Source organism: Schistocerca serialis, chromosome 5 (assembly GCF_023864345.2).
Source record: "Schistocerca serialis cubense isolate TAMUIC-IGC-003099 chromosome 5, iqSchSeri2.2, whole genome shotgun sequence".
NCBI lineage: Eukaryota > Metazoa > Arthropoda > Insecta > Orthoptera > Acrididae > Schistocerca > Schistocerca serialis.
Window position 1 is genome coordinate 378,974,369 of NC_064642.1, and position 144,179 is coordinate 379,118,547.

General features: G+C 42.3%; 1 protein-coding gene across 1 annotated transcript; it reads left to right on the forward strand.

Moving 5' to 3' along the window:
- The first annotated feature begins 28,195 nt into the window (after window positions 1-28,195).
- On the forward strand, window positions 28,196-105,131 carry LOC126481950 (constitutive coactivator of peroxisome proliferator-activated receptor gamma-like). Its single transcript, XM_050105909.1, has 3 exons — window positions 28,196-28,348; window positions 75,266-76,583; window positions 104,622-105,131. Exons 2-3 carry the CDS (start codon window positions 75,321-75,323, stop codon window positions 105,129-105,131), a joined length of 1,773 nt encoding a protein of 590 aa, XP_049961866.1. The 5' UTR covers window positions 28,196-28,348; window positions 75,266-75,320.
- The last annotated feature ends 39,048 nt before the right edge of the window (window positions 105,132-144,179 follow it).

A 144,179-nucleotide genomic window follows, 5' to 3' on the forward strand; every position in this document is an offset into this window, starting at 1 on the left:
GACACCTTCTCACCTGATCAGATGTAAAAACGATAGACATGACATCAGTATTGCTAATTTTGCAGAAATTAGGTTATTGTACTAAAACACTAATACTAATACTACAAGCCGTTTAGATGTTAAAGTCAGTGCTCGATTTCAGCTATAACTGGGAATAACTGTAACTGACGTCACCACTTCTCATAGTGCGTAATGGAAGAAACTCGGCGGTCTGGACTTCACTTCTGAACACAATATCTGGTGAGTGAGAATAGTATCCTTCATATTTATTTGTAAAATAGTTTTTACTGTGGGTAGCGTATGTAGTGCCATAAAAATTAATAATAAATAAAAAATGCCGTCACGTTTCTTTCTTTAGTTTCCGAAGGAATGTGGGAGATACGAAACAGCACATTACAGAATCGTATATTTACGATTCTCCTGTACTCCACAGACGTTTATTGAAAAAAGTCGTTTTCTTTTAAGAATAAAAATAATGGCTAGTAAACAACACTTTTTGCAGAAAAATGTCGTATATCTACCTAATAACGTGATGTTTTGTTCACTACACTTCCATTCAAATCCGTGAACGTGGAACGTGGTAATCTTGCAGGGAATGCAATACCTACATTATGTAACGTACCAAGTAAGTCATCAAATTGGACTGTAGGGGAAATCACACAGAAGTGATGATAAAACATCAAAAGCAGTAAAACTGCTTCGCAACACATAAGAAACCAATTCCACAATTACTGCTACATCTGACGGCAAGAACCTTCAACGCATTTGCTTTTGAAAGAAACGTTTTTACATTTACAATAATATTCCTGTATTATAAAGTCAAGTGAAGTGTAAGAATGTGCGAAATTAAGACACAAGGAAAGTGCCCGTCATAATAAGGTCAGACAGCGGAAATATACTGTATGCTTCTCATGCATGAAATATGTATTTAAATTCTCTTGCTGTCAGCAGTGTTAGCTGCAGTTACACACGTACTGGAAAGAATTTGTTTATCGATAACTTATAGCTTGTGTTACTGATTCAGGAGAGATTTTTGTTTTTGCCTTTATTTCACCATAGTTCACGTCTCTTGATAACTTATTAATACTTGGAATGCCAAAATATGATAACCATTTCGTTAATTCAGTAGAAGAATAATTAAAAACAAACATTAATCTTACGAGTGGCTTCCTTGCATCTAGGGTCTCTAGTGTCGTTCAGCCGTAATAACTTTAAAAGCAGCGAGGGTTGCGGCTGTATACATGGTGTCCCAGGAGAAATTGTCAATTTTCCGAGATATGATAGGAACGACCATTCGATGCAAAAAAAATTAAGTATTTATGGGCTGTAAAAATGCATACCTTAAGAGCGATGAACACATTATTTCTGATGCTGTGAAATAAATCTATTCTACTGCAAGCACTTTCCTTCTATATTTAGGGATGAGGTAGTACGGACCAAAACAAGAAAAATTCTACTAAACATAGGCCCTATTTTTTCATTAGAAAAGGTGTGCTTCACAGAAGTAAAGATGAGCAAGTGCTCATAGGTCCTTACGTATATACTTCAGAGCCCATGTTTATGGATATTCTTCTCTTGTTTTGGTCCATTCTACCACTTATCAAAATATGGAAAGCAAAGAGCTTGCTATAGAAGACGGTGGTTACATTTTATGTTCAAAGGTATTCGTTATCATTCTAAAAACACTTCGAAAGTATTTCTTCCCCTCTGGATAATTCTTTCGTAATATTCCGTGTGGGAAAATACATCCTGTTGTGAATATTCATACATCGTTAAAATGACTTTTGTTAGCACAGTAAATATCGGTATTAGATAGAAAAACTTTCTCATAGCAGTATAATTCATTGTAATCACGGGAAGAAAGATACTTATACACACTGTAGCACGTAATAAAATTACTTGTTAACATGACGAGGATCAGAAATAAGTGAATATTACACCATTAAATGTTTTTTCTTTTTTAATTACTACAATGTATTATTCTCATTCAGAATAGAGCCGGAGGTCGGCAACAGTGAACCGCGGTAACTTCGTGAGATCGTTGGCTATCGCATAAGCTATGGAGGTGGCTGGCTCAGGTTCCATGGGTGCTGCAATAAAGATTCTGGTGTCGGCAAGTTATGCGCAAGCGCTTCCGACATGAAATGGAAAAAATGAAGTTTACGTAACATACCTTCATTTGATGTTTTATTACAATAATATCATCTAAATTAACATTAAAACATATTATCATTAATTTTTTTATTTATTTACTCGTATGGCTAGGGTTCCCCGTCGGCCAGACCGTTCACCGGATGCCGGTCTTTCAATTTGACGCCACTTCGGCGACCTGCAGTCGATGAGGATGAAAGGATGACGATGAGGACAGCACAACACCCAGGGCCTGGGCGAGGAAATTTCCCCGACCAAGCCGGGAATCGAACCCTGGCCCAGAAGATTGACAGTCCGTCATGCTGACCGTTCAGCTTAACAATTATTAAATTGCTACAACGTCTTCACACCCGTATTCGCTTGGGCGGGAATCACATTAGTTTCAGTCTTTAATTATAGGTAAGTATGAGTGGACTTACTCCCTCTTTCCTGAAACGGAATATGGAACCAGCGAGCTGCTGACCTGAACAGTGACATGCTGCATCAACTCTTGGAAGAATTACCGTCAGATACGCCCGAAGGTGACAGTGAAAGTGAAATGTTGGCACCGTGTTATGTGACATTTTCGTGATGTGATGTAGTCTAATCTTTGGTGTAATTAATACAGAGAATACACAGAGATTGCACCGCTTATGGGAGCATCAATATATTCGCCAACAACAACAGATAGTTACGGATATTGGATTTGAGACCGATGTGCTCTCCTCAGCAAGTTTAATTACGTTTATTTGTATTTCACTTTGATGGAACCTACCTCCGTCTCAAAAGTTTCTATGATGCCCCTTTCCATTTTGATCTGGGTGAGGCACTTAAGTGATAACTTCTCTCCTTACTTAATTAAGAGCGTGTAATTAATTAAAGTTATGCAAATGAGCTCATGTGAGTGTTTGGAATAATACCAGACAACCGGAGCTCACATTAATTCTCGGAAAAGTGCAGAGAAAAACAAGCTTCTGGGTATCCCTTTAAAGAAAGTGTATTATCCTCAATCATTATCAAGATTTAAGTGAGACTGAACGTGGTGTTATAGTGGGTGCACCAGCGATGGGACACAGCATCTCCGAGGTAGCGATGAAGTGGGGATTTTCCCGAACGACCATTTCACAAGTGTACCGTGAATATCAGGAATCGGGTAAAACATCAAATCTCAGACATGGCTGCGACCGGAAAAAGATCATGCAAGAAGAGACAAACCGCGACTGAACAGAATCGTTCAACGTGACAGAACTGCTACCCTTCCACAAATTGCTGCAGATTTCATTGCTGGGCCATCAGTGTCAGCGTGCGAACCATTCAACGAAACATCATCGGTATGCGCTTTCGGAGCCGAAGGCCCACTCGTGTACCCTTGATGGCTGTACGAAACAAAGCTTTGCGCCTCGTCTGGGCCCGTCAACACCGACATTTGACTGTTGATGACTGGCAACATGTTGCCTGGTCGCACGAGTCTCGTTTCAAATTGTATCGAGCTGATGCACGTGTACGGGTATGGAGACAACCTCATGAATCAACGGGCCCTGCGGGTAGTAGGGAACTGTTGAAGCTGGTGGAGGCTCTGTAATGGTGTGGGGCGTGTGTACTTGGTGTTATACGGGACCCCTGATAAGTATAGAGAAGACTGACAGGGGACACGTACGAAAGCATCCTGTCTGATCACCTGCATCAATTTACGTCCATTTTGATTCCGACAGACTTGGACAATTCCAGCGGATAGTGCGCCACTTCGCACGTCCACAATTGCTACAGAGTGGCTCCAGGAATACTCATGTGACTTTAAACTCTTCTACTGGCAATCAAGTTCCCCAGACATGAACGTTATTGAGCATATCTGGGATGCCTTGCAACGCGCTTTTCAGAAGAGATCTCCACCCCCTTGTACTCCTACAGATTTATGGACATCCCTGCAGGATTCAGGGTGTCTATTCCCTCCAGCACTACTTCAGACATTATTCGAGTCCATGCCTCGTCGCGTTGCCGCACTTCTGCGTGTTCGCGAGGATTCTACACGGTATTAGGCTGGTGCACCAGTTTCTTTTCCCTTTCATTGTGTTTAACCACGATACGAAGGTGGAGAACTTTCAAACGAAGTACATCTAATGTATCAGTATACTTGATCATTCATAGTTGGGAAAGGAGTGAATAAAACTAGAAACAATGAGCTACAATTGGAAAACTGATTTTGCCTTAGGAGGAATATCTCGAGAGTTTAACATAATTTCCAACATCCACCATCTTAGCATTCACTCAGCAGAGTTATAAATAATTTAACGTACTTCCGTTAAAACGACTCTCTCTGTCCTTGGCCAATGGCACAACTGCACACGTTTTAAGTGACTAATACACATAATACGAGTCGTTTTTAGTAAAGTTCCAATGTGAATGCGTCAAGGCAGTTGTGATAAACAGACGTCACAAGAGTACTATACACCAGTTACTGCCCTATCGGCACCTTTACAATCAGTTTTGCGTTTGCACGTAGCCTCAGCGTAACTATATATGAAGCCACTCTTCAGCTTCCTGGCTTTGCTACGACGTTATCGGTGATGTCGGTATGGTAATGAGAGGTAAGTGAAAAGTTGTTTTAAACTTCTCGAGTGTTTTGTCCTAGCTGCTTCTGTTTTGCGACAAATAAGCTAGTTCGTTTTGCTGAAATACACCAGAGTTTGGGCACCCCGCATTACACATTCCACACAACCACAGTACAGGGACATAATGACGCGCGCTACACTTATTGCCTGAAACGAGTTGCTTCCTTCCCTTTCTCTTTTGATGGTGAATTACTCGTTAGAGGCTCGTACTTGATACGACCGCCCTCGGCTGAGATAACGACACCGCGCTGGACCTTGCCTTCCGAATGGAGTGCGATGTGTTAACACCAATCCTGGATAGCCCCCCCCCCCCCCCCCTCCTACCGCCAGCCGGTTGCCTCGCTTCTGAGTACTACTCTGCCACTGTGGTACAGAGAACTACGAGAGACGTTCCACAAGTAATGCAACAATTTTTTTGCTGATAGCAGGTTCGTTTTATTCAGGATCCTATCATACTATTTCCCACTGTTTTGGCTACAAAACCCTATTTCTCAACAACCCCTGTTGAATGCGAAGGGCCGGCCGGTGTGGCCGTGCGGTTCTAAGTGCGTCAGTTTGGAACCACGTGACCGCTACGGTCGCAGGTTCGAATCCTGCCTCGGGCATGGATGTGTCTGATGTCCTTAGGTTACTTAGGTTTAAGTAGTTCTAAGTTCTAGGGGACTGATGACCACAGCAGTTGAGTCCCATAGTGCTCAGAGCCATTTGAACCATTTGAATGCGAAGGGCTTACGACACCTTACTGGTAGGGCCTATATGCCCGCATGGTACCACTGTACTGGTCGACGTCGGAGCCAACGTCTTGCTGTACCAGTAACATCCGACTCATCCACGAACTGCTTGCCGCGGAGTGCATCCTTCATTGGGCCAAAAAGATGGCAAGCGGAAGGTGCAAGATACGCGCTGTACAGGGAACGAGCTCCTCTCATATGCGCAGAATTGGGTGAGGCCTTGCGTTGTCTTGAAGAATGAGAAATTCGTTTACTTTTTGTGTGGCATCGAACACGCTGAAGTCCTGTCTTCAAATGCTTCATAGTATCAGAACACACTTCTAGGTTGATCTTCGAACCATGAGAGAAGACACGGAGCAAAATAACCTCTTTGGAGTCCCAGAAGATCATCGCCATGACTTCACCAACAGCGGGAGCAACTTTGAACTTTTCCTTCGGAGGAGAGGTGGTGTAGACCACTCCGTGGACTACGGTTTTGTTTCTGGCTCAAAGTGATAAATCCATGTTTTATACCCTGTGACTACGTTCGGCAAAAATATTCACGGTCAGCCTAGTAACGCGTAAGCAATTCCACACAGGTGGTTCTTCGTTGCTGTTCGTGGTCTTCTATTAGGCGGCGAGGAAACCAGCAGGCACGCACCGTTGACCACCCCAGTTGGTGGACGATTGTGTCAGTAGTACAAATTGTACAAGTAATGTTCTGCAGTACAGGTTTTTTTATTTAATTTTTTGAAGTATTTTCCGCCATATTGAATACGCCTCTCCATCCTCCGAAACCAGCCCCTAAACCAATTCTCCCTAGTTTCTATAGGGCGTAAAGGAACACTCGTTGCCCCAGGCCCTCAGGAGGTCCTCATCGCTTGAAGACTGCACCTCCTTTCAGCTTAATTTTCACATGCAGGAACTGTGCAAAATCACAAGGAGCAAGGTCTGGACCGTAAGAAGGGTGCTCAAGAAGTTTGTCCTGGAGCCCGAAAATATTCGTGCACGCTTTGGGGCGGTGAGCGGCAGCGATGTCGTGATGGAGGAACCAAGCGTCCATTCTTGACTTGGGTCGCCGGTTCTTCAAAGATGACTTTGGGCAGGCATTCCTCTGTGTACCACTTGTATTGTATTGTATGTTAACCGGGGACCTAGAAACAACGGAGAGGCTCCGTCCCCGCCGTAGCCGCGGTTGTCCACAACCCCACGACGACTACCGCAGTCCACTTCAGCCCTCCGCCGCCCCACAACGAACCCAGGGTTATTGTGCGGTTCGGCCCCAGGGAACGTCTCACACCAGACGAGTGTAACCCCAATGTTTGCGTGGTAGAGTAATGGTGGTGTACGCGTACGTGGAGAACTTGTTCGCGCAGCAATCGCCGACATACTGTAACTGAGGCGGAATAAGGGGAACCAGCCCACATTCGACGAGGCAGATGGAAAACCGCCTAAAAACCATCCACAGACTGGCCGGTTCACAGGACCTGGACACAAAATCCGCCGAGCGGATTCGTGCCGGGGACCAGGCGCTCCTTCCCGCCCGGAAAGCCGTGCGTTAGACCGCAAGGCCAAGCGGGCGGTCCAGTGTACCACTTACTTGTGACTGTCCTCTGTATGTCCAAAAAGCGCGCTCGACAATTCGACTCGAATTGGAAAAAACACCTATCATTTTCTTCTTTACTGATCGGCATTTTCTGACATCTACGGGTGTGTCATCATCTTCAAAGGCACAAATTTTGTTTTGAATCTTAGTCGGCACGTCATAATACTACAGCAAAGTCTCATCACATGTCACGACGTTATTCACACACTGAGATTCTCTCTCAGAAAACTTCTTTAGCATTTCCCGGCACCAAGCAGGACGTCGTGTCATCAGCTCTTCCGGCAGTCTATGGCACCGGGAGACAATGAACCTTCTTTACTTGCAAATGATGAAGCGTAATTGGACGAATTGCTGGTTCATTTGGCCCTAAGGTATCCTCTATCTGCTTAGAGGTCACTCGCATCTCTTCGTCTAGCATTTTACTCACAGCATCAGTGGTTTCCTCCGTAACTGAAGGTGGTTGCCTTCCCGTCCTATCAGCGTCCTCCAGAGTGAAATTTCCTCTTTGGAATTCTCTGTGCCACTTCAACATAGTTGTACGATGTGGACATCCATCACTTAGTGTGAGAGTGATTGTTTAAACCACGCGCGAAGTTGTACCGCAAAACTGCCCAAATCTGACTTCGTGACCACGATACTATAGCAAACACTTCAAATGGTTCAAATGGCTCTCAGCACAATGGGACTTTACATCGGAGGTCATCAGTCCCCTAGAGCGTAGAACTACTTAAACCTAACTAACCTAAGGCAGGATTCGAACCTGCGACCGTAGCAGTCACGCAGCAAACACTTCAGACTAACCCTGGTAGTGAACGACTGCGCCCATGGACTGAGACAGCGACTATAATGCAAGTAATGAAGTATTTTCAGAACATAGTGTCAATCAATGTCCTGTGACTTATTGTTGCGCGGTATTTCAAAGCTTTCCTACTACCATTTGCACTAACACAGACGTCCAGTTGTGCAGCGAGGTGTCCGATTGTGATCTGCCGATCACCTCGAATGAGAGAGTCTGCACGTTCCAACATTGCAGGAGTCACAGCTGTGTACGGGCGGCAAGCATGCAGGACATCGGACAGGTCTGCTCGATATTGTTGCGATGATGACCGAAGCATCGCCCAACGACTCGCCGTGCTTTCGTTCACTCCCAGGTCCTGTAGACGTTCTGCAAGCACATTTGAATATCTTCGATGCTTTAGTTTTCCGCCAAAACAAACTCAGTGACAGCTCTCTGGTTGGAACGCACTTCCGTTACAGGTGCCAGTCTGAAGACGACTAATAGTGCCGCAACTTATGGAAACTTCTGGAAACTATAGGGACTGAAGCGGAACCATACCACGTATCCCACAACAAATTCCTCATTTTTTCAACCAGAACTGACCGAGAAAAAAAGTGTTGCACTATTCACTAAACTCCACTCCTATGATTACATTCCACATATTTTAAAGCCTAGGTTTATTACATTCTGTTCTGCCGATTTTATGGTATCCTGTCTATATATGTCATTGATAGTGGCCGCACGTTATCACATCACCTTGTTCTGTTATCTTCGAACACAACGTGTACCCATGGTGCTACAAAAAATATGGCTATTGCTCCCAGATTATCATAGGGTTGTGCTAATAATGAAACATCCTGATATGGAATAATATCGGTCGAGCATCGTAGCAACTCCAATACCTAATAGTTCCGCTGACAGCTGAATCGCAGATGATAGCAGTGTATCACCCATTTATGACTCACTCTCGCCACAATGATTTGGCAGAATACTCCCATGGGTAATGGTCGAGAGACTAACTGCTTGCACCCACACCCGGTGCCTTCTGTATCTTAATCTTAAGGCCCATCTAAGCGTATTTCGCTTCCTGCCATTTTTGATAGTGATATTTTCGCTAATAATTTTTTCGCTTTCTTCTGAGAGCATGTGAAGGACGTGCTGAGGCATTCTGTTGGCACAAGTTGCCACCAGCAGAAACAATTTATTTAAATAAACGGTGCCACTGTTAGCACACTCTTGTTTGTGTCAGTCACGTAGAGGACTCATCCCTACCATCACTACCTGCGGTCGTCGAACTCTGTTGTTCCATTTGGGTTCCGTTTCATGATGCATTGGCATCAGTCAACTGACAATTAGGTTTCAGAGGCCTCTACTCTCACGCTTTCCAAAGCTTATATGATGATGACGGAATTATATGTACACTAATGCTCATAAATTAAGGATAATGCTGGTACATGATGAACGAACGCTCTGGTGGGCGGTTTGAGGGTTTAAATCACCACGGGGTATGACCATGTGGTGCATTTGACCTGCCGTCGTCGCACGGTGGCGCTGGCAGCAGTCCACATACGCAGAGGTGTGTTGGTGCATGTCGGAGTACGGTGCAGCGAGTAAGTGTGCAGACGTTTTCAGACGTGCTAATGGTGACTAAGGGTTGAAAATGGCTCAAAGAACACATATTGATGACGTAATGAGGGGTAGAATACTAGGGCGACTGGAGGCTGGTCAAACACAGCAGGTCGTAGCACGGGCCCACCGGGTGCCACAAAGTGTGATCTCAAGATTATGGCAACGATTCCAGCAGACAGGAAAGGTGTCCAGGCGCTACAGTGTACAACAGCACAGTGTACAACACCACAAGAAGACCGATATCTCACCATCAGTGCCCGCAGACGGCCACGGTAGCCTCGCTCGGGACCTTACCGCAGCCACTGGAACAGTTGTCTCCAGACACATGGTCTGCAGACGACTGAACAGACATGGTTTATTCGCCCAGAGACCTGCAAGGTGCATTCCACTGACCCCTGGTCTCAGGAGAGACCGGTGTCAAGAACACAGTACATGGTCATTGGAACAGTGGTCCCAGGTTAAGTTCACGGTTGAGTCCAGGTATAGTCTGAACAGTGATTCTCGCCGGGTCTTCATCTGACGTGAACCAGGAACCAGATACCAACCTCTTAACGTCCTTGAAAGCGACCTGTATGGGGGTCGTGGTTTGATGGTGTGAGGTGGGATTATGATTGGTGCACGTACACTCCTGCATGTCTTTCACAGAGGAACTATAACATGTCAGGTGTAACGGGAAGTCATTTTGCACCCGTATATCCGCCTTTTCAGCGGTGCAGTGGGTCCCTTCGTTCCTCCTGATGGATGATAAGGCACGGCCCCACCGAGCTGCCATCGTGGAGGAGTACCTTGAAAGAGAAGATATCAGGTGAATGGAGTGGCCTACCTGTTCTCCAGACCTAAACCCCATCGTTCATGCCTGGGATGCTCTCGGTCGACATATCGCTGCAGGTCTTCAAACCCCTACGACACTTCAGAAGCTACGACAGGCACTGGTGCAAGAATGGGAGGCTATACCCCAGCAGCTGCTCGACCACCTGGTCAAGACTATGCCAATCAGTTGTGTGGCCTGTTTACGTGTGCATGGTGATCATATCCCGTATTGCTGGCGGGGTACACGCGCCGGAAACAGTAGCGTTTTGTAGCACAAGTGTTCCGGGACGATTTTCTCAACTTATCACCAATACCGTGGACTACAGATCTGTGTCGTATGTTTTATCTATGTGCCTATGCTATTAGCGCCAGTTTTGTGTAGTACCACGGTGTGTGGCACCACATTCTGCTATTATGCTCAGTTTATGAACATGAGTGTAGTTGCCTTAGACTAGGTGGTCATTAGCTAGCAGATGTGCTTATAGTCCTACCCTGTCTTTAATTTTTATATCGCTTTTATTTGTTTATGCCTTGATGTTTCATTATTATGATGTTTGGTAACGTGTTACAAGATCAATCTGCTGTACTATGATGTACTGCTTTGCAGCCACCTCTCTCTTAAGCCTTGGAAAGGTTTCCTGCCAATGGGTTGATAGGTACTTCTATGCTGGGTGATGCCAATCTTAACTAGCTTCCATGTTTAAGTGAACACACATGGTTTGACATATGAGGCATTAACACCACTTTCTGACCTGGTCCACACACACACACACACTCTCTCTCTCTCTCTCTCTCTCTCTCTCTCTCTCTCTCTGTTTATCTGTTTGCGACCGCTCATCCATTACGCTAATGTTATAACGTTGCGTAGAATCCCATCATATGTCACATCCAATGTATACCCTTGAAAGATGTGCTTCTTTTCTCACTCGTTTCATATTTTTTATAGTATTTAATCATTCAATGGTGCCTTCATCATTTTTAATCTGCCTGTGTCATACGCTGTTGGTCCTTCATTTCGTACTCCTAACATACACTGATACTTGAAAGGCTGGGAGAAAAGTACTTACGTTTTATTGTCTTAAGACCTGCTGTCTCTCTCAAGTAACCATAATGGAGTCCCTTTTCCACTTAGACAATCTAACTTGCATGCATAGACTATTCGTCTAAATTCCGTGTGTGGGCAAAAGAAGCACCATTACTTATTCCCGCCGCTGTTAGTGCCAACCTTTGAAACACTGCCCATCATGCATGTCTGGTGACGCAAAGAGATTCCTCTGCCTAAATTATGGCGAATCACGAGCCACGAGCTGCATTATGGCTGCTTGCCAGAACAGCATGCAGTTCGCACCGCAGTTTTGCGTGGCCTCATCGGCCAGAATGGCGAGCGCCACTTCCCGCACTCACAAAGTCGGGTCTCCACTTTGAGCAAGGGACAGAGGCAGACTTCGGTAGAGGAACTGTGTTCCTGCCGTCGATGGGTAAGCAAGTGTTCCTAGTGGACACAGATTTAAACTGTTGACATTTTCGTTTCGGCTGGATGTTATTTTTGGAGCGTATCTCCAAACCAGACCATTGAAACTTTAGTTCGCATTTTGAGTAGAACAGCCCAAACAACGCCGCAACAAATCATGTTTACTCAAATCCTTATAAACAGAGAGCGTGAGCGAGGAACCTGTTCTCTAACGACGAGGAGTGACGTGCATGCTCGGCTTCAAACGCTCACAGAATCGTTTCCTTTTGGGATTCGCGCTTAATATTTGGAAAATAATTCTACAATGTATATACATTCGAACTCCATAATAAAAGAATTTCGAATTTTTTCGACCGTCACCCTGTCGTTCCCCTTAAAAGGGCTGCGTTCAGGTTCCTCACGATCAGTCTGTCCGCAGCCTGATGGGTGCGGGGTCGGAGACGATCGTTTTAAGCGGTATGTATGTATGTATTGAACTGGGGACTTAGAAACGAGGGAGAGGCTTCGTCCCTTCCGTAGCCCTCAGTGGTACAGAACCACACAATAGGCAGTAGCAGTCCACTCACCCCACCACCGCTCGACACCGAACCCAGTGTTATTGTGCGGTTCGGCCCCAGTGTACACCCCCCCCCCCCCCCCCCCCCGGAACTTCTCATTCCAGACGAGTGTAACCCCAACGTTTGCGTGGTAGAGTAATTATGGTGTACGCGCACGTGGAGAAAGTGTTTGCGCTGCAATCGCCGACATAGTGTAACTGAGGCGGAATAAGGGGAACCAGACCGCATTCGCCGAGGCAGATCGAAAACCGCCTTAAAAAACGTCCACAGGCCTGCCAACACACCGGACCTCGACACTAATCCCCCGGGCGGATTCGTGTCAGGGACCAGCAAGCCTTCTCGCTCGGGAAGCAGTGCGTTAGACCGCACGGCTAGCCGGGCGGGCGTTTTATGCAGTAGTCTAGCGGCGACTTAAGCGTCTGAAAATATTTTGCGTTCCGAGTGGAATCTGATGAATTTTGGGCACTGTTCAACACACTTTCTGGCGCAATCGCAGCACTTTGAATTATTCGCGCTTAATTTGGACTCTGATAATTATGCAGTGTGCCACAGCGTATAGCGTTATTTGAATTCGGCATCTAATCGACCTTCGGTACAATAAATCGGGTTGTTGGTTAGCTAGCCTTGAGCGAGGTATTTTATCGCAATTTGTAGCTGTGAACACAGTCTGATGTTTCCGGCTAGTTCATTAATTTAATTAATTTATGGTGTGTTGCTGTCGACCAATGGGGGCTCGAGTCGTATCATGTACCATAGCCCAATAGCCTGTGTTGATCACCAGAAAACTATAACATGTGTTAAGTGGATTTGATTTGTGAAAACTTTGATTACTCGTAGTTCCGTTAGTGATTTAAAAACATGCACGTGCATTTCAATCTAGCAGCTAGTGGAATTCCGACCGGTTGTCAGTAACCTCTCTAGAATTTTATTTTATATTAAAGTGGCGCATTTTAGAAAATAAAATCTGCTCCTAGATGAAGAGAATCGAAGCCCAGCTTCAGCAATAAATTATAATTTCATAACACACACTCTCTCTGTCGCCACGCAAACTCCACTTTTTGGCGCTTGATAAATTTATGACAACTGATGGACAGTTTCATTCAATTAGAACATTGAGCAGAAGTACAGTCAAGTTTCGATTTGTGTTTTCTGTAATGACAGTAACTACATACATCTGTTTGATTCAGCGACGTTTGTTGGTAACGTATTCCTTCATGAACGAATTTGCGTTATTCATTAATCCGGGGGTTCGGCGTAACAAACTACATAGAGGTGAACAAAGCCATGGGATACCTCCTAATACAGCGTCCGACTTCTTTGGCGCAGCATAGTGCAGCAACTCAACGTGGAATAGACTGAACAATTCGTTGGAAATCCCTTGCAGGAATATTGATCCACGCTGCCTCTATAGCCGTCCGTAATAGCGAATGTGGTGCCAGTGAGCCAGTGAAGGCACGAACTGACCTCTCCATTATTTTCTACAAATGTTCGATGGGAAGCAAAATCATTCGCTCGAACTGTCCAGAATGTTCTTCAAACCCCTCACACACAATTGTGACCCGATGACGTTACTCATTGTCATCCACAAAAATACCATCGTTGCTTGGGAATATGAAGCCCATGAATGGCTGCAAATGGTCTCCAATTAGCCGAACATAACCATTTCCAGTCAATGACCAGTTCACGTGGACCAGAGGAGCCAGTTCATTCCGTGCAAACACAACCCACACTATTATGGAGTCGCTACCAGCTTGCACAGTGCTTTGTTGACAACTTTAGTTCATGGCTCCGTGGAATCTGCACTACGCTCGAAACCTACCATCGGCTCTTACAAACTGAAACCGGGACTCATCTGAGCAGGCGACGGCTTTCCAGTCGTCTAGTGTCCAACCGATATTGTCACGAGCCCAGCAGAGGCGGTGTAGGCGATGTCGTGCTGTTAGCAAATCCACTTTCGTTGATCACCATTAACGCCAGATTTCACAGCACTGTCCTAACGGATACGTTCGTCATACGTCGCACATTGATTTCAGCGGTTATTTGACGCAGGGTTGCTTTTGTTTTAGCACTGACAGCTCTACGCAAATGCCGCTGCTCTCGGTCGTTAAGTGAAGCCCGTCGGTCACTGAGTTGTCAGTGGTTGGTATTCTCGGCATACTCTTGACACTGTGGATTTCGGGATATCGAGTTCCCTATCGACTTCCGAAATGTCCCATGTGTACAGTCTGTTAACTGCCGTTGTACTGCCGTTGTCACGTCAGAAACCTTTTCACACGAATCCCCTGAGTACAAATGACAGCTGCGCTAATGCACTTCCCTTTTATACCTTGTGCACGCGATACTACCGACACCTGTACGTGTGCATCTCGATATCTCATGACTTTCGTCACCTCAGTGTACAAATGTTACGTAATAGATGAGGCTTTTATTATTATTTCTATTTTTATCAGACCTTAGGTCTGGTTAAAAATGGAAAATGACGAGGACCTTCATCAAGCGTGACTTCCTTTTAACTGTACGGTATATGTTACATTGTATTTAGGAACTTTCAGGTTATTGATCACGTATCAATAATTACGGATTTCTGTAGTTGTATATATACGTTTGGATGTAGCTGTATTGCGTTGATGTACTGGTGGATATTGTGTGGTATGACTCCTGTAGTTGATAATATAATCGGTATAATGTTAACTTTATCCTGATGCCACATGTCCTTGACTTCCTCAGCCAGTTGGATGTATTTTTCAATTTTTTATCCTGTTTTCTTCTGTATATTTGTTGTACTGGGTATGAATATTTCGATTAGTTGTGTTAATTTCTTCTTTTTATTGGTGAGTATGATGTCAGGTTTGTTATGTGGTGTTGTTTTATCTGTTATAATGGTTCTGTTCCAGTATAATTTGTATTCATCATTCTCCAGTACACTTTGTGGTGCATACTTGTATGTGGGAACGTGTTGTTTTATTAGTTTATGTTTTATGGCAAGTTGTTGATGTATTATTTTTGCTACATTGTCATGTCTTCTGGGGTATTCTGTATTTGCTAGTATTGTACATCCACTTGTGATGTGATCTACTGTTTCTATTTGTTGTTTGCAAAGTCTGCATTTATCTGTTGTGGTATTGGGATCTTTAATAATATGCTTGCTGTAATATCTGGTGTTTATTGTTTGATCCTGTATTGCAATCACGAATCCTTCCATCTCACTGTATATATTGCCTTTTCTTAGCCATGTGTTGGATGCCCTTGATCGATGTGTGGCTGTGTTGGATGATACGGGTGCTTGCCATGTAGTGTTTTCTTTTTCCAATTTACTTTCTTCGTATCTGTTGATGTTATGTGATCTAAAGGGTTGTAGAAGTGGTTATGAAATTGCAGTGGTGTAGCCGATTTATTTATATGAGTGATTGCTTTGTGTATTTTGCTACTTTCTGCTCGTTCTAGAAAGAATTTTCATCAATTGTCTACCTGTCCATAATGTAGGCTTTTATGTCGATGAATCCCCTTCCTCCTTCCTTTCTGCTTAACGTGAATCTTTCTGTTGCTGACTGTATGTGATGTATTCTATATTTGTGGCATTGTGAACGTGTAAGTGTATTGAGTGCTTCTAGGTCTGTGTTACTCCATTTCACTACTCCAAATGAGTAGGTCAATATTGGTATAGCATAAGTATTTATAGCTTTTGTCTTGTTTCATGCTGTCAATTCTGTTTTCAGTATTTTTGTTAGTCTGTGTCTATATTTTTCTTTTAGTTCTTCTTTAATATTTGTATTATATATTCCTATTTTTTGTCTGTATCCTAGATATTTGTAGGCATCTGTTTTTTCCATCGCTTCTATGGAGTCACTGTGGTTGTCCAATATGTAATCTTCTTGTTTAGTGTGTTTTCCCTTGACTATGCTATTTTTCTTACATTTCTCTGTTCCAAAAGCCATATTTATATCATTGCAGAATACTTCTGTTATCTTTAGTAATTAGTTGAGTTGTTGATTGGTTGCTGCCAGTAGTTTTAGATCATCCATCTATAGCAAATGTGTGATTTTGTGTGTGTATGTTCCAGTAATATTATATCCATAATTTGTATTATTTAGCATGTTGGATAGTGGGTTCAGAGCAAGACAGAACCAGAGAGGACTTAATGAGTCTCCTTGGTATATTCCACACTTAATCTGTATTGGCTGTGATGTGATATTATTTGAATTTCTTTGGATATTAAGTGTGGATTTCCAGTTTTTCAATACTATGTTTAGGAACTGTATCAATTTAGGATCTACTTTGTATATTTCCAATATCTGTAGTAACCATGAGTGGGGTACACTATCAAAAGCTTTTTGGTAATCAATGTCTGCATAGTGTAGCGACCTTTGTTTAGTTTTAGCTTGATATGTCACCTCTGTATCTATTATCAGTTGCTCTTTACTTCCTCGTGCTCCTTTGCAACAGCCTTTTTGTTCTTCATTTATAATTTTGTTCTGCGTTGTATGTGTCATTAATTTTTGTGTAATGACTGAGATTAATATTTTGTATATTGTTGGTAGGCATGTTATAAGGCGATATTTAGCTGGGTTTGCTGTGTCTGCTTGATCTTTAGGTTTCAGATAAGTTATTCCATGTGTAAGTGTATCAGGGAATGTGTATGGGTCTGCAATGTAACTGTTAAATAATTTAGTTGGATGTGAATGTGTTGAGGTGAACTTCTTTAGCCAGAAATTTGCTATTTTATCATTTCCAGGGGCTTTCCAATTGTGCGTAGAATTAATTGCTCGGGCGACTTCATGTTGCAAAATTATCACTTCAGGCATTTGTGGTATCGTCATGTATTAGTCTGTTTCTGCTTGTATCCACCGTGCATGCCTGTTATGTTGTACCGGGTTTGACCATATGATGCTCCAGAAGTGTTCCATGTCTGTTATGTTTGGCGGATTGTCTATTTTAATGTGTGTGTATCTATTGTTTGGTATAATTTCTTTTGGTTTGTGTTGAATATTTGGTTTTGTTTCCTTCTATTTTCACTTTTTTTGTATCTTCTAAGTCGTTTGGCCAATGCTTGTAATTTCTGCTTCTTTTCATCTAATTGCTCTATTGCTTCTTGTTGTGAGATTTTACCTAACCTTTTTCGTTTTTTGTCTGACATTTCATTTCTTATAAATTGTGTTAGCTGTCCGATGTCTTTTCTCAGTTTTTCTATTCTGATCTGTAGCCTGTGTTGCCATGCTTGTTTTGTGGGTTTCTTCTGTGTGTTGGTTGGTTCTGATCTCTGCCTAGTGTGTATATTTAGTGTAGTGAGTGCTCTTACATAAACCAGTAGTTGTAACTCTTCCATAGTTGTGTTTTCATTTATTTTGTTGTGTATGATTGTGTTGATAGTTGTTATTGTTGTTTCGACTTGTGGGTTATTTGGTGGTCTATGCAAGAATGGTCTAATGTCTGTATTTGTGTCTTTGTATTCTATATATGTCAACTGAAATTTTTCTTCTATATCTAACATGTGTGTCACTTCATGTTCTATTTGTGCTTGTTCTGGTGGCTGTCTTAAGATTTCGTTTTCCTCTGATTGTTTAATTGACGCGTTTTGTTCTTTATTTGTTTTCTCTGGGACGTTTGAGTCAATTACTGTATTTTCTTCTTCTTCTTCTAGTTGCACATTATTTTGTTCCAGTATTTGTTGTACTTGTTGTTTGATGTTTTCTAATTCTGAATGGGGTATCCTGTTATTTTTGATTATTACACGGATCTGTTCGGCTAGTCGTTGTTCTGTTAAAAATTTTAATTCCAGGTATCTGGTAATAAATGTTGTGTATACTTGTGATCTGTATCCAGTTGTGTTGGTTCCTAGGTTTGTTGCTTGGTAATAACAGAACATGAGGTGTCGATTAACTTCATCTGACCATCTCATCCTCTGTCTTTGTTTTCCTTCTAGGGTGGTTGCAGGAAGCATATCCTGCAAAACACCTCTATTTGGATTTAAATCATTTTCCAGTTGGCTAGCAGTGTCGTTACCATTGTGGGCGGGCATAGGGTTCAAGCGTCGTCCCTGACCATGATGGCGCTTGTCCGAGGCTTCTTTAGTTCTGTCCTGAACCAAGTAATCACACTAAAAGGGGGGTTAGCCCTATTAGTGGTTTGTTCTTTTCGTCGCCTTTTACGACTGGCAGAATATACTAGAGGCCTATTCTTTTCCCGGGCCTCCACGGGATTTATTATTATTATTATTATTTTATTATTATTATTATTTGACAGAGAGCAGCAACTGCTGAACTTACTTTGAAAGTAGTTACAGTGTTGTATGAAACTGTTTTCCTCAACAAATATTGAAGCAACCTATTTGGATTACTGTGAATATTCTGCGGGGTAATTTTTGTAAAAAGGGAAATAGTGGAACTATTGTACAATATCTTCAGAGCTTTGAAAAAGTAATCGTTCAGAAACTTTGACACTATTTAAAAAAATGTCGGTTGACCGTTAAAACTGCATTCCTTACTACATTTAATTGAAATGAAATGGGCGTATGGCTTTATTGGTCGAAGAACCCATCTGAGATGTTCGACCGCCGGGGTTGTAACACCTCCGATTTATGTATCCCGCTCGATCGGGATCAGATAGCAGCCCAAATAAATATTAATTAATGTGACCGTGTACCTAATGGGGCTGGCAATCGGGATGGACTGCTACGGAGTTGTTACATTCCATTTTGTCCTTCTCAAATGCTGTAATAATGAAATGTCCGGTGACAAGAAGGAACGCCAACACAGCTTCACTAATCAAGAACCTATATTCGTCTCAAAAACACAAGAAAAAGGAGACAGCCACTGTCTTCGTCATACATATTTAATAACGGCTAATCTCAGCACAGGCCTCCTTGCTAATCATTATCGTCACAAGCAAATTCAATCACTGTAATCCAACACTGCAATCCAACACTGCAATCCAAATGATGCCAGCGCGGTAGACGCGAAACCAAAAGTATCGGCACAGAAATATCACTGATCACTCTCGTAATTGTACTTCTTCACTTTCCCGTATTATTCTAACACAAAGGGGTTAAACCGCGGCGTTGGCCACTCCCTTTGTCGGTCAGCCTTGCGTTACAGCAACTCGGCCCGCAACCTGGAACTGACTGACTCAACTCTCACTCGCTCTCGCAACCCGACACTATCGATTGTTTGCCCTTTCGACCTGTGCCGAGTGCAAACTTATAGTAAGGGCCTACGGACCCCTTACAGGGTGAATCATTTTATGTGACCCCACTTCGGCCACTAGCTCATAAATTGATGATGATTATAATGATGATGATGATGACGATGATAATATCATACAAATCTAGTCCCAGGCGAGGACAAGCCGCGACCTCACTGGGAATCGAACCTAGAGCCTCGAGTTCGAGAATCAGTAACGCTAACAACAAGAACACGAGCTGCTGACGCCAAATTCAAGGTGCCTCCATATTGCTTCAAAAGAAAATTAATTTATTCTCGAATGTAACGTTACCAAGAGCAGCAAGGAAGCCCTACAGTACGAGGTCGCAAGTCCAGTATTCAGTAAGGCCCATTTGAAAGTGCTGCGTTAACAATTAGGACAGGAGAAAATGTGATAATTACTCACCATGTGCATCACGAGGCCGACAGAAAATGAGTGTCCGGGAGGTGCAGACATCAACGTCCTGTGGGATGTTATGTGTTACACTTCACAAATTGGACATCGCCGACATTCAAGAAATGTTCAAAACAAACCATTAACTTGTACGATGAACATCAATCGAAAAATTTCGTGGCACGGTGATCTCAAAGGGTCGCATCATTAATCATTAAGACCGAAGGCGAATTCTTTACGAGTCAAAAACCGTGCAGGACGTTCAGTTTGGTATCCACTCTCAAAGAACGCACATAGAATCACATTGGTATAACGAGGTAGTGAGACCGATGGGATGTGATGGCATGTAACCGAATGCGAAACACAGTCGTGGAGCTTATCGTGAAACTCGCTATTCTTTAAGATGTAGCTGCAGATAGTGCGATAATATGGTTTATAGTCACGGAAAATACAAACAGCCAGACGCTGAATTTCCCCAGTGGTTCTAGATGGTATGAATTGTAATATCACACCTTTTTCAGAAGGGATAGTTTGCTGCAAAGGAGTACAGTTTTTATGCTGAGATCTGAATCAAGCAAAAGCAAGCTGTTTTGACTAACTTTATGCCAAAAGGTGAGCTCATACCATGGTTGTAGTGCTCTTATGCCCATTTCCCCACTGCAGCTTACTATACTACTGACCATTAAAATTGCTACACCACGAAGATGACATGCTACAGACGCGAAATTTTACCGACAGGCCGAAGATGCTGTGATATGCAAATGATTAGCTTTTCAGAGCATTCACACAAGGTTGGCGCCGGTGGCGACACCTACAACGTGCTGGCATAAGGAAAGTTTCCAACCGATTTCTCATACACAAACAGCAGTTGACCGGCGGTGCCTGGTGAAACGTTGTTGTCATGCCTCGTGTAAGGAGGATAAATGCGTACCATCACGTTTCCGACTTTGATAAAGGTCGGATTGTAGTCTATCGCGATTGTATCGCGTTGGTCGAGATCCAATGACTGTTAGCAGAATATGGAATCGGTGGGTTCAGGAGGGTAATACGGAACGTCGTGCTCGATTCCAACGGCCTCGTATCACTCTATCAGTCGAGATGACAGGCATCTTATCCGCATGACTGTAACGGATCGTGCAGCCACGTCTCGATCCCTGAGTCAACAGATGGCGACGTTTGCAAGACAACAACCATCTGCACGAACAGTTCGACGACGTTTGCAGCAGCATGGACTATCAGCTCGGAGATCATGGCTACAGTTACCCTTGACGCTGCATTACAGACAGGAGCACCTGTGATGGTGTACTCAACGACGAACCTGGATGCACGAATGGCAAAACGTCAGTTTTTCGGATGAATCCAGGTTCTGTTTACAGCATCATGATGGTCCGCATCCGTGTTTGGCGACATCGCGGTGATCGCAATTTGGAAGCGTGTATTCGTCATCGCCATACTGGCGTACCACCCTGCGTGATAGTATGGGGTGCCATTGGTTACACGTCTCGGTCACCTCTTGTTCGAATTGGCGATACTTTGAATAGTGGGCGTGACATTTCAGATGTGTTACGACCCGTGGCTCGACCCTTCATTAGATCCCTGCGAAACCCTACATTTCAGCAGGGTAATGCACGACCGCATGTTCAAGGTCCTGTACGGGCCTTTCTGGATACAGAAAATGTTCGACTGTTGCCCTGGCCAGCACATTCTCCAGATCTCTCACGAACTGAAAACTTCTGGTCAATGGTGGCCGAGCAACTGGCTCGTCACAATACGCCAGTCACTACTCTTGATGAACTGTGGTATCGTGTTGAAGCTGCATGGGCAGCTGTACCTGTACACACCATCCGAGCTCTGTTTGACTCCATGCCCAGACGTATCAAGGCCGTTATTACGGCCAGAGATGGTTGTTCTGGGTACTGATTTCTCAGGATCTATGCACCCAAATTGCGTGAAAATGTAATCACATGTCATTTCTATTATAATATATTTGTCCAATGAATACCGCTTATCATCTGCATTTCTTGTTGGTGTAGCAATTTTAATGGCCAGTAGTGTATGTTGTACGTATTCTCTACTGCCCTTGCAAGATCACGTACACGAAAAAGAATCATAGGGGGGCAGAGCACCTCCAAATTCTCACAGCACAATAAGTTTTGAGCCAATTTACCATCCCGATTCACAGTCGTCATAATTGTATACGAATACTTTAAGCCATTAATGGCAGTTGATCTTTGTGCTATTCTCTTGGTACCTCTAATTTACAGGGTACCTTTCCTTCCCATTTCCTCTTCAAATCCCGATTGGTCGGAGTTGAAAACAAATTCCTTACTTAACTATGGGATAAGGTTTTTTATCCATCTACAAATTTTACTGCCGATTCTGCAGTTCGCTGTGTATCGTCAAGTTGTCACTGTGTTTGAAATTTCGATGTCTTACAGATTCCTATTCTGTAGCACTTTGATGTTATGCAGCCATCCACTGCTTCCCTTGAAATCATTGTAATCTACGCCGTGTGAAATTTGATGTGCATAACGTAGCAGGTCAATGTTACGCACATCCTGTAAATTGTGCCGCGCGTCCTTGAAATGCGCAAACACCGGTTTTTGTAAAAAGTGTACCTTGCCCTCCCTTGAATATCCGTTGTTTTTATTATACACTAAACGGTCGTACTGCTGCGAACCTATTTGAAATCTATTCACAACTGTTTATTTTGCTGCAGATAATCTTCCATGTACGTAATTATATTTAGCACCCTGTCCTCGTACAAAGATTGTCATTTACAACATTTTACTGGAAACAGCAGCTACTCGTTTGCAAGGATGATGAAGAAAATGGTTCGACACCAATTTCAGTATCATGTATCGACATCATTGTATTCTTCATGGTTATAATCAAACTTTTCATGTTTAACACGTTATAACACGGAACCTAACTACCGTACGAGTACTAGATTTGGCAGTATTAATGTCCAGAGTACGGAGTGCATGATCCCCGTGCGCTAAAGCGCCACCATCCAGTTCCAACTACGGCCACCAGGGCCCGTGATCAGTCATCACGATCAGTCATCGTGATTCATACTCTCACACATCTGACCAGTCGCAGTGCACTTGTTGAGGTGTCAACATGAGCTTTGACGAAAGGAGCAGGACATTATTGGTGAAGCTCTATTCTATCGCCGCGCTGTTTTATCCGAGCGGTCTGAGGCGCTGCAGTCATGGACTGTGCGGCTGGTCCCGGCGGGGGTTCGAGTCCTCCCTCGGGCATGGGTGTGTGTGTTTGTCCTTAGGATAATTTAGGTTAAGTAGTGTGTAAGCTTAGGGATTGAAGACCTTAGCAGTTAAGTCCCATATGATTTCCCATACATTTTAACATTTTTTTCTATTTTATCAAAACGACAGTAATGCTGCAGCTACACTTCGAGAATATCGCCGACTGCGGGACATGATGTAGTTCGAATCGACTGTAGAACGGGGCGTCGCTCCGGGAAGAGGTCGACGACCAGTTGCAACACAGTTGGTTGATGAAATCCTTGTTGCTATGGCAGACAATGCTGCCCAATCGTCGCGCAGTGCGCGTTCTGTGTCACTCTGTCACGACAGTTGAGCATCCCTTAGTCCACTGAACGGAAGGTGTTTCGAACCAGTATCAAATGGTATCCGTACCGTATAGCAACTTACACCACAGGACGCACAACAACGCGTTGATTTCGCTCTCCACTTTCCCGCAAAGATTGAAGTTGACTAGGGCAGTCCCTGGACCATCCTGTGGACAGACTAAGATCGTTTTTTTTCTGACGGGTAAGGTGAACACACAGAATTGCCAAGTGTGGGGATCTTCGCCTCCAGTCACTGTGCATGAAGTTCCTCCGTATGGCGAACGCGTCACCATACGGCGTGGCTTCACAGCTACGTTCCTCATTGGCCTATTCTTTATGAACAGGTTGGCGCCCGGGGACCAAATACGTGCGTGCAGTTCGACTGGCCGGCGTTGCTTCGATATACTTCGCCAGCATGTCGTACCAGTCCTACAGGACAGAGACGCATGACTTCAACAGTTTTCATGCAAAATGGAGTCCCAACGCACATCGCTCGTGAAGTGCACCTGTTTCTCAGAAACACATTTGGAAAAGATCGAATTATCAGCCGATCGTTTCCAAATGCTTGGGCCGCACGATCACCTGACCTCACTCCCTGTGATTTGTGGTTGTGGGGCTACCTGAAGGACTGGGTTTGCCAAGGGAAGATTCACACATGTGCTGACCTGAGGTGCAGCATATCAAGAGAGGTAGCCAGCATACGTACGGACATGCTTCGTTTCGCTGTGCAGAATGTAATCCTACGCTTCAGACTCTTCTGGACACTGATGGGCACCATATTGAGCCCCTTCTGCAGCAGCAACGGTAGTGGTATGTAGGGGTATGACGTACGGTTGAGCACATTAAAAGTGACTAAATTGACTTGATCCTGTATTATTTCTCTTCCCTATGTGCTACCAAGTTTGGTCCTCGTACGGTAATTAGCTTCCATTTTATAACGCGTTAAATAGGGAAAGTTCAATTATAACCATCAGGTACATTGTCCGCACAGTCGAGCGTATACGACACTCACTTTTCAGTGACTCATTTTGCAGAAACGCTAGTATTTCATCTGCCAGTTCTTTCTCACATTGTGAAATTCCTTGGATTCCTTTTTGAAGAAATGACAACTTCAGCAACTATTGTCGTAGATATAATGAAGTGTTTGCTTTGTTTATCGTTGCCATTGCTCTGCTTCGTGTCAACGCCACTGTAGCACAGTGTTGAGTTACTCGTCAAGTAAGCAGTTCATCTACGCCCCACAACCTAGTGATGTGCCCATCATTCTATACCTTCATTCCGTTGCCTTGATGTCAGTAGCAGCCAATATTGTGTCTGTGTGGTACATAATATCTGGGCATCGAATGCTGTAAACATCGTTGCCCTTTTGCGACCTCGCATTCACGGGATTCCTTGCAAGTCAACATGTGTCAGAAACCGTGAAGAAAACAGCTCGTTTCACCAATTTTTAACGAATGGCGCAGCTAATATCGTGCGCGGTCACAACTGCAGTAAGGGAGTTAATGAAGTGCTGTGCAGTTTTCAAAAATACAAGGGCAAAAAGTCTCTCTTTTTATAGGGTGACATAAAATGCTTCTTTGGCTGCTTGAATGTTCCACGATGCTACTCCAGGAGAGTATAAAAATGAATGTGCGCACCGGAAAATAATAAACGCTAAAATGATGATTTGGCCCTGTCTGACTACCCCCTGAAGTAGATCTTAGGATCTCTTAATGGTCTTTTCTACATATAAATTACAATCTAAACATAAATGAATGATGAAGGCAACTAATACTACTAAATGATAAACGTTGTTGTTCAATATATTTTATTATAAATTAAAATCAACACTTTAAGTATAATTGACTGTATTTCCTAACTGAAATTATTAATCAATTGCCTAACTCTGCCGCTTATTATGACTGCGCGGTCCAACATTAGTAACGCGAAATGACTGACGTCATCTACGTACCAAACACTAGAAGACACTGCTTTCAAAGATGGACTATGGTGGTGTGGAACCTCAGTAGAAATAAGCTAACATGACCACAGCTGTTTAGCTTTTATAGCCCTAAGAAGCCGAAGCAATTTGCGATATCACAGTTTGTACTACATCCAGTGAGTCGAAGTAATGGTTATCGTACTCGTCTGCGACGATGAAAGAACTCCAGCCACAAATAAACTCTTTCAAACACTAGCACGGCAGAAGGCAGTCCTCTGACTAATATACTCTAATACTCTCTTCTCCTCTCTGTGATCTACAGACGAGAAACACGAACTCCCAGCCACAAGGACGGAGTTCAGATAACGTCTCAACGTAAGTAGAGGCAGAAGAAGTGTTCTCAATTACTGAACGCTGCTTACTCAACGACGACTTCCAACCCGGAGGTGAAGTCCAGAATCGTATAGGTTCGCAACAGTACAGTGCCTAACTGTTCTAACTCTATACTCTCCTGAGAGCAAAGACAGCAAGTTCGTCTGTACCAGCAAAGCTGATACCGAGCAACCGTCACACACGGGCGCTCGCAATAGAAGACCTCGTCTCTCCACCGCTGTCTTCCTAGCAAGGCTTAGCTCCCAAGCCTCGTAATTCCGAAAACGAATCATATTCCCGAAACCACGGAGTATCTCTCTCTCTACATATTCTTCCGAACGCTGATCAACCGTATTTTAGTCTTTAGTCGTCTAGCGTGGAAATTTTGCAAGGAAAACCCTCTACTCGTACAATGGTACGCTTCTGAGTAAAAATCCTTGGAAATAACCCAGCCTGTGTGTTTTCTCAGGTGCCGCTTCTTCGTTCCTCTCACCTGCGTCCCACATTTGCAGAGTTCCCGGTCATCCTTCCGGTCCTCCTACAATAGCGGCCGGCCGTGACCCTACTGTGCCCCAGAGCTCAGGTGCCACGACGTCGTCTAGCTACTTCCTGTTTTCAAGAAGGACCAACACATATGTGGGCCTTCCACCCAGAGCTTGAGTTCTGCCCTCCATTTCATCTCCACTGGCGTTCCAACATCTACTAGTATAGGCGGCAATCATTCAGTACCTCGTTCTGTTAATAAAGACACTCTGTCACCTTTCATGCATTAAGGGAATGTCAGTCTCCTTTAAAAACTCACATATACGATGTACAACCTTTCAAATGGTACCTAATTGTGGTTGTAGTTCACGGCAAAGTATGTTGATGAGTTCTTGTAAGGTGCGAAATTATAGCCACCTTACAATGTGTTAACTTGCCTAGCGTAGTATCTACCATATATTTCTAGACAGCCTAAATAGTACCTACCACTTCTCTACAATGCACGAGCAAACGACATCAGAATTTTTATGCGGAAACGCTTTCATGGCAACAAGTTTAATTTAATGTCCTCAGTGATATTGGAAAAACATAATTAATGTGATTTCTATGTAATCTTTTCAAAATACAAAGGAAAAAATACTTGAAACTTTAATATAACATGAACTATCCTTTGATTCCTTAATTCTGTTAATATTCGTTATTTACTGCCTGACATGTACTTCCTGATAACCTCAAAAGAATTTACCACTTTTCTTTAATGGCAGGCTGGAAAGTCCAAGCAAATACGGCGTCGAAATTTTTATGAATAAATGTCTCTAAGTCTAAGTAAATAATATAAACTCTAAAGGAAATTTGTTATAGTGCAGGAAGAGGAAATCGTTCTTTTTGAGCATCCGTCCACTGTTCTCTCTGACTGTAATGTAATTTGCGTGCACAATCAGATTTTTTCGTATTAATAAAGTGGATCTTTGGCAGGACAACCTCTGCTTATCCATCTACAGATATATACTGTATTTTGGAAAAATATCTATGTTCAAATCGAAGATCAGACATTAACTTCAGCTGCTCTTTGTTTTTCATCGGTATATTTCAATAGGGGTGCCGCAGAGTTTTCATATCTCAATAGAAAGATCATCGATCACTGTTACGTTGCCAATGTACTTATTACAAACGCATCACTTGAAATAAAAAGTAGTGATGATCGATTAGCCACATCACTTCTTGTTACTCAGTACATTTTCATATCAAAAATGAGTTCCGTGACAACTTTCGACAGTATTTGACAGCATCAAAATTACCTACACGTTATTAAAAGAAATTCCAACCGCGGCCAGAATCGAACCTATAACTTTCAGCTTACCAACCCAACGCACTTGCCATTACGCTACAGTAGAATCAGCGACCACTCCCCTTTTAGAAATTTAAATAACTACAGAAAACGAATGTTGTGCATGCAGTCTTCAAACGTTTAAAATTGAAACAGTACACCATTTAATAGAAAAATAATTATAAATATTCATGCACTAACATAATTCCCCTATTTTGTCTACACTGATAATTAATACAGCTTCATAACTGTACGAAGAAGCACGAAAAAGCTTCGAGCGAAAAAGCAGCCAACATTATCTTGTGGAACTGCAGACTAGGTTCAGGTTCGTAAAAACACGCGCAAAGGTTTGAGTCAATCATGACTGTTACATGTCATAGTTAGGTTTGTGAATCAATAATAATATTTTTAATATTTCATTTCAAATTATGCTTTTGTAAGAGTTCACTATCAACTTATTTTTGCGCGCAGAGAATGTGTTACAGAAGCAACTTCTACTGTGCGCTGTATGTTGGCGGCCTTGGCAGCGCGCAGCGCACGCAACGTCATATCGGATGACGTGAGTGCATGGAGGTGCAGCGCAGAAGCTTGCGTAATGTTTACAAATGTGTCGGAGCGGTGGGTTATCGGAATACTTCTACGTGCATTGTAGGTTACAACTAGTATTTATGAAGTCGTACAGAAGTGGCACGAAGCGCAAGAGCATAGAACCAACGCATTGAAGCATTTATTCCCGCAGTCCAGTTCACATCAACCACAGGTAAAATTAAACATGAAAAAAGACGAATATATGCAAAATTGAACATATTCATTAATTCATTTACGTTAAGTGTTTTCTTGAAGAAATATTCTTTGTATACATAGTTAATTTCTGTTATTCAGTAGTCAATGTTCGATATTAAATAGGTAATAGGTGACAAATGAGGTTTTTATTTATTTGGACAGAAACGCAGACTGCGGTTTATTTCTACCGAGCAATTGAGTGCTCCGTCTTTTGACTCTTCTTTGTCACCCTGCAGGACTGTACGTGTGAAGTGCCTTAGAGATAATAAACTGTTAAGTCATATTGGTACATTTCCTTCGTAGCTTTTCGTAACTGTCAAGGTTATACGCATGATGCCGTGTATTAAGCTACTGTACCATGACTACAGATGTGTTTTGTAGTTTGTGTATATATTTCATTTTCGAAGAAGTGGAATTCACATGATTTGCCCTTGAACCTGACATTTCCATGTATTGATCACGCCTCAGGATGTGCTTTAGCTGCTGCTTTATGAAACCACTACAGAAATGGTTGAACATCGAGTTGCCAAATTCGTGTTTTTCTTTTTCACGCAATTACATAATTTATTCTTAGAATACGTGTAGGAAGCTGAATAATATGTCAGTGAAACTGCAGTAAAGTTGCATGAACACTTCACGCTAAAATTGCTTTCATTTTTGCTTAATGTCTGTTTTCGTTCCCAACAAACTATAATGGGTATTTATTTATTTATTTATTTTTATTTATTTATTCTTCGACCGTGCAGCACAATAGCGTTGGGCACATCACACATATTACAGGAATCCACATTCACCATTGCAACACGAAAGAGATCCACTGCAGATCTACGTGTTCCGTGCCGCAAGATAGGATTAAGCGAAGGTAGATCTTGGCCATGGTCTTACCATTGGAACAATCGCAGTATCCACTTAACGACCAGTGAAAAACTGTATGTAATCCATATCAGGATGACTGGACAAGGTACGAATCCCTCTCCTCCCGACTGTCAGTACAGTGAATTAATCCTGGCTCAGGGCACGCAAAACCATTAGCCGTTGGTTTAAGCAATTTAAACAGACTGAAAGTGCGTGCAAAGAAAAATACCACAGGCCGATCGCGTGTGTCAGAGGATGATGTCCGACGGATTCAAGAAAGTTTTGTGCGCAGAGACAATAAGTCTACCAATCCCCTCCCTCCATCGCCTCCCCCCATTTTTCTTTTCCTCTCCTCCCCCCTTTTTTCTTTTCCTCTCCTCCCCCCTTTTTCCTTTTCCCCGTCATCGGTCCGGGTCTCCCCCCACCCCCCCCCCCCCTCATCTGTCGCCGTGTCGCCTCTACACTCTACATTCCTGTTTTACGTGAATGTTCAGTGTTGTGCGTCCCTGTCAGTGTTGCGAACAGCCACCATACTGTCGCTAATTGTGTTTTTATCTCATGTGAACAGAAACCAAACTGTCGCCGTGTTTTTTAATTGTTCATGTCTCATTACTGTGTCCGCACCGTCAACGCCGTGTTTTTGTATTTTCAGTTCCGCAACTTTCCGCCATTTTACTGTTATTAACAAGGTCACCGTTTTATCGCCTTTTTATATTGTTTTGTTTCTCTCCCATTGTTTGTTTAACTTTTTTCTCGGCTGTAGAGCAACGTATTAAACTGCTGTCAGCCCGCTCCTCCCCAGGTGGGGGGAAATCGAAAATCAATTAAAAAAAAAAAGTCTTCCAATAGAGCCAGTCAAGAGTTTGGAATACCCCAACCAACTGTGTGGAATGTTCTGAGATTGCGTTTTCTGTACAAGTGCTACCATTGCAACCTGTGCAGGCTCTCAACCCCAATGACAAAGAGAAGCGTCTCTTATTTTGTAGTTATGTGCTAGCAAAGATGTAGGATGATATGTTTCTACAGCGTGTAATTTTTACTGATGAAGCGACATTCCACCTTAGTGGAAATGTCAACAGACATAGTGTTCGCATAAGGGGCTTGGAAAATCCACATTCACTATTGCACCACGCCGTATCCCGTACAAAGGTTTATGGGCCATTTTTCTTTAAGGAAAGAACTGTAATGGGAATCACGTACCAGGACATATTGGAACAATGGCTGTTCCCTAAAGCTATGGAAGATTCCCAGGACTTCATTTTTCAACAGGATGGAGCTCCACCTCATTGGCACTGTAATGTATGAGGCTTTTTGAATGATGCAACATTTAGCAATGTCGGGGCTGTAAGATGTGTAATGGAACACTTCCTAGAGAAAACGCTGCAGGAGCGTCTTTATTGCACCCACAGTATGCCGTAGAGTGATTGTTATCAAGAAGTGCGCGTGACAGCTGCATTATGAGGGCTCGATGAATCAGGCAAAAGTCCTCAGCAGGACTTCACACTTGGCGGGAGATTTTATTTTCGATGCATCTTTACGTGTTTACTGTGCGCTCAGAGCTGCAAAGTGCGACGCGACGTGGTAGACGTTCAAATGGTTCAAATGGCTCTGAGCACTATGGGACTTAACTTCTGAGGTCATCAGTCCCCTAGACTTAGAACTACTTAAACCTAACTAACTTAAGGACATCACACACATCCATGTCCGAAGCAGGACTCGAATCTGCGACCATAGCGGTCGCGCGGTTCCGGACTGTAGTGCCCAGAACCGCTCGGCCATTACGGCCGGCCGTTGTAGACGGGAATACTAGAATCACTCTGCAACGCATCTGCGCAAAGCTCCACCAGATTCTTACTGTGGTTTTAATTTTGTGGCCGATCAGAGAGGTAAGAAAAAAAGCCCTCATATCCCCCACCCCCCCTACCTTCTTTATTGTGTTCGTAGAAATACTTTGTACGATATATTATGCTCCTATCCTGTGGTTGTAGTTTGCTGCACCCGCAGTAGTCTCTGTTCTGAAATGTAGCTTTTAACCATAGCAATGGCAACATATTTTCCACAATGCGGATTACCAAGCGGGAGGAAGTACTTTACGCCCACGCTAATAAAAAAATTTTAAAAAACCAAGTTAGTTAATTAGTCGTTAATATTATTAAAGTGATATTTATTTGCAAGTAGGCTCCAGAATCTGAAAAATATCTTTCAGAACATTCTTAGTGATAACAAAACACTTTCAGTAACGGGTACTACCAATCAGTGGGTACTTCATGTATTTAGGAATTTAAAAATGTCATTCGTTTCGTTGACTTTAACTCAAAACATACTTTTTAAAGCAATACTGATGTCCAAGTAAAGTCCAGAGCCAGAAAATAATGACTCTGACAATTATTGGGGAAAGTGTCACCTACTACTAAGACTTAACTTTTTGCGATAAGATTAACTACGAAATGTAAAACTTGTGGAATATGATAGCAGAATTAATTATAAAAACAACTAACATTTTTTATAAAAAAATGAACAAATGTTAACTGACTAGATGTTACTGTTCTCGGGTTTAACACACACCAGCCCATGTGTTTCACAAGATTGTCATAAACTGGAGCATATTTTGTGCTTGAACGCTTCGGCTGCTTACTTTCACAATTTGTAGAGGGCGTTGTTATGGTTAACGTCAATTTAGATTCTGTTTTCACAGATAATTTAAGGTAAAAAAAAGGTTCAAATGGCTCTGAGCACTATGGTACTTAACATCTGAGGTCATCAGTCCCCTAGAACTTGCAGCTACTTAAACTTAACTAACCTAAGGACATCACACACATCCATGTCCGAGGCAGGTTTCGAATCTGCGACCGTAGCGGTCGCGCGGTTCCAGACAAGTGCCTAGAACCGCTCGGCCACAACGGCCGGCTAGGTTAAGGTAAGTTAAAATGTAAATGCAGTACTGTTTCAAACACTGGATCTAATATGAAGAGAATTTCTAAAGAAACTATGACTTCATATGAGAGAAAGTCACGTCCAGCCCAAAGCAGAGTCCTCAAGTAGATTGCCAAAAGCTCTTCAAATGAGGCTGAAAAGAAAAATAGAACAAATTACAATGAAGCAGCCCCTAAAAATGTCATCACGAAGCAGGTGCGTGATATGTCCTGCACAGGAAAACTGAGCTTCGGTGCCGTACCTGCAGTAAAATTTTATGCTTAGAACACCTTGTTCCAACGAGTAGACACTGAATGAACATCGTTTGCTCCAAATATTACATGAAAGTACACTTTAAAATTAAACTGTAAATATTTCTCTATTTTTTACAATGTGAACATTACGATCGGAAACTACAAAACTTTTCAGAATAGTATGGCAAAATCCTGCGGAAAAATCTAAACTTCCTGCAATTGATGTGTGTTGTCAGTATTAATTAACAATGTTTTCCCCAATATTCGCAACAAAAAAATAATTTTGTTTTCGAATACAATATTTTATATGTCGTTATTCCATCACTCTAATACTGTAAAATTAGTTGCCCACAGTAACGGAAGTTTGTTCTGTTAAGGGGCCATGGAAAGTGTACATACCATCAAAGCCTGACGTCCAGTTGTAAAACGTTATACTAGGTGTATAAAGACTGCTAAGTTTCCGTTCGTGAGACGACAACGGTTGTCACTTGTGAAGTTCGAACACATTGCTTTATTTCTGCAGTACAGTGTATGCTCTCGTGACTGCTACACGTATATTGAGGGATAAGGTACGTAGCGAGTCAGTTTCTACAAGTGTTCGGCATCATCAAGAAAATTTCGGAGGTTGTGTAATGGCCACCCATAACTCACAAAGGAGCTGTGGGAAGAACGCTTACCACCATAGTTTCAGGTCCTAAATCGCGAAAATTAAATTATAATAAATTACATGTAGACAATTGATCATAATTCTATATGATACAGAAATTAACTTCATTATGCCACTAAAAAAATGTGCCGGCGAAAGGGTTAATGTATGGTTTACTGAATTTTGGCACCTTGAAATGAGTTACATTTGGCGCAATTCGATATCCTGCAAACCCCCATTTCATCCAAACCAACACCCACAAAACGCTTTACTGCCTGTCGCTAGATGCGGATTCTTGACTCCTTATATGAGGGAAATCCATTTGCAGATAACTTTTCATCACTCAACAAGATACTGCAGAAAAAATTTCTTGTGATCCAAGGCTTCTGAAAGATAGCTTACTTACTTGTGACAGTCACACGCTTTCATTTGCGTTCTACCGAGTATTTCAATACAGAAACGTTTAAAAAAGTATATATTTTCATAAAGTATTTTTTCCATAATAATAATACTGCGAATACTGTTATACTCAAGAGATGTTAATAAGTCGTGTTGAATACTGTAGTAATTTCCATACTGTTCAATTTTTAACCTCATCAATTCATTAAAATGTAAATGTTGTAGCAAAAACATTATTTTAATTAAATACTAAACCTTCAAGCTTTTTAATTTGAAAACTGCTGTATCCTGCACCAAAGGTTCAGCCTAGGAGTCTATAAATACGGCACTGGATGTGACTCATTGAGGCCATAGTAAAACATTACAACAATTCGTGAAGTATACAGCCTAACAAACGAATGTGTGCTCTGACAGATAGATGCCATTCTTGTCAGATGACTAAAAATGGAGAGGTGGGATTGGTACATAGTGTTACAGTCTCTGTAGACCATCCTGGTTCCTACTGCCTGCTAGCAGGAAATCCAGCTTTGATGGTGGGCAATAGGCAGAAAGGGTTTGAAAGACATGCTCATTAGGTTTTCATAAAGTTTTCACATGAAGTGTTTGTCATGGTTTAACTCTGTTTCACAATTGTTTCCTACTGCCATTACTGTGAAACCGGTGGTCAGTTAGACAATTTTACTGCTGACAGTGATATGGAACAGGTCAGTGCGTAAGAAAACGTTGACTGGAGCCCGCGGAGGATACAGTGGCCTATGTGCAGTGACCAGTTTACGTGTGCTAAGTGAGTTCATTCGTTTGTTCAGAAGGGGAGGCCGAAGCCATTTGCCCGCTTTCGGCCTGTGGGTGAACCGCTGCGATGACCGAATCGATCACGCCTTGGGCTCTTCCTCAGACGATTATACAGAAACTATCCTGCAAAAAGACAATAAAAATCCTTTTTGCACTACTTATAGCTTTGAGTGTCAGCTTCGTGATGACGGTGCCCATCATTTCGTTAATGGTGATAGTTACTGTTATATTTGCACTTTGCACTAAATTGGAAAAAGCTTGCAACGAATATGATTTTGCGTTTGGTGCATAGTACAGAATATGTTGCTGAATATGAAATTTAGCTAACACATTGAATTTTTCTTCAGACTTTGATGGAGATCACTGTCACCAACCTCGAGAAAATTGATCTGATGTAACGTACTCATTTGCGATTATGCGCACCGGCGATAAAGCCAGAATGAAATATCCGCAACCTCCCCCATATTTCATAAATGGTTTGAGATACCAAAATCAGATTTAGACAAATGACAGCAAGCACACAGAGTATTTTGCCATATGTTTGTTTTACGAAACGTCGTTATCTTCCGCATTATGCCACAAACCACAGACTTTTTGATGAAAGACGCAATTTGTAAGAGCCATCGACAGCTGGTGGAACCTTACTTTTCCTCCCTTTCTCCCTTAATAAAATTAATAGACCAATGTTTCAGAATTCTCTTGCAATTGCATCTGCATACAATTTTTGTGATATGATCCTGTGTAAACACTGCTATGTTTTGCCATAAGAAGCTAATCTTAACATGGCGACAATAGAAATGTAAATCTTATTGAAAATTCGCCACTCATGACATTTGTCTGTAAGTTACAAATGGCTAACAAGCCAAGTGAAAATAAATAGCTGCCTTGGTTGCATTTTCGGTGGAATTCTTTTCAGATACTAAAGAAAGCAGAGATGACACTAGATCTTTCTGGATGGTCACCATGCAAGAGTGGGTGTGGAGGGACTCCACGTAATATTGGCCAAAGATGTGAGTTTTGAGAGACACTTCGATTTCCACTCAAGCTCTCAGCATTTCCCCTACAGCGCCTGCCCGCAACCCTCGCGGTTATCGCTCTCCCCATGCTTGCATTGCCGACTGCGCATTTTACGGCCACGTTATTTGTGTGCAGTATACCCTTGCTGTAGGCCTAAAGGTAAATGTCTGATGTTTCATGAAGCGAGGTAGGAAGTGCACTGATAGCATTTTGCACTCCGTCTTCAAGCAGCAAGTGGCCCAGCGGGACCATCCGACCGCCGTGTCTTCCTCAGGTGATGATGGGGATAGGAGGGGCGTGTGGTCAGAACACCGCTCTCCCGGTCATTATGATGGTTTTCCTTGACCGAAGCCGCTACTGGTCGGTCGAGTAGCTCCTCAATTGTCATCACGAGGCTGAGTGCACCTCGGAAAATAGTAACAGCGCATAGCGGCCCAGATGGTCACCCATCCAAGTGCTGGCCACACCCGACAGCGCTTAACTTTGGTTATCTGACGGGAACGGGTGTATCCACTGCGGCAAGGCCGTTGCCGATAGCATTGTGAGCCGAAAAATTTGTTTTCGAGTAAAATCTGAAGGATTTTATCTGGATGGTTGGGAGAGTTGCAATTAATGTTGTCCAATGTGAGCATTGAAAATATAGCATGAAGCTCCTGTTATAGCATGGGGGATCTGTTTGGAAGTGTTCGCAGTCCTTTCAAGTGCTTGTCAGCGGCAGAGGTCCACATTTCCGAGCACTCTAAACCGGCGGAGTTATGACAGTGCGTCAAATTGTAAGACGCGCTGCAGTAAGCTTACGTCACTTACTGGAACCGGTTGAGCTGTCACGCTATCTGTACTGGCGAGTACGTTTACGCACGCAGCGCTAGCATGCAGTAGTGTTGAAGGTTATCGTGAAAAATCCCACACAGTGACCGTCAGTTTTTTTTCCGCTGCTGACCTTTCGTAATCACTTGCAGTGTACCGGAATAGCTGCGAGAGCTCTATAAGTGACCAACTTCACGAAGTGTTGGTTACCTTAAGTATTGATCTTCCTCATCTGAGCGCGCAGGTGTTTGCTCAGGGGACTTAGAGTATACTAATGAGTCCAAGTACTGTTCCATCTTCTTCTCTCTGTACCCATCACCTTTGTTTATTTACATATGTTGTACTCTTTCTGCACCGCCCATTCTCGCGTCAACGAAAATGCTTGGGTTTCAAAGTTGGAGTACTAATGTCATTTGGTTTTGACACAACACAGTCAGGTTGCATTGGTACCAATTACACTTGCCAACAACTTCTTTCTATAACTGGCATGAAAACAGTTATTCTCAATGTTTGCGGGGTGCTGATAGCGAAAATTTTAATGAAAATGCAAGATCAGCTTTCGCTTTGAAGTTAAGAAAACTTTACTTTATTGGATTTGTAAGTGCACGCGTGTATTTACCTTGGTGTTATCCCTCGGAGGAAGCTCATTGAAGGCACAACAGCTTGACTTGCCGTTTGTAGTTTTCTGCCGCTGATTCCCTAATTAGTGTCCAACACTAATGGGCTAACATTGATGAACTCACTCTGCCTGGTACCTCACTTCCGCGTCCGAAATTTGCTGGTGGAAATGTCCTCCGTGCTCATCGGTTGCAGCACCACAGTTGTCAACAAAGGAGTCTAAGAGGGAACGTAGGAATTGCAACTTTAAGGGCATGTTGCACCCTAGTCTTCTGTAGTAGTGCAGATGATGTGCACAAGATCCTTATAGTTTTTCTGGCCTCGTTTTACCTAGAAAGTTTGTTGGCCGCTGAACAAAGGCTGCCAAACTAAGTTTCTCATGTCAGAACGCTGTTCAAATGCTGATACCAGTAGACAAAATTAAGAACAACCTTGTGAAACCGAAACGAGAAACAAAATCTGTTCATACACGTGCAGCTAAATACACTGAACTCGGTGGAGACTTTTATGAACTTTATTAGGAATGTATTGTGAAATTGTATGTACACTGTAAAACTTCCTTAACATTGAGCTTGGTTTTTCCGGTTAAATATTAATTCACGTGTCCCAAAGTATTAATAAAAGCAGATTGTCTGACATACGCATACAGTTTCAAAAATGGTTCAAATGGCTCTGAGCACTATGGGACTTAACATTTGTGGACATCAGTCCCCTAGAACTTAGAACTTGTAATACCCCACACGTCACTTATCTGGTTTTGGCGTGTGTTCACCCCAGCTAATTGACTAACAGATCAACAAAGAGTGCAAAACTGCCACAATATCGGATAGCACAAAGAAAGTAATAAAGCCCTATGCCTCCTGAATGAACTGCGGTGGCAGTGTTGACATTAATTGATTCAGAATTGATCACTTTTAATTAAAAAGGGGTGCACATTGATGTTATATGCAGCTATTGAACACCAGATACAAAAGTTGAACATAAAATTAATTAAGGAAGTGACTTGGGATTTCCACTACTTGATTGAAAACAAATGCAGTCGATTATCAAAAATTTATTTTAACTCACGACCTTCAATCATCACATTACATGACTCTCCTACCAGGCAGTGGTAATAAATTGCGTTTGTGCGGAGTAAAGCTCGATAACTCAAAAGTAATTCCTATCGACTGACCCAGGCGTAATGCGAATTGCGAGAAGAATTCTACAGTAAACGGCCCATGAAACCCTCGTGGAAACTTTGCTGACGTGATCCAACAAATTAATCAGTGGCCGGAGCAGGCGCAATATCACCTAATACAGGGTGGCGGAGCGGTGTCATGTGGACGTCGGCCGACCTCACGGTGCTGCAAGGCTGCACTCGTCTATTCACTCCTAGATATCTTGCTCAGTACATAGCTGAACCAAAACTTTCTATCTCCAAGCTCAATCGTTCCATTTGCTAAGTCCTAAACTGCAGAGATGCTCACTCTTTCTCAGGCAAACTGAGTAAAGAACGCCATGTCCGCACTCTAGGCAATCTGGGAACAGAAGACCTCTACTGAGACTTCTGCCAGTCTGCTCGTCGCCTTTGTTTCCCCTCCAGCAAAATCACTTATGCCAATTGCGGCGCAAGTCGCGTTAATTATGCATCACTTCCCAGCGCCAACCAATACCTGCTCTGGGAAGTGAACAAATTCCCACAAAATTTCCCTTCCTCTCAACTTCTTCTATCTAGCTCCCCCCAGGCCACCCATCAAGGTTAGCATCTGCACAAACACCAAGTTTTCCGGAATTCTGACTCCCAGGAGAGTACTTCAAATTCCTTGGTCCTACGTTTCCATCGGAGGCTGGCGTATTTCATGCTGTCGCTCTTCACCTGATTTACTTCAGGCTCTGTGGATCGTGAATTCAGCGTGAAGTTGCTATAGTCACGAACATACATATTTTGACCTCTGTTGAACGCTCCACCGTAGCTTGCGCGGCTATGTCGCATGTTTCACAGAAAATGGGACGACGGCCATTTATCAACAGGCGTACAAGTTCTCTGTCTGTTTCCTGGTACACCAGCATGGAGTCGGGGTCAACAACCCACTCACTGTCACTCATCTTAAGGCAGCTGGAGGCCGCGCACCGTTACCACTTTCTCAGAGCTTGAGCTGCCCTATGCTGCCTGTTGTCGCTTCCCTTAGCCGCTTCCCTGGCTGGCCACACTCAACTCTAAATGCTTCCCTGGGGTAAACTAGCGTCCAGTAAATCGACTCGTTTCCACAAAGTTTTCATGTTGTGTAAATTACTTTAAAACCATCTCCCGACATTAATTAGTCCACTACATCCATACTATACCCTCTACAAGATGCATTGTGCCTTGTCAGTCATTTTGTTCAGCCCTACTGTTCGCTCAACGTGAGTTAGTTGATCTTTAATGACTTCATGTAAGGGGCCAAGTTCCTGCCATCTTACATAGCCCCTCTCTTCCAGTAAATTTTGTAGTACAGGTGATGACTCCTATGGTGTTACCACCTGTGGTATAAAATTAATATCTCCATAACTGGTATTTTTAATCCATTCGCATGAGCAGTTACAGGCAATTGATTACCACTGCCTTCTCTCTGATGCAAACTCCCACTCATTCATAGGGTACCTGCCTTCAATGACTGGATTTACTGTTAAAGATGTGGTCATTATTTAGTCAAATTTTACTTTAATCCCTGCCGATTCCTGAGACAATTATTGGTCAGAATACTCAAAAGAAAACTACAATTATATTACAAGGACACATGTCGCAAAGGGCAAATACACATGTTTAAGCACCTCTGTGCTTGTCATTTGTATGACAAGACCCGCAACTATAACTTAAGGTCCATTCACTCTGTTATCCATCCCTACTCGACTTAATTCCCTAAAAACATACATGAACAATATTCGTGAAACATTTTGTGAATTTGATATTGGATGTTCTCATTCAATTATATGTGAACGCCCATTTGATATTTTATAAATAACGGTTTTTGTCTCACTGTCTCTGGACGTTTATATTGTGCATGGTGTAAGTGCCATTTTTACACAATTCAACAAGGTCTGGCCCAGTCCAGTGTCTGGGATTGTGTACACACATGTACTCTTTTTTTTATACATATTTATAAAACACAACCAAAATAACAAGAATCCTCGCGTATTGAGCAACCACTGTTGCGTATTTGTAACAAGGTATAAGTATGAAATCTTATTCTAACACAAACAGACGTGGCATGAGAAATATATGACGTTTTAACAAATGGCACATTTATAAAATCATAACCTTCTGATCACATAATTCATAAACAGAACAAATGAGTATGTTCATTGTGGCGCATGTTATTCATTTGAATCCACACTGACACACTCACACACACGGCACAAGTTTCTTGTAGGAACGGAAGTGACATTAGTTTTGACTAGCAAGTTGAGGGATGGCTAACGGCTGAGAAGAGAGCAACGTGGATCACAGAGATGGGGCCACAGGCGCCCACATCTTCTTTAGGCAGGATGACTCTCACCTAAGAGCTCGTTGTTAACATCTTGTCCAACAAGCACAAGACCCCATCGGTGCATCTATGATCGGTGACCTCTCGCGGCTCAGCCACAGGTCATTGCTCCTTCGATAGACGTTTTAGAGCAAGGGAGGGACCGTGATAAGACAAGAGCCTATTTTTTTGCTCAAGCCTTCAAAGTTGGTGTCATTAGGCATAAAAGGTCATCTGGGCTGTCGCTCCACCTGACGTGGCGAGCAACAAATATAGAAATCTTCTTGGGCCTCTTCATTGCTGCCCGCGATCCCTACCATGTACAGAGACCAGGACCGACCTCTTTGTCGTACACAGAGGTGCTGGATGTCACCTCTCCTTGGCTGCTGAGTTGACCACCGTCCCCGTCGATTCAGGGCGTGGTGTGCATACCATCACCATCGTCAGCTGTGTGCTCCCCTCATTGCTGTCGTCCTCGTTCCTTGTCAGCTCGTGTGTGGTGTGCCAGCTGTCGTAGCTTCAACTCCCTCTTGCTCAGTTACGCCACCTTAACACACTAAGACAACAAATGTTAGTACATGGAAAGTGCTCATGTTTAACCATCAGTACCATAATTTTTTTGTATACATAAACATAGAAAAAGGTACAAAACAACTTGCTTCACAGTCGATCACACACACACACACACACACACACACACACACACACACACACACACACACACACACACACACACAAAATCAGGGGATAGGGAATCAATATTATCTGGACAGGATCCCATCACCATTTCTAACTACCAATTCCTACGACTAACACGGTGTTGGCCAACCCGACTACATATCTACTATTTACTACTTTTTATCTCTAATCTTGTTTTTTCTTCTGAACTCCCTGTGTGGCAGACGTCCCTCTTATTGTGCCTGCGAACATGTATAAAACACAACAAACTTAGACAGGTGTCAGTCTTACCAAGATTTTTTGTTGGAAGTTTGGATAGCGTCCTTTATCGTGTTCTATTGTGACACTTCTTCTCTATTTTCTTCCCGTTTTCTCCTTTTGTCACGAATGGTTTTATAATGCCTGTGAACATGTTTCGGATTAGCAATGTCATCATGGCACAACACAAATATAGCTCACTGCTCACACTCGCAGATGTTACACTATCTTGGTATCAACAAGTATTTCTGGCGTATCAATGCTGCTGTTCTCTCTGCAGATGATTACATCCGGTTCATTTTAACATACACTGGGTGCGCTAATTCACGCAACTGCGCATAGCTGTCCACCTCTGACGTATTCAGGGTCATACTAGATGCGTCGGTGCGTCCTCGTAACGACCTCGGGACTGGTCACCTTAATTATGTTCTCCAATGACGGAGATACAATTACGAGGAACTTTTCTTCAATTAACAGAGTTCCTAATCAATCATTTTCTAGCGGTACGCCCAGAAATACTTGTATTCCATTCTTTAATTATGTGTTTTTACAAAATAATCTAGTGCTTCACTTTCACAGCATCGAGAGGCGAGATATCATTATTAATAATAAAACACAAAATATAGGCACATATAAACGAGACATTCTACAACTAAGATCAGTATATACACAAACAACAAGGCACTTTAACAAAATCCTTATCCAAAGCCTATATTTACTACGTCCGCGCTCTGGTCTAGTCATTCGTAATCCTGCCCGTTAAGGTGGGATGGACCAGGCTTCGGAGGGCAGACTTCGACCTCTTCCTGGTTGTTATTTTGGTAACCATTATTCCTGTTCCATCCCGAATGCTGATTACCGCCCCAAGTCCTTTGTAATTTATTATGTTGCACCGGAGACTGTTGCTCATCTTCCGTGTACCTTCTTTTCGAGTTGCCATTACTCTTATTTTGATTGTGGCCGTTGTAGTTCGGCACTGGCCTACTATCCCTCTGAGGTCTATTATTGCGACGGTTGTTATTTTGTTCACGCTGTCGCCGTTTCTCCCGCGCCTGTTCCTCTTGAAATGCGAATTCCAGTTCGCGCAAAATGCCCTTAAATACCTCAGTATCACTACCACAACGACCGGCAAGTGATTGTTGATACGAGATGGAAAGTTTCATGTAGCTTAATCTGATGATTTCCGCACCGCTACATGGGTTGTCTAGGTACTGGTTCCTTTTTGTCATATTTTCAAAAAATTTGACCGGACTCTGGTACCCTGCCCCTTCCATACCTCTGGACATCATAATTTCTTGTTTGATCCTTTCTTGGGTTTCTTTAGACCAATACTTGCCCAAGAAGGCATTTTTGAATTCTTCGAACGAGACGCTCGTCTTCGCTACATTTTTCATGTACTCAGCGGTCGCGCCCTCCATATGGGAGCACACAAAATCCAGCTGGTACATCAATGGCAAGTGTGGGGGCAAAGATAACTCGAATTGTTCCATAAAAGTTTTTGGATGCAAGCTATTACTTTCGTCCTTGTAGTGATGGAACTTTCGGACTGATACAAAATGCTTGTAATCAAACCGATCATCATTCCAGTTATCATTTCGCCCGTTCTTACGATTCGTATGAACTTCGGACGTGGCCTAATTCGTTCCGACACGCTATCGTCATCTCTCCCCCTCTCTATGTTCGACAGTTGTTCGGTACACCTAATCAGCCGACAACAATTGTGCTCATTGGACTGCTGCGCGCTGTCCGTGTTTACCTCGCTCGTTGCCTCAGAGCTGTGAATCAAGGCGTGGCTCCCGTTGCTTATAGTGTCAATTTGTCACACCGTGAAGCGGTTATCTGTGTTCCGGCAAGTGACGGTTCAGTCGACGCAGTAATTATACCCTTCTCCTTTCTCGATGTCTCTGTAATGAGACGTTTTACCTCGTCCTCTAAATTTCTTTTTAATATCGCCACCTCCTCTTTCAACATCTCGTTAGGCCCTATGTCCGGTTGCACTTGTTGCTTTTCTTCGACACGTTTTATCCGGCTTTGTAGCCTTGATAACATGACCTTACCTACTATTGCCGTTCTTTGCGTGGAGTCCCGAGTTTCTCTCGCTATTTTCCTTGCACCTTTCGCAATTAATTTGGCTTCAATTGCCGTTCGTTTGATGATGGCAATCTCTTTCTCTATTTTGACGCCGAGATTCTTTACCTCCTCTTTTACTTGCTCTTTCAACTCCGAATTCGCCTTTTTAATTTCAGCATTAAGGTTGGCGCTCTGCTCTAAGTTCACCGTTTGCATCTGTTGCAACAGGTCCGTAATGTTTTTGACAGTAGGAGCATTTTGATCCTCGTCCTTTCGTGGTTGAAAATGAGACTCTTCTCCTCTGTTCTGAGGAACCCTTCGATATCTAGACAAGTACCGTCTCCGCGCCCCCATCGGATCACTTGTGAATGAATCGTTTGATAATCGTCGGACACAGTTTGGTTCCAACACACTCTGGCTTCTTCGGCTGGATCTTCCATACTTATGGATTAATCCTGTACTCCCTGCATCCTCCGAGCCCTCAGCATCACTACCTGAATCAACGTCCTTGCTATTCAGCGGACTAAACCAGTCATCAGACGCAGTTTCAGGAAGTTGCGACTCGCGTTCGTCACGCTCATCGGTAGAGCTTTCCCTACTATCACCCATGTTCTCCCGAGTAACAGTCTGATTATATTCTGCCGTTGTCTTGGCTTTTCCCCTCGTTATCATTTGCACTTTTATGTTACACGAAAACTCAAAACCCAGGTACCCCTTACTCTCAATAATTAGATAACGCAAAACATATATCAGGACACAAATTGATACACTGAGTGTGAGCAGTGACCCGACAAATAAATCATGAAGCATTCCCCAAAAGGGCTAGTACCAATGATTGTGTTCTGTGTGCTCAGCACCATCTGATTACGGCACTGCACATCATAAGTACTCCATCAAATCACAAACACATGCACAGGCACTTATAAATGTCAATTTGAAAGGACAGCACATGAAGAAGATAGTGTAACTTATTGTAACTACTGCTATCCGTGTTTCAATTAAAAATGGCTAAGCAATGGATCACGTGGAAAAATTTCCTTTTTCAAGACTACTTCCTAGCAAATCCCGAAGTATCGTAACCTGGCATGGGTCAGCCATATGTAACACCCCACCCGTCACTTATCTGGTTTTGGTGTGTGTTCACCCCAGCTACTTGACTAACAGATCAACAGAGAGTGCAAAACTGCCGCAATATCGGATAACGCAAAGAAAGTAATAAGGCCCTGTGACTCCTGATTGAACTGCGGTGGCAGTGTTGACATAAATTGATTCAGAATTGATCACTTTTAATTAAAAAGGGGTGCACATTGATGTTATATGCAGCTATTGAACAACAAGATGCAAATGTTGAACATAAAATTAACTAAGAAAGTGACTTGGGATTTCAACTACTTGATTGAAAACAAATGCAGTCGATTATCACAAATTTATTATAACTCACGACCTTCAATCATCACATTACATGACTCTCCTACCAGGCAGTGGTAATAAATTGCGTTTGCACGGAGTAAAGCTTGATAACTCAAAAGTAATTCCTATCAACTGACCCAGGCATAATGCGAAGTGCGAGAAGAATTCTATAGTACACGGCCCATGAAACCCTCGTGGAAACTTTGCTGACATGATCCAACAAATTAATCAGTGGCAAGAGCAGGCGCAATATCACCGAATAAACGGTGGCGGAGTGGCGTAGTGTGGATGTCGGCCGACCTCGTGGTGCTGCAAGGCTGCGCTTGTTTATTCACTCATAGCTATCTTGCTCAGTACATATCTGAACCAAAACTTTCTATCTCCAAGCTCAATCGTTCCATTTGCTAAGTCCTAAACTAGAGAGATGCTCACTCTTTCTCAGGCAAGCTAAGAATGCCACGTCCACACTCTAGGCAAGCTGGGAACGGAAGACCTCTACTGAGACTTCTGCCAGTCCGCTCTTTGCCTCGGTTTCCCCTCCAGCAAAATCACTTACGCCAATTGCAGTGCAAGTCGCTTTAATTATGCGTCGCTTCCCAGCGCCGACCAATGCCTGCCCTGGAAAGTGAACAAATTCCCACAAAATTTCCCTTCCTCTCAACTTCTTCTATCTAGCTCCCCCCAGGCCACCCATCAAGGTTAGCATCTGCACAAACACCAAGTTTTCCGGAATTCTGACTCCCAGGAGAGTACTTCAAATTCCTTGGTCCTACTTTCCCATCGGAGGCCGGCGTATTTCATGCTGTCGCTCTTCACCTGATTTACTTCAGGCTCTGTGGATCGTGAATTCAGCGTGAAGTTGCTATAGTCACGAACACACATATTTTGACCTCTGTTGACCGCTCCACCATAGCTTGCGCGGCTTTGTCACATGTTTCACAGAAAACGGGACGACGGCCTTTATCAACAGGCGTATAAGTTCTCCGTCTCTTTCCCGGTACACCAGCATGGAGTGGGGGTCAACAACCCACTCACTGTCACTCATCTTAAGGCAGCTGGAGGCCACGCACCATTACCGCTTTCTCAGAGCTTGAGCCACTCTAAGCTGCCTGATGTCGCTTCCCTTAGCCGCTCCCCCGGCCGGCCACACTCACCTCTAAATGCTTCCCTGGGGTAAACTAGCGTACAGTAAATCGACTCATTTCCACAAAGTTTTCATGTCGTGTGAATTACTTTAAAACCATCACCGACATTAATTATTCCACTACGTCCATACTATACCCTCTACAAGTTGCATTGTGCCTTGTCAGTCATTTTGTTCAGCCCTACTGTTCGCTCAATGTGAGTTGGGTGATCTTTAATGACTTCATGTAAGGGTCATAGTTCTTGCCATCTTACAAACTACTTAAACCTAAATAACCTAAGGACATCACACACATCCATGTCTGAGGCAGGATTCGAACCTGTGACCGTAGCAGTCACGTGGTTCCGAACTGAGCACCTAGAACCGCGAGACCACCATGGCTGCATATAGTTTCAGTTAACGTTATTACCACCATTTTTCCAAAATTAAATTCTCTACAACTTCTGTTGAAAACTTTGTACAATTGTCTGGAATTTAAAAAACAAATTGGGTCAAGTAGTTAATAAATTAAACATATTACGAAATTACATGTTTGCTTCTGTGGATGTTCTGGAAAACTACTGCAGATACACGTCTGGGACATGTTTGATTAGATTCATTAAATCGAGAACAACAAAATCAATGGAAATCGTTCTTTACTTTAAGCTCATACAGTTTCGCTAAATTTTAGGCAAAATCTTTCATTAGCCGATACTCCATAACTATACATTTGCAGACTTAAGTTTGCATGAACTTTTTTCTTTGGTTTTACTTGTAGAATAACATATTAAAATCTTTGCATATCTTCGTGAATACCCTTCGCATATTCGGGTACCCTCATGAAGATGTGGACATTTCTTGGGCAAATAGAGAAGTGCTTCCCCAGTTTTTTACATGGTCTTAACGAAATTTTTCAGTAGGCTCAGTTTTATATGAAGAGCAGGGAGACTTATGTTCTTGGATTCGACAAGAACTTCGTGCATAACACTGTGAGATTCTGGATGCGGTGACTGACACTCGAGCTAATCTTCCTTTTTAATGAAGTGCCTTCGCGCTGCTATCCCAGAAGAACAGGAAGCAACAGAATCTGGTGTAGCTGTGTTGTTGCCCAAGTAATATGTCTATAACTTTCAGATCTCTGAAAATCTGCCATTTAAACTTGTCTTAGTTCAATCGCAATAACAATTGTTTCATGTTGTCATATGTTTCTTTCATCTAAGGTGCGTGCCCAATCGGAAGCGATGGTAGCACCTTACCATTATTCTATAGCACACACCTGAGGTTACCTTGTAGGAGGCGATAACCAATCTCCACTGATCCGTTTACAAAGGGTGAGTCACTAAATATTGCCACCTAGAATAACTCCGAAAGCATGATAGTAGCTGAAAATTTTGTAGAACAAATGTTGCATGGCACAATGGGGGTCATAATGTAACGTTGGTTTTTGTTGCTAGGTGGGATCGCGTCAGAGATATGAAGGTCAACTTTTTTTTCTTAATGGGATGCTGTAGTTTGATACTTATTTTCTGATAGCGGCTATCGAGACAAATCCAATGAACTCACAGTAAGGTCTTTGGAGGTCAACGAAAGTAAAAAAGGTGGCATGAACGTCCATTTACAGGAGGTGTTCGAAATGATGACCTTTGGTATCAGTGCAGTGTTGCAATCTTGTTAGCATGGATTGAGTGGCATTCCTTATCACATCGGCACTTATCGAAGCATATGCTCTGACATTTCCCTCGCATACCTTCAGGTGTAGTTGGAACGTCTTTATAAACAATGTCTTTTACGAGTCCCCACAAGAAAAAATCAACATGCGTCAAGTCTGGCGAACGAGCCGACCTCGGCACATCTCCTCCGCATCCAATCCAACGATTTGGAAATTGTCTCTGCAAGCCATTTCCAGCCATCAGCGAAAAATGTGCCGGATACCCGTGTTGATACCACATTCAGTTCCTTCTTCCTGAAAGTATTTCTTCCAATAACAAACCTAATGTTTCTTGCAGGAATGTGGTGTACTTCCTACCATTAAGCTTTCCTTCGATGAAATAGGGGCCTATAATTCTGTCCTCCAGCCCCACCCCATACATTCACCGACTACGGTTTTTGGTGTGTAACTTCATATACCCTACATAGCAACCAAAAACGTCATATTATGGCCCCCGTTTTCCCATGTAACTTTTGTCCCACAAACTTTGCAGCTCCTATCATACTTCCTGAGTTATTCTTGGTTGAAATAGTTAGTGCCAATAGCTGCAGTTAGTCCCTGTACATCACTACAAAAATACGAAATTCGTTTCATTTTCGAAAAATGGAAGGAATGGCATATGGCAGTTGCAGAACGCAGTCAAATTTACAGCTTTATCAAGACAATTTCACTGTTGTAGTCTTGACGCCAACAGTTCAGCTTTACCTTCTGGCAATTCCACATCTCTCACTAGGTCATTAAGTTCACACTGTGTTGTCAAGTGAGTCTCTGTACAGTCATCGTTACACACAAAATCAGGATACTCCGAACAAATGGGTTTTGAAGGTGAAATTGCTGCATTATTTGCACTACCGCCCTCATCACTATCACAGTCAGGTGGTATAGCAACAGTCAGTGCGTCTCCGTGAGGCACTGGTCACATGACCGACGGTACGTAGGATATGTCAAGGAAGGCTACTACTTCTTGGAAATACCGTGTGTTAACGGAGTTGTCACACAAAAATAAGTCATTAAATAGTTTGACAGTTCTCGCCAGATCATGTGTGCAGCGAAGCCCGTGGCAGATGTTGTTGTGGTCTTCAAAAAAATGGCTCTGAGCACTATGGGACTTAATATCTATGGTCATCAGTCCTCTGTAACTTAGAACTACGTAAACCTAACTAACCTAAGGACAGCACACAACACCCAGTCATCACGAGGCAGAGAAAATCCCTGACCCCGCCGGGAATCGAACCCGGGAACCCGAGAGTGGGAAGCGAGAACGTTACCGCACGAGTTGTGGTCTTCAGTCCTGAGACTGGATTGATGCAGCTCTCCATGCTACTCCATCCTGTGCAAGCTTCTTCATCTCCCAGTACCTACCGCAGCCTACATCCTTCTGAATCTGCATAGTGTATTCATCTAATGGTCTCTCTCTACGATTTTTACCCTCCACGCTGCCCTCCAGTACTAAATTGGTGATCCCTTGATGCCTCAGAACATGTCCTACCAACCGATCCCTTCTTCTAATCAAGTTGTGCCACAAACTCCTCTTCTCCCCAATTCTATTCAATACCTCCTCATTAATTATGTGATCTACCCATCTAATCTTCAGCATTCTTCTGTAGCACCACATTTCAAAAGCTTCTATTCTCTTCTTGTCTAAACTATTTATCGTCCATGTTTCACTTCCATACATGGGTACACTCCATACAAATTCTTTCAGAAACGACTTCCTGACACTTAAATCAATACTCGATGTTAACAAATTTCGCTTCTTCCGAAACGCTTTCCTTGAAACGCCAGTCTACATTTTATATCCACTCTAATTCGACCATCATCAGTTATTTTGCTCCCCAAATAGAAAAACTCCTTTACTACTTTAAGTGTCTCATTTCCTAATCTAATTCCCTCAGCATCACCCGATTTAATTCGACTACATTCTATTATCCTCGTTTTGATTTTGTTGATGTTCATCTTATACCCTCCTTTCAAGACACTGTCCATTCCGTTCAACTGCTCTTCCAAGTCATCGGCGAACCTCAAAGTTTTTATTTCTTCTCCATGGATTTTAATACCTACTCCGAAATTTTCTTTTGTTTCCTTTCTTGCTTGCTCAATATACAGATTGAATAACATCGGGGAGAGGCTACTAACCTGTCTCCCTCCCTTCCAAACCACTGCTTCCCTTTCATGTCCCTCGACCCTTATAACTGCCATCTGGTATCTGTACAAATTGTATATAGCCTTTCGCTCCCTTTGTTTTACCCCTGTCACCTTCAGAACTTGAAATAGAGTATTTCAGTCAACATTGTCAAAAGCTTTCTCTAAGTCTACAAATGCTAGAAACGTAGGTTTGCCTTTCCTTAATCTTTCTTCTAAGATAAGTCGTAGGGTCAGTATTGCCTCACGTGTTCCAACATTTCTACGGAATAAAAACTGATCTTCCCCGAGGTCGGCTTCTACAAGTTTTTCCATTCGTCTGTAAAGAATTCGCGTTTGTATTTTGCAGCCGTGGCTTATTAAACTGATAGTTCGGTAATTTTCACATCTGTCAACCCCTGCTTTCTTTGGGATTGGAATTATTATATTCACCTGTCTCATACATCTTGCTCACCAGATGGTAGAGTTTTGTCAGGATTGGCTCTCCCAAGGCTGTCAGTGGTTCTAATGGAATGTTGTCTATTCCCGGGGCCTTGTTTCGACTTAGGTCTTTCAGTGCTCTGTCAAACTCTTCACGCGGTATCATATCTCCCATTTCATCTTCATCTACATCCTCTTCCATTTCCATAATATTGTCCTCAAGAACATCGCCCCTGTATAGACCCGCTATATACTCGTTCCACCTTTCTGCTTTCCCTTCTTTGCTTAGAACTTGGTTTCCATCTGAGCTCTTGATATTCATGCAAGTGTTTCTCTGTTGTCCAAAGGTCTCTTTAATTTTCCTGTAGACAGTATCTATCTTACCCCTCGTGAGATATCTTGGCAGATATTTTACGATTCAATTACGAGTGAAAACTCGAGACACGAGAGGTGCAACATACATGGTATCCGATTTCACAGCCGAAGTACACTCTGTACGCCTTTCCAATATTTGGCTTTATTGGCTTGCTTTGCAGTTTCAGTGCAGCCCGTCCGCAGACATTGCAAAATTTATCAGCACTGATTGCTCCTTTCCGAGACATATTGAATCACAGGAATGGGAATGACCACACGCACTGGCTACACTTCAGTAACACGTTCTTCCATCACACTAACAGAACATAGCTGGTAACAGACTGAAAATATGCTGAAATGAAGCGTGTTCCGCTCCTTCCTTCCTCTTCCCTTTGCATTCGGTAACCCCACCCTCCCCTAATAAGAGCTTGTGCTCCATCCCTAATGACCTCCTTCTCTCTCTGCACTGGAATGTACTAGACTAATGGGGTTTGCTGCGAGGAATAAAGCATATATTGAACTGTGTATTGGTATTTTTTAATTGAATAATATTAATATCTTCCCTGTGTAATTGGAATTTTCCCGAGGCAACTCTGAAAGGAGATAGATCGGTGATTGTCGCTGTAACTTCGGGTGTGGTTATCTGAAACATGAAATTAACGTATCACCTAGATCCTTACATAATTTAGATTTGAAAAAAAAGGCGAAATTGTAGATACTTGAAAAAATTGGCCATTTTTGGACTCCTTTTTTTTTTGGCCGAAAAAATACTAAATACCGGCATAAAGAAAATCAGGATTTTAAACATGGCTGAAACAGCAACTGTTGAAACTGTTCACGGTAAATGATAACAGCCAAAAAGTTGCAGGGTAAATATTTACTAAAATTCGCCGCGCGGGATTAGCCGAACGGTCTATGTGCGGCTGGTCCCGGCGGAGTTGAGTCCTCCCTCGGGCATGTGTGTGTGTGTGTGTGTGTGTGTGTGTGTGTGTGTGTGTGTGTGTGTGTGTGTTTGTCCTTAGGATAATTTAGGTTAAGTAGTGTGTAAGCTTAGGGACTCGTGACCTTAGCAGTTAAGTCCCATAAGATTTCACACACATTTGAACAAATTTTTGACCACGGTTTCGGTATAACTAAATATACCGAGGTAATGATGCTATGCTGTCTTCGCATCAACCCTCTGTCCATAACCATGGTGTATAAATGGGGATGATGTTTTAAGCACTGACGACGCCTTTGGCACAACTGTTTTATGTATCTTCACTGCAGGATGTGATTTTAGTGTATTTTACTTCTGATGAAGGTATATTTAGATATACCGAAAACGTAGTCAAGAATTTTAATAAATCTTTCTGGCTGTTATCATTTACCGTGAATAAAGAAAATCGGCTACGACGAACGGAAGTGAATTCAATTTACTTAATGGGAGACCAAAAACAATTAAAATCGCATGAAAATTGCATCCCGAAAAAACATAGTTTTGAGAGAAACATGTTTAAAGTTTGCCAAATATTTACCATATAAAAGAAAGGACGAATCTTGAAACTTAAGGGATATCATCGATGCCTGGTCCATAACAATTATGTCTCCACAGAATTGGCGCATTCCATCGCTGATATTGATTTGAAGTGCATTTGCCACCTGCATTAATGCAGTATGAACTACATTGAATACACATACGGCCAAATTTGAAACAATGCTGACAATTTCGACTCGGCTGGATGTTAGTTTTGTAAAGCGTATCTCCAAATGAGACTATTGAAACTTCCGTTCACATTTTGAGTAAAACCGCCCTAACAACGCTCCAGCAAATCAGATTTACTCAAATCGGTACAAATAGAGGTGTTGGCATCGTTAACGACTTGTGGCAACCGGTTCTCTAACGCCGAAGCGTGCCGTGCACGATCGGCTTCAAACGGTAACAGAATTGTTACCTTTTTCTAGTTCGCGCATGATATTGAGGGGTGTAATTCTTAAATGTATATACAATGGAAGTTAGTAATAAAAAGTTGAGTTTTTTCGACCGTCACCCTGTCGTTCCCTCTTGAACCCTAATCTCCTCCTCCTCCTCCTCCTCCTCTTCTTATTTCTGCTACAAGCACGGGCAAAAAATAGCGACAAAATACACACAGCTACTGTTGCCTGAAACTTCATCACTCTGACTACCATCAAAGAGATTTCGAAGCTTATATGTGAAAAGAGTGGCAATGAATGCCAATAAAATATAATTATAATCAGATGCACCCCCTTTACCTCGGAAACCAGAGCTAATTCCAATTTTTCATTGTCGTTTGAGTATGAACACTGGAGACGTCGACGAGATGCTACATCCGTAAAAAGATATGATCAGCAGTTCCTCGCAGCAGTTCCGGTGCAATGTGAGGAACGTGTTCCGGTATACTGGCCTTCAGAACAGTTAAGAAACCGACCGAATGTGTCCCTGGTAAACGCGCTCTTTTAGATATCTCCAGAGCCAAAAATCACATGGACTCAGATTAAGTGATTTTGCAGGCCATGGATCTAGGAAACTTCTGGAGATAACACGTTCGTGGAAAGTTGCATTAAGCAGATTTTTCACTGTTCGCGTGACATGAAGTGTTGCCCCATCTCGCACGAAAAACAGTGGTTTCCAAACAGTTGCATTCTTCCTAAGCAAGGATCACATGCTTTACAAGGAGGTCTCGATAACGTGCAAACGTCACGATACACCTGAAATGCCCCATGGGTGAATTCTTCTCAAAGAAGAACAGACCGAGATTAAAGGTGCTTGTGAATCCACGCATCACAGTGACATATGGTGCATGAAATGGCTCTTCGACAACAACACGCCGTTTAATAGTATCCCAGATTTGGCAGTTCTGTGTGTTCAGTGTACCGTTTGGTATCAAATGTGCCTCGTCACTCCACAGAATATTTACCACCCTCATATCATCAACTAGCAAAGTTTAATGCCCAGTGCTCCCACGTCCGGCAGCAACGATAAATAAACCGGCAGAGCATTAAGTTAAACTAAGCTTGGATGACAGAAATGGGTACGTCATTCTGTCGTTTGATATCCGTACCAGAGTTGTTCAGTAGTAGAAGATGGCGAGTGGTGGCTTGCCAGACTCTCAGCACCCCATGGAAAGATGTTATCAGTGGGTTAGAGATCTGCAGAACGTGCGGGCAACGGCAACAATCAAAACAATCTCTATATCAGGAGTCGCCAAACTTTTCCCTTGACGGAACACTGAGAATCCTGGTACTCTGATGGAACACCTGTTTAGTATTGAAGGTTGATTAAATTTCAAAAAATAAAGTTAAAAAGTCTTTTTATTCAGCGATAACCCTATCGTAAATCATAACTAATAATACGGAAACCATAACAAATTTTTAAAAGAGTATTGTGAAAATATCGAAGAAACGCCATTTCATTAATAGTTTTTCGCGGTGCACCTACTCACTTTCCGCAGAACACATCTTTGCAAACCCTGCTCTCTATCGAAGTAGGTCAGAACAGCACTGGCAGCATGCCATCTTGCTTTCTGTAGTGAAAAGTAACGTTACAGAGACTTCGAAGGTAGGGCACAGAGCCTACCTTAACGGAAGTTAGAACAGAAAATTTTCTTTACCCATTTTCGGATTTTTCTCTCATTATAAAATTCGAAATTTTCCGAATAAAATGACATATATATATCACTTATAAACTCACATGGGAAGTGTTTTATTTTTTTAAACATAAACTATACCAGTTGAAAACGTTAAATTTTTTGCGTGCATTACTTCGAGACATAATGAAATCGATAACTTTGTACATAGAAGGCTGTGGATTGCTCTGTTATAGAGGTTATATTATGTGTTGGTGTTGGTAGCACTATCAAAAACAGTATCGTATCGTTTCATAGCATAAGCACGCGTTGTATGTCGAAGTGCTAACGTTATTCCGAGGAAAAGTGTCGAATTGATTGTTAAATCTCTCAAAAAGTAAGGTATGACGCCAAAACTAAGTGTTTTTAAGAAACGTGGCTATAATGGTAACACGTTTTCGAATAAAGGGAAGCACTGTGTTCAATATGTGGAGTGTGAATTTACAGACAATTAAATACAGGAAAACTCGTCAGTATCTAGAGAACCACTCATTAGTGCGTCGAAGATTTAAATAAAACGATGTGATACACAGTTTCTCACAACTAAAGTGATGTAAATGGTAGGTTAGGTTATATTCTGCGAGATTTACACATCCTAACAAGGGTGTTGGGTGAATGTGTGTGTTGTAAAATATGTGGAGGGCCAGTTAGTTTACATGAAGACGGTGAGGTATCAAATGCACTAGCCAGGAAACTTATCATTAATTATGTCAGTTGTAAATATACTCATTCGTTTTGGAATTCTGATAAGTTCAAATGGTTCAAATGGCTCTGAGCACTTAGGACTTAACACCTGAGGTCATCAGTCCACTAGAGGTTAGAACTACTTAAACCTAACTAACCTAAGGACATCACACACATCCATGCCTGCGGCAGGATTCGAACCTACGACCGTAGCAGTCGCGCGGTTCCGGACTGAAGCGCCTAGAACTGCTCGACCGTAGCGGCCGACTTCTGATAAGTGTAAAGATGATTATTTTGAAGTAAATGTTAGGTGGTTTTATGGATAGAGAGCTACTGGCAAAGGCCACACTGGAGCAGAAACAACGTGTGCCATAATGAATATGCCATGCCCAGCTGCTATGGAATCTGTTGCATGTGAGTCAATGAAGGGTGCTGCAAACGAAGCTGTTGAAGTAAACGATGGTATGACTGACGTACCAGTAGCTTTTGATGGCACTTGGCAGAAGTGCAGCTACAGTTCTACGAATTCTGTTGCTACAGAGACCAGTGTGGATACTGGAAAGGTATTAGATTTCCATATTTTAACCAAACATTGTTATGAGTGTAAATTAGGGAATGAAATAGGGCATATCTGTGACAGAAATTATGAAGGAACAAGTGGTGGTATGGAGGCCTCTGCAGCTACTGAAATTTTTAGTCGCTCTGTGAACGAAACGGCAGTGTGTTACGCTAACTTCTTAGGTGATGGAGACTTAAAGGCATATAACAACGGAGTAGCCTCTCAGCGTTATGGATGGGAAGATTATCATAAAATTGGAATGTATTGGTCATGTTCAGAAGAGGATGGGCACCAGGTTGAGGAAGTTGAAACAAGGTTTGAGAGACAAGAAACTTATGGTAAAACGATGAGAGGCAGGCAGAAAGACAAAATGACTGATAAACTACAGCAGTATTATGGGATGTCCATTAGAAATAATACTGAGGATCTGTTGAAAATGAAGTAGGCAGTGTGGGGTACCTTCTTCCACAGATTGCCAACTGATGAGAAAATAGTACAACACCTTTGCCTTCCTGGACCTGATTCATTGTGTAATTACCGAAATGCCCAGTGCTCAAACTGTTCATAGAGACATAAACATTCCATCCCAGCAGCAGTCATGGACATCATAAAACCTTTTTACAGAGACCTGGCAAATCCTGAATTACTAAAGAAGTGTCTGCATGGCTCTGAGCACTATGGGACTTAACTTCTGAGGTCATCAGTCCCCTAGAACTTAGAACTACTTAAACCTAACTAACCTAAGGACATCACAAACATCCATGCCCGAGGCAGGGTCCGAACCTGCGACCGTAGCGGTAGCGCGGTTCCAGACTGTAGCGCCTAGGACCGCTCGGCCACTCCGGCCGACCAAGTGTCTGCATGGTCAGACTCAAAATCCCAATGACTCGTTCAATAATCTTATATGGACTCGCTTACCAAAAATTATTTTTGTTCGAATGAAGACACTAAAGTGGACGGTCAGTGATGCTCTTATTGCTTTTAATGATGGCAACAGTGGTAGGATGAAAGTGCTGCAGCATATGGGAATTAATCCTGTAGCAAACTGCATCAGAGAACTTGAACGGATGGGTAAGGTTCGCGTTGTAAAATTTGAAATTTTCCCGACGAATAAATTGTTCAGAGAGATTTAGGACTTGCAACCGGTCGTCGTAAACTTCATTGCACGTTATTTCGGCTGGACAACTGCCAGCAATCTTCTGGTGAGCCGAACGAGGACAAGAACAGGCTGGTCCATTGATCGTGACCGGGCAAAATATCTCACGAAATACGCGTCAAACCAAAAAACTACAAAGAACGAAACTTGTCTAGCTTGAAGGGGGAAACCAGATGGCGCTATGCTTGGCCCGCTAGATGGCGTTGTTATAGGTCAAATGGATAGCAACTGCGTTTTTTTAAATATGAACCCCCATTTTTATTACGTATTCGTGTAGTACGTAAAGAAATATGAATGTTTTAGTTGGACCACTTTTTTTCGCTTTGTGATAGATGGAGCTGTAGTTGCCACAAACATATGGCTCACAATTTTAGACGAACAGTTGGTAACAGGTATGTTTTATAAATTAAAATACAGAACGTAGGGACGTCACCCTCACCGCCCCGCCCTGCCTCCACAGGCCGTCCTTCTCCTTCGAGAGTCCCGCCGCCTCTACCGCTCTTTTCTCCGCACTCGTGACCGGGATACACTTACCCGCCACCGGCAATTACAACGACACATCCGCAACCTGCTTGTTGCGAAGAAACGCCGTGCCTGGCGCCAGACACGTACACAACTCAACACCACGCTCCCCATAAACTCTTCCAAGTGTTGGTCTGCTTTCCACCGCCTTACTGGGAACCGTCCCACCCCCCAGTACCCTCTCCTTCTTAATGACCGTCCCTTTCCTGACAACCTCAGTAAGGCCAACCACTTTGCCTCCCACCTCTCTGATGTTTTTTCCATCCCAGATGATCCCCACTTTGATTATTCCCTCTTCCCTGATGTCATGGACCGTATGAATACCTCTGTTCCTCCCCTTGCTCCTAGCTTCCAGTACTTGGGCCACACCCCATCATCTGCACTTAATACTCCCATCACTACACAGGACATCAGCCTCACACTCCGCACTAAACGCAACACTGCTCCCGGCCACGACTGCGTTACCTACCGCCACCTCAAACACTGCCCTCCCTCCCTCCTTTCCATCCTTGCCACCCTCTACAATGTCATCCTTGCCACTGGCTTCTATCCCGACCTGTGGAAAACTTCCCGTATCCTGATGTTCTCCAAACCCAACAAGCCTCCATCTGATGCCTCTTCCTATCGTCCTATCTGTCTCACATCGGTGTTCAGCAAGCTCTTGGAATCCATCCTTTCCCGGCGCATCCATCTCCACCTCCACCAAAACCACCTCCTCCCAAACACCCAGTGTGGCTTTCGACCTTCCTTCTCTGCTGATGACCAACTCCTCCGCCTCACTCATCTCATCTCCTCTCCCTCCAGCTTAACTCCCGTCGCTCCACCATTTTTGTCTCACTTGACCTTGAAAAGGCCTATGACCGTGTCTGGCATCCCGGTCTCCTGTTTAAACTCCAAACCTACGCCCTTCCTATCAACTACATCCATCTGGTGGCCTCCATCCTCTCCCACCGTCCCTCCTATGTTACCATCCATAATGCCAATTCCCACACCTTCTACCCCTCTGCAGGTGTGCCCCAGGGCTCTGTCCTCCCCCTCTCCTCTACCTCCTGTACACGGCGGATATGCCCCAACCCCCCCCCCCTCCACTACACCTCTTGCAATATGCTGATGACACCGCATTCCTCGCCCTCGCTCCTACCCTGCAACGGTCCCAACGTCTTCTCCAGAATCACCTTGACCTTTTTGCTGCATGGTGTAACCAGTGGCTCCTGAAACTCAATCCTTCCAAGACCCAGGCAATCATCGTTGGTCGTACCACTCGCTCCTTCCGGCTCCTGGATTTCTCCCTTACTGTTAGCGCCCGTCCTGTCCACCTCACCCCCACCTTCACCTACCTTGGCCTCACCATTGACCGTCACCTCACCTGGATCCCTCATCTCCGCTCCATCCAATCCAAAGCCCACAACTGCCTCTGACTCCTCAAACTCCTCTCTGGCCGGACGTGGGGGTTGCACCCCTCTAACATCCTCCACACCTACAAATCCTTAATCTGTCCCATCCTCTGTTATGCCAGTCCTGCCTGGATATCTGCCCCCCCAAATTCTATACGTCCCTCCAGATCCTTGAGCGTCATGCACTCCGCCTCGCCTTCTGAGTATGCCTCCCGTCCCGCACGCGGATCCTCTATGATCTCATTCCTTTCCCCCATCTGCTCCTATTGCTCGAACATATCCGCATCCTCTACACCTCCCGCCGTCTTGCACCCCCTCACCCCCTGGTTGCTCCTCTCCTCTTCCATCCCCACCCCCTGCCACGTCTTCACCATTGTGTCCCCCCTACCCTCCATCTCTACACCCTACATCTCCTTTCCCAAAGTGGCTTCCGTCAACTCCCCCTCCCGGATCATGACCTCTCTCCCTCCATTTATCCCTCCTATCGAATCTGATCCTCACCCCCCTCCTTTCCTCCGTCCTTTCCCTGGGCTCCCTCTTCCTCCCCCCTTCCATCCTGTGTTTTCTCCCCGCCCACCCTCAGAGTCCTTGCATTCCCCTCCTCTGCCTTCCCCCTTCCTGGCACGTCTGCTCAGCACCCCCCGCCCCTCTTCTGGGTCCTCATTTTCCATTGGCTTCTTTCCCCCCTCCCACCCTTCACTTTTCCTCTCCTCCCCCCCCCCTTTTTTATTTCTCCATCATCTGTCCATTTTCCCCCCCACCTGCTCTCGGCTGTGGCATGTCATATTTGTGCCAACTTTTTAGTGCAGTGTTTAAGTGAGTGTTCAGTGTTGTGCGTCTTTCCACAGTGTTGCGAACAGAAATCATGCTGTCGCTGGGTGTGCGTTTTATATCTTGCGAACAGAAACCAGACTTTCGCCGTGTTTTTTAACTGTCTGTCTGTTATTTTTCTGCTTCTTGTGTATTTTCTTAGCATCATCAACCCTGTGTTTTATGTTTTAAGTTCCAGAATTTTCGGCCATTTTACCTTTAAGTCACCGATTTTATCGCCAACTGTTATTTTTTTATTCTCTTCATCTTCTTAAAAACAAATTCTGTAGGCTGAAGAGCGGCGTAGTTAGCTGCTGCCAGCCCGCCCCCTTCGGGGGGAATTGAAATTCAATAAAGAAGGAAAAAAAATAAAAGTAGGGACGTTTGAAAATTTTCTGTTGCTCCAATGTGATACATGTACCTTTGTGAACGTATCATTTCTGAGAATGCATGCTGTTACAGCGTCATTGCCTGTAAATATCACATTAATGCAATAAATGCTCAAACTGATGTTCGTCAACCTCAGTGCATTTGGCAATACGTGTAACGACATTCCTCTCAATGTGAGAGAAACTTAATAACAGGTCACAATCAATTGAGAACAGACACTGACAAGGTACAAGCGGACGTACAAACATTGCGTAATGACATTCAGGACGAGATCAAAACATTACGTAACAACACCCAGGGAGAAGTCAAGAAACTAGAGAAACAGATAAACGTAATTACTAGACAATCAGCAGGTACAGCGAGCAACACAACTTTCAGAAAGCTCCGCACGCTATCAGGTGAAAATAGAAACTGAACCGTTCGTGTGTGAACGTCTTGATTGCTTTGTTTTCCCTGGACACGAGATCGCGCCTTATAGAAACATGAAGCCTGTTTGTGTTCAGAGAATATTCGGTGCTCCATTGTTTATATTAGGTGGCGAATAGAAACCGAAGCACCGTTTCACGCTTGTCGACAGCAACCAAGAAAGAACTGAAAACGAACCGAACCGAATGGAGTAGCATGTGTGTGAAAGATACCCAAGGCCCACTTCACTCGTTCCGGTGACCGTCAAAACGGCGCTGCCGCGATTTCATATTTATCCTGTTGCTGTTGCGCACAGCATGGTAGCTCCGATCATTTTATTCGTTCCTAGTCTACGAAAGTGCAGTGGGGAAACAATTGCTCACAATTTCTTACTGGAGGCAAATTTACACATGCATTGGAGCTATGATGGTGAACAATGTATTGGAATCGAAGATCGTTTTCTCAAAAGTCGATAAATGCTCATTTGTGCAAAATTGAGATGTTCGAAGTTACAAATCAAGCTTGTTCCACGCGTGACCAATTGAAATGATTTTGTCAAAAGCTGATATTTGCTTTTGTTATTTGGTGTTGAAAACTACCAGTTTTTGCAAAGCTCGATATTTGCTCTTAGCCAGTTAAAGCAAATGTCTATAAGCGCAGACTATGCTTCGCTTCTGAGACACCTGAATGGAAAATAAGATGTTATGATAAAACTAGTCTTCTGCAAAAATAAGAGCATGAACTGTAGGCAAGCACTTGCCGCCAGAACCAACAATTAGTGGTTCAAACAGCATTGACTCCTGATTATTGCTCAGTTCGAGCCATCTTTGTCAGGAAGAAAAAACGAAAAAGGAAGAATACTATTTCGATAAACTACAGCATGACGAAAAAAGATGGCCAGACAGTATCTGTATGTGTCGCAACATCTCACGCAACATCGGAGATGCCCAAAGACGCTCTCAAAAGGAACAAGCTTTGGAGAAAAAGGATCAGTTAACAACGAACCACAGTTTGCACAAACTCCGTGCAAAAATGTTCTGTGCAATAATTAAAGAGGTAAATACTAATGCGCTTAAAGTATGTTTGATATACCGTACAACAAAATCAGCCAATACCGAAGATCTCCGTGGGTGAAGTATTCTGTTCAAGACGGGTTTGGCTGTACGGGTATGGCTGTACAATTTGTGCTTAATGATTCGTTCCCAACCACAGACACAGGAAAGGATTACATTATATATTTGGCTTGAAACAGAAAGACCGAAGCGGTGCAACTACGTAGCCTGTGCTCTTTGGATTTTCACAAACTTTGAGGCGTCCCAGCCATAAAATAGTCCAAGTGAAATTTATTTTTTTTTATTCCTGTCCCGTCAAAACAAAAATACAGTAATGATGGCACAATAATGTTCTTCAAGGAAGAACCCCAAAATTTAATAAGATGGTATATTACCTTCCATTTTGTCGTCACAACTATGAACCTGATTCAGTGTTAGCATAGTGGATAAAGACTACCGGAGAAAGGAAGATATTCTTTCATTGACTGAATACTATAAAGTGCCGGGACAACATGGCATCGTCAAGATATTAAATGAAGATTGGGAGCAAAGGCTCTACGGTCCAGTGCAGTAAAAGACCTAATGTCTAAGATTTCTTTGAAGTTAAGTGATCAGTCAGTTGTTGTTGTTGTTGTTGTTGTCAGCATCACTCCTGTCGAGGTTGAGGTATGGATATCCAGAAACTGAAGCCAGTATGTGAGGAAAGTAGCCACCTTGGACAAGAACAACTTGGACAGCAATGAAAAGAAAAAGTACGTCTTAAAACTTAGAAGGCATTTTAATGTACGAGAAGGAGCAGAAGAGCTTCATGAGAACATTGCAGAAAGTGGTCAATAGATCATTTTAGTATCGTTGTAGTCATTATAATGGGTATAATTTCAATAGCATTTTATACTTTTATTTTGCACTTCTTATCGAACATTTATGTAAAAGTATAGTGCTGAAGTGTAATTTTGTAGTACATTATTGTATTTCTACGCAAAATGAGCAATAACGTAGCTTTCGTAATTAATGTTAAATACAAATAAGAACCTGAAAAGTTTGAACCTGAGTGTGCGTGTTTACAAAACTTTTAATTTCCATCTTGGCATTCATCGACTTCTGAAGAAACTTGGAAACTTTTTTACTCTGTGCTGAAATAAAAACTCAACGCTGACGGAGTATCCATTTAGATGCAGATAGATGTAGATGTAAATGGTAAGTTATCCCGTTTGTGTAATTATTATTTCGATAAGATATTTGAAAAAAAGCAGTTGCTAAAAATTTTCCTTTTCTCCTTTTATCGAGTTGTGAACGCATCAAATTCGATTTATTTCATGTACAAAATACACTTCATCCATTACTTTCAGGGCGGTGGCAGATTCAGTATACCGGTTTGTATACGCCCATACTGGAAGTTACGGGAAGGATTGTCATTCATGTTCAAATTCAGTTCTATATGGATATCGCTAGGAAATAAAGAAATGGAAATTCTTGAACAACAGGACCCAGGAGACCTTACTTTTTCGTGAGCAATGAGGCTTTTGGACTGCACAGTCACCTCCTTCGATGATATGGAGCCAATATGTTGATATTGCCAAGGAAATTTTCAATTAGCGTCTTTCAAGGCTCGAAGATGCGCAGAATGTGCTCTGGGAATATGAAGCAACAAATGGAGAATTTTTCCAAGATTTTTCTTTATTTATTGTAAAAGCCTGTGTCGTTTTGCGTAACTTCGTGCGCGATAGAAACTGCTTCGAAATTGAAGATATATAATCGATGAATGGACTTTAGCGAGTGTACACAGACGGGCACAAGGAGTAATTTCACGAAATAATTTGAGGAACATAACCAAGACTTGCTTCTGATTCTAGATGCGGCTATAAACTCAATGTTTCCTAAAATATATTTTTGGGAAAAATTGTTATTACTCCCTTCAGTAAAAAATTGAAATGACCGTGTGGAATTATTGGCTAGGAGATAGCATTTGGCGTTGTTCGGAAATCTAGTGCGGGTATTTTTTTTTACTCCACTTCGACAACTTGCACGTAGATCATGATGCAATGGTGATGAGGATAACACAGCACCCAGTCCCCGAGCTGATAAAATCTCTGATCCGGCCGGGAATCGCACTCGGTCCTCTGCAAATCAGTCAGCCGCATTGTCCACTCACACCCAAACCACCAGATGTCAGTCAGTCAGATCAGTACTAAACGTTGTATATCGACAGCGTATCAACCAAAACCCGGCTGTAGTTCGTAATCTGTGCTGGCGTCCATGAGTACGTACGTAAACGTGACATACGGGCCACAAGAGAAAGATAACTTTGGACGTATCTCTTGTAGAGCTCCCGTCAGTGTGCCTTCGGCTGCGGTCCCCTGTGAACCTCCGCCGTGCGCAGCAGCCGTCTCGTTCGCTCGCGGTAAGTTTGAGCACTTATTGCAGCATTCCGGTGTATGTTTGTGTTCACGTGAACATGAGAAGATTCAAGTATGAGTCAACTAAGTAGAGCAGAAACTTTGATGTTAACCTTTGCTCGGAACTTTATTAAACCGAATTCTTATGAATTTCTTGCAGAAACTGTGAAGATATGTCGTGATGGTTTAGTTGCTAGGTATTTCTCGATCGTGACAGTTGCCTTCTTTGTGATAAAATTGTCGAATCTTGTGACGGAAATATTAGTGAAGTTACCGATGCCGGTTTCAATATAAGAACAGTAAGTATTTTCGAATAGCCATTTGAAGTCCCAGACGAGCAAATAAATGCAGTAGTCTCGTCTTAGGGGAAAGTGCTCAATAGTATTCCAGAAAATGGACGAACTGACACAAGTTTCTGGTGCTGAAGGATATCAGACAACTTAAAGTGGAACTACAAAAACATATACCATCTTACATTAACATCTGTGGCTACCGACTTATCGTTATGTATGAAGGACGGCTTGGAACGTGCGCAGGGTGTAGTTCAGTGGGTCACGTGCATGCCCAGTGTGTAAAACGGCTCGTGGGCCAGCTGTCGGCCGGCGAATCAGTTAGGCCTGCAGCAATGTCCTCTGTGCCGATAACGTACGTGGCGGTTGTTGCTGCACTCAGACACACGGCGCCCGTTCTGGTCACTCCTCAAACAGATAATGCCACAGCTAACGGTATGCCACTGGAAGTCACTGAAGTTGCGGACGTAATTCGGGCTGCACCACAACCGGCCAAACAGTCTAAGGAAGCCCTAAACGAGTCCGTTCCGGACAGTATATCGACATCGGATACACCGTCTGCTGACTGGAACATCGCTGAACCTGAACGCGATACTGCTGCAGAAAAATGTGCCAACCTCACAGAAAAGCCGCTCCCCCAGAAAAAAATATGAAACAAAGGATCACACATCAAGCTGTTGAGAAAATTGTCCCACTGAAGGGCGAAAAAGTGAAACGAGTGGCCCTGAAATTAAAGTCCAGAGGAATTTTCTAATCGCATTCAGCGTACACCTGTTCCCACAGCTGTCAGTAGTAGTACAGCCACCCCCGCGGAAACAAAACAAGTGCAGTTCCCCACAAAGGTACTGCAGAAAAACGCCTTACAACCGCGAAAGATATGTCCAGACCTTCGTTAGAGAAGAATTGCGCTGATGATACCGCGGAAGATGAGGAAATGAGAGAAACTGCTTTTGATTTTCACAGAGACGCTGCCAGTCTCCCCTCACGAACGGTTACTTCGTCCAGACCAAGTAACATCAGGCAGCTACGTATCGTACACTTCCTGATAGCTTTCACACTGACTTCGCGTGATGAAAGCCTTCTCAAAACAACGACCGCACTGGATTTTCCCCAATGTTTTGTCAGCATCACTGATAGAATTTTGAAGAACTGCACATCGAAAATCGTGAATAATGGTCCGCTAACCAGACAACTTGCGTTCGCGAGTTCGGTGAGACAAGGATGTTCTGTGTCGATGGCCTTGTGTGGCATTGCCATTGAGTCCCTAGTAGCCACACTGCAGAAACAGCTATGAGGGCTGTTCGTAACGGCCAAAGAATCATATGCAAGGCATACGCAGACAATGTGGGCCTCGTGATCTCCGGTGAAAGTGACGTGGAGAAGGCATTGTAAGTCATCAGCAACTACGAACTTGCATCAGGTGCGACGCTAAGCAAAACTAAATGACGCATCATGAATGTAGAGCATGGCATATCTTTGCGAAACACGGAACAACTAAATATTGTCACCGATATCCAAACTCTAGGTACCTACTAGAGGTCTAATGTAAAGCATACTGTACCCATAAACTCTAGCAAAAACCTTGCCAGCGTGCGATCCATCGTCACAGAACATAGCGTGAGGGGACTTGACGACATCCAAAAGTCAGCCTTATCAAATATGTGCATGGTCTGTAAAGTCAATTATGTGGCACAGGTTTCACCCACGCCACGTGAAGCAGCAGCGAGAATTCTCTCAGCTCTGCGTCGTATTATAATTCGTGGTAACATTTTCAAAGTCAAGTTTGACACGTTGACCCTCTCAGCCGATAACAGGAGATTAAATCTCACTGAAGTTGGGAGAAAGTCATAAGCTTTTTTCGTGTGTTGCACATACAAGTTGTGGAAGCAGACACTCACCAGCCCCACATCCCACTTACTAGACGAAATTACTCCCTCTGTCTTGAATGCACCCATAGATATGCGCCACGTCCCCAATGCCTTTGATCATTTTCAACAATTTTTATTCGAACTCAGTGACATCCAAACCAGAGTCCGCCCATCGAATATATGTGAAATTAATATTAATTGAAGATAAAAGCGGAAATTTGATTCAACAAAAATACCCGCACTACAACTGGAAATTTATTTAGAAAAATGTCAGCATCCGTCACCCACCAGCAGATGTGAAACCGGTGCAAGGCAGGAAACTGAAAGTAGCAACCGCAGTGAAATTTCATGCCATTCATCTGGATGATTCCCCACCATGTGAGAATTGTGACCTAATAGAAACCGAAGAACATAGGTTTGTGTGCACTACAGTGAGAGTCATCTGGCCAATTCCCTGACAAATGTTAGCCACGACAACAGGAACAGTACCCCCTTCCCCAATATCTGCCTGCCAATTTTCTGAATGCTATTGATTCCATATTCATTTACAAAAAGAAATGCCACGAATTGGTTAAAAGGCCAAACAATGCATTTCCGCCGGCTGCTGTGGCCGAGCGGTTCTAAGCGCTTCAGTCAGGAACCGCGCTGCTGCTACGGTCGCGGGTTCGAATCCTGCCTCGGGCATGGATGTGTGTGATGTCCTTTGGTTAGTTAGGTTTAAGTAGTTGTAAGTCTAGGGGACTGAAGACCTCAGATGTTAAGTCCCATAGAGCTTAGAGCCATTTGAACCATTTTGAATGCATTTTCTCCTGATCGAAGAAAATAAAACCAGAGATGATTTCCGACTGTATGTTTTCCTCAAGCGTCATAATACAACAAAGACTAGAGAATGCAAGAAAACTTTGCAAAATTTTTAGTAAATGTAAGTACATGAAACTTAGTCTACAAAGTGAATAGAAAAAGACTTAAACTCAAAAACATAATTACAAATTCTTGTGTTTTGTCTCAAACTGCGTATTTCTTTTAAAGGAAACATTTTAAAAGAAACAGAAATTTACTCTGAAATACACAGCTCAGAAGCACCTTAGTTTGTGTTGAAGCAATCTCAGAGGAAAACTTTATCCTCACGAGAGAAGACGACGTACTCTTTAGGGGGCGAAAGGAGGCCAGGAAAAGAAAAAAAAAGCGAAATATAAAAGAAATAATTGGGAGGTCGGTAGAGCGTCAATTTGTCATACCAAGGGTGGTGCACTAGAACCCAGGACCCTTGTTGGATTCGAGCCCCGGTCATTCGAGTTTCTTTACTGTAGTATATGTGAAACTGTTCTATGGAACATAATGTTCCTGACATGTAAAAGTGCTATTTGGAAGTTGCTGTAATGTTTTTTGGCAATCCGCTTTTGCTTCGTTTATTTGAACGTAATAAACCTATCGAGTACATTCGTAGTTTCACGGAATAAACATATACAAACAATCTGAACAGAATCATAAAGTAACAACTGTATCACAGATGCAGAAATATTAATAGTAATACTAAAAACAGTAATAATAACAGTTATAATATTATAATTAATAGTATTAGTGAAATTAAACGTAAACAATCGGAGCAGAAGAATAAAGAAACAATTGTAACACACGTGCAGAAGTATTAATTGTAATATTATTATTATTATTGTTTCTTTCCTTTCTCAATTTATAGCTTTTGTCTTGTTTCTTGCTGTCAATTCTGTTTTCAGTATTTTTGTTAGTCTTTGTCTATAATTTTCTTTTAGTTCTTCTTTAATATTTGTATTATATATTCCTATTTTTTTGTCTGTATCCTAGATATTTATAGGCATCTCTTTTTTTCCATCGCTTCTATGCAGTCGCTGTCGTTATCCAATATGTAATCTTCTTGTTTAGTGTGTTTTCCCTTGACTATGCTATTTTTCTTACATTTGTCTGTTCCAAAAGCCATATTTATATCATTGCCGAGTTCTTCTGTTATCTTTAGTAATTGGTTGAGTTGTTGATTTGTTGCTGCCAGTAGTTTTAGATCATCCATGTATAGCAAATGTGTGATTTAGTGTTGGTATGTTCCAGTAATATTGTATCTATAATTTGTATTATTTAGCATGTTGGATAGAGGGTTCAGAGCAAGACAGAACCAGAGAGGACTTAATGTATCTCCTTGGTATATTCCACGCTTAATTTGTATTGGCTGTGATGTGATATTATTTGAATTTGTTTGGATATTAAGTGTGGTTTTCCAATTTTTCATTACTATGTTTAGGAACTGTATCAATTTACGATCTACTTTGTATATTTCCAATATTTGTAGTAACCATGAGTGGGGTACACTACCAAAAGCTTTTTGGTAATCAATGTATGTGTAGTGTAGCGACCTTTGTTTAGTTTTAGTTTGATATGTCACCTCTGCATCTATTATCATTTGCTCTTTACATCCTCGTGCTCCTTTGCAACAGCCTTTTTGTTCTTCATTTATAATTTTGTTCTGTGTTGTATGTGTCATTAATTTTTGTGTAATGACTGAGGTTAATATTTTGTATATTGTTGGTAGGCATGTTATGGGGCGATATTTAGCTGGGTTTGCTGTGTCTGCTTGATCTTTAGGTTTCAAATAAGTTATTCCATGTGTAAGTGTATCAGAGAATGTGTATGGGTCTGCAATGTAACTGTTAAATAATTTAGTTAGATGTGAAAGTGTTGAGGTGAACTTCTTTAGCCAGAAATTTGCTCTTTTATCTTTTCCAGGGGCTTTCCAACTGTGAGTAGAATTGCTCGGGTGACTTCATGTTGCAAAATTATCACTTCAGGCATTTGTGGTATAATCTTCTTCTAAGTCGTTTGGCCACTGCTTGTAATTTCTGCTTCTTTTCATCTAATTGCTCTATCGCTTCTTGTTGTGAGATGTTACCTAAACTTTTTCGTTTTTTCTCTGATATTTCATTTCTTATAAATTGTGTTAACTGTCCGAAGTCTTTTCCCAGATTTCTATTCTGATCTGTAGCCTGTGTTGCCATGCTGGTTTTGTGGGTTTCTTCTGTGTGTTGGTTGGTTCTGATCTCTGCCTAGTGTGTAAAATTTAGTGTAGTGAGTGCTCCTATATAAATCAGTAGTTGTAACTCTTCCATAGTTGTATTTTCATTTATTTTGTTGTGTATGATTGTGTTGATAGTTGTTATTGTTGTTTCGACTTGTGGGTTATTTGGTGGTCTATGCAAGAATGGTGTAATGTCTGTATTTGTGTCTTTGTATTCTATATGTGTCAGCTGAAAGTTTTCTTCTATATCTAACATGTGTGTCACTTCGTGTTCTATTTGTGCTTGTTCTGGTGGCTGTCTTAAGATTTCGTTTTCCTCTGATTGTTTAATTGATGCATGTTGTTCTTTGTTTGTTTGCTCTGGGATGTTTGAGCCCATTACTGTATTTTCTTCGTCTACTGATTGCACATTATTTTGTTTTAGTATATTTTGTACTTGTTGTTTGATGTTTTCTAATTCTGACTGGGGTATCCTGTTATTTTTGATTATTACACGGATCTGATCGGCTAGTCGTTGTTTTGTTAAAAATTTTAATTCTGGGTATCTGGTAATAAATGTTGTATATACTTGTGATTTGTATCCAGTTGTGTTGGTTCCTAAGTTTGTTGCTTGGTAATAACAGAACAGCCGGCCGGTGTGGCCGAGCGGTTCTAGGCGCTACAGTCTGGAACCGCGAGACCGCTATGGTCGCAGGTTCGAATCCTGCTTCGGGCATGGATGTGTGTGATGTCCTTAGGTTAGTTAGGTTTAAGTAGTTCTAAGTTCTAGGGGACTGATGACCTCAGAAGTTGAGTCCCATAATGCTCAGATACATTTGAACCATTTTTGAATAACAGGGAAACAATAGATTCCTACAGCACGTAATTAGTTATGAACAGCAACATATCTCGAGAGGCATTCACTTCTAAACGCACACTACGTCTTCACTGTACAAACCTCGGAAATCTCACACTCTGAAGTATCTCGCACTCTGAAGTATTTCTGTCTCTCGCGACCACGCGCAAACGGCTCCACACTCCCAAGTCCCTTTCGCGACCGTGCGTCTGTCGCCCGTACAGTCCCGGCACTTCCCGTGTCCAGTGCCGTCCTGTCCAGAACTCTCGCACTTCTCAGACTATCCCTATGTCCTCTCCGGAAACTCGGTTCCATCCAGTCTCCCCATTCACGATCGCTGTGATTGGCTCGCGCCATGTCTTCATGCCAACGCAGTCACACAAACCTAATGAAACATACGAAATACTGGATTTACACATAAATACTTGAAATTAAATAAATATTCCTACGGCTGGGCCACAAACACGCTCGAACACAAATTATTAGATACATAAACTATTAAATAAACATATATCAAAAGAAAAGAAGCAAAAGGTAGGCCAGGACCCTAATTTCTCTGTGCTTTCTAAAACACCGTAAATAATTGACCAGTTTCTTCATGAATAGCATATATCGTATATTAACAAAGACATAGATGAATCAATATGTTTATAAGCATGCTGCTACCGTTTTATCGTGTAACTGTGGAGTACTTATGGCCTGACGCGACCGATAGTAATCGGCCACTTTGACCTCCAATACCTCGTGAACTATTCAAGTTACATGCCTGTAAGTCATACCAATCCAGTTTTACACTAATAGCTTTCTAAAGACACGGCGATCGACAAAATCGGATGAAGCGTTTATATTTTGGAAATTCGTTTCTGGGTGTTACTTGTATAATTTACCATCAGATACTAAACTTTAAACTAATAAATATATTGTCAATATGATTAAATCATCAGAATCGTCGTGCAAATATTGGTAATGTTTATGTTTCTTTTTGAGGTATCATGATTCATCTGGCTACTATTAAATTCTATACGAACTGTGAAATGCCTGCCATTAAGGTTCCACAAAGTCCGCCATCTTTAGGTTCGTTTGAGCAGTTACCATACAGCAGGAGACAACAGGCTGTACTGCGCATGCGCAGCTACGATGACGTAGGCAGCCCGTGTTTGGTGCTTGCTCTGCTGATACGCTTTTCGTCACAATTCTGGTCGAATTTCGTGCGTGGTGGGGCATCACGTGACCATGTGCAGCTCTGCGGCATGTTGTTGAGAGGACATGCAGAGTTGTACTTAGAGCAATTGTTTTATCATATCCCAGCCAGATAAAGGATGCAAATAAGGAAGCAGTTCTTGGCAAAATATCATTTCAAAATTAGATTCCACAGCTCGAAATACCACAACATTTTGCTTTGGAGTGAATTTGACAGATTTTTTTTTTTAATGCGTACTCTGCAATGTTGTTACGTAGCATTTCCAACAGGTTTACATCTACACAGCACTGCAAAAAGCTAGTAGGATGGAATACAAATTTCTTGAAAAAAAAAGAAAGAATCAGTTTCTTGTGTAACTTACACCGGAACAAAGGACAGTAAATTTCATGACTATTTCAAAATGTGCAAGAAATGAACATTTTTGTCTGTGAGGCAAAGAAACTGTACAACTGACAGTTTATATTCTGCTCTAGGATTAAATTTGAAGCCATGTGCGGAGTTAAAACGATAAAACACGATACGCTGCCAGTCTGCAATTTACCATAGAATGGTATTCTATAAATTTAAGACGTAAACATAAATTAAGAAATAACTTCAGGCCTAGAGGAAGTACTAGACAATTGCCTTGTGATCGAAAAACACTTTCACAGAAGGCAGATTTGTAAAATTCTGCTACAGCTGTCATATTTGGAACAAAATATGTAGTTCAAAACTACTTACCAAATTTGCCTACTTAGTCAGCTTCAAGTAAATGTACACTTGTGTTCGTACGTATGTAGCATTAAGAGATCTTATAGTGTCATAAAAGGAACAGGACATCAGAGACTACTCCAGCCAGCATCGGAATTTCATAAACCATACTAAAATGCTACATTCCGCTCTAATTGCACATTTCTATGTCCAGATGCACTATGAAGTACCTGATATTCAGCTTTTCATGTGGTTTTCGTGGTACCAATTTTCTCGGAGGTCCAGTACTGTAATCTCATGTTTGGTTCTTTATTATGGTATAGTGTCATTCGTCCCAGAAAATGAAAATTTGCACTTGAAACTGAACGAAGTTGAAAGTAGCCAATAGTGTGAATGAAACACTTCGTTTCAAATAATCTAACTGCCTCAGCGGAAAAAATTAATAGAAGCAAATTTCTCTACAGAACAGAAATATCTTCGTTAAGACATTAAAGGTTGATTGCTAATAACGTAGGAATAATATAAAATCAGAAAATTGAAACTACTAACTTATTTTTGTCTTTCATGGTTATGAGAATGTATGTTAATTCACTTGATGGCTCCCGGCCACAGAAATCTGTTTTGATTTCATTTGACGTGGGAGGCGTAAACGAAGAGACCAGCAATATTACTAAGACACGAAATATATACACGGGTCACTTGGGGAAGGATCCCCCCCACTATAACTCAGCTTGGTCTGCCATGCGCGAATCTGGCAGCTTGGGCGCGCCGGAAAATTTTTTACGGGTAGGATCTGGCTACTTGCTGCTACTGTACAGCAGACAGCCACGCTTCAAGTAGCCAGAAGCGCGAGGAAGACACTGTTCATACGCGAATTCAGCTCTGCGCATGAGCACGAGCCCGCTGGCAACAGCTCATACGAACCTTTTGGCACTCCCGGAATAGACATCTCCTTCATCGACACAAAGCACCATCCTCGTCACAGCAGAATTCCCAGCCACGCGGATGGACCATGGGCCGGGGCTATCCCTCTCGTCCGCCTAACGTTTGGCACCACGTGTTTTGCTAACGAGCAGCCCGCGCCCGCCGACCGGCCTGTGCGGCCACTGCTTCCACAGAACTTGGAATATTTTCAGGGCGCGACGACTCGCCCGTTACCTCACAGTATGTGTTGTCCTTATCGTAAGTTAGATTAAGTCGGGACCGATGACCTCAGCAGTTTGGTCCCATAGGAGCTTACCACAAATTTCCAAAAGATCTTGTCACAAACAACCACCACTGAAGTGCGATTTCTAAATGAGACGCCCTCTGTGTAATCTTTCCTTACACATAAAATGTAGGTGGCGTTGCCTCACCTGCTCCTACGTACTTTCTACAATTGCGCTGAAATGCGGCCGGCCGGTGTGACCGAGCGGTTCTAGGCGCTTCAGTCTGGAACCACGCGACCGCTACGGTGGCAGGTTCGAATCCTGCCTCGGGCTTGGATGTGTGTGATGTCCTTAGGTTAGTTAGGTTTAAGTAGTTCTAAGTTCTAGGGGACTGATGACCTCAGATGTTAAGTACCATAGCGCTCCGAGCCATTTGAACCATTTTTTTTTTCGTGCTGAAATGCGAATCATTTTCACATTTAAGAATACAGTGGAATTTACGGCGCTCGAATGATTGTGAGATGCTACTTTAGTGGTGATGTAATTTCCATGACTAGCAGTCGACTGCCACTAACTTTTCTTATAATATGGACAACGTGCTCCGGAGGAGTAACAGCGATCTGGTGATACAAATGGGCTAAAACAAGTCTAGATAACAATAATATGAGGGTCATTCCGTAAGTCATGGCAACTGTGGTATATCGGTCGAACACGTGGCATCACCGTAATCACAGTAAACACAGCATTACCCTGCCGAATAGCTGCAGGTTAGCTGGAGGCTTACCGACGTGTACGCGCAGCAACTATATCCTCTCCATCCAGTGAGCAGCCCACATCTGCCCGTGCTGGCCTGTCAGTGGCTGTTATTGAACCGCGTTCCACAGATGACCGGCGTTGGCCTATGCAGAGACTGATGACACGGGCGGGTGTATGGGGGGGCAACAGTGTTCAGTAGTTTACGGCAGGACTCGAAGGTGAGCAGGAAGTGTTCAAAATGGTACTACATCAGTTGGTTCAAATGGCTCTGAGCACTATGGGACTCAACTGCTGAGGTCATTAGTCCCCTAGAACTTAGAACTAGTTAGACCTAACTAACCTAAGGACATCACACACATCCATGCCCGAGACAGGATTCGAACCTGCGACCGTAGCGGTCTTGCGGTTCCAGACTGCAGCGCCTTTAACCGCACGGCCACTTCGGCCGGCACTACATCAGTTGACAGAGGTGCGAAAGTGGACGCGATACGAGACTAGCCGCATCAACCTGGAGCGATTTGAGTGCAAAGGGAATGACACGCTCAGTCGCATTATTGCTACTGATGAAATCTGGACACTAGGGCATGAATCAGAACTGAAGTCCCATCATCAGAATGGCCTTATCGAGGTTCACCAGGACGACACAAGGAGCGACAGAATCCATCACCCACAAAGGTCATGTTCTCTCTGGGGTATGATAGCCACGGTATTCCGGAGTCATCCTGATAGGAATGCCAACAGCATCAATGCCGGATACTAACCCAACTTTCTGCTGTACGATCCGCGATGTTCACTTCGGCGAAAACGTCCGGCACTGATGGATAATGCAGTCGTTCTTCATAATAACGGTATAGCCCACACTACAGACTACATCGAGAATTGTGTACAGTGGTGGGGGTGGAAAATTCTCCCCTTCCCACCCTATTTACCAAACCGCAGTTCATGCGACTTCGACTTCATTCCACAATTGAAGAAAGCACTGCGTGGTTGGCGCTTTGCAGAAGAGGCGAATATCGTCACTTCATTTCAGCGACGAGTGACTCACATTGTTCGCAACGCTAATGGTGAAACTTCCTGGCAGATTAAAACTGTGTGCCCGACCGAGACTCGAACTCGGGACCTTTGCCTTTCGCGGGCAAGTCCTCTACCATCTGAGCTACCGAAGCACGACTCACGCCCGGTACTCACAGCTTTACTTCTGCCAATATCTCGTCTCCTACCTTCCAAACTTTACAGAAGCTCTCCTTTACAGAAGGTTCGCAGGAGAGCTTCTGTAAAGTTTGGAAGGTAGGAGACGAGATACTGGCAGAAGTAAAGCTGTGAGTACCGGGCGTGAGTCGTGCTTCGGTAGCTCAGATGGTAGAGCACTTGCCCGCGAAAGGCAAAGGTCCCGAGTTCGAGTCTCGGTCGGGCACACAGTTTTAATCTGCCAGGAAGTTTCATATCAGCGCACACTCCGCTGCAAAGTGAAAATCTCATTCTGGAAACGGTATTCAGCACCTTATGCATCGTTGGCAACGCTATATGGATGAACGGGGGGATCATTTCTGAAGACAGTAGTTGATTTTGATTAACTTTTGTTCCATTTGTACTGATGCAGAACAAAATTTACTCAGAGATCCAGTGTATGTGTTTTAATTCATCCTTTCTTGGTTCAAATGGCTCTGAACACTATGGGACTTAACTTCTACGGTCATCAGTCCCCTATAACTTAGAACTACTTAAACCTAACTAACCTAAGGACATCACACACACCCATGCCCGAGACAGGATTCGAACCTGCGACCGTAGCGGTCACGCAGTTCCAGACTGTAGCGCCTAGAGCCGCTCGGCCACCCCGGCCGGCTCGTGAAGTTCTGTCACACAGTGGAATTCCCATGTGCCGCTTGAGCATCCAAGCAGCCACCAGAGGATGCTCATTTTTCTGAATGTGACTTCTACATGACGTCGAAACCGGTCGTTAATAAAATGTTATTACCATATGTTGTTTTTACCCACCCAAATTTTCTATTTTGTCGACCATATCGTTTTGCATGTGAACTCTTAATTTTAGCCATTTAAGCAAGCATTATGGTTTGAAGCCTTTACGCATTCTAATTTCATAATCTGTTTGCCTACAGGTATCGGCGACTTAAAATTCGTAACAGTATATAGCGCTAGAACGAAAGAAGTGCGATGGGCATCCGGGGCCTTCAGTCGTTCATTGATGGAAAACAATGGTACGAAGAAGTAAACATCAGAGACGTCGCAGATGAATGGAGGCGCACAAAGACTGTGGAGCCAGTCATTGCCGTTGATGGCGCTGCTTGCGCCAGGCACATATACGGTACGGCAGATAAGTTTTGCGGCGGTCAGTACAAGCAATTCCGGGAGTCGTGCAGAACCTTTGTGCAGAGGTTTCGTGACAGTGGGATCCGGTTGGTTTTCTTCTTCGATGGCATACCAGTAGAAGAAAAGATGAATGCCTGGGCAAACCGAAGAAAGGATAGATTGTGGCAGATATCGGAACTCTTTGCCGATTTTCGTGCAGGACTTTCTATGAAAGAGAGGAAATTCTATTTGAGGCCAGAGGCCGTGGTGCCCACTGCAAGAGTCATTTTTGGTACCGAACTGGACTGCAATGTGCGTGTCGCAACCGGCGATTGCGACAATGAGCTGGCCGAGTACGCCGCTAGGGAAGACCATTGTCTCGGCATTATATCCAGCGACACTGATCTGCTGGTGCACGAGGGAGTTCCGTGCCTCATCTTTTTCAAACATCTGAAGATGACCAGCAGCTTAAATGCGCGACGCTACAATCCTGCCGACATAGCCTCGAAACTGGGACTCCGGCGCGAACACCTGCCAGTCTTTGCGTCATTCGTCGGCAACGACATCATCAGTAGGTCGCAGCTGGCATCACTACACGACAACCTTCTTTCACGCTACGGCAGGGGCTCCAGGGTCGAGAACGTCGCCAAGTTCGTCAAGGATGGGCCGCCGGAGGATGTTACAGCTCTGTGTGCCTACGCCTTCGACGACCAACCGAATCACTTGGAGGACGAAGTGAGAGCGAGTATCGACAGCTACAGGCGCGGGAACGCGGTTGCAGAGGAGCCGACTGGCGATGGCCCGTGGGGTGAACTGCTGCGGTTGGCCGAGGAGAGACATGTGACGTGCAAAATGCCTGCCGCCGTGTACGCCGTAATGAAGCGCAGGCGTTTCCGCATCGGTGAGGTTCTAGAAGACCTAGCCGAGCAGCGCCCTACCGGATTGGTGCTTCGGCCGATGAGGGCCAGACTGTACGCTGTTCTGCTTCGAGAGCGAGGCCCGGACTCCGCCGAAGTGAAAGAGCTGATGCCTATGGGCATCGGCAACATACGCGAGGAGTCGGTGGCAGTGGCTCGGCTACCCACAAGCGTCCCTCACCCCGGACTTCGTGCCTTGTGGCAACAGGAGGTAACGTACTCGAGGACTGTCACTCACCTGAGTAGTAATGGAATACTTAGTCGACTAGAGTTTGGAATTAAAAACGGCTGTGCTACTGTAGAAATTATTTAAACCTCCATTAAGCATAAAATACATTTTTTAAATTGTAAAGTAATACCAGTTCGGATCTTCAGTTACTTACCAGTAGGGCCCGTAGTTTAACGACTGTAACCTCCCCACAAAAATGTATGACAATATTTACATACAATGAGTAGTAATCATGTTAGAAAAATGACGAAAGTGCACACGCACTGAAGTTCAGAACATATCATCAAATTAACAAAAAATGTATAGGTCATGCATACAAATCATGTTAACAAAAAAATGTTTTTCCCTATGTTACAAGAATCAGGATAGGAAAGGGAAGGATTGCATCATGGTTGTAGCACTTTAGGTTGCACGCAGCTGCACTGAAAGTCCGTATCTTTCCACAGAAGTACAACACCAAGTGAGACAATCTGCAGCTCTTTTCCCAGAAGTATTAATCTGCGTACCCAAGACACTGAAATGTCGTAGTAATATTCCATGTTATCATTTTGGCAGTACATCAGGTACACCAAACAGTGGGACCATAATAACGTTTCCATCGCTCACTGTGGTGGACAGCATGTCGTGTCAACACCACGCTTTTACAAGGCACACCAACGTAGAATTAGTGCAAAATCAAATATAGTGCTCCATGATCACGAGGATATACAGGACAAATGGATATTGCAGTAATTCAGGGTAGTCAGGTCAGAAGCTGAAGGACATTAAGTCACATATTAGTCTTCAATGAGAATTACACTAGTCTAACAACTGATTTAAGTAATTAGTGGCACTCATCGCCCTGTTACTGAACATTTCTGTACCATGTATGAAGTATTACAGAATAATGTTCATAAATCATCTGATTACAGCGAACAGTGGCAATCAATGGCCAGTTACAAACCAACAGAAGTCATTATTCAAAACAAGAGCTAATGAGTGTAGCATCAAGCTACTAGTATTCATATATATAGCATAAAAGTGACAAAATACAAATTTAAAATATAAGAAACAGTGGCATTCGTTGGCCAGTTTTTTTTTTTTGTATGATTAAGAAGTCATTATTGAAAATCAGTTAATTACAGTCATAGCATTAATAATCATGGGCATTATAAGTAGTCTCATTACAATAAACAGTGGCATTTATTGGCCAGTTACAAACCATTATTTTCTCTTTTTTTGTATCATTAAGAAGTCATTATTGAAAATGAGTTAATTACTGTCATAGCATTAATAATCATGGGCATTATAAGTAGTCTTATTACAATAAACAGTGGCATTCATTGGCCAGTTACAAAGCATTATTTTTTTTTTGTATCATTAAGAAGTCATTACTGAAGTGACATACTATTCAGAGCTGATCAGTATTATTCAGAATTCTCTTAAACTAGTAGCATTATTTGGGACTGGTAATTACTTTGTTTGCTTTTGAGTTATTGCTGCAAATGAAAATGTGTAACGTCATTCGTCATGAGTCAGCTGTAGCAAGGTTATGAAACAACGCAGTATATGTGATCACATTTATAAATGATAGACACAAATGGGTAAAAAAAATGCAAGTACTAGTACAGGTTTAGTAAGTATCATGAAAAGCTTCTCCTGGAAAAAATACAAAATGGATTATTGAGCTGAAAGAAGAAACGCATACTATGCTGAAAAGTAGTGAACTTCGAATTAACAGGTAGTGAAATGTTTATAAAAATGTGTTCCATAGCTGTCCCTTCCAAAACCTTCATTCATCCTACTATGCAATATAATAATACTGTCAAAACGAACTGCAACAAATACTTAAATAACTACATAGCATAAATACACAACTTCAACATCATCCTCATCTGTAAAGAAAAAACTTCATTATCCATCACTTCATTATCTATATTATCATAACTCCATTATTATCATCACCTGTAAAGAAAAAACTTAATTATTCATAGTAGCATATTCTTCATCATTATTCATCACCACTCATTATCATCTGCAAAAAAACATCTCATTATTCATTATACAATTATTCCTTATTTCTATCATATTTCATCACTAAAACTAAGATGTGTAGTTCTGTCTGACAGCCTGCATCAATCGCTTCGTATTCTGAAAGAAAAAATTAGTTAAGACTGCTATTCTGCGATGTGTATAGTATATTCTTGTTAATGCTTGTCAATTCTGATCCATTTACTCTTCCTGATAAGGTTTTTGTATCTTCTTTCGTCTATTCCGTAGGTGAAATTCCCATTTCTGTTTAATTTATTTCCTTTACACGCATCATTTCTTTCTGAAATTGATGAACAAAGATTAATGTCTTGCATTTAAATCATATACCCATTAGATAAAAACTGGTTTATAGTAACATAACTGAGCATACAGCATAGCATGACAGAAAAAACTTAATATGTCAGAAACATAGTGTTCAAAAGCAAAATGTACACAGAATATCATAATGCAGCAGCAAAAAAAAAGTAAAGTAGTCACGATGTTGAGATATCATAAGGCAAAAATGTCAAAGTCAAGTGGTGTTTGCTATGTCTTAGCTATTTCATAATGCATACAAACAAAACAGGAAAACAATCATACATACAAAAAAATGGAAATGTGCACGGTCTGATGTGTAACGACAAGTAAAGCGACCTGCTAACCTTATCTTGCCGGGCACTTGCCAAGAAAAAAAATACGATAGTCATCAGTAGGTAATCACATAAATATAATTGCATAAATTGTCATAAAATGTGTAAATTCATCTGGAAAAATATGCACGGTCTGATGTGTAACGACAAGAAGAGCAACCTGCTAACCTTACCTTGCCGGGCACTTGCCAAGAAAAAATATGATAATCATCAGTAATTAGTCATGTGAATATAATTGCATAAGTGATCACAAAAATTAGCAAATGGCATTACAGCATGTTAAATCATAAAGTACCTTCATTCAATAAAGGGTTTGATGTTGGAGACGTGTTGGTTTCCTTTGGATTTTCTGGTTCTCAAAGTTTCGACGTGTACAACATTGGGGTGAGGAATGTTGCGAATCCGATATGGACCTGCGTATAGAAGTTCAAATTTACTGCACTTACCTTTTATTCTGTTGGATAAATAGTGTGTACGTACTAATATCTTCTGTCCAACGTGAAAGTCACAGCGTATACAAACCTGTTTTTGTTGTCTTCTCCGGCGCTCTGCGGCACGTTTGATGTTGTTCAGCGCAATGTCAATTATTTCATGGTATCGTAGTCGACGAGATGTAGGAAAGTTTACTAATTCTGTTATTTTGTTAGGTGGTTCAATATTTTTCAGTATAACAGACGGAGATAGCATAGTGGATTCATTTGGAATGGAATTAATTACATCTTGGAATGAGAATATGTGTGTGTCCCAATCAATAAGTCTTTTGTGGCAGTATATTCTACACAGTTTACCAATTTCTTTCATTAATCGTTCACAAGGGTTCGAAGAAGCATATGGTACCTGGATATATAGATCGGAGAAATGTTTCTAGCTCGTAACATACGTGTCCATATTGCAGATCGAAATTGTGATCCATTGTCGGAAATTACTTTCATCACATGCCCTACATGAAATAGAATATGTTTTACGAATGCTTTCGAAACAGTTTTAGCAGTAGCTTTGCGTAACGGAGTGAAAGTAACAAATTTTGAAGTGAGTTCAACAGCGACAAAGATGTAGCAAAAACCTCTATTAGTTCTGGGAATCGGACCGAAAATATCTACAGCGGCCATATGTCTTAATTTAACAGGTACAATGGGATATAATGTAGGAATATGTGAAGTGTCTGACTTAGCTTTCTGGCAAATTTTACATGACGCTAAAACTCGTAGAATACGTTTCTCCATGTTCGTAAAATAACAGTTCTGCCTCAGTATAAGAAAACATTTTCTAGCTCCGTAATGTGCGTAACCAGATTAATTTGTTAACCAGTTCGTCAGGAACGCATAATAACCAATTTTTGCTGTCTGGATGAGAGCGGCGAAACAGAATGTCATTGCGTACAGTGTAATGGTATCTAATCGTAACATTATTCCTGTCTTGCCAAAGCTGTTTAATTTCTTTCCACACGTTGTTTTTACTTTGCTCTTGTGCTATGTCCTGTAATGACGACGAAATGTTTTCAAATGCAACTTGTTGAATATACATAACGCTGAAATTTGCTTTACAGAAGTTGGTTGCGACGTCTTGCTGATTGTTGCCGAGCGAACGAGATAGTGCGTCTGCTACAACATTTTGTGTGCCGGGAATGTGAACTATTGTAAAATTAAATTCCTGCAGATAAAGTTTCCATCTGCTTAATCTATCGTGTGTAAATTTAGCCGAAAGCAAAAATTGTATCACTCTGTGGTCTGTATAAACGGTGGTATGTCTTCCATAAAGAAAGTGCCGAAATCTCGTAAAAGCCCAAACAACACATAATGTTTCAAGTTCTGTGACAGAATAATTACGTTCAGCAGGTGATAGAATGCGACTTGCAAATGCGATGTTTTTAATTACTGTAGAACCATCTTCTTCAATTTCCTGAAAAATATGTACTCCTAAAGCGGTGTTAGAACTGTCGGTGGCAATGGAAAAATTTCTGGTAAGATCTGGGTGCGATAAAAGTGGTGCATTTAACAAAGCATGTTTCAAGTTCACAAATTCAGAATTTGCTTGCTTATCCCAGGACCAAATACTGTTTTTTCCTGTCAATTGACATAATCTGGGTGTGTCCAAGGCAGAGTAATGAATAAATTTGCGAAAAAAGTTAATTAAACCCAAAAAGCTGCGTAATTGTTTCTTTGTCGTAGGAACGGTAATGTCACGTAGAGCTTGAAGTTTTTCCGGGTCAGGCGCAATGCCGTCTGCTGAAATTACGCGTCCAAGAAATTTTATAGAAGTTTTACCAAAGTGCGATTTACTGAGATTAACTGTGAGTCCTTGCGTATGAAAAGTTTACAACAGTCGTTCTAAAATCACATTGTGTTCAGACCAGTTAGCTTCTGCGATAAGAATGTCGTCTACGTACGTCGTGATTCTGTCTTTAAGTTCTGTCGGAAGTATTGTATTCAAACCGCGAATAAAAGCTGCTGAGGAAATAGTTAAACCGAATGGTAATTTGCAAAATTGATAACAGTGGCCAAAACAGAGACATGCTGTGTACTTTCTGCAATTCGGATGGAGCTGAATTTGCCAAAATCCCGATTTCAGATCTAATGTAGAATAAATAGCAGTACCGTGAAATTTCTGTAGTAGTTCCTCTAGTGTCTGTGGTCGATCTGTTTCATTAATAGTTATGTCATTGATGTGACGTGAATCAAGTACGAGGCGAAGTGAGCCATACTTTTTCTTAACAATATGTAGCGGGTTTATGTACGGACTAACTGCTGGTTCAATAATTCCTTGATCAAGCATATCCTGCAATTCTTTCTTAACCTGTTCTCTATGAATATATGGAATGGGATAATGCTTGGCTTTCAATGTATCATGCTGTTTGACTTGAAATTCATACATAAATCCGGACATAGTACGAGGAATGTTGTCGAAAACTGGAGCTTGCTGTAAAAGAATTTTGTGTAGTTGCGTGCGTTCGTCGTCTGCACTTGCACTGCTTTGCTTAACGTTATCTGAAATCGTCTGTATTACGTCATAGTCGGCTTCGTCTGGAGTATTATAATTGTGTACGTACGTATCTGTGAACAATGTTGAGTTACAGTCTATGCTACGTGATACGGAAATGACCTCTGTGCGATTCTGCACATAATGAGTGCTGAAATTTTAAAGCCAATTGTACATTTTCATCCTTTAACATTAAATAGGAATTTTGAAAGTCAATAATGGCGTCGTGTTGTACCAGAAAGTTCGTGCCTAAAATAACGTCTGTTGTCAATAAAGGAACAATCCAAAAATTCGAGTGAAATGTGTGACCTGCAATACAAAATGATAAATGTGTCTGTAATTTAACGTCTACTCCTTTACTCGATACTGCTCCTTTTACTTTCGTTTTGCTTAGTGGTAATGTAGGATAGGTATTCTCTTTATTACACTCGTTGAAAGTTTCTTCATTAATAACTGACATAGGTGAGCCGGAATCGATCGATTACTGCTGAAAATTTCGATGAACCAATTTTAATTTCGATGACAGGGTGTGAAATGGTTTTTTGAACAACTGGTCTTTCCTGCAAAAGAGTGTCTCTGATGTCGTCAAAAGTAATTACATTTTCGTGAATAACATTCTGTGTATCTGAAGTATTGCTTACGTTGCTGGAAGATGCAACCTGTACTGTATTTAGTCAAATTCTATCTGACGTGTTATTATTGTCAGGACGATTCTGTGGCATTTCAACTATTTGAACTGTTCTATTATTTCTTCCAGACGTATTACGCTCTGGATGATACCTACTGTCGGGTTCATTCATGAGAATATGTTCTTGTGGATAATTTTGCTGTTGGTAAGACCGACTGTTGTTAGATGTACGCTGAAAATTGTCCTCATTATTTTTACGTCTGTCGTAATAGTCATTCCTATACGGTGCATTGCGATAGGAATTGAAATACTGTGTTTTCTGTACGAAGTTATTTCTTTGTTGTCGTGCGTTACTGTTTGTTGGAGCTGAGACTATACGTGCACGCGGCGAAACATTAAAGTTTGGTTGACCTTGTAGACTGCATTGTTGGTTAGGTATGCTAACCGGCTGGTTTTGTTGCTGTTGTTGGGAAAAACGTCTATTGTTAGCTAAATGTGGTTCCTGTTGCTGATAATTTTTACACGTACTGATGATTACAATTTTATCTGTTATTAAAATTACGGCGGTAATTCTGGAGTGCCTAATGAAAAATTGTCACTTTCGGACAAAATTTGTCATATTCGGTTTTCTTTATACATTTCTTAATACTAGGTAGAGCAATAGTTAAAGAGCTGTTTTGGTAGATATAAAAGATAGTAGAAGAGAAGGCAGCAGTGCAGAAAACTAAAGATGAAACAGCACTACTACAGCTCAGGGCCCTATGCACGCTACGGCACATATTCATTAAAGCGTAATGAATCCCCTGAGGTCAATTACGCGCTACAAATAAACTTCAGCTTTTGTGTTACAGGCAATGGCGGTAAAAATTCAGAAATAAATTGCTGTATCCATGCTAATTCAAGTTTTTGCATTACACGAAATGTTGGTAAAAATTCAAGAGCAAATTGTCGTATCCAGTTCAAAGCTAGTTTCTGCGTTACAGGTACTAGCGGTGAAAGTACAAAAATAAATCGACGTATCCAGTTCAAATCGTGTATCTGTGCTCTGTCATTATTAAATTCCTTAGATTTTTTTACACATACAAATTGCTCGTAATCTACGTTCTCGTCACTGAATTTAAGAACACGTTCAGGTTTGTGTGAGAATCTGTTTGTCTGTGTCACTTCGGATTTCAAGTTGCGTATCTTTTCAGATTTTAAGTCGCGTAGTTTTTCGGATTTTAAGTCGCGTAGTCTCTGTAAATTGCTTAAGTTACACTGGCTGTGTGATTCTGACAAATGTTCAGAATGTGCAGCACGCTGTGACGCGTTAGCAACTGAAATATTCTTCATTTCTGTTACTTTAATACGTTCGTCAATTTGGCTGATCTGTTGTTCAAATTTCTTATCGTTTTCCGTATCCAGCGTGTGTGACAGTTCTGGTGACTTTAAATTAAACTCGTCGTGTAACTGTACTGCGTTTTTAGGACATTGTTCAGTAACTGCATTAATTTCATCTTTAAGTGATTTTGTTGTGCCTACACGTGTACTACTTAATTCTTGTACAACAAATGTAATTTCTTCATTACTGTTCCTAGCATTAGCCTTACTTTCTTCACATGATTGTTCTTTCGTGTCGTGACGTTGCACGGTAACAGCTGTAATCTGCTCACTAACTTGTTTGTTCTGTTCATTATGGTTGTCGTGTTTTTCGTTCGGCTGTTTAAGACTTTCAGAAAATTGTTTGTTCCGTTCTCTAAATTATTTGTTCTCTTCATCAAGTTGTTTGTGAAGGTCGTCTTGTTTTTTTTTTTAATTTCATTAAGTTGTTGTTTGAAATCTTCCCTAAGTTGTAGTAAAAATGCGATAACTTGATACACAGTAACATTACCTACTCTATTCTCTGTGCTGTTTGATGGCGTACCTGCAATTGTCACATTTTCTGTAACCACTTGGTTATTCAGTGATTCACAAAAAGGTTTGCTTATCGGATGTGTACTGTTAGACACTACCTCGGAATTAAATAAATCCGACGCATTCTGATTACACTGTTCGTTTTCATTAAAAAAATTTGTCTGTTCGTCACGCGAATTTTGCAAACCGGTTGTGTTAAGTTGGGCAGCGCTCATTGCAACAGAACGCCCCGCGTCATCGATTGTCGTCAAATCAACAGAGGACATAACCGAGTTCGTTTGTTCATCATTAAGACTAAAATCATCATTAGTGGTTGGAACGCACTGATTGTCAGTGAACGCAGGATTGTCATCATTACACTGCGTGTCACAAGTATTATCGGTGAAGTTGTTTAAGTCGGTAATTTTATTCATAATACCTCGCGATGCACTATTAATAGTCTTTCGCGGCATTTTTACACAAATCACAATTATTCACAAATGAAACAAAGACAAAGCAAAATTCAACAAACACAAGTACAACAAAGAACAACGAATTGCCGATGATCTGAGGAAAGAAAGTCACAAAATTAGTAAAAGCGTTGCGCCAAATCCTAATTATATTTAAGTAAATAAGAGCAGATATCTGACTACTTTTCAGAAGATTCTCGAAGAAATACAATCCTGGACCGGATGTCGCCAAGTGTAACCTCCCCACAAAAAGTATGACAATATTTAAATGTAAATAGTCATCGTGCTAAGTATAACCTCCCCACAAAAATGTAAGAAAATTATTAAATATAAATGGAGCCAAGTGTTACCTCCCCTTAAGAATTTCTAAAGACAATACTAATGAAAACGTGTGCCAAATGTTGACTTCCAACAAAATTAACGCTAAAATGAACCTGATAAATTTTATAAGGGCAGCTGCGCTGTCCATCGGCTTTGTGCGATTATAAAATGTGAACAAAAAAAAAAAAAAAATTCTCACATCAGTAAACTCCCTCAATATCTGCTCTTGTTTTGCGGCACAGCTCCGTGCAATGCTGGCGTATATTTAATTCTGATTCTTGGAGGAAATGCATAGGAAAAATTCTTTAAAAGGGAATGATTGCCTTTCTTTAGAAGATTTACTTTATAAAAAAAATTATTATTGGGGCAATTGTTCAACAAATTAATTACAATTACAATACATTACTAGCTGAGCGCAATGCTGCTTCATTACCTTATTTAACAATATACCTCGTCCTGAATCGTGACCAGAGACCCATGTCGACCCCCGCCAACTCCGACCGAGTACATCTCGCAACTGCTAACTCGCAACTGAACTACATGCTCTCGCGACTCGCTACGTACCACACCTGCGTCCAACTCGGAACTGCACACTCGCGCGGTTAAGCGCAGACTAGCAACGATAAATAACTCTCTGGTCAGAGATTCTGTCATGCCTCGCCATCGCTGTCAATGAATACACTGAATACATACGCGTTTCACGACATAAAAGCAGGGAAATATGTAAACATTTATAAGCTAAAGCGTATATAAATATGACCTTAAAAATAATGTATGTAAATAAAATATGACTTTATACGAATGTAACACTTTGTATGTATGGCATCCACAGTCAAAATATTCCAACCGAGCGAGGTGGCGCAGTGGTTAGACACTGGACTCGCATTCTGGAGGACGACGGTTCAATCCCGCGTCCGGTCATCCTGATTTAGGTTTTCCGTGATTTCCCTATATCACTCCAGGCAAATGCCGGGATGGTTTCTCTGAAAGGGCACGGCCGACTTCCTTCCCTAATCCGATGAGACCGATGACCACGCTGTCTGGTCTCCTTCCCCAAACCAACCAACCAACCAAAATATTCCATATTGAATAAGGACTTTACATAAGTTTACTTAAAAATATTCTTGGTTATTTATGTACACTGAGGTGACAAAAGTTGTGGGATACCTCCTAATACCATATCGGATCTCCTTTTGGCCGGTATAGTGCAACAAATCGACGTGGCCTGGACTCAAATGGTTCAAATGGCTCTGAGCACTAAGGACTTAACTTCTGAGGTCATCAGTCGCCTAGAACTCAGAACTAATTAAACCTAACTAACCTAAGGACATCACACACATCCATGCCCGATGCAGGATTCGAACCTGCGACCGTAGCGGTCGCTCGGTTCTAGACTGTAGCGCCTAGAGCCGCACGGCCACTCCGGCCGGCGCCTGGACTCAACAAGTCGTTGGAAGTCACCTGCAGAAATACTGAGCCATGCTGTGTATACAGCCGTCCATAATGCGAAAGTTTGCCGGTGCAGGATTCTGTGCACGAAATGACTTATCGATTATGTTCCATAAATGTTTGGTGGGATTCACGTCGAGAGATCTGGTACGTCAAACGATTCGCGCCAATTTTTCTTCACAACAATACCTGGATTGGTGCATGAATTGTTGCAAAATTCGCCCTAAAATTCAGGAAAAGATCCGAGCACCACTTATCAAAGGCCTTTGACTGTGTCAGTCATAATATTCTATTAGGGTAATTAGGTTTTTGTGAAATACATAATTCTTAAAATGTCTGGTTTCGTTCCTATTTAAGAAACCAGTTACAGAAAGAGGCCGAGCGGTTCTAGACGCTTCAGTCCGGAACCGCGCGACTGCTACGGTGGCAGGTTCGAATCCCGCTTCGGGCATGGATGTGTGTGATGTCCTTAGGTCAGTTAGGTTTAAGTAGTTCTAAGTTCTAGGGGACTGATGACTTCAGGTGTTGAGTCCCATAGTGCTCAGAGCCATTTGAACCAGTTACAGAAACATAAACTAGGATGTTTGAGTGATACAAACAGGAAAGCCATATCTTCTTCATGAGGAAAAATCAGACTGGACGTTTCGCAGGGTTCGATGATGGGCCCATTCTACCATTTTATTTGAATCGGGAGGCAAAATTAGTCCGTTTGCAAATGTTAGAAACATTATTGTCAACTAAAAGACAGTGTTACGCTGCCGAGGAGGCACCACAAATTCTTGTCTGAGTAACACAGTCCAGACAACAATTTTTTTTTTCATCCAGTACATGCCATCTACAGATCTCGTTACCTAAAAACTCGTCGCAGCAATAGTTGCGTCTATTCAGCTCAATATATGTTACAGTGTGTTTCAGATATCCTATTACATTCTATAGGTTGTAGGTGGCAGATAAAGTTCCGATAAGAAATCCATGTCTGTGATTGTACTGTTTCGCTATAAAATAAATATGAAGATCCCATGGCGCTCAGAGTCTCTCTTCACGGTACGGTACATAATAGTAGTGCTATGCTTCTCTACAGCTGAATATGCCTGCACATATGGACCGGATCAAACCATTTGAAGAATATCGACATAAGACTAAGTGAAACATGTGGAATCACAACAGGATGTATGAAACCCACGCCCCTACCCAAAGCTTTGCAGAGTTGAAGTTCCCGAAGAACATATCGCAAATTTACAGAGAGGCTCAGAGAACCATCGATGATCGACATCCCCTCTTTGGCACGGAGTGCGAGCTTGAACGACCGAGAACCGGGAAAGTTTCTTAAACACGGCACTGGAGAACGATCATCCGATTATCCACCAGCACAGGTAGTGCATGGCGGCTTCACAACAAAGTGGAAAATGTGGAGGACCCTGAGCCGCATAAGAACAGGGGTGGCGCCAGTGAAAACAAACATGATCAGGCAGGGTCATGGTAATGCAGCTGATTATACATGCGATTGTGGAGCTGTACAAGACACAGAATATTTTCTGTTCTGCCCCTACAAATGCAACCTACATTATTTGTGGCCCAATACTGGGCTGAAAGACTATGATTGGCTTCCGCACACGGAACAGTAAAGCAAAGTAATGGTACAGCACCACAACGCAACTACTGAGAACGTCGCCTCAGTCCATCAGATACTATTTTCGTACGGCACCAGCAGCGGCTGTGAGAAAATGGTACGTTCGCTGCTAAGAGGGCTGTGGACCTCGCCTACACGCACATCCGGGTTTGTGGACCGTGTGTATGAGAACATACGTGGCAGATACAGCTTGTGCAGTGTACAGCATGGTCACCAGTAGCAGCAGCTTCCGCAGAGCGCTCAGTGTCAGGGCGCATTGTCCGTGCTGTGTGCGTGCCATGAAGCGATTTTCAAACCTATTTTACATACAAATGGTACATTCCCGGACATGGGTTCCTCGTTATTACTGTAGTTGGTATGTTCATTTTACAACACTTTGAAGCCTGTAACAAGACTTGTGGAACTCCCCGAGTACTGAGTTAACATCGCACAGCAGTTTTTGCGACGGGTTCTTAGGTATCCAGATCTAAAGATGGACTACACTGCTGAATTCAGTCCAGGGCTGGCTCCAGGGATTTTGCTACCCCATGCGAAAATTCTGAAGCTCCGTCCCTAACTCCTCCTCAATGCATTTTCAGACATAGTCAAACTTTTTCAATGAAACTGTATGATTCTAGAGACCTTTCTCAGGTCTCGAACATGTATGATATGCGGACCAAAGTGACAAATGAAAATTTGTACCAAGGCCAGGATTCGAACCCAGGTCTTCAGCTCAGTAAGCAGATGCGGTAACCACTAAACTACCCTGGCACAGTGACTTTGCAGAGTTCTATATCAGGTGGACTGAGGCATGAATGCAAAATTGGATTGCAGAGGTAGGTGTGTGAAGATGAGCCATGCAGTTGTGCAGAGTCACTGTACTGGAGTGAAACAGTGATTAGCACATCTGCTAATGTGAGACCTGGGCGCTAATTCCGACCTTGGTACAGAGTTTCATTCGCCACCACACTCTTTTTCAGAATGTCATTCATCCATGAAGCCTTACACTCACGTATCACTCTTACTCATACGTCTTTCTGATGTGCCCCCATGCTAGAGTCTGGTATCGGGCACCAGTCAATGAAGCAGAAGTGATACGTGTATAGTGTAATACATTTTGAGTTTTAACTCTGAAATTAATAGGGCATATAACTAAAATCTGTTCATCTTTTCTCGTTTACTGAGGAGAGGGGAGCATGCGGTACGGAGGGAGGAGCACCAAGATCACCGCGGGGAGAGTAACAAGCGGAGAGTAGAGGCGAGTAAGTTCTCATGGTTTCCACTTCGCACAGATTACTTGCTGTGGTGTAAATGACGCACAGGAGAGGCAGTTTGCATGGAAGTGCGTTTATTTACAAAGACGTTCATCCTCAAGGAAAGTTTTCCATCACCCCGGTTCCCAGAACTCCTGAAAATAGACGCTGACTGTGAATATTTTATCGCAGACACAATCCCTTTGGCTGTTTAGAGATGTCACTAAACCCGCCCAAAGATGTGAACAACTATGCATGAGCAGCGCCTATTAGACGGAGGAGGTCCTACAGCTGATCAGTTCCAGTCATTCCACCACGAAGCGGTTACACAGCTAGCGCGGTTACCACCCCCCCCCCCCTCCCCCCTTGTCCTATAGCTGGGCCCTGATCCAGTCATCAATAATTAGCCTATTGTCGTCTATATTGTATTACTCAGAGGAGCATTATTTCCATTTCGATCAATGAAGCATCTACTGGGGAAATGACGTTTTTGTTAATGTTTTGCACAATACACCAGCTTGAAATTAAGAAAAAAAATACACAACTCATCCAATTTTGTCCTATCAAAAATACCCGATCTACTATGAATGTACTTTATCAACAAAAAGTAATGAACAATGTCCTAAATTCTTGTGTGAAACTTTCAATTGAAAAAAATTACATAGTAGACATGCTAAGCCGTTAAAGTTCAGCTACTTTTCTATCTTACTTCACATAACTGCTATCTTTAGGGGACATAGAAATAAAAGTTAACACATTTTTCATATTTTTCAGTTATTGGTGTCCTACTGGCAACTCATTTAAGCAAACAACATTCGGTGCACAGAAGAAAGCAATTAGAGGTGTATGTCGAGTTCACACACATGCACCTTGCAGGCTTCTATTTAAACAAGTAGGAATATTAGCCACATCCTCGTAATTCATTTATTCACTCATAAAATTTGTTGTCAACAGTTCACTGTAGTTTGAAAAGGATAGGGGTACTCACAAACGATACTAGAAGGAGAAAGGATCTACACTTACCACTAGTAAACATAACTTGGCAATATGCAGCTACGAAACTTTTTTATAATCTGCAAACTGAAATAAAATGTTTGACAGACACGTTAAGTACTTTCAAATGAAGAGTGGAAACGTCAAACATTCTAAGCGCCAAGTCTCATATTTGCCAGGAGAATCAGAAAACAGTGTCTCTTTTTTTGTACAAACTTATTTGTATCAAAAAATTAAAAGATATTCTGGTACCTGAGAATTATACTGCTCATGTCATCATTGAAAAAAAAAATAGAAATTAGAATGTAAATAACTGATTAAGAACGTTCCAGTTGTCTTACTGGGAAACGTTGTTCTAAGTACCAATAAGAATGTTTTTGTTTCAAGTGCCATTAATACAGAGGCATTACGTTTTATTTATGATAATACAGGTACAGAAATACAGCAGTAATGTTTTATCAGATAGAACTGTACTCAACGAAAACCATATCTAATATCTATTAAACTTTTTACAAAAAAGTAACAAAATTAAATTCAAGGATAGAATCTTTCAGTATTGTCTCTTGTTTGCAACATCTCAGACTTTACAAAGTATACTGTATAACTGTGTGTGCTGTTAAGCAAGAAATGGCAACCTCAACAAGTCTTTCTGTTTTACAACTGATAAACATGGTTCTCCTTCCAGATGAAGTACAGCATGGCATACATTGGTTATAGTGTTCCATCTTTTGTATACGTTGACATTTTTTTCATTGTTTTGTGTAAGAGTGTAATTTTGCTATTTGAGAAGGATGAGTATGAGATACTTTGGTTAAACTGCATCTGCAGATGTTATTTGTTTACTTAACCTGCTCTTATTAGGGCTATCAGGCCCTCTCTTACATTAGAGCAGGGTTTCACACATACATTATCTTTTTTACATCATAGTTACGTAAGAAATAAATATTTTAATGTGACAAATAGTATTAAAATTATTTGAGTAACTGAAGAGGCAGTGGCGTAAGCTATACTGATTATGAACTAATAAGGTTAATGCTGGTAGTAATTGTTCCCCTGCAGCTGCTGCCTTTAATAGTGACAGTAATAATAATAATAATAATAATAATAATAATAGAGAGATGCTGACAGCTTCTTGCACATTACAGTTACGTGCTCAGTCCAATTTATATTTTTATCTATTATTATCCTTAAACTTTGCTGAAGAAGAAAAGTTGATTTTTGTCCCATTTGAGGTTAAAGATGGTGGGTATTCCCCATATTTCGTGCTAATGAGCCTAGAATTACCAATCGGTACCACTTGTGTTTTGGATGGATTGAGCTTTACCACCGTATGCTGCACGCATTGAGATTCTCGATAGCTGTCTTCAGGTTTCTTGGTTTTGCACTTAGATACAACTAGACCCCCCATGAACTACGGACCTTGGCGTTGGTGGGGAGGCTTGCGTGCCTCAACGATACAGACAGCCGTACCGTAGGTGCAACCACAACGGAGGGGTATCTTTTGAGAGGCCAGGCAAACGTGTGGTTCCTAAAGAGAGGCAGCAGCAATTCAGTAGTTGCAGGGGCAACAGTCTGGATGATTGACTGATCTGGCCTTGTAACACTAACCAAAATAGCCTTGCTGTTCTGGTATTACGAACGGCTGAAAGCAAGTGGAAACTACAGCCGTAATTTTTCCCGAGGGCATGCAGCTTTACTGTATGATTAAATGATGATGGCGTCCTCTTGGTAAGATATTCCGGAGGTAAAATAGTCCCCCATTTGGATCTCCGGTCGGGGAATACTCAGGAGGACGTTGTTTTCAGGAGAAAGAAAACTGGCGTTCTACGGATAGGAGCGTGGAATGTCAGATCCCTTAAGCGGGCAGGTAGGTTAGAAAATTTAAAAAGGGAAATGGATAGGTTAAAGTTAGATACAGTGGGAATTAGTGAAGGTCGCTGGCAGGAGGAACAAGACTTTTGGTCAGGTGAATACAAGGTTATAAATACGAAATCAAATAGGGGTAATGCAGGAGTAGGTTTAATAATGAATAAAAAAATAGGAGTACGGGTAAGCTACTACAAACAGCATAGTGAACGCGTTATTGTAGCCAAGATAGACACGAAGCCCACGCCTACTACAGTAGTACAAGTTTATATGCCAACGAGCTCTGCAGATGACGAAGAAATTGAAGAAATGTATGATGAGATGAAAGAAATTATTCAAATAGTGAAGGGAGACGAAAATTTAATAGTCATGGGTGACTGGGATTCAAGTGTAGGAAAAGGGAGAGAAGGAGACATCGTAGGTGAATATGGATTGGGGCTAAGATATGAAAGAGGAAGCCGTCTGGTAGAAACTTGCGCAGAGCATAGCTAACACTTGGTTTAAGAATCATGAAAGAAGGTTGTATACATGGGAGAACCCTGGAGATACTAAAAGGTATCAGATAGATTATATAATGGTAAGACAGAGATTTAGGAACCAGGTTTTAAATCGTAAGACATTTCCAGGGGCAGATGTGGACTCTGACCACAATCTATTGGTTATGAACTGTGGATTAAAACTGAAGAAACTGCAAAAAGGTGGGAATTTAAGGAGATGGAACCTGGATAAACTGAACGAACCAGAGGTTGTACAGAGTTTCAGGGAGAGCATAAGGTAACAACTGACAGGAATGGGGGAAAGAAATACAGTAGAAGAAGAATGGGTAGCTTTGAGGGATGAAATAGTGAAGGCAGCGGAGGGTCAAATAGGTAAAAAGACGAGGGCTAGTAGAAACCCTTGGGTAACAAAAGAAATATTGAATTTAATTGATGAAAGGAGAAAATATAAAAATGCAGTAAATGAAGCAGGCAAAAAGGAATACAAACGTCTCAAAAATGAGATCGACAGGAAGTGCAAAATGGCTAGGCAGGGGTGGCTAGAGGACAAATGTAAGGATATAGAGGCTTATCTCACTAGGGGTAAGATAGATACTGCGTATAGGAAAATTAATGAGACCTTTGGAGAAAGGAGAACCACTTGCATGAATATCAAGAGCTTTGATGGAAACCCAGTTCTAAGCAAAGAAGGGAAAGCAGAAAGGTGGAAGGAGTATATAGAGGGTCTATACAAGGGCGATATACTAGAGGGCAATATTATGGAAATGGAAGAGGATGTAGATGAAGATGAAATGGGAGATATGTTACTGCGTGAAGAGTTTGACAGAGCACTGAAAGACCTGAGTCGAAACAAGGCCCCGGGAGTAGACAGCATCCCATTAGAACTACTGACAGCCTTGGGAGAGCCAGTCCTGACAAAATTCTACCATCTGGTGAGCAAGATGTATGAGACAGGCGAAATACCCTCAGACTTCAAGAAGAATATAATAATTCCAATCCCAAAGAAAGCAGGTGTTGACAGATGTGAAAATTACCGAACTATCAGTTTAATAAGTCACAGCTGCAAAATACTAACGCGAATTCTTTACAGACGAAAGTAAAAACTGATAGAAGCCGACGTCGGGGAAGATCAGTTTGGATTCCGTAGAAATGTTGGAACACGTGAGGCAATACTGACCCTACGACTTATCTTAGAAGAAAGATTAAGGAAAGGCAAACCTACGTTTCTAGCATTTGTAGACTTAGAGAAAGCTTTTGACAATGTTGATTGGAATACTCTCTTTCAAATTCTGAAGGTGGCAGGGGTAAAAAACAGGGAGCGAAAGGCTATTTACAATTTGTACAGAAACCAGATGGCAGTTATAAGAGTCAAGGGGCACGAAAGGGAAGCAGTGGTTGGGAAGGGAGTGAGACAGGGTTGTAGCCTATCCCCGATGTTATTCAATCTGTACATTGAGCAAGCAATAAAGGAAACAAAAGAAAAGTTCGGAGTAGGAATTAAAATCCATGGAGAAGAAATAAAAACTTTGAGGTTCGCCGATGACTTTGTAGTTCTGTCAGAGACAGCAAAGGACTTGCAAGAGCAGTTGAACGGAATGGACAGTGTCGTGAAGGGAGGATATAAGATGATCAACAAAAGCAAAACTAGGATAATAGAATGTAGTCGAATTATGTTGGGTGATGCTGAGGGAATTAGATTAGGAAATAAGACACTTAAAGTAGTAAAGGAGTTTTGCTCTTTGGGGAGCAAAATAACTGATGGTCGAAGTAGAGAGGATATAAACTGGCCTTGGCAAGGAAAGTGTTTCTGAAGAAGAAAAATTTGTTAACATCGAGTGCAGATTTAAGTGTCAGGATGTCGTTTCTGAAAGTATTTGTATGGAGTGTAGCCATGTATGGAAGTGAAACATGGACGATAAATAGTTTAGACAAGAAGAGAATAGAAGCTTTCGAAATGTGGTGCTACAGAAAAATGCTGAAGATTAGATGGGTAGACCACATAACTAATTAGGAGGTATTGAATAGAATTGGGGAGAAAAGGAGCTTGTGGCACAACTTGACTAGAAGAAGGGATTGGTTGGTAGGACATGTTCTGAGGCATCGAGGGATCACCAATTTAGTATTGGAGGGCAGCGTGGGGGGTTAAAAATCGTAGAGGGAGACCAAGAGATGAATACACTAAGCAGATTCAGAAGGATGTAGGCTGCAGTAGGTACTCGGAGATGAAGAAGCTTGCACAGGATAGAGTAGCATGGAGAGCTGCATCAAACCACTCTCAGGACTGAACATACAACTAGAGGTCGTCAGTGTACATGCGGTATTTGTAGTAAGACAGAATTGATGATACAGCATTTATGTACAGTCGAAATAGTATAGGACCTAATACAAAAAACCTGGTGGGCGCCTGGTACTACGTGCCTTGATTGTGACTTTATTTTGCCTGACATGACACTTTGATGAAAAAAATAGTGATGTGTGAGTGAAACCACTGTACTGCACTTGGTAAGAAATTTAGGCTGCAGAGTTTGGCAAATAAAATGTCATTGTCGACAGTGTTAAAGGCTTTGCTGAAGTTTGCACATTATACTTGCCTCTTGTGCATCCACTAAACCCCTGCATATATAGCAATGTTTCAGCAGCATCTTTAAAACCAAAGAAGTCATTTGTATGCATTAGAATGATATGGAATGGCTTCATAACCTTTGCTGATTCAACAATTTTGTCTAAATGTTGAGGAAAAAAGCCTTGCCAATTACTTCGTTTCTTTATAACTGCAAAAGATTCCTCCATTACAGAAACATTTTATCGATGGAGACAAAAGCTTGTGTGCATTCTGCTTACCTCACAAACTGCGTATCAACTAAATGAAGGACATATTCTCGCAGGGAAATGCAGAGGAAAGCACTGCTTGGCACAAAGTAACAAATGCGTGAAACATTTTTTCCGCGATTTGGTGCTTGGTACACGTCTACGGACATGCAACAGCGCGCCAAGAACATAGTAGCATTGGAGACGCGTGTTGTATAAAAATTGAAATACGAAGTCCTGACAGTTCCACTCCTCAAATGCAGATTAGAGTTCTTTCTCCATAACAACTCATTCTACACCACAGATAAATTCTTGAATATAAATAATTAGTGACTTACGGACCTGTAACTAACAAAAAAAAAAGAAGGTACACGCACCACGTGGCAATTATCCGAATGGGGCGAAAACCGGAAGATATGACGTGCATGTACAGGAAAACAAATCGCGATTTCACAAAAATTAGATTATTTATTCAGGAGAAAGAACTTCACATATTGAGCAAGTCAGATGGTCCACCTCTGGCCCTCATGCAAGCAGTTATTCGGCTTGCTATTGTTACATATAACCGTAGGATCTACGCTTGAGAGATGTGCCAAATTCGCTACAATTGGAACGTTAGATCGTCAAAATCTCGAGCTGGTTGGAGGGCCATGTCCGTAATGCTCCAATAGGGAAGACATTCGGCGACCTTGCTCATGGTTTGGCAAGCATGAAGTCAAGCATTAGAAACTCGTCTTATACAGGCGGCATTGTTTTGCTGACATGTAAACCTGCGATGGCTTGCCCTGAAAGGCTACAAAACCGGGCGTAGAATATGATCGACGTACCGCTGTGCTATAAGGTGGCCGTGGATGACAACCATAGGGGCCCTAATGTGAAACCAAATGCGACCCCAGAGCATCACTCCCAGTTGTCGGGCAATATGGGGTGCGACAGACAGTAACCCACCGCTGCCCAGGGTGTATCCTGACACGTATTCGCTGGTCATCGGGACTGAATTTGAAACAGGACGCTTCACTGAAGGCGATTCTATTACAGTCAATGAGATTTCAGTCCGAAGACGTGTATGGAGACGCCTCGGACAGCGGTGGGTTGCCAATCTGATTGTGGTCCGTCTTATCGTCCGAAAAAGAAGATCGTGTGAAACCCAGCTCGCGCTATTCGTCCACGAGACTCAGAGGGCCATAGACACGGGTTCACAGGTAGATGCCGTGTTTCTTGACTTCCGCAAGGCTTGTGATACAGTTCCCCACAGTCGTTTAATGAACAAAGTAAGAGCATATGCACTATCAGACCAATTGTGTGATTGGATTGAAGAGTTCCTAGATAACAGAACGCAGCATGTCATTCTCAATGGAGAGAAGTCTTCCGAAGTAAGAGTGCTTTCAGGTGTGCCGCAGGGGAGTGTCGTAGGACCGTTGATGTTCACAGTATATATAAAAGACCTTGTGGATGACATCGGAAGTTCACTGAGGCTTTTTGCGGATGATGCTGTGGTATATCGAGAGGTTGTAACGATGGAAAATTGTACTGAAATGCAGGATGAACTGCAGCGAATTGACGCATGGTGCAAGCTAATAATGGTTCAAATTGCTCTGAGCACTATGGGACTTAACATCTGAGGTCATCACACCCCTAAAACTTAGAACTACTTAAACCTAACTAACTAAGGACATCACACACATCCATGCCCGAGGCAGGATTCGAACCTGCGACCGTAGCCGCCGCGCGGTTCCGGACTGCGCGCCTAGAACCGCTAGACCACCGCGGCCGGCCATGGTGCAGGGAATGGCAATTGAATCTCAATGTAGACAAGTGTAATGTGCTGCGAATACATAGAAAGAAAGATCCCTTATCATTTAGCTACAATGTAGCAGGTCAGCAACTGGAAGCAGTTAATTCCATAAATTATCTGGGAGCACGCATTAGGAGTGATTAAAAATGGAATGATCATATAAAGTTGATCGTTGGTAAAGCAGATGCCAGACTGAGATTCATTGGAAGAATCCTAAGGAAATGCAATCCGAAAACAAAGGAAGTAGGTTACAGTACGCTTGTTCGCCCACTGCTTGAATACTGCTCAGCAGTGTGGGATCCGTACCAGATAGGGTTGATAGAAGAGATAGAGAAGATCCAACGGAGCGCACTTCGTTGCAGGATCATTTAGTAATCGCAAAAGCGTTATGGAGATGATAGATAAACTCCAGTGGAAGACTGCAGGAGAGACGCTCAGTAGCTCGGTACGGGCTTTTGTTGAAGTTTCGAGAACGTACCTTCACTGAGGAGTCAGGCAGTATATTGCTCCCTCCTACGTATATCTCGCGAAGAGACCATGCGGATAAAATCAGAGAGATTAGAGCCCACACAGAGGCATACCGAAATCTTTATTTCCACAAACAATACGAGAGTGGAATAGAAGGGAGAACCGATAGAGGTACTCAAGGTACCCTCCGCCACACACCGTCAGGTGGCTTGCGGCGTATGGATGCAGATGTAGATAGCCAGAATGCCTTTGCTTGTCATCCGCGGCCCCGTTACAGCAGAGAGGTATTGGACGATATTCTACGCCCAATTTTGCTGCTCTTCATGGCAAGCCACTATGGGCTTACATTACAGCATGATGGTGCCCGTCTCCAAACGCAAGAGTTTCTATTGCTTGTTTTTGTGCTTGCCAGACCCTTTTCCAGCAAGGTCGTCGGATCTCTCCCAATAGAAAACATTTGGAGCATTATGGGCAAGGCCCTTTAATCAGCTCGAGATTTTGACAATCTAATGTGCCAATTGGACAGAATTTGGTACGATATCCCTCAGGAGGACATCCAACCACTCTTTCAATCATTGCCAAGCCAAATAATTGTTTGAGTAAGCACCGGAGGTGGACCAACGCGTTATTGGTTTGCTCATTCTGTGAAGCACTTTCAGTTCAAAGAACAATCCAGTTTTTCTGAAATCGTAATGTGTGTGTCTGTGCAAGTACGTCAGATCTAGCGATTTCCGTCCCATACGGATATTTCTTTGGTGCTGGTGAGCAAGATGTATGAGACAGGCGAAATACCCTCAGACTTCAAGAAGAATATAATAATTCCAATCCCAGAGAAAGCAGGTGTTGACAGATGTGAAACTTACCGAACTATCAGTTTAAGAAGTCACAGCTGCAAAATACTAACGCGAATTCTTTACAAACGAATGGAAAAACTGGTAGAAGCCGACCTCGGGGAAGATCAGTTTGGATTCCGTAGAAATGTTGGAACACGTGAGGCAATACTGACCCTACGACTTATCTTAGAAGCTAGATTAAGGAAAGGCAAACCTACGTTTCAAACATTTGTAGACTTAGAGAAAGCTTTTGACAATGTTAACTGGAATACTCTCTTTCAAATGCTGAAGGTGGCAAGAGTAAAATACAGGGAGCGAAAGGCTATTTACAATTCGTACAGCAAACCAGATGGCAGTTATGAGTAGAGGGGCACGAAAGGGAAGCAGTGGTTGGGAAGGGAGTGAGACAGGGTTGTAGCCTCTCCCCGATGTTATTCAATCTGTATATTGAGCAAGCAGTGAAGGTAAGAAAAGAAAATATCGGAGTAGGTATTAAAATCCATGGAGAAGAAATAAAAACCTTAAAGTTCGCCGATGGCATTGTAATTCTGTCAGAGACAGCAAAGGACTTGGAAGAGCAGCTGAACGGAATGGACAATGTCTTGGATGGAGGGTATAAGATGGACAGCAACAAAAGCAAAAGGAGGATAATGGAATGTAGTCGAATTACGTCGGGTGATGCTGCGGGAATTACATTAGGAAATGAGACGCTTAAAGTAATAAAGGAGTTTTGCTATTTGGGGAGCAAAATAACTGATGATGGTCGAAGTAGAGAGGATATAAAATGTAGACTGGGAATGGCAAGGAAAGCATTTCTGAAGAAGAGAAATTTGTTAACATTGAGTATAGATTTAAGTGTCAGGAAGTCGTTTCTGAAAGTATTTGTATGGTGTAGCCATGTATGAAAGTGAAACTTGGACGATAATTAGTTTGGACAGAAAGAGAATAGAAGCTTTCGAAATGTGGTGCTACAGAAGAATGATGAAGATTAGATGGGTAGATCATATAACTAATGAGGGGGTTATTGAATAGGATTGGGGAGAAGAGAAGTTTGTGGCACAACTTGAAGAAGGGACAGGTTGGTAGGACATGTTCCGAGGCATCAATGGATCACCAATTTAGTATTGGAGGGCAGCGTGGAGGGTAGCAAGTCGTATACTCTTAGCTCATTTATTTGTTACATAGTTTAATTCTTAATTTCTTTGCGTGTTTTTGGTACTTGAATTGTTTAATTCATAAATTTCGGGCGTATTATAGTATTTGAGAGTGTAGCAACGCTTTTTAGTACCTGAATAGTGTAAAATCGCGTAGTCTCCTTCCGCCGCCGAGCAGTGTGTCAGCAGTGCGCAAGTAGCAGCATTACTGCATCTATTAGGCACTCTTGTATTTTAATAACCGTTTAAATTTTGTGTCGAATTGTTTATGCTCTCTGTAGATTAGTTCAAACGTTCTTTGCACAACAGTTTTTAGAATGGATAGGGATTGCAACTGCTGTGTTCGGATGCAGGCTGAGTTGGCATCCCTTCGCTCACAGCTTCAGGCAGTGTTGGCTTCGGTCACACAGCTTGAGGCTGTTGCCAATGGGCATCACTGTGGGGGTCCGGATGGGGGTTTGTCGGGGACGTCCTGCTCGTCCCACGCATCCCCCGATCGGACTACGACTGTGGCTGCCCGGGATACTGCCCGCATTGAGGCTGATCCCTCACCTGTGGTAGAGTGGGATGTCGTCTCGAGGTGTGGCAGGGGGCGAAAGACATTCCAGAGGGCTGAAAGGAAGGCCTCTCCAGTTTGTCTGACGAACCGGTTTCAGGCTCTGTCTTAGGGTGATACTGATCTTCGGCCGGACATGGCTGCTTGTCCTGTTCCGGAGGTTGCCCCTCAGTCTGCAAGATCCGGGCAGTCGCAGAGGGTGGGCTTACTGGTATTTGGGAGCTCCAGCGTCAGGCGTAATGGGGCCCCTTAGGGATATGGTAGCAAGAGAGGGGAAGAAGACCAATGTGCACTCTGTGTGCATACTGGGGAGAGTCATTCCAGATGTGGAAATGGTCCTTCCGCATGCCATGAAGGGTACAGGGTGCACACATCTGCAGGTGGTCGCTCATGTCGGTACCAATGATGTGTGTCGCTATGGATCGGAGGAAATCCTCTCAGGCTTCCGGCGGCTATCTGATTTGGCGAAGACTGCCAGTGTCGCTAGCGGGATGAAAGCAGAGCTGACCATCTGCAGCATCGTCGACAGGAGTGACTGCGAACCTTTGGTACAGAGCCGAGTGGAGGGTCTGAATCAGAGGCTGAGATGGTTCTGCGACCGTGTGGGCTGCAGATTCCTCGACTTGCGCCATAGGGTGGTGGGGTTTCGGGTTCGGCTGGATAGGTCAGGAGTCCACTACATGCAGCAAGCGGCTACACGGGTAGCAGGGATTGTGTGGCGTGGACTGGGCGGTTTTTTAGGTTAGATGGCCTTGGGCAAGTACAGAAAGGGCAACAGCCTCAACGGGTGCGGGGCAAAGTCAGGACATGCGGGGACCAAGCAGCAATCGGTATTGTGATTGTAAACTGTCGAAGCTGCATTGGTAAAGTACCGGAACTTCAAGCGCTGATAGAAAGCACCGAAGCTGAAATCGTTATAGGTACAGAAAGCTGGCTGATGCCAGAGATAAATTCTGCCGAAATTTTTACAAAGGCACAGACGGTGTTTAGCAAGGATAGATTGCATGCAACCGGTGGTGGCGTGTTTGTCGCTGTTACTAGTAGTTTATCCTGTTGTGAAGTAGAAGTGGATAGTTCCTGTGAATTATTATGGGTGGAGATTACACTCAACAACCTAACTAGGTTAATAGTTGGCTCCTTTTACCGACCTCCCAACTCAGCAGCATTAATGGCAGAACAACTGAGAGAAAATTTGGAATACATTTCACATAAATTTTCTCAGCATGTTTTAGTCCTAGATGGAGATTTCAATTTACCAGATATAGACTGGGACACTCAGATGTGTAGGACGTGTGGTAGGAACAGAGCATCGAGTGACATTATACTGAGTGCACTATCCGAAAATTACCTCGAGCAATTAAACAGAGAACCGACTCGTGGAGATAACATCTTGGACCTACTGATAACAAACAGACCCGAACTTTTCGACTCTGTATGTACAGAACAGGGAATAGTGATCATAAGGCCGTTGCAGCATCCCTGAATATGGAAGTTAATAGGAATATTAAAAAAGGGAGGAAGGTTTATCTGTTTAGCAAGAGTAATAGTCAGATTTCAGACTACCTAACAGTTCAAAACGAAAATTTCTGTTCCGACACTGACAATGTTGAGTGTTTATGGAAAAAGTTCAAGGCAATCGTAAAATGCGTTTTAGACAGGTACGTGCCGAGTAAAACTGTGAGGGACGGGAAAAACCCACCGTGGTTCAACAACAAAGTTGCGAAACTACTGCGAAAGCAAAGAGAGCTTCACTCCAAGTTTAAACGCAGCCAAAACCACTCAGAGAAACAGAAGCTAAACGATGTCAAAGTTAGCATATGGAGGGCTATGCGTGAAGCGTTCAGTGAATTCGAAAGTAAAATTCTATGTACCGACTAGACAGAAAATCCTGGGAAGTACTGGTCTTACGTTAAATCAGTAAGTGGCTCGAAACAGCGTATCCAGACACTCCGGGATGATGATGGCATTGAAACAGAAGATGACACGCGTAAAGCTGAAATAATAAACACCTTTTTCCAAAGCTGTTTCACAGAGGAAGACCGCACTGCAGTTCCTTCTCTAAATCCTCGCACAAACGAAAAAATGGCTGACATCGAAATAAGTGTCCAAGGAATAGAAAAGCAACTGGAATCACTCATCAGAGGAAAGTCCACTGGACCTGACGGGATACCAATTCGATTCTACACAGAGTACGCGAAAGAACTTGCCCCCCTTCTAACAGCCGTGTACCGCAAGTCTCTAGAGGAACGGAAGGTTCCAAATGATTGGAAAAGAGCACAGGTAGTCCCAGTCTTCAAGAAGGGTCGTCGAGCAGATGCGCAAAACTATAGACCTATATCTCTGACGTCGATCTGTTGTAGAATTTTAGAACATGTTTTTTGCTCGAATATCATGTCGTTTTTGGAAACCCAGAATCTACTATGTAGGAATCAACATGGATTCCGGAAACAGCGATTTTGTGAGACCCAACTCGCTTTATTTGTTCATGAGACCCAGAAAATATTAGATTCAGGCTCCCAGGTAGATGCTATTTTCCTTGACTTCCGGAAGGCGTTCGATACAGTTCCGCACTGTCGCCTGATAAACAAAGTAAGAGCCTACGGAATATCAGACCAGCTGTGTGGCTGGATTGAAGAGTTTTTAGCAAACAGAACACAGCATGTTGTTATCAATGGAGAGACTTCTACAGACGTTAAAGTGACCTCTGGCATGCCACAGGGGAGTGTTATGGGACCATTGCTTTTCTTAATATATATAAATGACCTAGTAGATAGTGTCGGAAGTTCCATGCGGCCTTTCGCGGATGATGCTGTAGTATACAGAAGTTGCAGCATTAGAAAATTGTAGCGAAATGCAGGAAGATCTGCAGCGGATAGGCACTTGGTACAGGGAGTGGCAACTGTCCCTTAACGTAGACAAATGTAATGTATTGCGAATACATAGAAAGAAGGATCCTTTATTCTATGATTATATGACAGCGGAACAAACACTGCTAGCAGTTACTTCTGTAAAATATCTGGGAGTATACGTGCGGAACGATTTGAAGTGCAATGATCACATAAAGTTAATTGTTGGTAAGGCGGGTACCAGGTTGAGATTCATTGGGAGAGTGCTTAGAAAATGTAGTCCATCAACAAAGGAGGTGGCTTACAAAACACTCGTTCGACCTATACTTGAGTATTGCTCATCAGTGTGGGATCCGTACCAGATCGGGTTGACGGAGGAGATAGAGAAGATCCAAAGAAGAGCGGCGCGTTTCGTCACAGGGTTATTTGGTAACCGTGATAGCGTTACGGAGATGTTTAGCAAACTCAAATGGCAGACTCTGCAAGAGAGGCGCTCTGCACCGCGGTTTAGCTTGCTCGCCAGGTTTCGAGAGGGTGCGTTTCTGGATGAGGTATCGAATATATTGCTTCCCCCTACTTATACCTCCCGAGGAGATCACGAATGTAAAATTAGAGAGATTCGAGCGCGCACGGAGGCTTTCAGACAGTCGTTCTTCCCGCGAACCATACGCGACTGGAACACAAAAGGGAGGTAATGACAGTGGCACGTAAAGTGTCCTCCGCCACGCACCGTTGGGTGGCTTGCGGAGTATAAATATAGATGTAGATGTAGATGTACACTAAACAGATTCAGAAGGATGTAGGTTGCAGTACGTACTGGGAGATGAAGAAGCTTGCACAGGATAGAGTAGCATGGAGAGCTGCATCAAACCAGTCTCATGGCTGAAGACCACAACAACAACAACAGAGTAGTCTCTACAATTTTCCACAGAAATGTCACGTTTCACATCATAACTTTTATTGCAGGACGTCGCGGGCCAAGACCAGCGGTGGCGGCTCTTCGCGTGGGTGACGTCACCACGGGCGAACCTGTCGGCGCTGAGGTCCGTGTCGCCGCCGCACCTCGCGGTGCCCGCTGTCGCGCTCTCGTACCTGCGTCACGACTGTAACCCGGCCGCCCTGGGACAGGAGGAGGCCGCGGTCTTCGCAGCCGTCGCCGTGGCCGTCGGCGACGCCTCCGCCAGCTTCCTCGCAGGTCCGGATGTCGAGACGGTCAACGTACGCGCCGTCTACTTGGCGACGCTCTTCGTGCGTACGGTGCTGCACGTGCTCGACGCAGCTGCGGCGTGTGGGCTCTCCTTCCCGACCGAGAAAGACTGCCTTCTGGACGCCTACTTTGATGGAAGATACTTCCACGATGTGTTCGCCGCGACTATGTCGCACTCACCGCGTGACCCGAGGCACCACCTTCTGTGGCGTGCCTCGTACGAGGCACAGTTTCAGCAGCTGGTAGATGCAATCGAAAGCACCAACTGAAGACGTCTATAGCCCCTCTTGGCCCTTAACGCTCTCGTCTCGAGTCAGAAGGTTGGTTTTATGTAGCTCCCCAAGATGGCCAGTCCTGTGCAAGCTCCGTCGTCTCTTAATTATCTGCATAATTACGCTGTCTGATCAAAGTATCTGGACACCTGTTAGTGGACATTAATAAGGGGCGTGTTGACTCTTCGCCTATATGATGGCTTTAACTATGCCGGGGTCAATTTACATGTGGAACGGAGCCGATATTGGACGTAGCGGGTATAGAACGTCCTGATTCACCAGTAGGTGCTCCACTGGGCTCACATCGTGACTCTCGTTAGGCCACAATGAGATTTTCACTCTGCAGGGAGTGTGCGCTGATATGAAACTTCCTGGCAGATTAAAACTGTGTGCCGGACCGAGAGTCGAGCTCGGGACCTTTGCCTTTCGCGGGCAAGTGCTCTACCAACTGAGCTACCCAAGCACGACTGAAGGAGTGCTGGTTGTGCAAGGTTCGCAGGAGAGCTTCTGCAAAGTTTGGAAGGTAGGAGGCGAGGTACTGGCGGAAGTAAATCTGTGAGGACGGGGCGTGAGTCCTGCTTGGGTAGCTCAGTTGGTAGAGCACTTGCTCGCGAAAGGCAAAAGTCCAGAGTTCGAGTCTCGGTCCGGCACACAGTTTTAATCTGCCAGGAAGTTTCGTTTCTCGTTAGACCAGTTCATTTCAGGGACGTTCGCCCCTGGTAGCTCAGTGGTCAGCGCGACGGAATGTCATACCTAACGGCCCGGGTTCGATTCCCGGCTGGGTCGGAGATTATTCTCCGCTCAGGGACTGGGTGTTGTGTTGTACTTATCATCCTTTCATCCCCATCGACACGCAAGTCACCGAAGTGACGTCAACTCGAAAGACTTGCACCAGGCGAACGGTCTACCCGACGGGGGCCCTAGCCACACGGCAATTCCATTTCAGGGACATTGTTGTCCACAAACCATTGCCCCAGAGATGCTGCTTTATGACAGAATGCATTGTCATACTAATACAATGAATCATCGTCTGCGAACTGTTTCTCTACTGTACGCCTACGCAGTACACTTCGCTGTAAAATGTGTTCCTATCGTTTCGCATTTATCGTTTTCTTACGTACAATAACGGGACCACACCCTAACCATGAAGAACAACGCCATACCGTAACACCATGGTTCACAATCTGGAGATAGTTGTCCTCTGAGGGGTAAAATGTAATTTCTGACAGGTAAAAAAGAAGGGGTTCAATTGTGTCTGGTTCATAAGATTGAAGAATTTTTAGGAGATCATTACTATTATCACTATTCTGTGATACTGATTACATAGGTTACTAATATTCTTTTTTTTTTCAAATACTAGCTTTTAGATGGAGGTCACAGCTTCTGAAACGAATGTATGAACAACGTGCTCCTCAGGTAATCCACTCACTAAATACATGCTTTGTACTTTGTTCTATCCATCCACGACAGTAAAACAGACATGTACATTACACATGATTAAGTATCTCAGGAAAATGCCTTCTCTGAGTTGTAAGTAGTTCCCTCAATAAACCAGAAAGTGCTTCATTATCACTTCGCAAATATAAACGAAATGGCAGCACAATACAATAGTAACTATGTAATATAACACTATGTTATTATAATAATAATTATTATTATTATTATTGTTATCAGTGACAGTGATCAGAAAAAAAGCGTTGGCAGCCTGATGTCATCAAATTTTTGTCAGTTCAGAACCAAGGAGACAAGTAATCAAGTGATTTACAAGCAGTAGATCTAAGTATAGTGCACACGTTTTAATTTAGTTTTTAAATGCAAGTGCAGGGTTTCGGTGAAGCAAGTGTCACTAGGGAGAGGAGTGGCGCAGAGGAAGAATGTTCTGTAAGAAGTGTCTACCTTCGTGGTGGATAGATAGCCTTCTTTTCTCGGCAGTGGTAGGTAGCACTCGTTCTATAAAAGGCACTATCAGTCTTCGAAGTGACACACTAGTTCGTGATTTAATAAGGCAAATACAAACGCTAAATACGAGGGCCGTTCAGTAACTTAACGCAACACATTTATTTCTGAAACTAGGTTGGTTTTATTCAGGATTCCAACACACCATGTCATTCCACACTGTTTGGGCTGTTTTTCAACATAATCTCCGTTCAATGCGACGGCCGTGGCCACCTTATTTGGAGGGCCTGTATGCTCGTACGGTGCCACTCCACTGGTCTAAGTCGGAGCCAACGTCTTGCTGCACCAGTAAACTCCCCACCGAACTGCTTCCCGCGAAGGGCGTCCTTCATCGGGTCAGACAGACGTAAGTCGGAAGGTGCGAGATCCGGGTTGTAGGATGGATGACGAGGAACAGTGCAATGAAGTTTTGTGAGCTCCTCTCATGTGCGCAAACTTGGGTGACGCTTTGCGTTGTCATGGAGAACTAGTATTTTGTGTGAATTTTTGTAGCTACGAACACGCCGAAGTGAAACACTGCGGAGTCACAGCTGTGTGCAGCTGGCCGGCACGCGAGAGATCGGACAAGTTTTGCGACCTTCTTGTGATGACAGACGTCTCGCCCAACGACTCGGCGGGCTTTTATTCACGGACAGGTAGACAGTCTGCAAGCGCCTACAAATATCTGCGATACTCTAGTTTTCCTCCGAAAGAAACTCAATGACAGCTATCTGTTTTGAACGCACTTCCTTTACAGACGACATTTTGAAGACCACCTATAGCGCCGCCATCTATCGGAACTTCATGAAACTATAGGGGCTGAAGCAGAAATATTCCACGATGTCGCACAGCGAATTCCACTTTTTTTTCAACCTAGAAAAAAAATGTGTTGTATCACTCATTGAACACCCCTCACGATTTAAAGAAAGAAAGCGCTCAGTGAAAATTTTTTTGCGTTCTAAAGTTTAGTTTGGCATTAATATTGTTGATAGTAGGAGGATGGCGGAAGGGCAGACTGCTGAGGGATACTACCTGATGTCTGACTGCACTCAGGGGCAATAGAAAGGTTGAAGACAACTGCCGTAACACCGCCTCCTCCGTATCTCCTAGTCGGCATTAGTCTTGACAGCAGGTATTCTCCAGCTATTCCGTTGGATTGTCACGGGGTATAACGTGAGTTATCCCTCCCCAACACACGCGTTTCCATTCATCCATTTGTCAGTTGCGTAGCTCTGTGCATCACTTACAGTGTTACTTAGCAGTGACTACAGATATGTGTGGCCTGTGAGCTGCCTACGCACAGTCTACCGGTGGCACTTTCGAACTCACGAGTGGTTCCTGGGGCTGATTTTATGCGATTTTTTACAACCACCATTCGCATTTACACTCCACAGTAACATCACCAATAGTCACCTTTGGCAGCTTTAGCAGCAGCAGCACTCCGTCATCAGGCCGTAACTGGCCCATCGGGACCATCCGACCGCCGCGTCATCCTTACTGAGAATGCAGATAGGAGGGGCGAGTGGTCAGCACACCACATCCCGGTCGTTATGATGGTTTTCTTTGACCGGAGCCGCTACTATTCGGTCGAGCAGCTCCTCAATTGGCATCACGTGGCTGAGTGCACCCCGAAAAATGGCAACAGCGCATGGCAACAGCGCATGGCGGCCCGGATGGTCACCCATCCAAGTGCCGGCCACGCACGACAGCGCTGAACTTCGGTGATCCGACGGGAACCGGTGTATCCACTGCGGCAAGGCCGTTGCCCTTTGGCAGGTTTAGAACAGCTGAAATGGTTCCGATGGATTTGTTTCTCAGGTGACATGCACATTCAAAGTCATTAAGCTTCTTTGGCCGATTTGCTCTTGCGTTCGGTTCTATAATGACAATGCTACACATCCTGTCTCCTTTACACTCGCGCTTCTGCCTCTCATGATATCTGGTGGTCAAGTCTGCTTTTCACAGAGGTGTCCAGATACTTTTGGTCAGGTAGTGTACTGCAACCTACATCAATTTCATTTAAACCTGCTTACTGTATTCAAACCCGGCTCTCCCTCAACGGCTTTTGAACCTCCTCCTTCCCTCCCCCTACACGTCCGTCCATTGGCTAATTAAGAGGTCTTGGACGCTTCAAGATGTGAACTTTTAGTCAAGTACTGCGATAGATTTCTTTTTTCCACAGTTCTTCTCAATACCTCCTCACTAGTTATTCGGTCTACCCACGTCTGTAGAGAAGATTTGCAAACACTAAAATTTGTATTCAGCGTCAACAACTTCCTGTTTTTCACTAATACTTTTCTTTTGCCAGTCTGCATTTTGATCCTCTCGACCTCGGCCTTCATCACTTATTTTGTTGATCAAATAGCAAAATCTGTGTACTACTTTTAATCTGTAATTTCCTAATCTAGTTTCCTCAGCATCGCCTGATTACTTCAACTATATCCTAGTCACCCTCTTTTATTTTTGCTGATATTCATCTTACGATCTCGTTTCAAGACGCTGTCCATTCCATGCAACTGCTCTTCCAAGCCATTTTCCGTTTCTCAAAGTATTAAAATGTCCTTGGCAAAACCTCACAGTTAAATATTTCTACTACCTGAATTTAAGCTCACACTCTAAATTTCTCCTTGGGTTCCTTTACTGTTCGCTAAAAGAACAGACTGAATAACATTGGGCATGTACTACAACCGTGTCTCACTTCCTTTCTCAGCTAATACTTTCCTTTCATGCCTTATAACTGCGCTCTCGTTTCTGTGTATGCTGCGGATAACCTTTCGCTCCTTTTATTTTCTTCCTACTACCTACAAATTTGAAAGAGTGTTTTCCAGTTAACATTGTTAAAACTTTCTATCGACATTTGTTTGTAAATGCTGTAAACGTAGGTTTCCCCCATACTGAGGTGACAAAATCGTGGGACACCTCCTAATATCGTGTTGGACCTCCTTTCGTCCGTCGTAATGCAGCAACTCGACGAGGAATGCAGTCGACAAGTCGTTTGAAATCCCCTGTAGAAATATTGAGCCATGCTGCCTCTATAACCGTCCATAATTGCTAAAGTGTTGGTGGTGCAGGATTTTGTTCACGAACTGACCTCTCGATTATGTCTCAAATATTCGGTGGGATTCATGTCGGGTGATCTGTGTGGCCATTTCATTCACTCAAATTGTCCTGGATGTTCTGAAATGACGCTTTGTCATCCATAAAATTCCATGGTTGTTTCGGAACATGAAGTCCATGAGCGGCTGTAGACAGTCTCCAAGTATCCGAACATAGGCATCTCTAGTCAGTGACTGGTTCAACTGGATCACAGGACCCAGTCCGTTCCATGTAAACACCATTAAGGAGCCACCACCAGCTTTTACGGTGCCTTGTTGGAAAATTGCGTGAGTTGTTTCGGGAGACTTTGCGCCAGACTCGCACCCTACCATCAGCTCTTACCAACTGAGATCGGGAATCAAAGTGGGCCCCGATTCACCAGTCGTCTAGGGTCCAACCGATATGGTCACGAGCCCAGGAGAGGCGCTGCAGATATTGTGCCGTTAGCAAAGGCACTCACTTTGGTCGCCTGCTCCCATAGCCCATTAACGTTGAATTTTGCCATATTGTCCTAACGGATACGTTCGTCGTACGCCCCATATCCATTTCTGCAGTTATTTCACACAGTGTTGCTTGTCTGCTAGCACTAACAACTCTAACACAAATGCCGCTGCTCTCGGTCGTTAAGCGAAGGCCATCGGCCACTGCGTTGTTCGTGGTGAGAGGTAATGCCTGAAACGTGGTATTCTCGGCACCCTCTTGATAGCGTGCATCTTGGTATGTTGAATTCCCCAATGAAATGCCGCATGTGCCTAGCTCAAAGTACCATTCCGCGTCCAAAGCCGTGTGGCCGTAATCACATCAGTAAGCTTTACATACTTTTCACATGTATCCCCTGAGTACAAATGACAGCTCCGCCAATGCAGTACACTGTCGTATCTTGTGTACGCGATAGTACCGCCATCTGTGTATGTGTATATCGCTATCCCAAGACGTTTGACCCCTTTGTGTATATTCTAAGGTAAGTCGTAGGGCCAGTACCGCCCCTACGTTCCAAAATTCCTCTGGAACCGAAACTCTACTTCCTCGACGTGGCCTTCCAGCAGTTTTTTTATTCTGTTTCTCGTAGCATCGACACTCTTCTGTCTCCACCTACATTAATTCATATCCGGAAATTTTCTGTCATTTCATCCATTGCTTCTGTGTAGTAAAAGTCAAACAACAAATTTTAAGCTACAACCCATCCGAAAACGTTCCTGACGCTTCTTGCTTGACTGTCACTTTTTTCCCCCTCCATTTCTTAGTATTTTTGATCTGTCTATGCCACATGTTAGCAGCGCCAAGTGACACCAGGGAATATACGTGAGGTGAAATAACGACACAACACCGCATAAGAAAAGTCTATAGTGTCTCCCACGTCAAATACACAGTATTTCACAAAGTAACTTCGTTGGACGCGGTTCATGTTAGAAGACCAGAGGAGTGACTAACTGTCAGCAGCATTTTTCTGTTTCCAAAGTATTTAATAGTGGTCGAACTACACAACGTACTTTTTGTCTGTGCAGTAATAATGTCATGGCGCTTTAGATAGTTTAACACTTTTGTCTTCTCCATTCAGAAGGTGCAACACTGAAACACGGTAACTGCTTGAAGAGTATCACATTTAAAAGTAATCTCTGCTGAAAGCTAATAACGTTAACAATCTGCAGTCAGCTGGTCAGGTAAATATCAAAACGCTTTACAGCTTATATTATAAGCAATACTGGTATATTAATTTTCCCCCATCACATTTCCGTATCAGGCCACTGTGTGACCATATGTCGTTTCATTTTAACTGCAGATTCCTTTTATTTTTACTTTGTAGAACTTCGATTCTCTTAAGTCGAGACCTAAACTGGGACGTGGCAAATAGTTCTAACTCAAAACTTTTTTAGGAAGTTTATTCTATAAGGAGACCTTGGTTAGAACTAGCAATTGGATCCATTATAATAGTACTGTCTATAAAATATTTTCGTATGTTGTCCCGAACTACTAAACACACTATTTTTCAATACATTCATCTCACCCTTCATTCTTAAAATATCAAAGTGATCGTATATTTTGCCATTGACAAATAAATGTGACACCTGTGAAGAGCATCTAATGCACAACAGATGGTACACAGACACATAATCACCCTGGTAGCCCATTTTCTGTTCATTCTGTCTTCTCATTTTGAACATTGTCAGTCAGGTTTGTGAATTGACATTTTTATTGCTGCCAATATTTGTAGCTTCATTTGAGGACTTGCAGGGTGAACTGTTTATAATTACCGGTTTTAGTAGCTCAGGAGAAGAGAAAAGTTTAGTATTACTTGACGTACTTTTATACACTTACTTTCGAATAATAATTATTATCTGTTGACATTGATCTATGGTTTATGTAGGTCATTTATTATTTTCTTATTATATGCTGCCATTGATTTATGATTTTTTATATCTTTTATCGCGGCTGTATTTTATCACATCCTATCACAGTGGTCTGTATTTCAATGTCACTGTGTTTAATAACTGTTTCCAGATGACTGATATTTTCTATTTTGTACTGTATTAGTTGAAGGTTTGTGTGTTAATGTCTTTGATGGGTACTTCTTTTTATTCATCTTTATGTGAGATTATGCAATTTTAATAAATCCAATATGCAAATTCCGTGTCAGCTGTACGTCTTTAATTGTAGAACAACATGTTTCAGACCTATTAGTCCATTTCCAGTTGGTACCTGTAGATGATACACAAGGTAACTGTAGTATATATAAAACCATTATAACTTTAAATTAATGAAAAACATCAGTGTATTAGGTTTAAAGAGAAACACATAACACACGTGACGTCCAAACTAGTCATCTGAAGGAAATAAACGATTTTCAAATACCAGTAAAACTATGTTGTACTAAAGCAGCATTTTTAAAACTTCTCCTTATATAACGAAATGTTTGCACAATGGTTTAAAATTATTACATTTTATTCTATTCTGCTGCCAATGTTTTCAGTAATTACCGTTTTACATATCTCTACATTATTTAAAAAATGATTATTCAAAATGTTTTCGACTTCTGGCTTGTTTGTCAAGTTTCCATTCGCTTTGATGGTGAGTCCGTCATCCTGTACTATTGGTTGCCCTGTCTCCCTTGTAATAATATTCCAAATTGTTTTGATTTTGTTATCAGAGGTATTAATCTCATCATGTCTGAGATTAATATCTCTGATAACAAAATCAAAACAATTTGGAATATTATTTAAGGAGAGTACGTGCGTCCTATACCCACAGTGTTAAATTTGCAATATTGATAACCCATTATCTCAGAACGTGTGACAGATAGAGATCTGAAATTTTTGGGATGTATAGTATCACTCCCTTTCTGTTTACTGAACCAGAATCCAAATGTACAGAGAAATAATTAGCTAGTTATGATTTTTTTTAATGTTGTTCAATATTTTCTTTTAAAAGTCCACTTTTTCTACAGTAAGTAAAAAGCCGTTAGAGGTAGAGATGTTTTGGGACGTTCAGTTGCTGCAGTATACTAAGTGGTAACATAGTGTAAAATTAGAGATATGTATCTGTAATAGTTACTGAGATAATGGGTCAAATTATTTTAAAAATGTCATTTCCGGCAAATCAAGTTCAAACATTGTATTTGATGTTAACTTACGCATGGAGGCATGCAAGCTTCTAGAAACAGCCAGGCCCATAATCAGCATTATCTGGATCATGTTCTTGACTATCCTGCAAATCTAGAAGCTTCCTTTTTTTCCGGCCTCTTGCTTCTTTAGTCATTTCCTCTGCTGCACACTGGGCGTTTCATGATCCTAAGTCGATCCATTGAAGTGTGTTGGCACCTGGAGTGATACCAAGTTCCTCTAGTACACCAACTCTTCCCCTTATACCATCATTAAACGTTATCACAGTATCACAAACACCCGGGTATAGAGTTTTCCTTCCTACAAAGACTTTTTTTGGTATGCGGGTCCAAATTACATTATTGAAAGACTCATTCGAGTTGTGTGTTCGACCATGGAGACATTTGGAAAGAAGGTTAGGATGAGCTAATTCACTATATATTAGTTCAATTGCTTCCATCACTGCAGATGGTATGCTATTTTTGTGCCTAAATTGTTCCTCGCTCCCCGCTGCCTGAGCTTTGCGGTACTTGCACCATGAATCAGCACCAGGTGAACAAAGACCATGTATAGGTGTATCATCAGTGGAAGATTTGTGGAAGAATGTAGCCCACACTGCTCGTTTCGTTCCTTGTAGGTCATGTGTATTGTTTCTTATTGGCATTCCATAATAATACTGGAGTTGATCAATGTTTTTGTCTGCAAGTCTTCCTTTACTATTTAGAGTTTTTCTATCTGGTAAGTTCTCTTTTCCTTCTGTCTGCTTCAATTTTCGGAGACGTGTTCCCATCCGTTTTTGAATGTGGCCCACACATTCAATCTTAACAATCTGCTTATTACCATAAGGTTGGCTTTTCACTACTGATTTGTAAGCTTTTGAATCACCATCCCCCAAGTACTCAGTGTAACACACACCTCTCTCCTGTTGTGGACCTCTGAACATAGATACAACTGCAGTAGCCTCCATACCCCCACTAGTTCCCTCATAATTCTTACCACAATTTGTTTTATGGCTTTCACTTGTTTCATCAACTGATTTACACTGATTTACACTGATGACAGTATTTAGTTAGCACTTCAATGTCTAAAACTTTACCTGTGTCAACACTAGTGACAGTTGCAACTGCATTTTTTCATGTGTGACCTCTCTTCTGCCATGTGCCATCAACTGCCACAGATAAGTCTGTTGTGTTATTTAATTCTACTGCTTCTTTAGCAGCAGCTTTCATAGAAGTAACAGCAACAGATTTGACACATTCACCAATTACTTCTGTGTACTTACTAGATCTGGTTGGTGGGTTTGACAAGTTCAGCGTTGCACATAATACTTCAGCTGCAGTCAATCCTTTCCCAGTGCACCTCATTCCATACAAGAATCTAACATTGCTCTCAAACAAGTCATTCTTGCACTCTTCAGAAGTCCAAAATGGTGTAGAGAGCCTGCAAACTTCGTACTGAATATCAAGTTTGTTAGCCAGTCCAGTCCTTGCAGATAAGTCCTCAGAGATGCTAATTTGCCCACCACAAACCTTACATAACACAGCATCTTGCAAAACTTGTCCTAACACACTCAAATCTGAAAGAACATACCCTAAACTATTTTGATCTTTGCCAATAAATAAATCCTCATCTTCTCCAAGTTTCCTCTTCGAATCACTAGTAGATGTGTCCTTATCATGGGTGTGTGAAAAATCTATTTCAGGATCAACACTGGATTCAGATTTTGTGATATGCTGATTTCCATGGAAACGTCGCTTCTTAAAACAACCCTTTCTTTTCGTCATGTTGAAATGAAGTAGAAGAGCGTATAATAACACACCAAACCACTACGTTTTCAGTTCAAAACTTATGAAACACAACCACAAAGTAAATAAACAAAATGCATGTGCTATACCGCTATTTCTGTTTACACAGTGCATCCAACCTCTTAACACGAGCATTAACATAATATCAAGGAATAAATAGCTGAAAACCACAGCCTTCTAGATTGAATAGTTCAAGAGTTAGAGATACTTAGGCAAGTCAGTGCAGAACGACCGGATAATTTTACACACGCACTATTAACTTTGAAATGATAAAAACTACACTTCCAACTGGAATTTTTCGACAAATAATGCATCAAATTATTCAGGAGAGATCAAATATTAATAACAGATAATAATCCGAAAATGTCACTTTTTGATCAATTCCGCCATACGTAAGGGAGACAGGGCAACCAAGAGTAAAGGATGATGGCATTACCATCAAAGCGAATGGAAACTTGACAAACAACAAGCCAGAAGTCGAAAACATTTTGAATAATCATTTTTTAAATGTTGTAGAGAAAATAGGATCTAAATGTTAATTAGAAGAAGCAAGGCAGTTAATGGAAGAGGCCTTACCCACACAATTTGATACAATTGAAATTCTATTTACCTCTCCTTCTGAAATTAGGAAGATAATAAACTCTCTCAAGAATAAAAGCTCACATGGAATTGATGGTATTTCCAGCAGGATAATAAAAGCTTGTTCCCAAGAGATAAGTGGGATTCTTTGCCACATATGTAATATCTCTCTGAACCAGGATATTTTCCCAGATACACTGAAGTATGCCATTGTTAAACAACTGCATAAAAATGGGGATATGTCTGATGTCAACAACTACCACCCAATCTCTCTTCTGACTGCCTTATCCAAAAGTCTTGAAAAAGGAATGTATTGTACAATAACTTCATACCTTTGTAAAAATAAAGTTTTAACAAAATGTCAGTTTGGTTTCCAGAAAGGTTTTCAACGCAAAATGGTATATATACTTTCACTAATGAAATATTAAATGCTCTGAGTAACCGTAAGCCACCTGTTGGGATTTTTTGTAATCTCTCAAAGGCTTTCGATTGTGTAAATCGTGGAATTCTTCCAGATGAGCTCAAGTAATGTGGTATGAATGGGACAGCGCTCAGGTGGTTTAAATCATACCTAACTGGAAGAGTGCAGAAAGTTGAAATAAGCAGTTCACATAATATGCAAAAAACTGGTGATTTCTCAAACTGGGGAACAATCAAGAATGGGGTGCCACAAGGTTCAGCCTTGGGTCCTCTGCTGTTCTTAATATATATTAATGACTTGCCATTCGATATTCACGAAGATGCAAGGCTGGTACTTTTTGCCAATGATACAAGTAGAGCTATCACACCCAACAGACAAGAATTAACTCTTGAAACTGTAAACGACCTTTTCAGAAAATCATTAAGTGGTTCACTGCAAATGGGCTATAATTAAACTTTGACAAAACACAGTATATACAGTTCCACACAGTAAATGGAATGACACCATTAACAAATATAGACTTCGATCAGAAATCGGTAGCTAATATAGAATATTCAAAATTTATAGGTGTATGCATTGATGAGGGGTTGAACTGGAAAAAATACACTGAAGATCTGCTGAAACGTTTGAGTTCAGCTAATTATGCTATTAGGGCCATTGTAAATTTTGGAGATATACGTCTCAGTAAACTAGCTTACCGCGCCCATTTTCATTCTCTGCCTTCGTATGGCATCATATTCTGGAGTAACTCATCATTGAGTAAAAGAGTGTTCATTGCACAAAAGCGTGTAATCAGAATAACTGCTGGAGCTCATCCAATATCATCCTGCAGACATTAATTTAAAGAGCTAGGGATCTTCACTGTTGCCTCACAATATATATATTCACTTACGAAATTTATTATTAACAATTCAAACGAATTCAAAAGAATGACTACAACACTAGGAGAAAGGATGATCGTTACTACTCAAGGTTAAAACTAACTTAGGCTACGAAGGGGATAAATTATGCTGCCATTAACTCTTTTGTCACTTACCCAATAGCATCAAAAGACTGACAGATAGATAAATGGCACTTAAAAATAAAAGAAATCTCAATGGTAACTCTTTCTACTCATTAGATGAATTTTTGGATATAGTAACTGGGCAATTTCACCACCCGCCCAGCCAAAAAAATTAAAAGTATTAAGTGTCATGTAATATTTTGTGTAAAGTGCTATCTTGTATACACAATTTTTATTAACCTGACACATCCCATTTGGGAGAAAAACCAGAGCATCACAGATATTCGCAGGCTCTTCAAACAATTCCTGTGGAGCCCAAGAAGTGAACGAAAGCACGATGAATCATTGGGCGAGGTGTCTGTCATTATAACAACAAGCTCGCATAAATCTCTGAGATCTCCTGTGTGGTGGCCGGCCAAACACAACAGTGACTCCTGCAATGCTGGCACATGCGGACACACAATTAGTCGTTGGGCGAGGTGTATGTCATTAATGCAACAAGGTCGCAAAAACCTGTCCGATCTCCTGTGTGGCTGCTGGCCACACACATCTGTGACTCCTGCAATGCTGGCACGTGCGGACACACAATTAGTCGTTGGGCGAGGTGTCTGGCATTATCGCAACAAGGTCACGAAAACCTGTCCCATCCTGTGTGGCTGCTGGCCACACACAACTGTGACTCCTGCAATGCTGGCATGTGCGGACACACGATGAGTTGTTGGGCGAAGTGTCTGGCATTATCGCAACAAGGTTATGAAAACCTGTCCGATCTCCTGTGTGGCTGCTGGCCACACACAGCTGTGACTCCTGCAATGCTGGCACTTGCGGACACACAATTAGTCGTTGGGTGATGTGTCTGTCATTATCGCAACAAAGTCACGAAAACCTCTCCAATCTCCTGTGTGGCTGCTGGCCACACATAACTGTGACTCCTGCAATGTTGGCAAGTGCGTATACACAATGAGTATTTGGGCGAGTTGTCTGTCGTTATCGTAACAAGGTCGCGCAAACCTGTCCTATTTCCTGTGTAGCACCCGGCTAGACACAGCTGTGACTCTTGCAATGTTGGCACGTGTGGACACAGAATCAGTCTTTGGGCGATGTGTCTGTCATTATCGCAACAAGGTCACGAAAACCTGTCCGATCTCCTGTGTGGCTGCCGGCCACAAACTGCTGTGACTCCTGCAATGTTGGCACGTGCGGACACAGGATGATATGTTGGGCGAGGTGTCTGTCATTATCGCAACAAGGTCGCGCATACCTGTCCGATTTCCTGTGTGCCACCTGACCACACGCAACTGTGACTCCTGCAATGTTGGCTCGTGCGGACACACGATGAGTCGTTGGACCAGGTGTCTATCATTATCACAACAAGGTCGCGATAACCTGTCCGATCTCCTATGTGGCGGCCGGCCACACACAGCTGTTACTCCTCCAATGTTGGTATGTGCGGCACACGATGAATCGTCGGGCGAAGTGTCTGCCATTATCGCAACAAGGTCGCGAAATGCTGTCCAATCTCCTGCGTGGTGGCATGCTAGACACAGCTGTGACTCCTGCAATATTGGCACGTGCGGACACTTCCTTGAGGTGATGGACAGATCCCAATGAAACCTTGCTGCTGGGTTGTACGTCGCCGTTGGTAGTGCTGACACACTTGTGCACCAGCGGGGATGTGCGCCCATTGGACTATTCACCACCTGGAAGAAAATCATGAAGACCAACGAAAAACCATCTCAGCGGAATTGCTAGTGCGTTAGTGCGCTGACTGTGCCATTTTTTGTCTAAGATCGCGTGGCTGAGAATTCTATGTTGACACTGTGACGAGGACTGTGCTTTGTGTCGATGAAAGAGATTTGTATGCAAGGAGTGCCAAACATGATTCATGACTTCGTATTGTTGAGGCAAGCCCAATTGCCACGCTCCTGCGATAAACTTGTCTGCCTGTCGCCATGCCTACTTCCGCGTGGAAGCTTTAACTGAATAGCATGTGTGAATCAGTGGACTCTGTGAGGTAACGGGCGAGTTGTGGTGCCCTGAAAATATTATAAGGTCGGGGTTGGCGTGGCCGCACGGGCCGCTTGGAAAGCCGGGGCTCGTCAGCAAACGCGTGGTGCCGAACATTGCCTGGAGAAAGAGGGGTAGCCCCAGCGCGTGGTCCAGGCCGACCGCGTGGCTGAGAATTCTATGTTGACACTGTGTCGAGGACTGTGCTTTGTGTCGATGAAAGAGATTTGTATGCCAGGAGTGCCAAAGATGGCGGACTTTGTGAAACCATATTGGCAGTCATTTCACAGTTCATTTAGAAATTAATATTAGCCAGAGGAATCATGATACCTTAGAAAGAAACATGTACTTTACCATTATTTGCAGGACGATTCTGATGGTGTTATCAGATTTTCAATATCTTTATTAGTTTAAAGTTTAGTATCTGACTGCAAATTATACAAGTAACACCCAGCAACGAGTTTCCAAAATCTAAACTTTTCAACCGATTTTGGTGGTCGACATGTCTTTAGAAAGCTATTAGTGTAAACCTAAATTGGTATGAATTGCAGGCAGATAGCCTGAATAGTACATGAGTTATTGGAGGTCAAAGTGGCCGCTTACTATTGATAGCGTCAGGTCATAAGTACTCCAGTTACATGAAGAAACGGTAGCAGCATACTTGTAAATATATTTATTCGTCTGTATCTTTGTTTATATCCGATATGTACTAGTCATGAAGAAATTGTTCATGACTACTGAGTTTTAGGAAGCACAGAGATATTAGTGTACTGGCCTACTTTTGCTTCTGTTCCTTTGATATATGTTTATTTAATTTGTTTATGTATGTAATAATGTGTGTTAGAGCGTGTTTATGGTCCAGCCGTAGGAATATTCATGTAATTTTAAGTTATTTTACTGTAAATCCAGTAGTTCGTATGTGTTTCAATATGTTTGTGAGTGTGCGTTGGCTTGGAGACATGGCGGGATGGCTCTAGCCAATCACAGCGCTCGTTACTACGGTGCTCGGCTACCGAAGTCAAGGGAGAGACTATACGAAAGTGTGGCAGGAGCATCGGGTCGGACAGGACACGGGGTAGTGCTGGACAGGAAGGCGTGGTGGCCGGTCACAGGAAATACTTAGAGGCTGTTGAGTATTTTGCACGTGGTCGCGGGAGGCTTGTGCACTTGTGAGATTTGTAGTATGGGTTTAGAAGTGAATATCTCACAAGCTATGTTGTTGTTCATAGCCAATTACGTGAAATAGGGATCTATTGTTTCCCTGTTATTCAGTTTACATTTTATTTAATTGCTGGACCATCGACACCAATAAGTGTTTTGCAGAAATAAACGGCATTCTTAAAAGTACTTCTGCTATCGTACTCATTATTTGAAGTCGTTAAAATAGGAGCTGCAGATTTTATTTAATTGCAATCTTTCACTTATAAGTTTCTATGTTATATTCAAAATTCACAAACGCCGAGTGATAGGAACCTTCGACCATTCGATTCATGTGTGTATTCATATTGTATACTGTAGACTCAGCAGTATTTGGCATGTAATGCAGCAGTTATGTATCCCACCCCCTACACAACGAAACCAGCCAAAACTTTTAATATTTCAACTCTGAGTCTGAGGGTATGTCGTTGAAGGCTACATTTTTATTTGAAAGTCCGCAACTCTCAACACTCGAATGTATCGAGTGAGGCTGTAGTAACACACCAAACAAGTTTAAGCTTTTTCCAACTCATTGTTATTTTCAGACTCTAACTGTACGTTTTCTTCAAATTTTTGGGTAGGTTAAGGCTCTGAAGAGTGCCACCACTCTACCGTGATAGGGACAGTCACATAATCCTAGCCAATAATGCGACCTTGCAAAGTAACCATGGAGTCCATCGGATAGGACGCTATGACTGCCGAACCCGTCCCCGTTTCACTCGTGGGGCAAACTCGTCTAGAAGCTGGGAGTTGGTAACAAGACTCATCAGACCAAATGATATTCTTCCATTGCTCCATGGGCTGGGCTTTATGGCTCTCGCGCCACCTTTTCCCGTTACGAGCATTTGCATCGCTGATAAGTGGTTTTGGAATTCTAGTTCGCCCTGCAATTCCCTGCTTATGGAGCTCCCTTCGTATTGTTTTGGGTCTGACTGGGTTCACGAGTGCGATATTCAATCGTGCAGTCACTTTTGCAGCTGTCATGCTCTTACGTTGTGTCACAATCCTCTTCAATGACCGTCCGTCGCGATCACTCAAAACGCTCTTTAGACAGTGTTATTGTTTAGCGGATGATGTTTTTCCGCTTTCCGTGTATTCGATATACACTGAAGCGCCAAAGAAACTGGTCCAGGCATGCGTATTCAAATACAGCAATATGAAAAACAGGCACAATACGACGCTGCTGTCGGCAACGCACATATGAGACAACAAGTGTCTTGCGCAGTTGTTAGATCGGTTACTCCTCCTACAATGGCAGGCAATCAAGATTTAAGTGAGTCTGAACGTGGTGCTATAGCATGCGCACGATCGATAGGACATAACATCTCCGAGGTAGCGACTAAGTTTAGATTTTTCAGTACAACCATTTCACGAGGGTATCGTGAATATCAGCAATCCGGTGAAACATCAAATCTCCGACATCGCTGCAGCCGGAAAAATATCCTGCAAGAACGGGGTCAACGACGACTGAAGAGAATCGTACGACGTGATAGAAGTGCAACCCTTCTGCATACTGCTAAAGGGTTTCAATGCTGGGCCATCAACAAGTGACAACGTGCAAACCATTCAACGAAACCTCATCAATATGGGCTTTCGGAGCCGAAGGCACACTCGTGTACCCTTGATGACTGCACGACATCTCGCTTCCCGCGCCCGGGCTCCCGGGTTCGATTCCCGGCGGGGTCAGAGATTTTCTCTGCCTCGTGATGACTGGGTGTTGTGTGATGTCCTTAGGTTAGTTAGGTTTAAGTAGTTCTACGTTCTAGGAGACTGATGACCATAGATGTTAAGTCCCATAGTGCTCAGAGCCATTTGAACTGCACGACACAAGGCTATACGGCTCGCCTGGGCCCGTCAACATCGACATTGGACTGTTGATGACAGGAAACATGTTGCCTGGTCGGACGAGTCTCTTTTCAAATTGTATCAAGTGGATGGACGTGTACAGGTATGGACACAACCTTAAGAATCCATGAATCCTGCATGTCAGCAGGTGACTGTTCGAGCTGGCGGAAGCTCTGTATAGGAGTTAGGAGTGTGCAGTTGGAGTGATACGGGACCCTTGATATTTCTAGATGCGATTCTGACAGGTGACACATACCTAAGCATCCTGTCTGATCACCTGCATCCATTCATGCCCATTGTGCATTCCGACGGACTAGCAGAACAATGCCACAACCCACACGTCCAGAATAGCTACAGAGTGGCTCCAGGAACACACTTCTGAGTTTCACCACTTCCGCTGGCCACCAAACTCACCACATATGAACATTATGAGCATATCTGGGATGACTTGCAACGTGAAGAGATATCCGCCACCACGTACTCTTGCGGATTTATGGACAGCCCTGCAGGATTCATGGTGTGAACTCCCTCCCGCAATACTTCAGGCATTAGTCGAGTCCATGCCAGCTCGTGTTGCGGCACTTCTGCATACTCGAGTGGGCTATACACGATGTTAGGCAGGTGTACCGGTTTCTTTGGGTCTCTAGTGTAAATCTTCAATACCATACCTGTAGAAACATCAAACACTTGGTCCGCCTTGGTTACTAAACACCTACCAGACGAGCATCGACAATTCGCCCACGTTCGAATTCGCTTAGATGCGACCTAATGCACTCAAAACACACAGAATATTGTTCTGACCACGACTGACACAAAGTATTGAGGTCACTGTACATGGGCCGTTCGTGGTTAAATAAACAGTACAATCTACAAACTCGGCTAGTACGTTACGTTCAAGCATGCTTTTATAACGGTGTGTCCATACTTCTGTCTCCATACTGTAGATAATACTGGCTCTGTGAAGTATTCGAATTTATTTTATTGTGATAGGTACATTTTAAGCATTTCACGTTATATTTCTTATTAATAGTGATATAATAATTAATGAGTCAGTTTACAATAGCGGCATCTGTTCAGTGATAGATATCGCTAAAGTTACTACAATTCCTGATTGACCCTCGACGCGGCCCCCCGTGTTCAACCTCATATGAGAAGTTCAACCAACATTCATCTGATATGATTTTGTCTGTTTCTTGCACTTCATTTTCTTTAGTCTACATACAGATGTGTAGTGGACTCAACATTCTCGATAAAAATTTAAGCGTATTCTAATCGTTGTATGTCTACAGTTTTCCACTCTACTTCTGCGAGTGTCATGTTTATATATTTCAAATCCACGCAGTGCCGTGCTCCAGACATACAGTATATTTTCACGAACTTCTTTCTCAGTTTCATATCAGCTGTTAAATCTAACGGAACTTTTGTGCTGAAGAAAATTTTCTATGGTTGCATTCACTCTATGTGTACTCATATTTCTTGTTATTTTTCTCACCTCTATCATCTTGCATAGTAGTAACACTTTCATTTATTCTACTTGCGTGTGTTCCCCAATTTTTAATGGCAAGTAAGTTGTTATGTTACTATCTGTGATTCTCCTTCACTCTCGCCTTACTTTATTTAAGATAATAACAGTTACCATGTCTACAATCAGTTTTAATGTCACTTCGACTTTTCTGCTTAAATTCTTTATAAGGGCTATGTCGTCTGAAAACTAGAGAGCGGCAGGCACGTGGTCGGTACATGTAGTCTTTACTCGCCTACTATCTACGAGAGAGAGGGATAATGAACTTGGCATAACTTAGCGGAAGTTGCTGAAGATAACCGACATAACTTCACTTAATGGTACAGGCGCCTGTTCGTGGTAATCACTGGGCTATGCCTGTTACACATAGGCTTACAAGGCGCTGAGTGCAATAGGAGGGTGCGTTTCCTTTACCATTACTACTACAGTTGGGCACTACCAAACCTACTATTCGGTAGATTTGATACAATACGAAAACGACATAGTAACTGGCATGTTTACCGGTAGTATTGGTAGCACTAGCAAAAGAAACATAAATGATTGCGTGAGTTGGCTTCTTTAGCACATAATTAGAACCGCATATCGCTCGGTGTTAGTTCATAGGATATTTTATATCCTCGAAATTTGTAAATAATAAAAAGTTAGTTGATCGCTTAACTTCTGCGCTTTTATGTTACCAAAGCAATTACTTCTGATGCGAGTGCAGTTTACGTGCACAAATATTAAAAAGTCTATATAATTATTGTTACTTTGTACTCTGACGCTCTTCATCAAGATCGAGGGCAAGAGTTTCTTGCTATGATTGATGAGTGCTAAAGTTGTTGATGAATAACAGAAATATATCTTATATAAGCTCGGAGTAGTATTGAAGCTACGTTTGATTTGTTTTTGTTTTGCACAGTTTTTTTTAATTTACATTTTATTTTTTTTTAGGAAATGGCATTTCCTAGTGCTAAATGATATATCTGTAGTGTTTTTCTCATTTTCAGTAAAACATCCGTCTGTTTCACGTTACAAATCAACAATTTTCGAATAAAACCTCAATTAAACACAGACAATTTCAAATTTCCAGAATGAGATTTTCACTCTGCAGCGGAGTGTGCGCTGATATGAAAGGTCCCGAGTTCGAGTCTCTGTCAGGCACACAGTTTTAATCTGCCAGGAAGTTTCAATTTCAAATTTTGTTATAAGTATTCTTTGTTTTTAAGTAACAGGCAGATCCCTGTACAACATCAATGTTACATAGGTTACCCAGCCCTTGTACAGGGAAGGACAAATAAGTGGCCTCGACTAGTGGATACGATTGGACACGAATGTGAGCATATAAGCTCAGTATGTGAGGCCCTCACTACCTTTACGCCTGTCACATAATCCACGCCGGTTCAGACCGTAGTATGGGCTGTGTCTGTGTGGGGGGAGCAGTGCAAAGGAGACGATGGTATTCGCAGTGGAGGAGCGGGTGTCCGTTGTGGAATGTTACGTGAAAAAAAGACGTAGAAACGGTGTGGTCAGTTATTTGCTGAGAAGTTTAGTGGTGTCAAAGCGGCAGCAAAGAGCGGCATGCAATGTTCAGTCCGAAAATGGCGCCGGACAGGATCTGTTTTGAACAAGTCAAAAAACACTCCTAAACGTTCCTGGACAAGTGCCAAGACATGAATGATGGTATCTTTCAACATCTTCTGTTGTCACGATAGTACTGTATTTCCTTTTCTCTGCTGTGATTCTTTGTATCCTGGAACTCTAGGACACTTTTTTATTTTCCCTACCCTGTATATCCTCACTCAGTTTAGTGAGAGACTTATCGCATATGCAAATAAAGCGATCGAAATGAGGTAATACTCGATAGATATGCACTGCACCTAATAAAGTAAAGGTAACGCAGTTATATCCCGAAGCGACTAAGAGAACTACCGCAGTCTACACTTAATTATGACAGTCTACCGTAGCATACGGTAGTTTTGCAACTCTACTCACTGCACATCCCACTGTGTTGTCATGACGGGTCACACATCCGTTAGGTCACATCCGGTGAGTACTCAGCAACTTGAAGGCGACTGAGGGAACTCCCAGCCGAGTGAAGCACAGTCGCTTAGAAAGTAAGACGCCAATGGAAGTGGGTCACAGGCCTATTTGTAGTAGCGGCGAACACGAAAACTTGTGAATTTTTGTTACGTGTAGCTCTGCACGCAATGCACGCTTTACGGCTCCACTGTGTAGAAGTGCCCCTTCAGTCCATCGCAGCCAGCCGAGCCTTCGGCTGGCGCCAATGCAGGTGTAATGGCATTTTTCTGCTGAAGACCTGTCTCGACAAGAGGGCTGCTCTGTCTGCCCTGTATGGCTATGGGCCGGTCCGGCAATATTTACTGAGGGATGGGTTCGCCACCTATTGCTTCCAACTCCAAACATGCCGTTTCTATGGGCTAAGAACCATGAAAATACCTCATGCTTTTAGCGCCCTACCTGACTCCATGAATGTCTGCTCAGGCTGTTAACTTTCTAGAGTCTAGCTCAAGGTGCATCAGGATGTAATAAAATCTTTAATAATTTTCCTTACATGAAAAATAGGTGAGAGATTAGCTTCTCCTCTCTCACACTGCTAGAATTTCATCATTTCCGCAAACGGCAGTTTGTGTTTGGAGTTGATTGTTTACTGTGCAGGAATCGGCTTTCGTGTTTAGTGTCGACATGAACTTTGCAGAATCTGTTTTAAGTGATAACAGAAAAGAACATTACCAGCAAAAGTTAGTGGCAAGGAACTAGGGACTCCCAGATCCAATCTGTTGACTGAGAAAGTGACGAAATCAAATAAGCGCGACTGCAGGCAAATATTTCACAAAGAAGTGTATAATAAACGTAAGTTGTTGCGTTAACAAAAATACGAAACGGATACTATCAAAAGCTTAAATAATATTTTCATCTTGCTCTAAACTGTACTTATTCATATACAAACCAGCAAAGAGGAACCAAAATAATTATTTTTTTTTTTCAGGCGAGGTATGCATGTTATTATTACTGTTATTACGTATAAGACGTAACTGTTATGCGGCACACGTTGTTAACTTCAGACTCATATTTATCTGAATCTAAAAGTTTGTGAACACCCTGAATGTATTCTCACGAGCCACTTTGAAACAAATAGGCGATAGCTAGATATTTAGAGATTCTAATTACAGAAAGTTAAATAAGTTTAATGCATCGTTATTAAAATATCAATGAAAGAAAGTTAGCATTTTGACGCGCTGCCTTCGAACATATCAGTCGCATTGATAGACTACAATTCTGGCGGTCTTTCCCACGAGAACGGTACCAACCGCTAATGGTGCCCCACAGCACTGATTCGTCATATGCAAAATCTTGGATTTAATATGATGGCTACTACAATCAGAAATATCACACATTCCCGTCCTTCTCAGATTTCCAAAAATTGGCGTGTTCTCGAAGACAATGCTCAATTTGGAAACACGTAAGTTTACTAAGTTTTTATAAAGTTAAAAGTGAGTATCTGTCAATAGTCATGTCATTCAGTTAATGTTATTTGTATTTTGATATACATTCATATACCTTAAATTAGTAATGATCATTAAAATGCTTTAGTAAGGAAAAGTTATATATATATAATTCAAGATTAGATATACCTCTTAATAATAACAGCCGCTTCCGATCTGCATTTCGTAAAACCATTAACACTAGATGCACAGCTTTCTTTATTGTGCTCTCATAAGTTGTTGGCAGTGTATTATTAGTCTATTATTTGATTAACTTGCGTTATGAAAAAAACTTTCAGAGACGATTTTTATACAAGAATCACTCTGACGGCCCAATCCTGTCCATTGAGCTTTTTTTAAACAAACAACAGTTCCTTTCTTCAGACGTCTTTACACTCTCATCATCACTTACATACAGGTGCACTGATGTCCTTTCAATACATCTTAATAATTTTTTTGCTTCATACAGACATCCACTTAATACAATAAAAAAACAAAAACCTCTATTGACATTTCTTATTGACGTGGAGACGAAGAATCAAATTTCCTCTCACACAGCTGAGATAAACAGACGCAGACAACCCTCAGTCGCAACACACAGGCTTCATTCCGTTGACTGAAGTCTGGTTCCGAATTGCATAACTTCAGATTTACCAAACTGGTCCTTGTTACAGTAACTGTGAGTCCATGCCTCCCATCTCTAACGTCAGTATATAGGAATCGTACCATTTCATGTAGCGATACAAAATAGTTTAAACTAATGTCCTAATAAATCTGAACAAGAAATCTGAAACACACACGATTATTTTACACATGATAATATATATTTGTTTATAATAATCGTATATCTCTTTATTTGTACCTGTTTAAAATCCGAACAGTCTCACTGTTTGTTTACTCCAAGAGCATTGCTCCTAACATACTCTCCGAACATCCTTCCCCATTAGCAACCAGCTGTCCCTAACGACCTGTTAGTCCTTGACTCACGCTATTACCCAGCGTGTCCTTCGCGTTTCAGTCTGACCGGCGACTAGAAGCCCTGTCAGCTTTTTCATTACTCTACTGCATCACTCGTTACTCCAGAAGTATCTAAATACTTCTGTTCCCTAATAAGTTTTATCTCGTAATTACGTCACATTTAGTGTTATGATTTTTTTTAAGTTCTTCTCAGATATTAATTATTATCCCTTTAGTTTCGCCCATAGCGTTACTTTGCTTGTTCTAAGACATTAAATACAACGGAGATTCAAAGATACAGTGAGAGAACACTACTAATGCTTTGCTTCCTTTAAATATAGACCAATGCTCAATTATAGCCACATTATTTCACTCGACAGTTTGAGTTTCTTACTCTTTGTTACTTGTGTTTTACTGTTGTCGTTGTCAACATTGCCCTTAGAACTAATTTCATGTGTACGTGCATACCTGTCTGCCAGCGTTTAATATTACTCTACTGGCCATTAAAATTGCTACACCACGAAGATGACGTGCTACAGACGCGAAATTTCACTGACGGGAAGAAGATGCTGTAATATGCAAATGATTAGCTTTTCAGAGCATTCACACAAGGTTGGCGCCGGTGGCGACACCTACAACGTGCTGACATGAGGAAAGTCTCCAACCGATTTCTCATACACAAACAGCAGTTGACCGGCGTTGCCTGATGAAACGTTGTTGTGATGCCTCGTGTAAGGAGGAGAAATGCGGACCATCACGTTTCCAACTTTAATAAAGGTCAGATTGTAGCCTATCGCTATTGCGGTTTATCGTATCGCGACATTGCTGCTCGCGTTGGTCGACATCCAATGACTGTTAGCAGAATATGGTCGGTGGGAGGGTAATACGGAACACCGTGCTGGATCCCAACGGCCTCGTATCACTAGCAGTCGAAATGACAGGCATTTTATCCGCATGGCTGTAACGGATCGTGCAGCCACGTCTCGATCCCTGAGTCAACAGGTGGGCACGTTTGCAAGACAACAACCATCTGCACGAACAGTTGGACGACGTTTGCAGCAGCATAGACTATATGCTCGGAGACCATGGCTGCGGTTACCGTTGACGCTGCATCACAGACAGGAGCGACTGTAATGGTGTACTCAACGACGAACCTGGGTGCACGAATGGGAAAACGTCATTTTTTCGGATAAATCCAGGTTCTGTTTACAGCATCATGATGGTCGCATCCGTGTTTGGCGACATCGCGGTGAACGCACATTGGAAACTTGTATTCGTCATCGCCGTACTGGCGTATCAACCGGCCTGGTGGTATGGGGTGCCATTAGTTACACGTCTCGGTCACCTTTTGTTTCCATTGACGGCACTTTGAACAGTGGACGTTACATTCCAAATGTCTTACGATCTGTGGCTCTACCCTTCATTCGATCCCTGCGAAACCCTACATTTCAGCAGGATAATGCACGACCGCATGTTGCAGGTCCTGTACGGGCCTTTCTGGATACAGAAAATGTTCGACTGCTGCCCTGGCCAGCACATTCTCCAGATCTCTCACCAATTGAAAATTTCTGGTCAATGGTGGCCGAGGAACTGGCTCGTCACAATACGTCAGTCACTACTCTTGATGAACTGTGGTATCGTGTTGAAGCTGCATGGGCAGCTGTACCTGCACACGCCATCCAAGCTCTGTTTGACTCAATGCCCAGGTGTATGGAAGAAGTTATTACGGCCAGAGGTGGTTGTGCTGGGTACTGATTTCTCAGGATCTATGCACCCAAATTGCGTGAAAATGTAATGACATGTCAGTTCTAGTATAATATATTTGTCCAATGAATACCCGTTTATCATCTGCTTTTCTTCTTGGTGTAGCAATTTTAATGGACAGTAGTGTATAATGTACTCTGCGGCTGAGTAAATAACGTTAATCTTTCTCTCTCTCTCTCTCTCTCTCTCTCTCTCTCTCTCTCTTCATCTCACGTGGCCTCATAGCAAAGTATGTGTGTACCATGATTGCGTCCCTTGTGAGATCGTCATACCTGCTTGTTGTTCCTCGCATGAGTCAATAATATGTGTCTTTCATCATATTTCATGACCAATTGGTGGAAAGCACTTTACCTATGAACCTATTTGTTTTCTTCACCCTTCAACAATTGGCCGACTTACCGGTCACCTTATATATCACAATACCATAAATCATTGGAAGACTCAAAAGCCGTCTTATTCATCTCAAAAGCCCTATGTCATTGGCTGACTTATCTGTCGCTTACTAATTATCCTTACTCCTTAATGAACATCATGGCGAGGGCTATGCCTTGCATATCCATCTATAGTGATTTCCTGGGCGACTACTTTTAATTCGTACTCTAAAGGATGTTTTTTATCTGTTTAATGTGGAATAATCTTAATTTATTTCTGATCTCGAGAGGACGTACAATCTGTTGCTTTCTCCTGCCACGTAATTCTTCATCTTCCTTCGTCCTTACCTGGTTTAGAGCAGTCTTCTTCTGCTTCTCATTCATATTATTACGCAACTTAATCTTATTATTCACTTATTTCATCATAACAGCTGTAATACTTCTCATGTTCAAATCAGTATTTTCACTGTACCATTCGATGTTGATTCTTGTAACTTAAATACAGTAAAAGAGTTTCTTAATTCAGCGATATATTGCGCTCTCTTGTCTTATATATGATTTGTTGTATTATGGGCTATCCATGTACTGCCGATTTTCTTTTGTTTATTTATCTTTACCCACCCTTTGCACACGCCAGGGTTACTTGTGATCACCTAAATGTTGCTTGTGTGTTTCGTGTCATATCCGGTGTACAGTGGTTTTCGTCTTAGGTTTTAGCTCTTTTTATAGCGAAGGAGGTTTAAGATGATAAATTTAATTCAGTATGATCGAATTGGAAGAAGTAACAGGATGAAAGCAAATGACGTAATGCTGGTAATTGTCAGTTATTTGGCAACAGTGCAGTTTTACCATGAGGTATTTATTCATAATACTTTCTGATGTCATTGATCGACATTTCGCCTAATAATTGCTGTCAGTAATTCTGTGATAGAATGCGGCACTTCATTCACAACTTTCCCCCATTCAATCACGTAATCTAACCCCTTCCTGTGATTCTTACAACTGAAGTAATACCTTCGTTCCCATAGACGAATGCAGTGTACCTCTGACCATTTTTTGCTAGCGGCCTCAGACAGAAACTGGCTGTCAAGTGCGAAATCGAGGTTCGAGTCCCAGTATGGGGCATTCCATGATACAGCTGATGGTTGTCCGTACTCGCAACTGCAAAACATTTCATGTATTTCATAGTGGCTGTAGTCACCGCAGTGCAGTGCATGCATGCCTGTCCAAAGGAACATTGCAGCGCAGTTTGGAGTAACATAGGCCTTCAATATCGTACGCACCTAATATATACCAAAACGCCGCATACAAACATGTAATCCTTCCGTGGCTCATACCTCGGTTTCTGTTGGTGACAAAAAGATAGGATCATATGTTGTGGATGCTCCTTGGGCAATTAACCATTTGTATACCCAACAGAATGATCGTTTTAGTGTCACTAGCCTACAATATAAAGTATGGACATTACACCCTTCCTCCTGATTAGGCAAATGGAGCAAAGCCTATGGCTCTTTTTGCATTTGATGTGATCTACTGTAGACCTTAGGGGGCTTATGGAGCCACCATTAGTTCATGGGCGGTTCTTTAGAAAATCCCAAAAAAGGTTCTTTACCGTTTTTTTCGTACCAAAACCTAGTTGTAGATTCCAAGACGGCTATGCACAGCGAATACGTGTAACTTTTAAGATATGTTTACGAGATACAGAGGTTCAAAATTACCCTACTTGTAGAATCTGGTGTGAGGTGAACATGTAGTGTATAAAATGACCTAGCACGGAAAAATATGCTGTACAGTGTCTCCGTTATCAGAAGGGTTCTGGGAACCCCATGTTGCACTGAAGCACCTGCAAAATTGTCTCCGTTATCAGAAGGGTTCTGGGAACCCCATGTTGCACTGAAGCACCTGCAAAATGTTTGTGCACATGAAAACCGGTTAGAGATGTAAAATTAGTTTTGCGTTATTCCAATTTCCCATACTTAAACTGTTAAAATTTTACTGACCCGTAAAGTTCTTTTTATATAGTGACATGCCCTGCTATGGCAGGGAAAAGAAGTGAACCAGTAAAAAATTCTCCTATTGGAGCACAAGAAAAGCGAATATGCTCCTGTTTAAGAGAACGACTGAAAAGTGGGGTACGAGCAGCCGCATTCTACCTTCTTCACCACCAGTAAAAAATTTTCCCAAAAATCTGGCATGCGAACATACTCGCGCTTTTTTGTGCTGTGACAAGAGACAGTGTTAGTGGAAAAGATATAGAAAAGAAATAAATACTGGGAGTAGTAGCCAATGGTTGTGGTGTAGAAAGAGGGAAGGAGACAGTGGCACCGTGAGAGAAGGAGTGGGATACAGTGGCAGTGGAACATAGTTGGCAGTGACAGCGCAGTGCTAGGAAAAAGTGAAGGGGATAGTTCCAGTGAGAGGGGAATAAAGAAGAAGTGAAACGGGGATAGAGCCGTGATAATGAGACGTCTATGACAATGCAATGACAACGAGGAAGAGAGAGGGAGAGAGAGAGAGAGAGAGAGAGAGAGAGAGAGAGAGAGAGAGAGAGAGAGAGAGAGAGCAGCAGTGGGAAGAAATGAATGAGACAGTAGCAGTAAAAGAGAGCAAGAGTGAGACAGTGAGAGTGAGATGAGACAGTAGTAGTAGTAGCAGTAGTAGTTATTGTTGTTGTTGTTGTAGGACAGAACGAAGGAGACTGCGGCTGTGAGACGGGAGACAGTGGCAGAGACAGAGATAATGACAGAGTTGAGCTGAATGAGTGAGTGAGTGAGTGGGAATGGAAAAGTGTTAGTGGATAGGTATGAGCGATTTACAGAGATGGACTGGTGGGTGTGACCGAGTTACAGTAGTCGCATCTTAGAAAGTGAGCGAGTATATTCACATGCTAAAATTTTTGGGAAAATTTTTAAAGGTGCTAAAGAAGGTAGAATGTTACAGCTCGTACTCTACTTTTCAGTCAGCACTTTCAACCAGGAGCAGATTCACCTCTTTCGTGCTCCAGTAGGAGCTTTTCCTCTGGTGTGTGGAATGTTAATTTCCTGAGTGACATAGAAATGGAAGTGCTCGTTTATCGATGAAGATAACTACATCAATCAAACGGATTGCTTTTCTGTTTTGTTTTAAAATTCCGTTGTGTATAAGGATGCCTAATTTCCGATGCTAATCCAACTGGAAATCAATTCATGATGTACCAGAAATAGAAAAAACACTAACTCTTGCCTCATATACAACTGGGCTTGCTCATAACGATTTGCTCCTTCAAAAGGTTATTCACGTCGTCGACTCCTGAGGAGAACCAAACACTGTTTTCATTTGAAAAAAGCACGCATAGCCAACAAAATAATTTCGATGTCTTCTTGCACTGAGCGAGATAACCGTTTTATTTTGTTGAAGCTCTGAGCATTCAAATGTAGAAGTAGATTTAAGCATTGCATAATTACGGGGAATTACTTCATTTTTTGCAATGAAAACACTAATAAGTAAAAATTATTCACACAGCTGCCGATACTACAAATGGTGGAGTGCTTTAGAAACCTCGTTCCGTAAACCTAACAGAGCCGATCTCTTCCGAGGTGCTGCGGGACACAGCTCAGCAGTACAGTAGATCTCCAGTTATCCGGACGACTCGGGACTGGACCCAATCCGAAAAGTGAAATACCCAGATAATTGGCTAAATCCTAAAAATAGGTGATTTCTTTAAAGAAAGGCTGAATTTGTCTATACATACTACTCTAACATTAATTGAATGACTATAAAATAATGTTTAGAATTTGTATAGCGCTGCAGTTACGTAGACAGTCAGTTCTTGAATGCATTCGTCAGTTATTTGTTTCACTGTCTTCAATCGTTTCCGCACAGCCAAGTCTCACATCCACTTTTTTTTTCCACAGATGTGGAGCCCCTCCACGTCCCCACCGGCATGATGGTCAACTCAATAGGTCTACTGCCATCTCTGCATAAGGGTTAGTTTTCACTAATGTGAGGTGTCGCAGGATGTGGGTGCTGCGATGTTTGCGTACGTCTGGTTAAGGTTAACCATTAATACGCGCTCATCTGGAGATAGATTCGGTCGAGGTCGAATGAAGGGTAGTAGTTTGAAGCGCAGAGGAAAAAAAGTGCCAAGGCAAGAGCCAAGGGAAAAAAGAACCTCTGCGATAGTTAGGTCGGGTGTAAGGGCAGTAGCGGATGTCTTGCTACCTGCGATAGGTTGTGCAAGGGTAGGCTTTGTTAGTAGTGGGTATCATGCATGTCGATACCTTTGACGTTGTGCGGTTGTGTTGCTCGGAGGCTGCCGCTGGGTGATGGTGTAGAGCTCTCGATCAGCGTCAGCAACCTGCAACATTTACTATCGTTTTTGTGTACAATAGGTCATATATCGGATGCACACTGTAAGGTAATGTTGACGGTTTGTTTGTGCGTCAGTGGGCGAGCTCGTCGGTGTCCCTGCTGTGGCCTGTTGGTCGGCTCTAACAGCAGCTGGTAGTTACCAGTCAGTGTTGCTGATATGCAGGGGTTTGCCGACGTTTGTCGCTTGTTAGTGTATGTTAGTTTACCATAGGTGGCTCTGCCCTAGCTAGTAGTGTCTTTGGCCGCTTGTGATGCAAATATATATAGTCACAACCATCCGTCTTAACGCTGTGTCAAGACAAGCAATCGCCTCACCACCTGAAAGTCCCGCATCTGCTTCAGTGACAACATCCTCCTCCTGGACATCAGTTTCTCCTCTCCCACATTAAAATATTTCATCATCACTGAGACTCTGGAATCCAGGGCCCGAAGAATCACAAGTAGGTCGCTCCCCTAAATCCTCTGCACCCGAATAGGAACGTCCATAATTTTCAAAAAGGATCGTTCTGATATCCTCAAATGATGTTTCATCCCCTTCCGCCTCTCTTTCTTCTTCCTCCTTTTCACGCTTCAACTTTTCATCTTTGTCTTTCTGTACATCATCTTTGGTTGAAACGCCTTTCAATTTACTCCAGCCTCTTTTTACTGCGGTTGTCTTCACCATATTCGATGCTTCCGCCACCGTGCAAGAGCAGTCTTTTAAACTCAATTTCTGGTGATGAGCCACAATGTCTGCTTCATTTCGATCTTCTGTCAAAAGCTTCCTCTACTGTAATGTCTTTTTGTAGTTTCGTTACGTATGATGGTAGGAAGTGTTTTCTGCCAACATCCACGTTCTCCATCAAAAAGGCTTTATGTAGGGTGGGTGTGCTTTCTCTAGAATTTACATCATTTTACTACCTTTTTTCCCTACGGCTTTTTAGAATTTTTTTACTTCAGGTATGAAAACTGTAGTATCATTGCCACAGATACTACTACAACGCCGCGCCAACACAAGGTTGGCAGCCCGTCAGCTCGACGGAACTGTAGTGTGCCTCGTACACTTCTTAGCTAGATTTCAACCTAGGCAGACGCACTTTCATAATCGGCCCTCAGCCAGTTCTGTAATGTTTGCACTGATTCTCTGAGGAGGGCCCATCAGGCTTAGTCCCTGAGAATATGTTGTATTAGTTCATGGTATTCCATGTTACGAGATTTTCAGTTCGTAGCCGCAGCTGCAATCCTACAAACTACTGAAGATAAGTAATTTCATTGTACTACGTGTTTCTTGAATAATAATCCTTCTCTCTAACAGTGTGCCGTACCGCATATTATTGCAACCTGGACTCCTTCAGCTCCTATCAACTCGGCCTCCTACTTATTTGCATTTAGTAACGAGCTGAAAACACCCACGCGTTTTATGCCTCTAAGCAGTGAGACACAATAAAAACAAAACCCTGGATCATAACATTCGCAAAACATAGTAGTCATCCAGGCCTTTGGTTTTTGGGTTTTCATATCAACAGGTGTTTTGTGTTGTTTCTCACAGACTTAGTACAGTTCAGCACAGGTCTTTACTAACCTTATGTTCAGGAGCACTAGTTTCACTTTTAGAAGCTTAAGTTTTTTTTTAAGCAAAGGCTTCCAAATAAGGTCTGCCTCATCTACGTTGTATAAAAATGCTCCTTCAATTTTGAATTTTTAATGAAATTTCCACCATACTTTTCAGGCTGCTGACCGTTATTCGCCACTTAACTCCTACTAACGAACACCTTGCCTTGCCTTGAAATTCCGCAGCCGGCCATCGCTTGATTTAAATGAAGAAAGTTTCGCTTTTTCGTAAACAGTCAGCCCTGAAAGAAGGTTTCTCAGTGCTATCTGCTGAAAAAACCACTTGAATACGGCCTTGTTCAAGCTCTTTGTTTTCTGACGATTTCACCTCTTTCCTCAAAGACCTCCCATCTTCATTCTCAAGGACAGACGCAAAGTTTAATATTCAGGACATGTTTTTGATGTCTGAAATTCTTGTTCCCACGTTTCATATATCATCTCACAACTTACTACTCACGCTTTCGTCGTAAGTGTTCAGGGGCTCTTTGTGCGCAAAGGTTCAGACAACGTGTTTCGTTTTAGAAAACATATACCGCACAGTAAATTAAAACACATGCTTGAAATAAAACAAACGAACTGAAGACGGATCGTGTAGCGACAAATCAGTGCAAACGTTAAGATCACTACACAGACTGATGTAGGTCACATCGACATAACGGACACCAGAAACACAACCATGCTCGTATAACAATGCGCGTACTGTATTCATTGTTCACTGGAAGATTTTTGTCTTTTAATGCATTCGCTACGTATTGATTTTAGAACGATAAAGAAACGCACAATGTACCGTATATTATAATAACTATCAAAGGAAACCAAGTATTTTAGTTAGACAGTAAAAAATTTCTTTTTCCTCAAAGCGATTCGGATAACTGTTGGTCCAGACAGTTGGAATTTAAAACTTCAGAAATAATAGGCAATGATAATGATGATGACATAGTATCAATCATGGCTGAGTGCCAGATTAACAAATTATTTCAATTTGAAATTTGATTAACATTTAATAACCACAGGATGTTTATTAATTAGATGTGGAGAATTATTATTAGGAGGATAAGGAGGCGTCTTTAATTGACAAGCAAAACATGAGATTATTGAAAACTTGGACTAACAATTACGAGCCTAACCCTACAATTGCTTTTGCGCTATGCTTGCGAATTTTACCTTGAATTCCATCTTCAGGAGTAGTTAAGCAGTCTAAATCTCTCGCGGCTATATAATTAAAATCAGTCCTTGAGTGTGGTAAGATCTGCCATCATCGACGTGAGGGCTGCGTGACACGTCTTCTGTCTCCGAACTCTCGACCGACCCTACTACTTCCATCCTCACAGACAGACCTCGTCTCAGAACATTGCTTAGAATCGCGCTCCCATGTTTCGCCCTCAGATTCTTACACAATGCAAAGAATAGCGTTAAGTTGACTATATTGTTTTCAATGTAATGGAGAGTTCTGACACACTCCTTACAATTTATATTTATATTTCTCCCTTAAATTACCTTAATCCACAATCCGTAAGTCTCATTGTAGACGGAACTGTATTGGAGCTAAGTACCCTGTGATATCCTTCTTTCTTGAATGCTCTATTAATTCTCACTATATCACCTGCAAAACACCCCCATACCCCACCCGACCCTCCACCATTCTACATTGGTTATGTCACGCACTTACTCTTCATACATGCTCCACAAAGTGGGGAACAAACATTCGACGATGGCCTCCAAATACTCCAGACTTAAACTCCTCCGCGAGTAACAACTTGGACCATCGCTGCATGCTGCAGATTTTGTGATGCTGTGCTCATTGCAATTTTTTCACCTTATTTTGTGAATGGGGAGTGTAATAAAGTTTTTTGGTCGCTGTGCACCCCTTGAACCCTTGTCATGAAAACGGAATTGCATTGTTGGGACAGAAATTGGACGTGCTCGTTTTTTACCCCCTCACAAATTTCTGGTGCAGTACGATGCCTATGACGTTCACTCTGTATGTATGTAAAATGATGCCACACACACACACACACACACACACACACACACACACACACACACACCTATATCAACATTTCCATCCATACTCTGCAAACCGCTTTGAAGGGCATGACAGAGGATGCTTCCTACTGTATCAGTTACTACGGCTTCTTCCCGTTAAATTTATATATGGAGCGAAGGAGGAAGGTTTATATGTTTGTGCGCACGCTACTCCCTACAGAGGAGGGTTGTAGTATATTCCTTGAGTTATCATTTAAATCTGGTTCTTGAAACTTTGGAAATAGGCTTTCTCCAATAGTTTGTATCTATCTTACAGCATCTGCAGGTCAGTCTCTTCCGTATCTCTGTGACACTCCTACAGGGCATATGAACCTGTGATCATTTGTGCAGCCCTTCTCTGTATATGTTCAATATCCCTTCTCAGTCATATTTGGTACGGGTCCCACACATTTAAGCTGTATTCTAGGACTGGTCATACAAGTGATTTACAAGCAATCTCGTTTGTAGGCGGATTGCATTTCCCTAGTAATCTACCAATAAATCAGCGTCTGCCATCTACTTTGCCTACCACTGAGCGTATGTTATAGTTTCGTTTTACACCCAGGTACTTGTATGAGTTGAGGGATTTCAACAGCGACCCACTGATACTGTAATCAGGGTATACTATGTCTTTCTTCCCTCTGCGAGCTGTACAGTTTTACTCTTTTGAACTCTTTTGAACTCTAATCAAGATCTGAGTGAGTATTTGTGCAGCTTTTTTCAGATGGTATCTCATTATAGTTACCTGCATCATCTGTGAAAATTCTGTGGTTACTATTATTATTGTCTGCAAAGTCAGTAATATGCAACATGAATAGCAAGGGTCCCAACGCACCCCCTGAGGCACATATGAAGTTGCTTCTACTTCTGTCGGTAACTATCCATCCAAGATAACATACTGCGATCCCCATATTAAAAAATCTTCATTCCAGTCACAAATTTCGCTTGATACCTGTGTTCCAACGTACTACACCTCAGTAATGATGACTGACTTTGGGCAGTGTTTGGTTCGCACGCAAGGTGGTGAGTGGAGGCTGGAAGTGCACACCCCCGTCAGGGCAGGTGGATATGGTGACACGCAATGGCAGCGTGGCTGAGCAGTGGTGGGGCCCTCATGTGTGATTCTGTAAAGGCCTCCGTAAACTATCAAACATTTTGTCAAACTTAACATACTTGCCAAATATTTGACCGTGTATGGTCCAGTCTGACGTGTTTGTCAAGCATAAATCGTGTTTGACGTGTCTCAGATAAATTTTCATTGATAGTAACTTTAACAAGATGGCGGACGTTATTTGTGTAGTCGTTTTGCCGCATATGTTAAGTGATGTTAAGGGAAAAATAGTTTTATTTCGATTTATCTCACTGTGTTGTGAGTTTCCACTACTATGAAAACTACGATCAAGTATAAAAACAAAATAGTATTGGTAGTTACCAACTGGTAGAGGTACCACATCTTTGCCAACCATATACTACGCATGGAGATGTTAGGAAAAAAATCAGTATTGTACGTGTACAGTGACGCACAAGCGAAGTGGAATGAAACAAAAGAAATCGAAATTGTCGGCTTCTTCTGCGGACGATGTGGGATATACGTTTCCACGTTGGGGTATTTTAATGTCCTGTTATTAGAGGACCAAGTACAAAAGAATAAATATACGCATACTTGTGTCTTCTTTTTCAATGTAAGGGTGAAGTTGATGTAGTCATCAGATTCTGAGTGAGACGTTTTCATTAACAGGTTTCCAGGGGCATATTTCTCGTTTTGAACCATTCCCTTGAACAGCGTCTTGCGTTTTTCTTCTTTAAACACAGAGCCAGAGAGAGACAATGTTAGAAATGCTTTACCTGCATTTTTATTCTTCCTCACTGGTGCCAAAATACAGCCTGCTTCAAAAGTAAGATTGAACTGTCAAGCTTTCTTAGTACGTGTACAGGCTTGCTTGACACATCCGAGACTAGACAAGAACGAACTTGACAGGCAAGTTTGCTCTTTGAGGGGGGACTTAATAAGTTAAAAAACTTTCATTCGAAGATAGTTGATGTCATCGTCGGGTTCTGAGAGTAATATTTCCTTTAGCATATTTGCATGTGTAAATCTCTCATTTTAAGCCATCCGCTCGACCAGTATCTTGTTTTTTTCTTCTTCTTCTTTAAGCACATTGCCAAAGTCAATGCCAAGCCTGCTTTGTCTGCATTTGTGGCCGTACTCACTACGCTCAGAACACACACGAGCACGAACTGTGTCTGCTTCAGTGTGAGCTTAAACTGACAAATATTGTTTGAACTTGTATGAGCTTGCTTGGCAAATCCGTGGCTAGATAAGAGCTATTTTGTCAAACAGGTTTGATCGTTTGCGGGGGCCTTAAGATTTAAACGCAACGGACATGACGGACATATGTGCTTGGGAAGTTGCAATGCTCAACAGATTTGTTTACCTGAAATTTAATAAATAAATATTAAGTTTTGTAATTTTTATGGTACCAAAGAGATCGAGTTCTCACTTTGCAGCGCACATCAGTAGGCATTCATTGGGATATTCACATGTATCGTAACGTAAGTAATTATTCCGTAATAAACTTTAGATTAAGTTCAGCGTATCACTTAATCCAAGACACCTGCTCTATTATCAAGGCAGTATGTTTTGGCAGACATGATTACACATCACACAGGAGGTGTAGTTTGTGGTAAGATTTACACTTTTTATTGTCATTTCTTTTTATTTATTAATTTGCATACTTTTGTCCGTAATCCAATAACTAATACAGCTACGCCAATTCTGACTGCGTCAGTGGAAAGGCCAGGAAAATGTGAACTTTATTTAAAGCAGCCTTTAATAAAAGAGAGCCAATCACCCCCATAGGAGACAACGAGAAGCCACTTAGTCATTTTAGAAGTTCTGTCGCATACCCCACATGATTGTACCTTCGGTATGTGTAGATGTGGTACGGAGTCAAATGCTTTTCGGAAATCAGAAGAAGATTAGATTTGTCTGACTTCTTTGATCCATGGATGTACTGTCTTTATCCATGGATTCAGACACACAAACATACACGTACATACACACATACACTTAATGAGAAGGAACAATTTAAAATCACAGATGGTAAAATAGTATATCTTAATTTGAGTGAAAGTCTAAATCTGCAACAGCTTTTCATTGTGTTTTCACTGTATAACTACCGGTTTCATACCCTGAAGGTATATCTTTAGGTCATATAAAACTAATATCTCATGTGCCACGAATTCGAAGGTGCAAGTGTGCATAAAAACATGCCACTGTTCGGTAAAGCCTTGGATGAAACGGCAGATGTGCATCCTATCCGAACCGTGCATGATCAGTAATGCTTGACCAATACACAAACTTGTACACACGCTCACTTTCTCCCCATTATAAATTGATGATTTCTTGATTCCTCAGAATGTGTCCCATCAACCACTCCAATAATGTAGATAAAAATTTGTCTTCTACGCAATGCGGTCAGTATCACATCATTAATTATCCGATCTAGCCAACTAATAACTGGTATTCGTCAGGGTAACACTTTCCTGTTACACGTTCGAGCCCAAGTACTAGCCAGGGCGACAAGTGCTCGACCTGCAGCGCTTCTCGTGCGCTCGACGATTCCACTGTCTTCGTCCGTATGGCCACAATACCCTCCTGAGAACATCCACTAAGAGACACTCTATCACGCCAGATGTTTAGAGAGTTTAAAACATAGGGCGTGACACATTATGAATAACACAACTCAGCTGTCAGAACCCAAGACTTTCCAACGCATTGTACCTGGTGTCAATAAACAAGTGTCCATAAATTATCTTTACAACTTAATACTTTAATACTTTTAAAACTATAGTAAATATTAACAAATGAGTTTCAATACGTGATGAAATAACTCATAAAGTTTTGTTTCTTCATTCATACACAACAATATGTGCGCCCTTAGTGGCACACCTAATGTCTAGTCGGAATTCCATTTGGCTCCACGTACAGTTCAAGAGCCCCAAGGTGACATTTTCAGATACAATGCGTATTCCTGTCTTCAAGTCCTATAGTTCTCTAACTGTAGTTTGGTACACTACGTCCTTTACAAAACCCCACAGGCAGATGTCTCGTGGTATGAGATCAAGGGATTGTGGCGGCCATCGAACTGGATCATCTTGTCCAGTCCATCTATCCGAAAACTTTTCATCTAGAAATTGACGGAGATTTAGGGACCAGTGGGGTGGTGCAATCCTGCTGGAATATGACATCAGGCTGCAGGTGTTCCAATTGAGGCACAGCAAACTCTTGTGACATGTCCAGGTACACACAACCGTTGACAGCAGACTTGGTGTAAACGAATGGGCCAATGATGCAATTGTGCATCGCTCCACACCAAATATTGACCTTGGCACTGTCTCTTTCCATTTCACGTGTAACATGAGGATGCTGCGAACTCTATATGGAAATGTAATGACGATTCAGTTTGCCGGATACATTGCATTAATTAAAAATATTAATGAATAAATGCAGTAATTTTAGTAGCTGTGTGACCGGTTATGAAGTCTCGTAAACGGTTGGCCCTGACTATTATTAGCAAGCAAACTGACTGCATAAAATAAAAATAAAGAATGACAAGGAATTTCCATTAACACAATTGATTAATTAAGTCCCCTGCAACTATCAAAGCTACGAAACAACAAAGCACAAGTGTAACTGTTCTGTGTGTGGTAGTGTGACTCAAGGTACATGTATCTGGCTCGGTTCTTTCTCAATAAGACAAAATATTTTAAACACCATTTACAATGAAATAATTGAAAAACCAGAAATACTATAATTGCACATAGAAACCAGAATTACAAGTCTAATAAATGAACACGAGCCAGATGCCTTGTTGACTGTACCTGTGAGCAAGAGGCATTGTCATTAAAGAAAACTGTAATACCTTTCTACCTCATTATATATTGACGAAAATTTTCCATTACACCAGCATCATAAATCAAAAGCCCATCTCCTCAAATACACTCTGACAACTGCAACTTCTTCCATCTATACATTACACCAACCGAACAGCATCTACTCTCTCACCCAACAGAACAACAACTGCCCTCGACATCCTCTGAACTACTACTGCACCAATGGAGGCGGCGGGAATAATAATCTTTGGCGCAATCTCTGGCGCTGTGACTCAGTGTAGCCACCTTTCATATGCCCCTCCTCCACGGGCTAGAATTTGGTGGTATTGTTGCCAGCATTGGTAGTGAAAATACCACCAAATTCGTCCAACAAGAACACAGACAAAAATAAAAGATGATATTAATAAGTAAATATAGCATAACTAAATAAATTTTGGCTTTGCACTGACCCTTCAATAACCTAATATATAAAAATACTAATGCTTGCATACATGTGATTTTACATAATAGTTTACGCAAGTATCATTTCTCAAAGTAGTTAAACAGTTCAATCAATGGCACCAGCAAAGACGAATAGGTGCAGATAAGAGTCTCATAACAT

Excerpts from the sequence above, each read along its gene's own strand:
- LOC126481950 (XM_050105909.1), top strand. The coding sequence starts at position 75,321 with ATGGGCATCCGGGGCCTTCAGTCGTTCATTGATGGAAAACAATGGTAC. Across the intron at positions 76,584-104,621 it reads GTGCCTTGTGGCAACAGGAG|GACGTCGCGGGCCAAGACCA; the intron begins GTAACGTACTCG and ends CTTTTATTGCAG.